Genomic DNA, 121896 nt, shown 5'->3' with positions numbered 1-121896 from the left:
CTTCTTGGTATATCCCCATCTTCCCAGAATTAAAAACATCATACCACAGTAGCATATGCACACCCATGTTTATAACAGCACAGTTTGTAATAGCTAAATCCTGGAAATAGCTCAAATGCCCATCAACAAATGAATGGATTAAAAACAATTTTTTTAAACAGTGGAACACAATCCTATCATGAAGAAAGATAACCTTGAGACATTTCTAGGTAAATGGATGCACCTTTAAACCATACTCTTAAGAGAAATTAATTTGACACATACGTGTAAATACTATATTGTTTCTCTGTGAAAAATTTAAGTGTAAATAAGGGCCAAAACAACAGATGTTGTGGAATGCGAAGAAAATGTTCAAATGACAAGTGGAACTAGGGCAGGGAGAAGACGAAGGGAAGGAAAAGGGGAAAAAATGAGAAAAGGAAAAAAATGGAAACAAAGCAATTGTAAATGGGGAAGGGAAGCAGGGTTGAAGGCTTAGGATGGGGAGTGGGAAAAAGAATCATGTTATTTCACGTACACACAAATCATTTATGATGAATATGATCATTCTGTATGCCTAAAATGTACCAATACACTTCATAAATAAAAAGCAAATGGTTTTTTAAACTCTGGATTGTTAGCCTGAAGCTGGCGGAAAGCCCCTAGCAGTACCCACGCCGCAGACGCAACACTGGGCTCCCTGGGAACTGTCTCCATCAGATCAATCAACTGGCTGCCCTAATCTCGGCTCCTGCAGTCTCTGCACCGAGCACAAGGCAGGCAGAGTTTCCGCCGGGACATCACGAAGGCGGCCCGGGGTCCCAGCCCGGACCCACTCCGGGCCGGCCTTCCCGTGCGTGCTGAGCACTCTGGCCTCGGCTGCAAGCCGAGTCTCCTCCGAGCGCCGTCCACAGCGCCTGGCTCCCGCAGTGCCGCTGTTAAGGCGGAGCCCGGAGGAGCCGCAGCACGCGGCCCGCCCTCCAGACCTCCCGACCTCGCTCCCGCCAGCCCCGCGCTACTGCCACTTCCCCTCCCCGGCTGACTGCGGCCGCGCCGGGCCGGAACTCGGGCCTCCGCCTCGTCCACGGTGCCCGGCAGGTTCCCGCTCCCCAGGGCGCGGAGCGGGGAAGAGCGGATCCGCTCGGCGCGGTCGCCCAGCCCTTCAGGAGTGTCCCCTGGGAGTCAGGGTCTCGCGAGATCGCCAGGCTGCCCAGGTAGGGCTCTAAGTCTGCGACCCTGCGGACCCGGCGCGCTGCCTGCCGGGACTGGGGAAGGCACTAGGGGGCGGGGCGGGGCTTGGGGTGGAGCCTAGGTTGAGGCGGGCTCCTAGGGTTGTCCTAGGGACGAGGCCTGGAGACGGGGTTTAGGACCAGGGGAGGGCGGGGCCCGGGACTAGGGGCGGAGCATGGGCGGGGCCAGAGGCGGGCATAAGAACTCGGCGTGGCTTCCAGGCCAGGCCGGGATGGGACCTCAGGGGCGGGCCTCGGGGCGGGGCCACGGCGGCAGGGGCGGGACCTCGGGGCAGGGGTTCGGGTCCCGGCCGAGGGCTGCTTCGGGCAGGGCCCGCTCCTCCCCAGCTCCGGGGAGGGTGGGCCCGGTGGGCCTGCCCGCCAGTGCGTCAGTTGTCGGGGCTGCGGGCTGGGCCCGGGCCTGGCTCCGCCCCCTCCATCTCCCGCGCTCTCCTCCCGGAAGCGCCGCTGCCCGCCGCGTGGCGCCGGGATGTCTCGGACGCGCGCGGAGGTGGACGCCACGCTGCAGGCCGCCAAGCTGCGCGCATCCGAGCTGCTGCCCACGGCGCTGAGCCTGCGCTTTGGGCCCGGCGCGCAATGCTGCCTGCTGGAGCTGGAGCCCGCGCTGTGCCGCAGCCTGGAGGCGGGGCACAGGTGGGCGGGCCTTCCTCCGGCGTGGGCTCGCGGGCGCGTGGGGTGCGAGGCAGGAGGGTCGTCAGATGCAGCCCGGCCTGCGGGGCTCAGGAGACCCTATCTCCCGCAACCACGATTGCTTCCTGCGGCCTTGGGCCCGCTCGCGTCCCGGGCCCAGGTGGACGTGGGAGGGTCTCTCTGTGTCCCGGGTCACGGCGCTGCGGTTTCCATACCGAACTTGTGGCCCGGCTGGCCAGGTGGCCGAGAACCCGCGGCTTCAGACCTAGGACTGGGCCGGCTCTGCTGTGGGACCCCGGAGCGAAGCGCAGCCTCTGGGGGGTATCGGGGCTGACCCAGTACCATGAGACCGGAAAGCAGGTCAACAGCCGGGGAGTTGTTCCTTTTTGGTTTTTCAACACGGTCTCACTGGGTAGCCTTCAGAACCACCTAACTTTGAGCTGGGCCAGGTGGCGCACACCTGTCATCTCAGCACTCAGGAGGCTGAGGCCGAAGGATCACTGCCGAGTTCCAGGTCAGCCTGGGCTACTAGTGAGATCCTGAGTCAAACAAACTAAAATAAGTAAATAAAGAGTAGGTGCCTGGGCCCACGAGGCCTTATTAGCAGCTGGAAGCCATGTATTCTTTTCATGTTACTCAAGGCTTAGTTTTTAAAAAGTCTTGCATTTTTCTGTTTTGCTTTTTGAGGCAGGTTTAGGGCTTCTGCCTCAGCCTCCTGAGTGCTGAGGTGACAGGCCCGTTCCCCCACTGGGCTTATTTTAGATTATTTGTCTATGCAAGTTTGAGGAGTTCTTTAGCCTGCTTTAGAACACTGGTCCCGGGAGTGGTTTGTGTGTGTGGGGTGGGGGGGTATACCCACGGCACTCTGTCACGGAGCTGCGTCTTCAGCCCCTTTTCTTCAGTTTTTAAAGTCTGAAACATTGCCCAGGCTGGACTTGAACTTGCAACCTTCTTGCCTCCGCCTCCGTCAGTGCTGAGGGATCGCAGGTGCGCACCTCCGCGCCCAGCTTCTTCACTTTGGGAAGCTGCTTCAAATGCGGGTCCCTGCGTGTTCTCCCTGTTTTTCTGAAGCCTCGTGATCCGCGGTGAGAAAGATGAGCAAGCCGTGCTGTGCAGCGGTGACAAAACCTATGAGCTGAAGGTGGCGGACACCTCCAACCTGCTGCTGTGTGTCCCGGGCTGCAAGACGCCGGAGCAGCTTGCGCGGGAGGCCGAGCCCCCTGACCTGATCCATGCTGAGGTACCGCTCGGGACCCTTCCAGGCAGCTGCACCAATCTTGTCTTTAGTCAGATCTTTAGATGGAAGCCGGGTGTAGGGATGCACATTTAGAATCCCAGCCCTCGGGAGGCTGAGGCAGGAGGATTGCTGCAAAGTTGGAGCCCAGCCTGGGTTACATAATGAGACCCTTGTCTAAACATCCCCTGTCCCCCCAAAAAAGATCTTTAGATATCAAATGTATGATTATGGGATTCTGAGAAGCTGTTTGAGGAAATTAGAAATTTCTCAGCTTGATTATTTTTCTTTGAATTATTGTGAACTTGTCTATATTTTGTTTGACTTTTTTCTTCATTTTTTAAAAGACAGAGCATTGCTGTATATTTTAGGGCGTGAAGCCTGAGGTTGTGGCAGTCCTCCTGCCTCAGCCTCCCATGGTGCTGGAATTACAGGTGTGCCCACTGCAGTCCGGTAACTTCCTGCATTGAACACAAGTGTCTTCCTTTGCCTTCTGTTTCTTATGTGTATCACATGGGTCACAAAACAAGGGCCTCTCTCCCTGTAACACTTCTTGTTCTTTGAAGATTATGATGATGTCTTTTTGTTACTGTGTTGCTTCCCCCGGCTCCACAGGCTCCTTGCTGTCCTGCCAGCTTCTCCTGGGTGTAGGTAGTTTCCAGAGTGGACTTGTGTGATGTTCACGTCCTCGTTTTCAGCCAGGTGTGGTGGTGCACGCCTGTCATCCCAGCACTGGTGAAGCTGAGGCAGGAGGATCGCCATGAGTTCAAGCTCAGCCTGGGCTTTGGAGTGAGACCTTGTCTCAAAACAAAACAAAAAAAAGAAAAAAAAAAAACAAGGGAAATAAAGATCCCCACTCTCACTTTGTTGACAGTGTCTGCTGAATTGGGCTTTAAAGAAAATCAGTCTCGCTCTCTCTGTGTCTCTCTGTCTGTCTCTGTCTCTGTCTTTCTTTCCATCTGTCTCTCTTCATGGCCCAGCAGGCACCTTCCCAAGGGAAGTTGTAAACCCTTTTCTTGGTTCTCGGTGGAATTTCTTCAGGATGACTGCTCATGGGTGATGATGTGTTACAATTTCTAGATCTTTGGTTTTGCCAATAATTACTGGGAATTACGAAGATGCAGACCTAAACTGCAGAAGCTGAGGAGACTTCTGATGAAAAACACCTACGAAGGGCCCGACAGCCCAAAAGAGATGGATTCAAATCGCACCACGGTAAGTGTCACAACAAGGGCAGTGTCACTGTTGATTGGAAATCGGGGAAAAGATTTGATTGCACGCACTGCACAGTGACCATCTTAGCTTCACATTTGTGCGTCAGGAGTAAACCCGCTGCAGAGGGCATCTCATCGAGACCCACCTGCCCGAGCTGGCCTGGTGGCCTCTGATCAGGGATGGCATGGTAGGACACTATGCAGAAGGCCTGGGTGCGGTAGGCTCCAGAGAAATAATGAGGTGCTATCTCACTGTGGTCACTTCTTTTGAGACAGGGTCTCACTCAGGCTGGCCTCAATCTCATGGTGATCCTCCTGCCTCAGCCTCCTGGGTGCTGGCCTCACAGGCATGCACTACCATGCCCAGTGCTATTTATATATCACTATATATTAATAATAAAACTGAACTCATGCTTAAATTTTGTGCCAGTCATTTCTATGTATTCCCACAAATCCAATGAGAAATTTAGAAAAATACTATTTTTCAGGGCATGGAAATATGTTTTCATTTCAGTATACAACTGAGGATTTGCTTGATGTAATTCAGGCAAGCAAGGAAGAAATAATGTCCCACTTGCAAATTCTGAATGCCTGCGAGATTGGAGGTAGGCGTCGCACTGTTCCCATCAGTGACGACAGGGCAGGGAGTCAGGTGGGAGAGGGGTTTGGGTATCTTTGCCCTATTGCATGTTTACTGAATCCTTCTTGGGGCTCAGAATTGAGCTGCTGGGTGTGCTCTGGGCCCCGCTTTCAGCCCACAGCACTGCAAACAAACCCAGATTGTAATGGTCTGGTTTGAGTTTCTGAGACAGGTCGTCGCTGTAAATGCGGGCTGGCCCTGAAGCCCAGGCAGACCTCCTGCTTCTGCCTGTCAAGTGCTGGGGTGCCGTCACCACGCCCGGCTACAACACACAGACAAGTTTTAGGGCTGGGTGTGTTTTGTTTTGCTTTGTCTTGCAGCAGACAAGAGTATGCTCGTACTTAATTAACCTTATCGGCTACTTTGTTCTCTTAAAATGCCCCTTGGTGAAGCTGACTTTTACAATTTCCAGGTTACTGGAGGGTTCTGGAGTTTGATTATGAGATGAAGCTTCTGAATCACGTAACTCAGCTTGTGGATTCCGAGTCGTGGTCTTTTAGTAAAGTCCCTTTGAGTGTTTGCCTGCAGGAACTGGGCCCACTGGAGCCAGAGCAAGTATTTTAATCCTTTGTCCTGCGGGTTCCTGAAGCGGGAGGAGGTTCTTCCCCAGCCTGGAACTAGACTCAGGACGTAGACCGTTCATAGTTTGGTATCTTAGAAAAAATTTAAAAACATACAACCAAAAAGGATTTGGAAATTTTGGTCACTAGGGTGAGTGAATCTGTTTAATCTCTTTTTCTTGATTTGGCTTAAGAATACAAATTAGTGTTATGTTTGAGCTATTTTGTATTAATATGTTTACATGCTCTGTAAAATTGTGTGTCCTGGGGCCGGGTATTTAGCTCAGCGGCTGGGCTCAAGCGCTTGCCTGTTAAGTACAAGGTCCTGAGTTCGATCCCTGGTACCAAAAAAAAAAAAAAAAATAGGCTTGACATGTAGCAGCTTTCTAGGGTATATTTTCAATTTAAATAAAGTACCATTTGGCATCCAAATAATTTATACTTCAAATCTCAAATTTATATCTTAGTTTCTCATTAGAAATGAGGTTTAAAGTACAGTACATGACAGCCTGGGTTCCATCAACAGGCGAGTGGGTAAAGAAGTGTGCTATAGACACACAGTGGAGTACTACTCTGCCAGGAAGAAGAATAAACCTGAGTTATTGTAGGAAATCAGATACACCTTTAGACCATAATGTGAAGTGACATAAATCAGACACAGCTGAACTCTTACATGTTTTCTCTTATATGAGGAACCTAAAGTATAAATAAGAAGCAAAGTAAACCATAGATAATAAGAGCCACGCATGGGACATGCCAGTAATCCCAGCATTCAGGGTGGAGGAGCTGAGGCAGGAGGCTCTTTGTGAGTTTGAGGCCAGCCGGGCTACCTGGTGAGCTCAAGGCCAGCCTGAACTCCATATGGGTCCCTGTGTCCAAAGACCAAAATCAATAAATAGAAAGATAGGTAGTAGGAAGTAGGGACATAGATGTATTTCAGAAGTACAAAAGAGGAAGAGACCAAGAATGGAGGGAAGAGAGGAGATGAAAAGAGAATTAACATGTGACATGTGCAGACACCAACTTCCTACGAAAAGTGATCACTGTATACTGTAAACATGGACTAACAAACACAGGTGCTGGGGAAGAAATGAATGCAGGAGAATACTACAGAGAGAACTGATTACTCAAATAAACAGTGTGAGATACCTTTCAATTTTTTTTTAATATTTCAGGGAAATGATAGAGCACTGTCTTAAGTGTTACGGAAGGAAATATGTAGATGAAGGTAAGTTGGGGAAGTCTGCCCACGGGCAATGAACTTTTGGATGCTAAAGTTGCTGTGCTTGTGTGGACTGAGGACTGGGAGTGAGGGAAGCATTGCTTGAGTTATTCTCGTTGCTGAGGGGTTTGTTTTAGCTCATGGGCTGCAGAGGTTTCGTTTGGCTGGCTGCAAGGTAAGACAGCACTGCAGAGGAGAAACGGTCCCTGGCGGGCAGGCAGGAAGCAGCGGTGGCCGCGCTGAGCCTCCCTTTCCCTTTCATTGCATGCAGGCTACAAGCCTATTGGTTGGTGCCACCCACACCCAGAGTGGAGCTTCTGTGTCCACTAAATCCATTCAGCCACACCCAGAAAAAGATTGCACCCACAATCCCAGCTGCCTCCCCAGAACCTGTGCCTGCAGAAGGCCTTGGGGGACATCTAGATGCGAGCCTAGCAGGTGGTCGGGCTGAGAAGCGGCCGCTGTGGAGGAGCAGTGGGGACTCGTTGGATACACAGGGCTCTCCATGCCTTTTCTGCAGGGGAAGTTTATTTTGAGCTGAGCGCTGATAAGATTTGCCGTGCCACTGCCCAGATGCTGCTGCAGAACGCTGTGAAGTTCAATCTGGCTGAGTTTCAGGCTGTGTGGCAACAGAGCGTCCCCGAAGGGATGGTGACCAGTCTGGACCAACTCAAGGTACCCCACTTGGCCTGCTGTGAGGTCCACAGGTCCTTGCTACACGGAGGCCTCCTGGGTACACCAGTCCCTCGAGTGGTCCTTTAAACATGCGGTTGTGCTCTAGAGGCACCGTTTACATAGCATGAAATTTACCTTTTGTTGTTGTTGTTCTCTGGGCCAGGGTCACTGTGTACCCCAGGCTGGGCGGGGTGATGAGCAGAATCCAGGTTTGCTGTTTTCCTAGGATGGGACCTGGAGCTCGGGTTGGGGTGAACCCAGCACAGTCCCCTGTGGACCTGGGCTTGGGGGAGGGCACTGAGAGCAGACACAGACATCACGGGGAGCAGGAGAGACAGGCCCTGGAGTGTGGGAAGAGAGGAAGAAAGGATCGTAGGAAGAGAGGAAGTGTGGCGCCATAGCTGGGGGACCGTGCCGTGCACGAGAGCCGACAGTTCCTGAGAGATGAGAACCAGGAGTCCAGGAAGGGGCCCGTTGGGATGCGGGTGGACTGATCCGTGTGACCTGCTGCTCGCATGAGCTGGGGGTGAGAGAAGCTAGATTGGAAAGCAGCCTGCTGGCACACACCTATAGGTGATCCCAGCACTTGGGAGGCTGAGGCAGAGGGTCATTTTGAGTTTGAGGCCAGCCTGGGCTACAGGTGAGTTCAAGGCCAGCCTAGAGTACATAGCAAGACTGTGTCTCAAAAAGCAAAACAAAACAAAAAAAGGAGCTGTTTTTATGAAAAAAGCTACTAGGCATCTCTAGATAGTTTGTGTCAGCTTTGTGAGGCTGGTATTTAGCTCCTGTGGGCTAAGGGTAAACAGCAAATCCTCATGTGAATGATCCGCCCTCTCTCTCGTGTTTCCCGCAGGGTTTAGCGCTGGTGGATAGACACTCAAGGCCAGAAATCATATTTTTGCTGAAAGTGGATGACTTACCAGAGGGAAATCAGGAACGTTTCAATGCCCTGTTCTCTGTGAGGGAGAAGTGGACGGAGGAGGACATTGCCCCTTACATCCAGTCAGTAACTGCATAACGACTCTTGTTTTCTGAGACAGGCTGTGGAGTCAGGCTGGCCTTGAACTTGTGTAGCTCAGGCTGAGTGGAAATAGAAGAGATCCTCCTGCCTCAGCCTCCCAATTGCTGGGATGACCGGCGTGTACCCCCACCCTGTAAGGACTATTGAAGTTAGTGACTTTCTCCCTTCATGGGTGATGTTTGGTAGCTTTAGCCACGTACTAGTGAGTCCGTTGGGATATGTAGTGGGAATTCACATCTGTTCCTCGGTGAGCCACAGGCCTTCTGTACACCCTCTGCTTCCTTCTAGGGAGAGTTTTCCCGCGTCAGGTGCCCACGGTGTGCATCTGCTTGTCACATGCAGGCTGCGCCCTGGGATGAGCAGCTAGCTGGACCTTAGACTTCCCACTGAGAAGGAGTTAGAGGTGGACTTTAAGCAGGAGGACACTCTGTGTAAGCAGGAAAAAAGCAGGGAGCAGAGAGCTGCCCAGGAAGGAGCAGCGGGCTCTGGCAAGGTGGATCCCCGCGGGCCTCTGTCCCGTCCCTGGCTTCCAGGCCACAGGGTCTTGACGGCGCCACTGCCTGCGTGGGCATCCGGCTTGGTGCGTGTGGCTCGGCTTCCGCCTCTGTGGTCCTGGTCAGGGCCTGAGCGTCTGTGTGTCAGCGTGCGGGAAGCGCTTGCTTTAAACCTCATCGCCCGGCCCTGTTGTCTCCTCTGCATTTTACGGCAGGCGGGAGGGCGCTGGTCTCAGTGTCCCTGCCTGTCACCTCCGCCAAAACCACCTGCGCCATCTCAGGCCTTTTATATCGCTGTTTCTCCCCCTCTGCCCTCGGCCTGGTCATTGCTCTTCCAGTGAAAGTTTCAGCAGGATTGTCAGAAACCCCAGTGAGGGCCTTGCTCTGTCCTTTCCTCCACCTGTAAACCGCTCTCCTGTCAGCTAGAGGGGAGGCTGAGGCAAGAGGATCACATAAGCCCGGGAGTATGAGGTGAGGCTGAGCGACATCCCCAGGGCTCCCTACAGACAGACAGACCCACAGACAGACAGAAGTGTAGCAGCCGCCCCCATCTTTTCCTTCCCCCTCGGGTTTAAAGCAGGAGCCAACCTGGCATCGTCTTGTGTCTGCCCCTGAACTGGGCCCCTTTTTCTCCCTGTCGTCCCCCCACCTCCAGTCTGCTTGTTTTGTGTCTTCCGTGCGATGCCGCTGCTGGGGATGCACCCCGGGCCTCACACCTGCCTGGCCAGTGCCCTTGGAGGCCCCGTGATGTGGCCTTTGCTGTCTTCTCTGGCATGTGCATCCCCGGTCGATTACGTCCCCATCCTCGTCTCTGTGGCTAGGGGAGGGCAGCTGCATAAACTCACACAGGAGTCCGGTGTCCAGGTTCTCTGGCTTCATGCTTCATGGTGACACCCGGCTTGTGTATTTTTGACTTGGAGGTTCAATTAAGACAGAACTGCTGGGTGTGGCAGTGCGCGCCTGTAATCCCAGCTCCCAGGAGGCTGAGGCAGGAGGACTGCCAAAAGGTTTGAAGCCAGCCTGGGCTACACAGCAAGACCCTGTCTCAGAAATAAACAATAATTTAAGAGACTTCAGCCCAACCCTACTGTTTCTGCTCTGCACACACTCTTATGCCCACAGGAAAGATGGATTGGGAGGAGGTGAAATCACTAGTCCGGTCTCGTTCTCTCATGTTCCTGCCGTTCATGTGGTTTTCTGGTTGCTTCCACAGAGACCTTTGTGGAGAGAAGCAGACCATAGGTGCCTTACTCACGAAATACTCACGGTCCTCCGTGCAAAATGGTGTGAAGGTGTACAACTCCCGAAGACCCCTGTCTTAGAACAGCAGTCCGCCTGGGGAAGGGGCTTTGCATTTTTATTCCCGGCTCCTGAAGGCTTGTTTTCCTCTGCACATTGGTACTGCGCGAAGAAGGACAGAATAAAGTGTTTCCTCCTCAGTGACGTCCGTGCGGCTGTTTCTAGGAACAGTTTTTGTATATAAAATTCCATGCCTTTATGTGGGATTTAGTGTTCTGGTTATTAATGCACAAACATTTTCTGAGAGAGCCAACAGCAGTGGTTGGATAGAAGAGCTCTACCCAGCAGGGTGCGGGGGCACCCACTAATCCCTGCACTCTGGGAGGCCTGAGGTAGGAGGATCCCAAGTTTGAATCCAGCCTGGCAACTGAAGTGACTTAGATCCTGTTTAAAGATAAAAACCGAAGAAAGATGGGATGTGGCTCAGCACAAAGGCCGGAGATCAGTTCCCAGCGCTGCCCTCCCACCGGCAACTTCATTCACTTAAATGCTGTTAAGCAAGTTCCCCTTGCAGTTTTCCACCAACACGGGAAGTCGCTAGGTACCACCGGTCCTTTGCATCTGCTGGTCACGCTGCAGCCAGCTTGGTGACTGTCCCATCCCTGGGGTACCAGGTGCCTGCACACTGGGTAAGACAGATTCAGACCTGGATGCTGTGTGGAGAATCCTAATGGACCAGTGCACGCTCTTCACATGCAGGTAGACACCGGGAACCACGGCCCTCTGGGCCAGTGACGGCGACAGCCCTTGTGGCAGCAGAGGGCCACGGCTGCCCAGCACGGCTCCAGGTTTTGCAATGCTTGCCAAGAGGGTTTTGGTCTTTTGTTTGTTTTGAGACCGGGTCTTATGTAGCCCAGCCTGGCCTCAAACTCACCGAGATCCTTCTGCCTCAGCATCTGGAGTGCTGGGGTCACAGGTGTTGAGTTCTTTAGAGCTTGCTTTTCCTAATTTGTTTTAGACCAAAGTTCAGGGACCTTTAAATTGGCCAATAAACCTGTCACCAGGCTGGCTGGAGAGCAAGCCACGCTACATCCGGTCCAAGGTTTAAAATGGTGAATGGAGAATTCATGAGGCACAGAACTTCAACTATGTGTCAGATTCACTCTTTTTATGCACCTGGAAGGTGAACGTGATGAGTTCAACTTCTCTGTGTTTCAACAAATGTCTCTGCTCTGTACGGACTGTGTAAGATACAGCATATCACATATTGGAAATGTACTGATACCTGCCATCATAGTCTACACACAGACTCTATATAATACATGTTACTGCCAAAAACATGCAGATATGTGTCAGGAAAAAATCGTGTAAATATTTTAACGGTAACTTCATAGGGGCGTCATGCGATTAACTCGTTACCTCTGACCTCCACAATTACAAGAGGTGTTCAGGTGGGGGCTCTCCCACCTCCAGACACAGGAGTGTGTCGAGGGGCCACCTGGGTGACGCAGTCCAGCATGTCTTGAGAGACCCCTGTGCACACGTTTTCAACCTCTTCCCGGAGGCTGGCAGTGCAGGACGTCCTGCAGGGAGCACAGGAACCTGACAGCACCCCTGCGTTCCTGCAGGTGCGTGCCCAGGTAACCCGCAGGTCACCCTGGCAGTTTGGCAGGGCTGTCATGTAAGAACTCTAGGATCCTGCACGGGGCATGTCCAGGTACACGTGGGCTGTGACAGCTCCTCCAGAGAAAAGCGGCCCTGGGGCGACACAGCACCACACCAGCAGTGGAGATGCTGCTGGGTCCGCTGGGTCCGCTGGGTCCGCGGGTGCCTGGGAAACTCACTTCTGTCCGCACAAGGGCCACCGAGCTTGAATGGCGCCTGCAGGACCACACGATCCTTCGGGTGAAGTCCTTGCCCTGGCCTGCCTGTGTTGGAGCCACCCCAAAACTGGCTCCTCTGATCCCTGCGGGTATGGAACAGGGTGGGGCGCAAGTCGCTGCACTGAACGAAGGCTGCGCTGGACCGGGTGCTGCTCAGCCAGGTCTCCCGTGGGCACTGCAGGGCCTGCCGGACTCCGCCCTCTGTGCTCCTCGCCTGGCAGGGGGGTGGGGGGGTGGGGGTGGAGCTGGTTCCGGGCTCCTGCCTCCGGGCCGCACTTCACCGATGCTCGCCAGCCTGAAACCTTAGTTCCTTCATCCATGACTGTGCTTCTGCCAGTGTCCCGCGGCTTGGTCACCTGCTGCTACGACTGCCACGAGGGTGACACCATGGCACGTATTTATGCACATGTATGTACTAGACATATCGCATACAGTTATGCATATATATGTGTATGAATACAGTACTACATGCATATGACTAGGTTCATGCATATATACTATATATGTACTGTACCTACGTGACTATAACTGTATATACTGTATACGTACGTGAATAAAGCTATTCACATATACTATGTATGTATGAACACTGCATCACTGCACATGTACAGATATGGCTATTTATTACATATGTATGAAGATATTACTATATTTACATATTATATTACAAATTATGGCTATATGTATATACCATACATATACTAGTATACACATATATGTATGATGTAGTTGTACATATATACTACACACTACACATGACTGTATTACTATGTGTGAAAGAATGTAGTTATACACATATATCACGTTATGTACATGAATATGGTTCTACATGTATGAATACAGCTGTACATACCACATGCTATGGGTCTATGACTATACTTGTATGAACAGACCTATATATATACACGGTATATGAATATTACTATATGTATGGACACAGCTATACATACATACCACATGTAATGGATACAGGACACACACACACAGGTGCTATGCATACGTAGATCAGTACAGGGATGATCATAGCTGTGCATTCACACCACATGCTGCGGGTCTAAGACTGCACACGCAGCCCGCGCCCTGCACACTCCCTGCACACTCTGCCTGTGCACAACCCCGTGCTCTGACACACCCACTTGCCCGCTTGGGACCGCGCCTGGCTCTGCAGCCCTGTCCCGCACGCCTTTCTGCGCATGCGCAGCTTCCCTCTAGGTCCAGACGTTCCCTCCTGGGCTGCCCGCCTCGCTCAGAAACTGTTTCCCGCTCACGGTCCCGCAGCGCAGATCTAGGGGCCACGCAAACACTAGAGGCCCCGCCCCGTGTAGGCCCCGCCCGCAGACACAGACTTCCCGGGCGGCCCTCGGCCCCGCCTCACTTCCGCTTACGCATAGGTTAGAGGTCACGCGCAAGATGGCGGCCTGCGGGAGCTTGGAGTGGCTGCGGAGCCGCGCGTCTGTGTGACAGGAGCTCGGCGCCGGCGGCGGCCAGGGCCGCATCAGGGGCCGCATTTGAGGCAGCGGCAGCGCGGCGAAGCCGGGCCAGGCGCCCAGCAGCCCCGGCGGTGGGGCACGACCTGCAGCGCGCGGTGCAGGCACCGGGAATGCGCCGCGGGCCCGCCCCATGCCGCCGACGGGCTCCGAGCCCCCCAGGATGAACAAGAAGAAGGGCGACAAGGGCTTCGAGAGCCCGAGGCCCTATAAATTATAAGTATCCCCTCGTCTTTCTCCGGGCTTTGTTTCGTTTAAGGCTCTGGTGCGATTGCTTGCACAGACCCGGGAAGCCTGGCGGGAACCCCGATGGTGCTGCCCGTGTGCTGTGGGTGAAAAGCGTGAATGATGGTGCTGTGTAGCGGATTAAGTGCCCTCTGCAGGTTAATAAGACACTGTACTTTCAGAAGAAATCTGTGCTTCAGATTCTTGCTCAATGTAAAAGGAGCAGGCTATTCAGCTTTGTAGAAATTTACTAATTAGCTGTTCATGTATTTTTTTGAGACGGGGTCTCCCTGTGTACTCCAGGCTGCCCTGGAACTCAGTATATAACCCTGGTTGGCCTTGAACGGGCATAGAACCTCCTGCCTTAGCCTCCCAAGTTCTGGGAGGACAGGGCACGTGCCACCATGCCCCGCTTATACGATTTTTAAGTGACAATATATTGATGTGTGATTTTGAATTTCTTTGTAGGTAGGCCTTATTTATACCATAATGCATTTACGCTTTCGTTTCATAATAGTAATTCTTTCTTTTTATGTTTTTTAATATACAACTCATCAGGTTGTCTGCATCAACAACATAAATTTCCAGAGAAAATCGGTTGTGGTAAGTTTATATTCTAGAATTATAAAGAATAATGAGTGCACCTTTCACATCACATTCTGTTCTCCCTGATAACGGTGTTTCAGGGATGCACACGAGTTAGGATTCGGGTCTGACTCAGATCCTTTGGTGCTGTGTGTTGCTGCCTCAGTATTCCCATTCATTCTCTCTGTCTTTCCTGAATAAAGTTGTATTCTAATTTTATTTTGTGCAGTATGAAAATCTGTATCACCAAGCATGTTAAAATTGTGCTTTAGCAAGTGTAAACCTGTAGTGAGTTCTTCTTCTGAGAAAGTTGAAAATTTGTACTCTTAATGGCATGACTAGGCTTCTAAAAGGTCTCTTGGGTGTTGTGATCTGTGTGAACTGGTGTTGGTGGTGTTGCTTTGCAGTGAGGTTTTGGATAGAACATTTGAGATCTAGTAACCCACCTACCACTTTTAGCCATACGGTTTGCTGACGTAATCCACTCTGGGAAAATTGTTGAGTACTTAAACATTTAGTGTGCTCTTTCAGAGGTACCTGTGTTGAATAGATTAAAATCTTAGCCCCAGTTTTCCTTGAATAACATTGTTAATTTTCCCTTTATACTCATGGCCCATGTCTGCATTTGTTTCCTTAGCTGTGAACAGAAAACAGAGCCGGGATTTAGCTCAGAGGTGTAAATGCCTCCTTGGCAAGCACATGGTTGAGAGTTCAATCCCCAGTACTGAAAAAAAAAAAAAAAAAAAAAAAATTCAACAAATAGAAAACAATAGCAATAATCGTTTTGTTTTTGAGACAAACCTTGACTCACTATGTAGTACCCAATCTGTCAGGAATCCTCCTGCCTTAGCTTGCCAGGTGCTGGGCGTACATACATGGTGACTTATGCAGTTTTAGCTGTATAAAGCTCCTACACTGTTCATTAAATTCCATTTGCTCAATTATGGAATTTCTTTTATAGTATACCTCACAGATTACTATTTTCCTCCTAACTCATTGTGGGGTGCCTAGGAATGAGTTGTGTAGGGAACGTGTGAGAATCTTGGGTGGTTACAGTATTAACTGAGGGGAGAAATGATGAAACAGTCCATAAACATAGCATCAGTAAAACTGGAATAGAAATAATCGACGTGACCGGCTGAATTATAGTGACCATTGAGTTTTCAGTATGTGTGACATATGTGTCGGGCGTGTGAGCCTTCCGTGAATTCTGGGTGACGTCAGGGAGGTCTAGAGGGTGGTGAGACACCCTTCCAAGATGTATGATGTCGGCTCACTGAGTCTTCACAGTAACCTGCTCACCGAGATAATATTTTGCCACTCTAAAGAAGAGGTCTGAGAGAATAGAGGGAGGCGACTTTCTAGAGGGAGAGTGGGCGTGTTATGGGAGGAGTGAGACCACCGCCCTCCTGCAGCCTGGCAGAGAGGCGCCTCTGGCCCGAATGCTGGAAGTCTGCAGTTGCTTTGGTTTACTGCCTTGGAGCAGAGGATAGGCAGTCCAAGTGTATGTGCTCAGCCCTTGCTTCGTAATAGCTCTGATCCCATGGGGCAGGGACCAGTGTCAGTTTACCAGTTACAGAAATGTTTGCTGTGTGTCAGGGGGCAAGAGGAGTCGCCTCCGACCTCCTCTGTGGTAGCACTGATCTGTGTCCCCATCTGATACCAGGCTCCTTTCAGTTTGACAGATGGACTGTGGGAATGTTTTGGGACCTGAGGCAGGATGTGAGTTCTGAATGAAAATACCATAGCTGCAGGGAGGGTAAAGTGTTTTCCTTCCTCCAAGAACAGCTGGGGATCCGGCCTCCCACTCACTCAGGAGCACAGTTCTGGAACTGTATTCAAAAGTGGTCCTGAGGCCACACGTGTCCACTGCTGCACCTTGCGTCAGGTGCCCCCTGCTGGACTTCAAGGTTTTTCTTTATGCTTGGTGTGTTGCGCAGCACCGTCATAAGCTGCCTGCATTCTCATTCTGCAGGGTCCAGGAATCAGTGAGGCTCTGCCTTAGATTCCTGTGAGTCCAAGCTGCCCAAGCACCCTGGAGGCAGAGGTGGGAGGGTCAGTTGGACCTCAGCAGCCTAGGTGACACAGTGACACTTGGCCCCAAGGAAGCAGAGCTGCGGCAGAAAGTAAGCAGCTTTGGTGTAGTCTGGGAGTTGGCAGAAAAGTGGGTGCGTAAGGACCCAGAGTGGGCAGAGAAGGGAGCCTGGACAGACCAGTGAGAAATGGCAGGCTCCAGTGAAGGACTGGGCTGGGGGGAAGGCTTGGCAGGCTGCAGCCTCGGGGAGAGCGGGGCGTCTTCATGGGTTAGCTGTGGTCCCAGGAAAGGAGGGAAGGGTGCAGGACCTGGGTCAGGGGACACGGAGGACTGGAGGCCCCTCTGCTTGGGCCCCGAGGAAGGGAGATGTGTTAGAGGGACTGGAGGAGGAGGTGTGGCAGGTGTGAGCCGGAAAAGTGTGACACTAGCCTGTGGCAGTGCTGGGGATCGAACCCAGGTGTTTGTAGTTCTCTGCCTCCGAGCAGCACCCCTGCGTTGTCGCCCATTTCTGTCTTAAATGTGTTCATGTAGGAAAATTGTTCAGTTATCACAAGAGTGCTATAAGGCAGTCAGCATCATCATTCTTGTTTCACAGACGAGGAAACTGAGGCACAGAGAGCTAGAGTAGCTTGCCCAAGATCGTTGGTTACTGAGAGCTGGGAAGGGAGGGAGTTTGCCCAGAACACAGGCATTTAGCTATAGCACTGTGCTGCCCCGGGTCTTTTTACTTTCCTATGCTTCCTGTTTCTTAAGTCCTCCATGTAAAATGTACAAAATAACCCTTGGTCTTCAGAGTGGGTCAGTGTTGTCTACTGTTTAGTACAATACCTGGCATTTAGCAGCTGGGGCCTGATTGCATTTTATCTCAAGATGTAGTCCCTGCTGTAGCCCCTAAAATGTTACTGTTTTATGCTGTCCCATATTTCTTGTGTGTGCACTTTCTGTCACTGGGATAAAATATGCGTCTCCAGCAATTTAAAGAAGTGAGAGTTATTTCTGAGGTTCAGTCCGTGGTTGGCTGGCTGTGGTTGGCTGGCTCCTGGGCAGATGTGACATGGTGAAAGGGCTGTGCAGGGCTAGGGCCAGCTGCTGAGTCCTGGCAGCCAGGAAGCAGAGAGTGGACGGAGGAGGAGACCTAGAGAAGGAAGGGCTGGGGAGGAGACTGCGCCGTGTCAGGCCGAGCGCCTGTCACCCTTTTCTCTAGGCAGACAGCAGCTCCTGACAGCACGGTCAGCGGTGTCATGGGTCCCTCCACTGATGAGTTTGGGTTCCACACACCAGTCTTCCCAGAGCCCCACCCCCGGGCACACAGACTTTGGGGCTGTTTTAGGGTTAGGCTGCAGCACCCCATGGGAGCATATTGGTTTCCAAACGAAGATCTTAGAGTTCCTGGGCATGTTCCAGGCTCTGTCGGTCCCTCTTTTCCTCGGGCTCAGCACAGCAGGAGGTGGCCACTCTGAGTGTCTCCATCTGTCATGATTTCAGCCGGTGCTCAGGTTGCAGTGTGGCAGAGCCCTGGCTCTGGGCTGCTTGCTGGGAGTGTCAGCCCTTGAGGTCCTGTGGCTCCGCCTTGCCTGGGTTTCTCGTACAGTGTGTTGCTTTTCTGTCCTGATTTACCTCTGTGAGTCACACACTTGCTTCCTCCAGTAGTGTGCTGTCCTAGTGCTGTCCTGGAGTTTTTCCTGTGTGCGTGAGTGCATGTGTATGTGTGTGTGTGTGTGTGTGTGTGTGTGTGCAGAGCCCATGTTATTTCATTCACCAGCCTCACCTGATCCTGTTTCTATTCTGTTAATTTCTTCTTCCTCTTCCCTGTTCAGGTTCCAGTTTGTCCAGAAATGGTTGTATTTAAAAGTAGCTGTTTTTGCAACACATGGCTTAATTCCTATCGCGGGCGTGGGTGGCCTCAGGATGATGAGGTGTGCATGGCTGCTATTGGCCGCAGCCGGGAAGACCCTCACATCTGGCGTCAGGCGGTGTGGCCAGCTTCTCAGGGATGGATGCCTCTGTGTGCGAGTGCTCGGGCTTGCCCTGAAGTGAGCTTAAAGTAGAAATGGAAGGAGGACGCTCTGCAGCCGCCATCTATATAAAGAAGGTCTTCTTTGTTTTCACAGGGGTTTGTGGAGCTGACTATATTTCCTACAGTCACAAACTTGAATAGAATCAAGTTGAACAGCAAACAGTGTCGCATATACCGAGTAAGGATCAACGACTTAGAGGCTGCTTTTATTTATAATGATCCGACCTTAGCAGTTTGTCACAGTGAATCCAAACAGTAAGTTGATGCTTTAAGAATCAACATTTTTAACAATCGGGTTGGTGTTTTTCATGATTCACCTAATGTTTCTTAACAGATTTTCCTCGAATCATTGTTAGACTCAGGGTTCTGTTTTTATATATATTTTTTTTAAATTTTTTTTTTTTGTCTTTTTCCTTTTTATCGGTACTGGGGATCAAACTCATGACTGCCTGCTTTCAAGGCAGGCGCTTATGCTGCTGAGCTAAAGCCCCAGCCCCCCTGTTTTATATTTTATAATCTGTTGATTTACCTCTGCACACTTGGGTCTAGTGATTTTGCTAGTTTTCGACAATACAATTAATTATTCCTTCTTCTGTTTGTGCTACAGTTTTAAGAAAGTATTATCTAGGAGCTTTAATTTTTTTTTTTTTTATCGGTACTGGGGATTGAACTCACGACCGCCTGCTTGCAAGGCAGGTGCTTATGCCACTGAGCTAAATCCCCAGCCCATTTTTTTGGTTTCTTGAGACAGGGTGTCACTGTGTGGTCTAGGGTGGCCTTGAACGCCTGGTGATCCTCCTGTGTCATCTTCCCAAGTGCTGGGATTGCAGGTGTGCACCACCATGCCCAGCTCAGAACATTATTACATTTTTTTAAACCATTTTCCAGATACTATGTGTTTTTGGGTTAAGGATGTGGTTCAGTAGTGGGTCCTGTGATGGTTTTCCGAGGCTGCCTTTCTGGTGGTTGTCCCTGGCGGCAGCCCTTGTCCCGTACTTGGTCACACCTGGTAAACCGCTGCCTCATAGAGGCAGCGCAGACAGGAGGCCGGTGCTGCACGCTCAGTCCTGCAGCTTCCTATTTCACAGCGCAGGGAAGCACTACACTTACGTTGCCTTTACAGCCAGGCTTGTAGAGTTGACAGGAAAGGGGCTGTTGAGGGTCACCTCCCTCTGGAGGGGAAATGTCTGTGTGTCAGGACTCGGGATGGTCTGTTACTGTGCGGCTGCCAGGCCAGCGAGGCCAACGGGCATCGCTCAGCCTCTGTGGAAGTGGAGTTAACCTTGCGCTGTACCCTCATGAGCTCCCACAAACTTTCTCCAGCAAGACGGGCAGCACCTCATGGCTCGGACTGCCACCCCTGAATGAGGTCGCAGGGGAGACCTTTCCCAAGGCCAGGTTCAGAGTTGGGATCCCAGGATGTATCCCTTCCAGCTCAAGGCAGAGTCCTGCTGGGTGCTCCGCTTAGTAAATACTTGATTTTATTTTACTTATTTATTTTTTTGTTTTCTTGCCTGATACTAGACTCTCAGAGAGATGCTATTTGTTATTTTTACTGGTGTTTATCTGTTCTCTGACGTGTTCAAAAGGGGTTTGTAATTTCTTTGGGATTTTATTAGAAAAGGAGTTTAAAAGTAGCTAATAAAGTTAGCATGAAGAGGAAACCATGAAAGTCACTGGGTGCACACTGTTTCGCTGCACTGCTCTGAGCAGCTTGTCTCTGAGACTGGGGTTGTCATTAGCAGAGAGGGAAGCAGTGTGTTCTTTGAGGGACTGCAGAGACACAGACAGAAGCGCTCCGTTTAGAAGGCTCACTGCTGCCTTCCTGGCAGCTGGCTGTGCGCGGCGTCTCCTGTGGGCGGCAGGCGTATCTCCGAGGGACCCTTGGTGAAGGGCTTGGCATTCGCCCTCCTGGTTTAGCACGGTCTGTGGTGTTCTTGTTTCTGAGGTGCATTCCCCTTTTGTGAACCCACGAAGTTTGCAGTAAAGCTGGAACAATTCCCTGTATGGATGTTTTCAAGTCAAAAACAAGGTGTGCTGGTCATGTTTGGCCTTTAATATATTTTGAGTATCTCGCAGATAGACTGTTTACCCCTCACATTTTGAAGTTAAAATCTGGGTCCTCTGGGGCTGGGGGTTTAGCTCAGTGGCAAAAGTGCCTACCTTGAAAGCAGGCAGTTGTGAGTTTGATCCCCGGTACCGATAAAAAGGAAAAAGACAAAAAAAAAAAAAAAAAAAAAAAAAAATCTGGGTCCTCTGATTTTGAATAGGATGTGCTTTAACATTTATTGAGGTTCAGCACCTCTGAAATGTACGGGATGTAAAGAAAGGAGATATTTAGAAAAGACACCAAAGGGCATTTCTTTTCTTTGTCTTTTTTTTTAAACTCATTACCCCACTCATGACCTTGTGCTTACCAGGCAGGTGCTTATGCTGCTGAGCTAAATCCCCAGTCTTTTTTTGTCTTTTTGAGACAGGATCTGGCTATGCAGTTCAGACTGGCCTTGAACTCACTTTATAGCCCAAGCTGGCCTTGAATTTGTAGGAATCTTCTTGCCTCAGGCTGCTGAGTGCTGGGATGACAGATGTGTGCCACCACACCAGGCCAAAAGACATTCTTTTTCTCCAACTGATGTTAGCCGACTTGTTAAATTACTTTTTTTTTTTTTTTTGCCATACTGGAAATTGAACTCATGACCTCATACTTGCCAGACAGGTGCTTGTGCTGCTGAGCCAAATCCTCAGCCCCTAAATTACTTTTAATAGTGGAAAGCTTAATGGTTATATAGTATTTATAGATTTTAAAACATTTTTGATCACTGAGTGTGGTAATGTATGCCTATCATCCCAGCACTTGGGAGGCTGAGGCAAGAGGATCACCATGAGTTAGAGGCCAGCCTGGGCCACACAAGGGAGTTACAGGCCAGCCTGCACTAATAGTGAGTCTCTGTCTCAAAGAAGCAAACAAAACAAATTTTTTTTTTTTTTTTTTTTTTTTTTTTTTAGTTAATAGTTTCCCAGTAAGATAATTTTAGTACTTGAAGTTTTTCCAGCTGTATTTTATGATAGGATTTTTGTGTTGTAGACAGATTAGACCGTCCCTCCATAGCAGCTGTGGCTCTTTGGTGTTTTTTGAATCAGCAGGGTTTGGTTTTGTTTGTGTGCTCTGCATCTCTCTTCTTAGTTGTAAAATAAATGTAGCCTTTGTCAGGGAAACTTTCCATACATGGTGGCCAGCAGTGGCTGACATCTTTCTACTTCGTTTTTTCCCTTTCCCTAGAGAGATTTGCTACTTTGAGGGGATGCTTTTTTTCCCTTGCTGTCTCGATTTTCTAAAATTTTTAGAATCCGGTAATTCCCATCTCTTCATTTCCATGGAGAAGAGGCAACGGAAACAAAGCCGTCTTTGTGTGGGAGGGAAGAAACTACTGGTTTTTTGCTGGGTGTGCTGGCTCATGCCTGTTGATACCCGAGGCTCTTGGGGACTGTTTTAGTTACTTTTTGTCGCTGAGACAAAATGTCTGATGTCCAAAGTTGGGAAAGGAAAGGTTTATTTCTCATAGCTTTTGGATTTTTCAGTTGGCTCCAAGGCAGAGTAGTATGGTGGGGCCACGGTTTATAACAGTTGCAAACAGCAAGGCGGAAACCAGCAAGAGAGAGAGAGACTTCTTTCTGCCATTACATTGTATGCTGGCTCCACCCTTAGGTGAGTGTAGCGCTGACATCAATCCAAGCCCTATACAATCACAGATGCATAATGCAAATGCAAGCAGCCTGGGGGCCACTGACATAAAGCATAACATTCTACCCCTGGCACCCAGGACTTATGTACATCTTTTATACAAAAAACATGTAATCCATCTCCAAGAGTTGCCGAAGTCCTGACAGTTTCAGCATTGCAGAGAAGTCCAAGTCTCCTCCAAGATCTATAACAAACTCTTAACTGTAACCCTCTGTACCAATGAAACAAGGTTAAACATTTCTGAAATGCAAAGGCACAAGGTAAACATCACCATTCCAAAAGTTACAAACAAGGGAATATAAAGCATTGGAAACAAAGCAAGTCCAGAGTTCAGCAGGGCGGACATTAAGTCCTAGAGTTCCATGCTCAGCATTTGAAGCAATCTGGTTGCAAGTTCTAAAAGGCTTGGGTGATTTTACTTCTGTGGCACTTTTAGGGACTTTAGCTCTGGCAGCTTCTCTCTTAAATCTTCTCAGCTTGCTTTTTGTAGCTTCCCTTGGATCATCCACGTTTTTGGCTTTTTCAAACTTTTGGGGTCTCCACTGCACCTTTGGCTTCATCCTACATCTTCACAAATTGCTCTCTCAGGGGCACACTGCTTGGCCTCCCAGGCCCTTTGCAAAGGTGGTGGAAGCCGTCTTACACTCAGAATTTGTGCGTTTTCCTTGCACCTAAAATCAGCACCATGTGGATGCTGCCAAGGTCTGCTGCCAGCTGGAGCAGTAGCCAGGCTTTTTTTTTCTCTTGGCTGTAGGGATCAAATGCTTGAATTGCTGGGCTCTGTGAACCTGATTGTGAAGAAAAGCTTCTCTAGATTGCTGCCATTCTGGAACCTCATGTGGCCTCTTGTCACCATTTTAGAGCATGACGCTCTGCAGTTTTTCCCTCTGAGCAAATTTTTTTACTTTTGTAGTTTTGAGCCTGCAAAGGGTGGAGACCCACTGCTTTCTGGGATGCCCCCTGGTCATCTTTTTTTGTCTCTCTGTTTTTTTTTCAGCAATCAAAGTGTCAGCTCTATCTTTATAATCCATAGCCTTACTGGAGTTTTTTTTTTGTTTGTTTTTTTGTTATTTTTGGCCAAATTCACAGCATTGTAAATTATCCTGCTGGGCTCTTTGCTCTTGATTTGCAACATAAAGCTGGCTAAAAGCCCCCAACAATAGTCATGCCACAGTCTTAACATTCCACTGCCTTGAAATTTCCTTTGCCAGATTAATCAGCCTATTACCCATAGTCTCAGGCTCAGGCAGTCTCTGGGCATGAATAAAATGTAGACAAGCTTTCTGCCAAGCCATAACACACATTGTGGGGAGTCCAACAACCAATGTAGAAACCTCCAAGCCTGGTCTTTATCATGAGGCTTTTTATCAGCCTTTTGGTCTCCTGAGCTCTGACCACAATCTCCTCTACAGAACAGCCTAAGCTGTTCCATCTCTGTGCATCCAGGCCACATGTGCAAACCTTTTAAAACTCTGTGCACAAGCCATTTTTTTTTTTTTTTTTCTTTTTATCGGTACCGGGGGTTGAAGTCATGACCGCCTGCTTGCAAGGCAGGTGCTTATGCTGCTGAGCTAAATCCCCAGCCCCCCACAAGCCATTTTTAAAGCCTCTCAAAACACATGGTCAGGTATAGTCATAGCAAATGACCCCACTCCTGGTACCAAATTATTTGTCACTGAGACAAAATATCTGATGTCCAAAGTTGGGAAAGGAAAGGTTTATTTCTTACAGTTTTTGGATTTTTTAGTCTCTACTGAGTTGGCTCCAAGGCAGGATGGGATGGCAGGGCCACAGTTTATGGGGGCTGCAAACAGCAAGGTTGAAACTGACAAGAGAGAGAGAGACACACACACCTTCTTCTTGCCATTACATCACATCCTGGCTCCACCCCTAGGCTGGTGTAGCACTCACACCATTGATCCAAGTGCTAAACAATAAACCAGTCACAAATGCATAATGCAAATGCTTGAGGCCTGGGCGCCACCAACATAAACCATGACAAGAACATCTAAATATAAATCATCATATGTTTGTTGTCGTTTTGAAACAAGGTTTCACTGTGCAGCTAAGGTTGGTCTTGAACTCACTTTGTAGTCTGGCCTGACCTTGAACTGGCTCCATCTGCCTCAGCCTCCTCAGTGCTGGGATTGTAGGTGCCCAGCTGGGGTTTGTGTTTGAACAAGCTACTACCTTTGTGTGTGTGTGCGTGTGTGTGTGCATGCGCGCACATTTGGGAATGAGCCTGGTGTCTCGTGTGTGCTATGTATACACTTTATCACTAAGCTGTATACCTGAATCCCTTCTCTTCTAGTTTCTTAATTTCAGAGATAACTGAAAAGGCAGGCAAAGATTAAAAATCGTTTAGCAATTTAATATCATGAGTTTGAAATTTTAGTGAAAGGGCATTCTAGGTAAAGGAGGCTTTGAGGTTAATTGCTGGTAAGGATTTGGAGCCGTTGGCCCTTTGGTCCATGGTCGGAAGGACCCTAGCAGCTGTTTTGGAGTCTGCAGGTTGCAGATTGTTTGCAGGTTGACTCAGAGGCCCCAGGCTCGGTTGTTAGAGGTCAAAGCACTGTGCAGCTGCTCCCAGCCTGAGTGCCAGCGAGGAAGCGCACTGTGCGCAGGGTGATGCCGCTGACTTGTGAGCACGGCACGCTGTCTATATGGCCACATCTATATGGTGACTCTGTTCGAGGGACAAGTGGCTTTGCAGGTGGTTGCCTGGATCTGCGTGTGTTTTCTAGAACTACACGCCAAGAACACAGTGGTGCAACTCCCACCATGCACTCATTAAAGGAGCCGGTGGCACTTCGGCCTCACTGTGGCCTGCTGGGAGCAGAGCCTGCGGGAGCACAGCAGCCAGCCCACCCCTGGGTGCTGCCTTCTGGGCGGCTGTGTCACCTCACACCTTGGGTTTGCGTACTTATAGCAAGAAATTGCCCAAATAAGGAGAAGTCTGTTTACTTCCAAAAGGTCTGCTCTGAGAGCTGTGAGCCCGGTTGTGCTCCCCTCCGAGCGAGCGGTAGAGAGACAGGTGGGGGCTGGGGCGCAGGGGAGGAGGGGCCCCTGATGGGAGTTAGGAAGCACTGGAGACCTCCTGAGCCCCCCACGGCTGGTCCCAGGATGGCTGGGTGCTGTCCCTTGGCTTTTTCCTTTCCTGATTTTGTGAGGAGACGTGAGGGATGCATCCGAGTGCAGTGTTTCATGGCACTAAACACAAGGCTTTCCTCATTTCCTCTGATGGAGATGGCCGCGTTGCTCAGTGCCAGGAGCTCCCGCCTCCCGGGCCCAGTGGTCCTGCCCCTGCTGTGGCCTGGGACTGGTGGTACTGACTTGCTTTAGACGTATTTATTTTTGTCAAATTATGAAGCCTTTCGAACTCTTTCCCATTTCTACCAGATAGATAAATCATAATTATTTTTCAGTTACAAGCGTTGCTTACATTTTACGGGAAACGTGCAGTGACTTTGAGGTTCCAGCAGGAGTGAAGACTGATGCCAAACCTTGGTGGGTGGAACGAGCCTGTGCCTCTGCACCCGTAGGTTAGGTGATAGTAGAGTGGCAGGCACTGCTGTGTAACCTCGGAAGGATTCTCACACATTGTGTCACAGTCCTGCAAATGATTGGTGTCAGAGAGAACCATCAGGGAGAGGCCGAGCGCTTGGGGCAGGGCGCGGCTTGTTGGTATTGAACCCTGACTTTTCCCCCCAGGAGAAACCTCAATTACTTTTCCAACGCGTATGCAGCCGCGGTCAGCGCCGTGGACCCTGATGCGGGAAATGGAGAGCTGTGCATTAAGGTTCCCTCGGAGCTGTGGAAGCACGTGGACGGTAGGCAGCGGACCAGGGCGGGGGGCATGCAGAAGGGGCTCACTCCCCTGTGGGAAGCCCCCTTGGGCCGCCGCTCCTGGTGTACTGCAGAGGACGGGACGTAGGGTTCCCTGGATATCAGGCAAGCACCCACCTCCCACTGATCTGCTTCCCTGGCCAGTTTCGATACTGTTTTCAAAGTGAAAGTGTTTTTAAGAACACAGGGATGGGACAGTTCGTCAGGGTCCGAGAGCCTGTGCAGGGCCGAGTCGGTTAAAATCGTAGCGGGGCACAGTACGAGGGTCCTGCAGAGGCCTCTTGCCTAAAGCCTGATTTTAAAGAACAGCAGCCCGAGCCCAGTGAGGGTAAGTGACCACAGGCCCCATGTCTATTCTGTGTCCTCCTGAACAGATCCTCCCCAGCTGCAGCCACACAGTGCTGTCTGAGAGCTGCTGCAGCCCTCAGTTTATGAAAATTAACCAAGACAGGAAGGCCAGAGGGCCTGTTCTGCTATGTGGCTGGGGAGATTATGCTATGTGCAGTGAGAGATTATCCTTGTTAAGGCACAGGCAGTGCGTGGTCAGGGGAGTATAATATTGGAGGAATTAAATATTTTTTGATTTTAATAAAAACAGCATGCGGAGTTTTTTTTGTTTTTCCATTTTGGTTTTTTTGAAACAGAGTCTTGCTATGTAGTCCAGGCTGGCAGAGATCTCCCAGCAGTCTTCCTGCCTCAGCTTCCCAATTGCTGGATTACAGGTGTACATCACTATGCTTGGTGTAGCATGTACATAATATACAGAAATCATAATGCAGATGCTTGAGGGTCCTAACGAACTCCACCTCCCTTTCTTTTAACTCCAGAGTCATCTGAAATTAACAGTTTCCAGGGAAGTGTTAAAGGAGATCAGATTTGGGAAGTAAGGTCTGGGCTGGGTGAGACAGCCTCAGGTCTGGTGTGGGAGCTGGGACACTCCCGACACCGCACTGTTGTAGATGCTTCACCGAGGTAGAGCGGTACCCGAGCTCCCCGGAGGTGGCCAGTCGTGAGTAGGCTGACCAGCCCCGGGCAGGAGCACAGCAGGGGCAGGCTGGGTGGCCCAGAGGGAGAAATGACAGCCCAGGTGCGAGAGCCCGCAGAGTTCAGGCTCTGGCCCCACCTTGGTGCACCGCGTCCGCCTGCCTGTGTGGGCTGTAGCGCACGAGCGCTGTTCTGTTGCAGAGCTGAAGGTCCTGAAGATCCACATCAACTTCTCCCTGGATCAGCCCAAAGGAGGCCTGCACTTCGTGGTGCCCAGCGTGGAGGGCAGCATGGCGGAGCGGGGTGCCCATGTCTTCTCCTGCGGATACCAGAACTCCACCAGGTACGGGCTCTTGTCTCCCGCTGCCTGCACTCGGCATGGTCACCCAGTGTGAATCACGGGCCCAGGCGTGACCTCCCTGCAGCGCACCTCTTCTCATCCTCACTGCTTGACTCCTCAGCCTGTGTCGTCCTCTTCTGTCTTTCCACGCATGGCACTCTGAAATCACCATCTTTCTTTGCTTTAATTTCCTGGTGAGTCGGACATGTACAGGAAATAGCACGAGTATTATTATTTTTTTTTTTGTCTTTTTCTTTTTTTTTTATTGGTACTGGGGATCGAACTCACGACTGCCTGCTTGCAGGGCAGGTGTTTATGCCGCTGAGCTAAACCCTCAGCCCCAATAGCAAGAGTATTAAGCTCAATATGTTTTCATGAATGAACAAACCCAGATCGGGAGTTACCAAGCTCCTGGCACTCGCTCTGTTCGCGGTCCCCCCCACACTGTCCCCACCAGGCTCTGAAGCGCCCTCCGCTGGTGCCCCTCGCTCTCGGCCTTCACAGGAGTGGGGCCCTCTGCGCTGTGCTCTGACAGCTGGCTTGTTCTGGTTCACCTTGGAAATGAGGTTCACTCACATCTTCCTCTGCGACAGCGCAGTCTGCTCCCCGTCACAGCTCTGCGGCCACTGCTGAAATATTCACAGTGGCTGTGCCCTCCTCAGAGCTGCTGTCCTGGCCACACTGCTGTGTGTTTCCCTGACACGCACAGTAGTGACCCTGGCCCACCGCAGAACGGACCTAAGTTAGGAGCCAAAAGGAGACCTGTGTCTGGCTTCGTCTGTGTCCACTTTGAATTCATGCAGTGTGTCCTGGGTTCTGGGATAGATTCCCTATACTAAATATATTTTAAAACTCCGCTTAGTTGTCTAAAATGATTGCTGGGAGAAAACTGACCTGAGTGAACGTACAGCTTAAAACTGTCAGTTTAAAAATAGGAAACTAAGAAGTAATTGACTTTTTCGGTTTTGGCTGGAAGTGCCGCAGGATGTCTTTTTGTTAATACTACAGAGCGATACTGGGAAGCAGCTCTTTAATAAGATTCTTCCAAGATGCAGAGCTCAGTTTCACTGGCCAGATGCAAATGTTCCAGAGGCGTGGGGGACGGGGGTGGCGGTGTGTCTCCACGCTGCTGCGTCTCGTGTTCAGGTTCTGGTTCCCATGTGTGGATTCCTACTCTGAGCTGTGCACCTGGAAGCTGGAGTTCACGGTGGACGCCGCCATGGTGGCCATCTCCAATGGAGACCTGGTGGAGACGGTCTATACCCACGACATGAGGAAGAAGACCTTCCACTACATGCTCACCATCCCCACCGCCGCCTCCAACATCTCCCTGGCCATCGGGCCCTTCGAGATCCTGGTGGACCCTTACATGCACGAGGTGAGTGCGGTGCCTCCCGCTGCCCCCCTGCTCTTCCTCCTCCTGAGAGGAAGCCTTCACGATGCGCCTTCCCCTGTCCACTTGTCCTTAGTTACAGAGATCCCTTTCCTGTCCTTGGTGAGTTCCAGGGAGGGTTGTGTCTGTAAACCAAGGAGAAGATACTGCAATTCTAGCGAATTAATTCTAAGCTGCCACTCCAGTGAACTCATAGCGAGGAGAAAGACACTTAAGATGTATACACAGTTACGGGGAGCCGAGGGGCCCTAAGTCCAGCCAAGATGGTGGCTCATGGGAACAGAGGCCACAACCCAGAGCCCAACATGGGTTTTAATAATTCTCCATAAGGGAGTGGCTGGGGGATGAGTGACAGAGTGGTGGGAAATACCTGACTGCCGTGAGCTGGGCTGGGTAGGAGCTCTGAGATCACCTCTGCGACATGCAGAGGGCAGGAAACACAGAGCGATTTGCATATACAACTGAGGTGGCATCTGATAATCTGGGGTGGGTGCTGCAAATCCTGTTTGCCCTGGGCAGTCACAGCCTGTTTTTCGAAGCTCTGTCCCAGCTGACAGTGTGGAGCACTGCTCTCCATCCTGCCCAGCTCAGCCAAGTATTTAAGGAGTCACTGGGCAGGGTAACACGGACCTGTCCTTTGCTTCAGAGATGACACATCAGCTCTTCAGCCAGCCCAACTCACATTGCTTACAGCCAACTGAAGGGACAAAGAAATAGCCCAGCTAGCTCTACGTATCAGTGCACACAGATAGGGCCAGGTTTATCCAAAATGGAGGGAGTTGCTCTTCTTTGCAAGGGGGGTCAAGGAGAGTTGTTCCCCACACTTAATGTGGGATTCTTCAGTAAGTTTGTTTCCGAGGAAGAGAGGTCATCACAGGTGTGCTCCTCAGACTTCTAACCCTGCCTTGGGCGTTTCTCAATATGTCGAAGTGAGATTAAAACTTGTTCTGTAACTTTGATTTTGTAGTTTTTCAAATATCAGAGATAGGGGTCAACCATGCCTATAAACTGCGTTAAACAGAAAGACTTAAACAACAAATAGAATTACTTGCAGAAAGCAACATATACTCTAAGAGGGTGCATCAGATATCTTTTGGAATGCTAAACGCCATGTTGAGAAACTGGAACTTAGAGATCCTCGAGTGGTTTGTGCAGTGGTAGCAGGTTTCACCTGTGGTCCGTTCTGTTACCGGCAGCCCCTTGACTGTTGGGTGGTCCGCTTTCTCCTGCTGACTCCCAGGCTTTTGTCTCCTGCGTGAAAGGTTACTGTCCGCAGAGTGGCTGTGTGCCCGTGGCAGTCACTCAGCACAGTCATCCTGTGAGACCGTGTCCAGGGTGGAGGGCGGGATGTAACTCAGACAGAAAACCAGAATTTCAGTGTCTCTTGCGAGCATTTTGTGTCTCCTGCTCCCAGTAAGTCCCTGTGGCTCTCAAGGTGTGGCAGGGCAGCGGAGGAGCAGTCGGTGTGGCTTGGGCCTGGCAGTGAGTACTGTGTTGAGTACTGGCAAGGGTGCTGGAGTGTACAGCAGGGCCCTTGGTTCCATGCTTAGCACCAAAAAGCAAACAAAAAAGGCAGCGGAACGTGACTGAAACGGGCAGTGCCCGCTGGTTAGCTACGCGGGCGGTAGAACTGCCGTCAGCCCTGGGAATTCATCTTCCTCACCTAGCGGCAGAGATCGGAACGTGGAAGCCAAGTTGTGTTTGCCTTGAGCCTTACTATTTCACAGTCTGGAATCCGTCCTGCATTTAACTTTTCAGTACAGTGAATATTTGTTTTGTAAACAGGAGTAGCAGTAACCCTGATTTTAGGACAGCCTGCTCTTGTGGTCATGTAAACGTTTACCGTTGAGACACCAGGAAGTTGGACATCCTGGCAGGAGCGCTCTAGACAGCCGTCCCTGCTGTCCCTCTGCAGGTCACTCACTTCTGTTTGCCCCAACTTCTCCCGCTGCTGAAACACACCACGTCCTACCTCCACGAAGTCTTCGAGTTCTACGAGGAGATCCTCACGTGTCGGTACCCGTACTCCTGCTTTAAGACCGTGTTCATCGACGAGGCGTACGTGGAAGTGGCCGCCTACGCCTCCATGAGCATTTTCAGGTCGGCGCCTCTTCCAGGTTGAAAGCGAAGCTTGGAACGTGATGGGAGGGAAAGCTGCTCGGTGCTAAGATGAACTTTTTCTTTTAATTCAGGGGTAAATTAGGTGTTGACTTTGTAAAAATAAATACCTAGTGTTTTAAAGTTTAAAAATCTAAAAACCAAAAGCAGATCTCTTAATCCAGAACTGACAATAGCATTTTCCATGTTTGCTTTACTTTCCTATTTATAAATTTTTTAAAATGCATATTATATAGGTAATTTGTAAGGCTGTTTGTAAGGCTGTTATTTTTAAAATTTACTGGCATGATCCGAAATTTGCGGTGACAATAGATTGTGAGAGGTCTGCCTTCGGTGGTGCTGGGGCTCGAAGCCCGTGCTCAGTTACTAAGATTCCAGCTGAGGGCGAGACCCCGAAAGCTCTCCGAGGACTCTGCCTGCTGCCTTCCGCGTGTTACCGCACATCCCGTTGTCTCGGCCGAGTGCCTGTCGCTGTCAGCCGTAACGTCCCCTTGCCCTGTGATTCCAGCACCAACCTCCTGCACAGCGCCATGATCATCGACGAGACCCCTCTGACCAGGCGATGCCTCGCCCAGGCCCTGGCGCAGCAGTTCTTCGGCTGTTTCATATCCAGAATGTCCTGGTGAGTACGCGCCCAGCTCACGACTGCCGAGGAGAGCTCCCGGGAGCCCTGCGTTCGCCTGCTTTTCCTTCGGTGGGGGCTGACCTCTGCCTAGGTGCACATGGCTGATTTGAAGGACAGTATTCTGTAGAGATCTGAAGAAGAGGAGTAGCTTTTTGGCCATAAAAAAGAATAGTTGCTTCTGTAATTTATCATAAAAATCAGGTAAAAATTCTGATAAAATAGTCACCAAGCACTGAATGAACACTGTCAGCCCGCAGTGTGACTGCGGCGACAGTCCCAGCGTTGGTGTCAGTAATGCTTAGGGCACACGGGTCCTCTGCGGCAGCCTTGGGGGTGCAGGGGTTTGCCTGCTTGTTTACCTTGGGGTGAGTCTAGAGAAACACACAACATTGTGATGTCTGTTGTGGACACTACCCCAGTGGTGGCAGGCCTGGTGCGCGTGCTGCAGCAGCACGTGGCACCCTCTGTGTCGTCACCCCAGCCCGGGGCCCTGCAGCCCAGCATCCGGTATAGCTGCTGTTGCTACACTGAATCTCAGGGCGCAGGCTGAGTGCAGTGCTGACACCTCATGATAAATCAGTGCGCTGTGGGCTGCAGTTTGAGCCCCAGCCTCTGGAACGTTCCCCACCTCTGCTCTGCAGTGTGTGTGCTTTGTACATCTCAGCAGCCGCTTCTTCATGCTGGAAGGGGCAGCCTCTTGGATTTGTGATTTTCTTTAACTTACACAACTGTATCTAAGAGTGATGCCTGGAACACAGGCCCGGGGTGTGGATGGGGGTGACAGGGAGGGGGGCAGACAGGAACCTGGTGTCTGCGTCCGCGTGCAGTGCCATGCAATGCTCAGTAGCGCAGGCCGTCACTCGGCGTCAGCAGGCGGAGCGCTGCAGGCCTCCTGGGCAGCCTGGACCTGGGAAGGGCCTGGGGGGCGGCAGGAGGGCAGGCCCGGCCAGCACCACCCAGGGAGTCGGGGGAGCAGACCGATGGCCGGCAGGAGGGGGACGCAGGGGCTCCGACTCCTGAGGAGTCGGGGACCGTGATCACAGTGCTTGCCCTGCGGAACCGTGCACCGGGAGAGCCCTGGCCCTGCGGGAATGCTTACTGAAGTTTGTGTTTTGAATTCCCCCTAGGTCTGATGAGTGGGTGCTGAAGGGCATCTCAGGTTATATTTATGGGCTCTGGATGAAGAAGACCTTCGGCGTGAATGAGTACCGCCACTGGATCAAAGAGGTACCGCCGCCCACTACATCCCCTCCCGGGCCACCGAGACCTGGCCGTGCTGTACTGGGTTCCTGCTCGCTCACTCTTTCTAATGACTAAAGTAATGTCTGAGTCATTTGAAAAACCCCCAGTTTTTCCTTGTGAAGCACAGGTTCCTGGGAGCACAGTGCTCCACTGTGTGCACTTCCGCTCATCCATGTGGCTCCCGCCGGCTCCCTTCCCTAGGGAAGAGCTGCTGAGCGCCCGCCGAGCTTGCTGGCTGTGGGCGGCCCTGGCGGTGGTCACGTGCACCCGGGTTTTGTCATTGTGCCCAGCTCTGCGGTGACTCGCTCTGCCCGCACTGCACCTGTGTGAGGGACGACGGTGGCTTCTTCACGTGCAGGGCTGGTGACCGTGCGTGCCCCGCGTGTCCCTCTGCATGCAGAGGCCGTGGATCATGCACTGGGAGCCGTGTGACGCAATTGCGTTCACTGTACAGCTTTTCCCATCACTTAAAGATGTGGCCAGGAAGGTGGAATCCCCACGTGCCACGTGCCTCGTTCCCACAGTGGCCTCATCCCACGGTGCATGCGCTCATCTCCCCCTTCGGGGCCACGCTGCGGCCCCTCGTCTGCAGCTCTGTGCTCTCGCTTTATACTTTGATTGTCCAGACGTGAAAGTGAAGCACTGGAGCCCATAGAGGATGCAGACATCCCGCGCTGTGTGGAACCGTTCTGCGTTTCCGAAAGGAAACTGACCACCCGTTCCTAACGCACGGGCGCCGTCCCCCTCCTCTAGTGGCTCGTAGCTGCCCATCGCCATCGGCCATGGCAGATGACTGATCCGGCCCCCGTCGGGAGCTGTGTCCGTGGCTTCCTCCCCGTCACCGTGCTGGTCACCGCTTTCCCAGTGCAGCTCCAGGGATTAAAGTAATCCTGTGGTTCTGGCACGAGTGTGCTTTGTCTTTATTTTTTTGTTTTTTTTTTTTTTTTTTTTTTAGAAAAACCTGCAGAAATTTAAAAATCCTGGAGTCCTGATATAGTCGATGCCCCTTGCTGTTGCCACTCACCTGCGCCCAGGCGTGAGGCCCCACGAGGGAGCAGCAGCGCTGGGACAAGGGGCTGAGGGTGACTGCACAGAAGCCGCCAGACGCGCAGCCTCAGCCAGCTGGGCGCTTGGCTGTGTTTACGGGGCCGTAAACTCTCCTCCTGATGCTTATCCTAGGACATTTACAGATGGATTCCAGGAAGGAGAGTTGTTCAGTTTGCTTCTCAAATTTGGTGTGTACAGGAGTTTTTACCAACTTCTATTTTTGACTCTCTTTTAGGAGCTGGATAAAATAGTGGCCTATGAGCTGAAAACTGGGGGAGTTCTACTGCATCCCATCTTCGGCGGAGGGAAAGAGAAGGATAAGTATGTTTGCTCGGAGACGATGCTGTGGGCTTGTTCTGTGGGACCACTGCCCCGCTGGGTGAGGCGCACACAAGGCCACAGACAGACAGAGTGCGCTGCAGAGGCTCTGCTCTCACTGCTCCTCCTGGTTACGGGGTCAGTGCGCGAGGTGCCGGGAGCGGCTACCCTGAAGCAGCAGGCTTGAACAGGAGGCATTTCTGTTCGCTGTGTTCATTCCCTGTGCCCATGTATCATGCTGTTCTCATTGAAGTCTAATAAGATGGAACTGGGGATGCACACCTGCTGGTGCACACTCAGCATGCTGGAAGGCTGAGGCAGGAGGATCAAGCTTGATTGAGTCCAGCCTAGGGAGCTGTGAAAGCTGCACTGTCTCAAAAACATTTCAGAAAAGCACCAACAATGTAGCTCAGCACACAGGCCCAGCTCCCATAGCACCGAGGTGGATGGGTGGGTGGGTGGATGGATGGGTGGGTGGGTAGGTAATAAATGGGTAGGCGGGGGTGGGTGGGTAGGCGGGCTGTGTCACTGAAGTCTGAGTAGGTAATTTCAGCATCATGACCCCCTAAAGGACTCTGGTTGAATTGGGTGGAGATCTTTCATGACCTTAGCCTTCTGCACTGTGCCAACCTCCAGATGACTGCAGTTGGCGCAGCGTGGCCGCCACACTCCACAGTGCGGGCACCAGGACAGTTCATGTCACCTTAAAGGTCCCTCATTAGTGTTAGCCACCCTGGGAGCCCGGTGCCATTCAGTCAGGAAAAACAGTTCTGTCCAGCGGCCTGGAGGCTCAGCGGGACCAGCTGCGGTGCCCAGCGGTGCTGCGGAGGCACAGGGTGGAAGCAGAGGTGGCGGCCGACTGGGCAGGGTGAGGCAGGCTCGGGTTTTCTCCTTAGGAGGTTGTGGCGTCACCTTGCTGGGCCCTTGGCCCTCGGGACCATGCCCTGCACCCAGGCTGCAGCCCTGCCGTCGCGGAGAGCTGTGCATGCGCGTGAATATGGAGTGGAGTGTGGGGTTCCGGGGCTGGCTGCCTTGGAGTTTGTTAGGGTTTCAACTTTAGAACCTGGTGTGGGAGCCAGCAGCATGTACAAAAGACCCTGTAGCTGCCCTCTGGCCATCCCTGGCCCTGCGGGTTCCACCCCCTAGAGAGGCCTGTGATTGTAACTTGGGCAGACTGCCCTCCACGATGTCACAGTGCTGGCCTGGCCAGGCGTGGAGGCAGAGCCAGCAAGATTGTCCGGAGTTAACAGCCAGTCTGGGCCACCTAGCAAGACCCTGTCTCAAAAAGCCAAATAAATACATGATTTGCCTTTATGTGTGTTTGGCATTCAAGGAGTGTAATTCAGTCATATAAATGCCACTTTGTACTTTTTTAAATCAGGGGCAACCATTCCATGTGACTGTAAATTCCCTCCATTCTTCAGTGCTGTATAACATTCCGCAGTGTCTTTGGCATTCATTTAACCTTTTTCATAGCTGTGCTCATTGCTGAAGCTCCGTAAGTTCCTAACCCTTATGAGAAGTAACTGAAACAGAACAGTCGTATATGACACTGGATTAACGCATATGTTAAACTGTAGTGGGCCTTTTTAAAGGTATCCAGCACAGCTTGTCTTCCTTGGTGCTGCTGTGAGCAGATGCTCGGGAACGGCTGCGTTCCTCATGGCTTGGAGCTCTGCAGAAGCCGGGCCCAAGTTGGAAGCCAGGCGGGGTTGGTGTCTGGGGCGGGTGCTGGGGTGAGCAGGGGTGGGGAGGGTGGCGTGCCCGTGAGCTGCCCGCCCGCTGACGTCACACCAGAGCCCGGTCCCTGGGCGCTGCGAGGTTTGGAAGAGCTGCACTCACACGTGGGCTGCGAGGCTGGGTCTCGGCCCGCGGGCAGGGTCTCTTGTTGGTACCGGTCAGGGTTTAGAATGGTCACTTTTAGGTCCCACATGCTCCCTGTGACTGAGTGTGCACAATATACTCGAGCCTCTGTACAATGTTCACGGTAGCATTACCTAAAACTGAACAGTGACTAGTTCAAATGTTCATGAGAGTCGGAGGGCCTCTGGGCTGTCTCTCTCTCTGCGATCTTTTTCCTCATTTCAGAATCTTAGTTTTTACCTAGTTACTCTGGTCTTTGTGTCCTGGATTTTGTATTTTGCATTAAAAAAGTTTTCTCACTTGAGGGTTATGAAGTAAGATGGTTGGATTTCCTTTCAGTGCTTCCGTTTGTTTCCTTTAGGGTTACTGTTTTTTGTGTGTGCTTTAGCGTTGGGTTTCTGTTGGTTAGAGCTGCGTGACTTCATAGCTAGGCGGAGAGCTCACCCAGACACAGTGTCGTGTGCTCCCGTCCGGGAGCGCCCGTGTTTCCGTGCACTCCGGGTGCCCTTGTGCCCTTCAGTAGATCTTGGCAGCTGTCCTCGGGTTTTAGGGCTTCTTTCACGCAGTGAGGACATTACCGAGGTCAGCTATGCAGGTGAGGTTGCAGTGTGCGGTCTTGCTGCACCTGTGAAATTCTTGCTCGTGGCCGCGCGGGCCTCGCTAAGTAAACCCGCCTCTGCCTCCTGCAGTCCGGCGTCGCACCTGCACTTCTCCATCAAGCACCCGCACACGCTGTCCTGGGAGTACTACACCATGTTCCAGTGCAAGGCGCACCTGGTGATGCGGCTGATCGAGAACAGGATCAGCATGGAGTTCATGCTGCAGGTGAGCCAGGCGGGTGGCGGTGCGGCCTGTGCTGCGGGCCTGCGCGTCCTCAGGGGTGTCACAGGGATGTCAGTCCCGACCGCCGAGCGTGTGCTGTGCTGTGCTGCTGGGCGGTGAGACGGGGTGAGTGTGCCAGCACACCCGTGTGTCCAGACGGTATTGTGTTCACAGTGCTTCGAGCTTCCGGATCGAATCCCGTGGGAATGTTTTCAGTAGAGAAAGAGCAAACCCATCTTACAGGCATTTATTTTTGCCCCTCACTAGATTTTGCCATATTGTAAAATGGTTTCAGCCTGATACTTTGCAGTTCAGTAGGAGAAGGAGTTGAAGTAAGACAGTACCTTGTGGCTACTTTTTGCACGGGTAACACCGACCAGAGTCAGTGAAAACTTCAGCCTTTGGGGGTGACCCAGTGGGGGAAGCCAGCCTCGCCACGGTGCACTGAGCTCGGAAAAAGCAAGCAGAGAAAGCGGGGAGAGTTTGCCCCAGGACAGAGCGTACTTAGTCCCTGGGCTCGCTTTGGACTGGGGACACAGTTAGTGATGGGCAGGTGGTCTGTAAGGAGCTGCTCCCTCTCTAGAGCCTAGGAATCCCCAATCGGGTGCTAATGCATTGACTATAGTGCTGGGGTCAAGCCTGAGGTCCCTCACATGCTCGGCAGGTGCTGTCATTGGGCCGCACCCCCAAGTTTCCCATTCCCACTTGGTTTTTATTTGTGTATTCATTTATTGGTTTATTCATTTTTGAGACAGGATCTCACTGTGTAGTCCAGGCTGCTTTGAACTTGCTGTGTAGCCCAGGGTAGCCTCAGACTACTGACCACCCTTCCAAGTTCTGGAATTCTTTTGCCTGGCTGTTTTTTTGTTTGTTTGTTTTGTTTTGTTTTGTTTTGAGGGAGGGTCTCACGGTATAGTTCAGGCTGGCCTCAGACTAGCAGTGATCCTCCTGCCTCAGCATCTTGAGTGCTGCCTACTTGGTTTTAATAAGAAAACGGACACACAGATTTATTGCATGCTTAAGACAGAGTGTTAGGCTCCTGATGAGTCCTTCTGGTTTATAACAGAGTAGACTGTAGTATTATCTATTGCTGTAGCTCTTCATAGACAGAATGTTCTTGTCCAGTCCATTGCTAACCTTCAGACATGTTCGTGTGAAGAGTGCTTTTGTAGTCTGTGCCCACAAAATGGGCAATGTGCACGGCCGGGAGCTGGGTTCCTTGGAGGCTGAACCACGCTTTCCTCCTCCAGGTTTTCAATAAGCTGCTGAGCCTGGCGAGCACTGCGTCGTCCCAGAAGTTCCAGTCGCATATGTGGAGCCAGATGTTGGTGTCCACATCGGGCTTTCTGAAATCTATTTCAAATGTCTCTGGCAAAGACATCCAGCCCTTAATAAAGCAGTGGGTGTATCCTTCGCAGCAGAGCCCGCCGCTGTGGCGGAGGGTGCAGCGTGCATGAGGGAGCTGGGGGTACAGTGATGGCCCCTCAGACGCAGTGGGGATGACCGTACCGCCCCGTCCTTGCCGCGTCCCTGAGGCACGAGTCCCTGAGCAGGATGTCAGCACCCCAGAGTGCCCCTGTGGTGTGTGCAGGAGCGGGTGTCGGGGCGAGCCCTCCTGGGACGGCACATCCATGACCTCGCTAGTGGCACCCTACAGCCTGCGGTTGCTGAGCGGTGAAGTGACTTTTCCTCTTTCAAATACGGACTCTCTCAGTGTTTCACAAGTTTTGTCTCAGGCTGGGGAAGCAGTTTCTGAAGCATGGTACGTGGCTGCGCCTAGTTAAGACGAGTGTGCCTGTAGCCCAGGGCCGGGGCCACACGGAAGCCATGCGCGTCCGTGGCGAGTTCTGTGCAGCTGTGTCATCTCAGCATGCAGGCGCTCCTTGACAGTCCTGCAGAGACCAGAGTGGAGTGGTGAAATTTTACGGAAGTTTTGCATTTAATAGAAAACGCAACGTGTTGGAGTTAGAGATCAAACAGGACTACACCTCTCCTGGGACCCAGAAGTACGTGGTAGGTGTCTCCCGAGGAGGCTGCGCCATCCCCCCAACTCGAGTGGGAGGGCTGCGGGGAGCTGGCCGTGTAGGAGCCTGGGCAGGGGCGGAGGGCTGCCAAGGGGATCCAGCTTCTGGCCCTGGCGCTCCCTGTGTCTGGGGCCGCCTGTTGGCAGTGTGGCCGTGTGTCTGTCTGCACATGGCCTTAGGCACGTTGCTGTCTTCTAGCGCTGTCTTTGTGAACGCTGTGTCTTCTGTTTAAGGGACCCCTTAAAGTGACGGTGCAGGAGCTGGATGGGTCCTTCAACCACACCCTGCAGATCGAAGAAAACAGCCTGAAGCACGACATTCCCTGCCACTCCAAAAGCAGAAGGTGGGCACCGAGTCCTAACTGCGTGAGGATGGAGCCGAGGGCCCCCGCAGAGATCCTGCCCATGGGGGCTTTTAGGCAAAGAACGCCTTGTCTAGAGGCTGTGTTCCTCCTGCCTTGCCTCGGGGCGTCCCAGCGCTCCTCTCCTCCTGTCCCGGGCGAGGGTCTCCTCTGCGGGTCGGGCCTGGGCTCTGGGTCTCGGCCCCGCCGGGAGAGCTACATGATGCCAGCTTTCCCCGGCCACCCTGCACCTGGCTCTCCGGCCCTCCTGTGGCAGTGAAACCGCTGGCAGAGAGCCTTAGGCACGCTGATTCTGGCTCTCCTTACCTTCGTTTTAACCTGGGAGAGGAAGTGCTTTCTTTGTTTTTGTTTTTGTTTTTGCTTCTTTGGCTCTGAGCATCAAACCCAGGACCTCTTGTGTGATAGGCAGGTGCTGTCCCACAGAGCCCAGTCCTAGAAAGATTCGGAGCTCAGGAGGAAATCCTGGCTCCCCTGGCTCTGCCCGCTGTGTGATGAGGGATGGGGACCGCCACTTCCCTAGTGTTTCCGGGGAGGGACAGTGTGTCACCCTTCCTTATGTGAGTGGACGGTACTCCCCGTAGGAGCTGTGTGTCTTTCACTTAATTGTGAGGTGCTGGAGGTTGAAGCCCAAGCCTTCCACTGAGTTTCAGCCTCAGCTCTTCTCCATTTTGGGACAAGACCTTGCTAGGTTGCCCAGGCTGGGTTTGAACTTTCGAGTTTTCTGCCTCAGCCTCCCAGAGTGCTGGGATCATGGGCTTCTCGAGTATTCTCTGCCTAAGGACAAGGAAGACTCTTCTGTGCTGCATTTCCACTCCCGTTTCTGTGGTTTTCAGGGCGTCATCCAGGAGTTTCTCTGCTGTATGAGTAAATCTTCACGCAGCTGGTAGCACAGGCATGCTAGCGGCTGTGTTTGTCTTGGTGTACCCTAAGTCTTGTGCTTCCTAGTTCCACACAGTGTTCAGTTATTTCATTTCAGACAGAAGACACATTCCCAAGTCAAATTTTCTTTCAATTTTTCCTAAAAACAGGAATAAAAAAAAGAAGATCCCGCTGATGAACGGAGAAGAAGTGGATATGGATCTCTCTGCAATGGAGTAAGTACCTACAAGTATGTAGTTTTGAACATGAGTGCTTTCTGCACTTTATGAAGCCGAGAGTTCCCCTGTGCTAGCGACAGACTTCGCCAGGATCGACAGACTTCGCCGGGATCGTGGCTCCCAGGAGAGGTGGGGCCTGTCCAGCTGGCAGGGGGCAAAGGCACCGGAGTGCGGGACGGGTTGGGCCCTGCCGCTGCCCTCACAGAGACCACCTGGGCATCTGACAGCAGTTCCTTAGTCCCTTCTCTCCCTCGGGGCCCGAAGGCTTGGGGTGCTGATGACTCCAGGGGCGTCTGCCCGGTAACCCTGGCTGCCTTCGGAACAGGGCCCAGGGCACCTGGCGATGTCGTGTTTGCAGAGTGCAGTGTAGACAGCACTGCCCTGCCTGCTGCTGGCCACGTGATGTGACCGAGGTTCATTTCTAACTGTAGCGCGGCTCATCCGTGGTTCCCTTGCCCTCCGTTTGGGCCTGTGAGTTTTTCACAAAGCATCACAGTTGCTCGCTGATTTGGGTGCTAGATTCTCACTTCTTACTTCTGTACAGGCACTTCAAGTTCAGGTTAATCTACCTTGTTTCAGAGCAGGTGCTTTGCCTATATAAATACTGTTTGCCAAATAGAATTAGTGTTACAGGTGATTTTCCTTTGATGACAATTTTAGTCTACACTTGAGTTTTGTGACAGGGTCTTGTTCTGTAATTCAGACAGGCCTTGGAATCACTGTGTGGCTCAGGCTGACCTTGACTTCCTGACTGTCTCCTGCCTCAGCCTCCCCACCTGTACCTCGGCACCCAGTTAACCTAGACTTGGCTTTTCCCGCAAGAAGAACATGAGGGTGAACTCGGGACTCCCTCTAAATTACGATTTCAGAGCACGCTGGTTGAGAAATGCAGTCATGAGTCAAACATCTTAAAAAAGTGAACTGAGCAAATTCACATAGTGAGAGAGAGGCTTTTTATTTCTTAGTCAAAAATTGATTTCCAGTGCAGGGTGGTATTCACAGCCATGGTTACTAGGCTGGAAGGTTAAATGGGGAGGTTTCATTGCACCCCATTTTCACCCCTCCTAACTAAATACGGCAAAAGGAGTACGTCCAGCTGGGGAGCGGCCTCAGTGTTTCAGGTGACCAGTGCCGCGTGCCTTGCAGACCCCTTGGCAGCCTGACCCAGGCTGGACATTGAGGAGACTGGCGCACGTTGACCGAGGCAGGACACTTCGTGTGTCTTAGCGGTGACCACCATGGAGTGCGGCAGTGGTGTGTCCCACCCTGGGGGCTGTGGGCGCGCTGTGCCCTGCACCGTCGCAGTGACACCTCTCTGTGCCCCCAGCGCCGACTCGCCCCTGCTGTGGATCCGCATCGACCCCGACATGGCGGTGCTGAGGCGGGTGGAGTTCGAGCAGGCCGACTTCATGTGGCAGTACCAGCTGCGCTATGAGCGCGACGTGGTGGCGCAGCAGGAGTCCATCCTGGCGCTGGAGAAGTTCCCCACGCCCGCGTCGCGCCTGGCGCTCACCGACATCTTGGAGCAGGAGCAGTGCTTCTACCGCGTGCGCATGGCCGCCTGCTTCTGCCTGGCCAAGGTGCGGGGCGGAGGACGGAGCGCGCCTGGCTCCTGGTAGACAGACGTTTGTGAATGTTTTACCCTCGTCCAGCTGTAAGATAGCAGATTTGCAAAGCCGCATAAAGTCTTCACCGTTCCATTAAATTACCAACATGCTGCATTTTTTGAAAAGATCACATTTGCTAAGACAGTCCCTGGTGAATAAGTTTTTTTGAACATCATACATGAAATCGCTTCATTCTTAATTATGCCAGGTAGTGATGACTTCACACTGATTGGGTTTACTTACCAGAGTTTGTGATGAGTACTTTAGAATAATTGGCTCTATAAATCTAGTTCTAGAAAAGTTACTTCATTGAAGAAACTCAGTATCTTTTCTTAGATGCAAAAAAGTCTGAGGGTGGAACGAATGAAACCAGAATAACACAGACAGGAAATTGGCCAGAAATACTAGTTACCAGGTGTTTGCAGCGCATCTGGTCGTAGGCTCATTCCCACCTAGCGGCTCTCTCCTGTTTCTAGCTGCTGTATCCTTTAGTCTTACCTTTTGGCAGATTGTAATGGTTTAGGTTGTTCAGTCTGCCTGGCCTGGAGTTTTTGAGACAGGGTTTTGCCACATGGCTCTAGATGGCCTCAAAGTCACGGTGACCCTCCTCTGTCTCCTGGTTACAGGGGCACCACAACTGGCTAGGTTTTGATGATAATGAGTAGTTGACCTGTGTTCACATGTTAGAGAGCAAATACGCTGATTTTTTACAGGATACAACTTCATTGTTTCTTGTAAAGATTTTTGTGATTCTTTTGTGCTAAAATCTTAGCAGAGGTGTAACTTTATATAATGTTATTTGAATAACTTTTTTCATACTTTTTGTATATCCTAAAATTACCAATTGCAAGATCTGATTTTTTTTAATATAACATATTCTTACAGATGCAAATAGTATAATGTGTTGGCTTGGTTTTTACTTGGATAGACTAAAACAACTTGCTTAAAATTAATAATGATATTTCCATGAAAAAATTTAAAATTTTAAGGTTATAGCTCTCTTCATGGATAAGACAGACTTGTTCAGAGTAGCATTTTCTTACAAACATTTTTTTTTTTTTTTTTAAACACAGAAGAACAGAAACCATGGGAACTGCTAGGGAGGGCTTGTGTGTGTGTGTGTGTGTGTGTGTGTGTGTGTGTGTGTGTGTGTGTGTATTCTGGGAAATGGCTGAGTCTTGCTCACCCCTCTGGCTGTGGCGGGGGCTGTTGGGGACCCTTTTACTCCCCTGACCCTTGGCCGCAGTGCAAAGCCCTTCCTGTCCTGCTGACTTGCAGATCGCCAATTCCATGGTGAGCACGTGGACGGGACCCCCGGCCATGAAGTCCCTCTTCACCAGGATGTTCTGCTGCAAGACCTGCCCAAACATCGTGAAGACCAACAACTTCATGAGTTTCCAGAGCTACTTTCTGCAAAAGGTGCGGTTGCTCTCTGGTGTTCTCAGTTTCCGTGTAACCCATTTTATTCTGCTTGCCTGGTAGAGTTTTTTGTTAGGGTGCCGCTGTCCTTTAAACTCGGCAGCTGTTTGGTCGGTAGGTGCTCTACTCTGGTATAATCACTGCGATCGTCCCGAGGGTGTGGCGTCCTCCCCAGCACTTTGCTGTGCAGGCTCTGCCGAGCACGGTCCTGGGCACTGCAGTGGGGAGCTGGGTGTGCGGGGAGCCGGTGCATGGTGTTGTGCATGCAGTCCTGCGTTGGTGGCAGCAGCAGAGCTTTCCACGGTGCAGTTAGGTGCAGTTAGGAAGCTGTGGTGTGGAGGGGTTGGCCTCCGTGTGCGGAGGGGGTGGGTGTGGGGCTGGCGGTGAGCCCCACGCCCCACACCCCACCGGCAGGCTGCAGTTGGGCACAGGAAGGCCCTGTTGGGCACAGGAGGGCCTGTGCGCTCTCGTGTGCAGTGGAAGAATGTAAAAGGAGACTGGACGATAAAGGGAACTGAGAGCAGGACGCTTGGGTTTGCCTTGTTTCAGAAGCTTGCAGTATGTGTAGGGTGGGAGGGAGTCACTGGAGAGTGGAGGGCGATGCCTGCAGTGCAGATGGGGGCGCAGAGCGACCCCAGTGTTTTCTTTCCATGGCTCGGGCCAGAGGCAGGTTAGCAGCCAGGGCCGATGGGCTCCAAGGTTGGCATCATGTGCCACTGAGGTCGCCAGCTGGGGTCTGGCACGAGAAGTGATGGCCGAAGGCCTAGGTGTGTAGGGAGGCGCTTGGCGAGGCCCCCAGAAGCCAGGTTCCCCGCTTGGCGCTTGATTGCACCACACATGCTCAGGCAGAGGGCTTGAGTCTGTCACCTCTTGTGTGCGCTTGTGGTTCTGTCCCTCTGCATTCCTGGGTTCCCTTCGGCATTGAGCGGTCAGGAAGCTAACCGAAGACTTCCTGCTGGTGGAATAGAGCAGACTGCATGAAGTGTGACCAGGGCAGTTGCGCGGGTGAAGCTGGTTTTGCTCTTGTGCTGCACCCGTAGTCCTGCTGAGCACGGTGAGACTCGGGCTGCAGCACCCAGCGCTCCCGCTGCCCATTGCTCCCAGGGCGCTGAGGTATAGACGTGTAGATGCCTTGCCCCTCGGGCGAGCAGGGCTTGTCTGTGTGCTCCCACAGAGCCCCCCACCCACCCCGCTGTGCCCTCCCTGCCTGGGCTGTGGTCCCTCCTTGTTCTGAGCACTGAGCTGTCTGCACCCGTGGCCCTGCCCAGCACGCTCCCAGCTGCTGTGTCTGCTGCTTCCATGGGAAAGTTGCCTGGGAGCCTTTGGAAGGGCGAAGGCCACTGCAGCACCGATCACTGGCTGTCCTGCTTCTCCCAGGCCCAGCCTGAGTGGCGGGAGAATCAGTGCTCCGAGGATGGCCAGGGCTCTCCCGGGTCCTGCGTGGCCCAGCCACCATGTCATCGAGCCCCAGTGCAGAGCTGTGAGGAGGCACAGTGCCTGCGGCCGAGGTAGTGGAGGGAAGAGTCAGGGTCGGCTGCTGCTGACCTTGTCCCTCCCTGGTGCAGCCCTGAGAAGTGAGGACTCAGGCCCAGGGCTCCAGTGCACCCAGGGTTCTGCTCGGAGCTGGACACCCCGGGGAGCAGGTCAAGCTGGGGAGGCTTCTCCAGACCTCCGCGCTTGCCAGCAGGCTCTCCACTGTGTATGGCTCAAGAACTGCAGTGAAGAAGTTGACTACGCGCTTTAAAAAGCCCAATTCTTCTCTTTTTTGTAGACTATGCCCGTTGCGATGGCTTTATTAAGAGATGTGCATAACCTTTGTCCCAAGGAGGTGCTCACGTTTATTCTGGACCTGATCAAGTACAATGACAACAGGAAGAACAAGGTGAGGTGCTCTCTGTGCAGACAGCAGTGACGGCCAGGCGGGGTCCGGCACACACAGGCGCCGCCCACCAGCAGCAAATGGTTCCCTAGTCTGTGTAGCTATTGTCGAGCTTTGGTACTAGAAATTTCTACAGTCAGAGGCAGGCAAATTTGGTTACTGCAGTAGCCAGGGGTGAAGCAAGTCGAATTCATTTTCAGGGGTTTCTCAGCCTCGTGAAGTGGGGGAGGCATCAGATTAAATGGGGAGGTCTGGCTGTGGTTTACCATCTTGTTTTCTTTCGTGAAACGATTATTTTTTGTAAGCATTTCTCGCTTAAGAGTAACGTGTTTAGCCGGGCGTGGTGGCTCATGTCTATAATCCTAGCACTTGGGAGGCTGAGGCAGGAGGATCATTGTGAGTTTGAGACCAGCCTGGACTACAAAGTGAGCTCAAGGCCAGCCTGAACTGCATAGAGAGACCCTGTCTCAAAAGACAAAAAAGTAACGTGTTTGTTGTTGAACTTTTTTGAACCATTGTACTTTTTATTCATTTATTTAGCAAGTAGTAGTCAGATGCTGTGCTTCAAAAGTTACTGCATTCTAGTTGTTGCTAGTCTGAGAGCAAGTGGTTTGAGACTCTGCCACACTAGACAGTGCGTGGGGTTAAACAGGAGAAAGAGACAGGCGATGTCTCCAGGAACTTCGTTTATTAATGAAACATTCACTGAGTAACCCTTCGGTCAGTCTGATCTGGGTCTTCAAGGACTTCGTCTGACAGGGCAGTCTGAAAAGTGAGAAGCCACTGCTGCGCATGGGGACCGAGGCCTCCTGGGTCATCCGAGGGTGAGCAGTCAGGAGGACCGGGTGTCCCCTTTGCACAGAGGACCAGTCTGAGAGGCCTTTCCAGACGGACAGACAGACAGACAGGACAGCATGCATAGACACAAGCAGGAGAACGCAAAGTCATGGCAAGTTTAGTAAAAACGTTCCAATAGCGAACAAGCGGCTCTCAGGCCTTCTCAGAAGGTGGTGACTGATACGCAAATCAAGAAGACAGCTCTTCCCTCTTCACCTGAGGTAATTCCAGTGGCTCTGCTTGAAGCGCCCTGCACAGTGAGCTGACTCTGGCCTGCATGTTCTGCAGGCCCTGGCCTCCCGTGTGAGGGGCTCTGCAGGCCGCGGTCTCTCCCAGTGCCTCGTGCGTGGGGACACAGGACCCTGGGATGATTTTGCTCCCCTCTCACTGGCCGGCTTTTCTCGGTGAGCAGCTGAGATGTGCAGGCACACTCACAGGGTGGATTTCAGCCCGTGCTGGTTTCCTTTTTTCTTGTTTTGCTTAAGTGACTCATATTTTCATAAATTTAACACTAGGTTAGAGTAAAGCACAATATGAAACTTGTAACAGAATTTCATCTAACATTCTATGTGTGTCAGTACTTAGTTGGCTCACTGAATAGTTCCCAGGCACTTTTTAAACTTTTTTTCCTTTTTGTTCCAGGGATGAAACTTATGCTTGCCAGGCAATTCCTGGAAATTTTTATCAAGGGCTGTACGGCTGGTTGTATTTCTCATTAGTTTGCTTCAGAATGTGTGTGTGTGTGTGTGTGTGTGTGTGTGTGTGTGTGCGCGTGTGCAGTTCTAGGGCTTGAACCTGGGGCCTTTACAGCCCCAGCCTTTTACGTTTATTACTTCTCCCCCCCCCAATCCATTTTATTCAAAGATAAAAAGAAGAAAAAAACTACAACAAAACTTCAAAGCACGTCAATCAGGGTACTGCTTTAGTTGGAGACAGACTTTAACTCGGGGTCTCCCTGCCTCAGCCTCCGATAGTGCTGGCATTACAGGCGTGTGCCTTGAAGTTTTCCTGTTACCAGTCTTTAAACAGTGTAGCCTACTTCAAGAAGTCCTCCGTTGTATCATACAGAGCTACTAACACTTCAGAGCCGATTGTCTGGTGCTTTGGATATTTGACTTTCCCATGATTTCTTTGGATATTTGATTTTTTTATTTAGTGAAGCATCTGTCCTTTGTTAGGCTTTCTTACAGTTGTGTGTGTGTTATATTAAAGGAGCTGTGAGAATCGGCCTCCCTAAGATTCAGATACTCTGTGAGCTTTTGTTTGTGTGCTCCTGGAGTCTTCTAGTGCCATCCTGGCTGGTGACTTCCATGGATCCTGCGAACTGGAAAGCCAGGCCAGCCGTTGGTGCAGCCCTCAGCTCCCTGACAGACGATGTGCCTGGTGGTGTGGGGGAGATCCACCCTGAACCTCAGAGACACGCAGGGTGGGAGTTCGGGGCCAGTCTGACCACTTCGGTCAGTGTACTGCTTGTTTGCCACAAAGTGTTTCACATGCGTGTATTGCACATGTCAGTAAATACAAGACTGGAAAGTACTGCCCACCTGTTCCCGGTCTTTCTGTAAACGGAACCCCTAGAGCTAAGGTATACATGGCACTGACGCAAAGCTCTGCTAGTGTTGCCTCTGGTGAGGGGTCAGCTGGTGCTCGTTACACACACTCTACTCACTGTTCACCAGCAGCCTTCCTTTATCTCCCTGTAAGTATTCTTGCTTTAGTTTTCAGACAACTATTATCGCGCAGAAATGATTGATGCCCTGGCCAACTCCGTCACGCCTGCTGTCAGCGTGAATAATGAAGTTAGGACTCTGGATAACTTAAATCCGGATGTGCGACTAATTCTGGAAGAAATCACAAGGTTTTTGAATATGGAAAAGCTTCTTCCAAGCTATAGACATACCATCACTGTCAGGTATCAGTAAACTTTTTCCTTCAAGTGTATATATTTTTGTATCTATCAAGTACACTAATTTGATAAACTGAAAGGGGAAATACAGTAAACTAAAGGGGAAATTAAAATTCTCTGATTCTGTCATCCATAGGTAAATTGCTACTATGGAGGAAATATCCTTCTAAATTTCATACTTTGTAGGCTTAGAACTTTCTAATTACTTGAGCTTGTACTACATAGTTTTTTTTTTTTTTTTTTTTTTTTTGTCTTTTTTGTTTTTATCGGTACCAGGGATCGAACTCACGACTGCCTGCTTGCAAGGCAGGCGCTTATGCCGCTGAGCTAAATCCCCAGCTCCTATACCTCATAGTTTTATATTGAGTTTCTATCATAAGTGCTTTCTCAGAAACTCTTTGTGTTCTGCTTTATGTCTGCCTCATTTTCCCACTGGGTGTGGTAAATCACTCTTATTCTCAGGGCTAGCAAACCAGCTTCTTTGCATATGGGTATAAAATAATTCTGCTTACCTTGAGTTTGCTAGACATTGATTACTGATTGAAACATTATAAACAGTTTTAACTTTCCATATATGTACTGAATAAACTTCTAAAATTTTTGCAGAAAATATATATATTTATTTACGTCTGTTATGGTCCATGGAAGTTTGAGTTTTCAGGCATTTTAAAATTTGTTTTCTTTTCAGCAGTTCTTTTTTTCTTCTTCTTTTTTCTTGTGGTATTGGAAATCAAATTCACGACCATGTGCTTGCGAGGCATGCTCTGTGCCGCTGAGCTATATGCCCAACTCTTAAAGTTAGTTTTCTTTTAACAGCTTTTAAAATTTACTTATGAGCTGCTACCACCATTGTGAAATTTATTGTCACAGAATTGAGTATAGGTTTACTTTTTAATTTACTGTGAGAAATGTATCTATCGTACCTGGGAAACAAATTTGCTTCATGACACATCAGCAAAAATAGTCAACTTATATTTCTTTCTCACTAGTTGCTTGAGAGCCATCCGCGTCCTTCAGAAGAACGGGCACGTGCCGAGCGACCCCACCCTTTTTAAATCATACGCCGAGTACGGCCACTTCGTGGACATCAGGATAGCAGCTCTGGAGGCGGTGGTTGATTATACCAGAGGTAGTGCTTCAAAGGGGGACACGCGTGTCATGTAGAAAGCAGTCATTCTTAAAGCCAGCCTGAGTTTTGGGGTTTTATACTACATGCAACCCAGGAATTTTAATTTTTAATTCTCAATTCACTGGTTTAGAGAAGATTTACGGTAAATGTTGAATTAGTGTAGGAGGTGATAAGTGGGGAAAAGAATGAGATCGTGCATCTCACTGGCCTTTAGGGGAGACATCAAGGGCGGATCAGAAGCACGCTGGGAGTGTAAGAGAAAATTGGTTACAGTTGGTGACTGCAGTGCCCCGGCCCACATGCACATGTCCCAGAGTTGTGTCCCTGGGCAGGGCAGCCCTGGAGTCCTGTTCCGTGACTGCCGTCGCTAGGCGATGTGCGAGGCCCTCAGCCCTTCCTCACGGGCCCGGCACCTGATGCTGCTGGCTTGTCCCCAGCCAGCAGGACCACTGCTGAGTCCTGGTCCTGTGGCTTCAAAATACCCAGCACCCACGACTCCGAGCAGAGGCTCGGTTCTGCTCAGTTTCCGTCCCTGGCCAGCTGCTGCCCACTACAGGAATCCAGAGGCCAGCCCGTGCGGACAGGGAACGGGGTGGGACAGGAGCCAGGGACAAGCGCGACACCTCGGGGCTCCTGCTAACAGGACGTCAGCTGTGGCTCCCCCACTCTTCAGTTCCCTCCACACGCAAGAATCTGGGGGGACATTTGAGGTCTACACCAGGACAGCCGTAAAGGGTAGGAGTTGATGGCAGCAGGCAGCCGCCGCAGCACAGCCAAAGGCAGGGGAGGACTCCGGAGCTGCGTGAGAGTGTGGGGACGGTGCGGGGAGGGTACAGAGGTGAGGGCGTTCTGAGGCGCTGCGTGCTGCGTCAGGGAGTGGGGGGACAGTGCGGGGAGGGTACAGAGGTGAGGGTGTTCTGAGGCGCTGCGTGCTGCGTCAGGGAGTGGGGGGGACGGTGCGGGAAGGGTACAGAGGTGAGGGCGTTCTGAGGCGCTGCATAGTAACGGCCTTTTACTGTGACAAAGTTTTTTGTTTTTTTTTTTTAATTTTATTTAAGAAAAAAAAGAGAAAGTGTACAAGTTATACAGATTTACAGAAAAAAAATAAACAGTAGGAAATCACTAGTTAATGGAGTACATATTGTCATCTTAAAAATAATTGTTCAAGTCACAGAATTATAGCATGTAAAGTGGACATTCCAACAGTGAGACTGCAAACAGTTCTGTTCAATGATCCAACAAAACTCAGTAATATCATTTTCTATCTTATACACTTAAATATACATGCAGTTATATCGTTTAGAGCACTTTCTTTTCCTCTCTTTTGTACGACAATTACACATTTTGGGTTTTGTTGGTCCCACAGTTCTTATTACTTTTTTGGAAGGGAGTAGAACCAAATGTGACATAACAGAACAGAGTCAATCAAATCAAAAGGGTGGACATAATAGATAATGTAAAAGCATAATACAAGGTGATCAACAATGGTTACCCTAATGCCTCCCGCTATCTCTAATAGAATTGCCTATATCATCAGTTATAATAAAATTGAACAAAACAGTAAAGAACAAAACCGACAAAACCAAAACATTGGAGACATTATAGGTCTTCAAAAGTAGATAATAGTCAACCAGAATGGGCGTCATAATGAATCTCACTATCTTCACAGCTGTTGCCTAAACGTTCGAACCTGGTACTATCAAGCAAAACAGAATAGGGCGACATCAGTCAAAAACAAGATGGTGAGAGTAATACAGGGCTTTAAATCAAGATAATGGGAAGTCAAAGTGGGTTACTATAATATATCCTGCTATTTTTATTTATTTTTCCCTTAATTAAAAGGATGAAAATAAAAAAGTAAATAATGGAGTGGAGATTGAGATAAAAGAGGGCATAACAGCAAAACAGCGCAGATCAAAACATAACCATTTAAGCAGAATAGTGTTTCACCACAAGATAATCCTGACATAAAAGTAGTGACCATATTGTCTCTTTCCTTGAAATCCTTGAGTACAACTTCGTATACTATAGCATCAAATATATCAAAACAATGTAAAACCATTTAAGAGAATGACAGCATTACAGGGTATTTAGAACCAACTAACAGAAAATGATCAATGGTTTCTGTATAATCTCCTTGTCTTTAAAAGTTTTTGCTTATACTATCGTACATAATAAAATCCAATAAGATACAACCTGTTTAGACCAATGGAGACAGAAGAACAAAAGCTTAATGAGACTTCAAAACAAGATGATACTAAATCAGTATTACCTATTAAGACGTCATTTTCTCCAAAATAGCTGTTCCTATCATCCAATCTTCTCTGCCTCATTTCTGTTGAGCTCTTTTTCTGTCATTAGTTGTCAGTTTGTCTTCTTCATTTTGTTCTCTGCTCCATTCATTGTGGCCTCCCCGCCACTATTTCTGGATTCTTTGTATTTTTCTTTTTTAGAATATCCTGCAGTATTCTCTGTAGAGTTGAATTGGTGGTTGCAAATTCCCCCAGTTCCTCTTTATCCTGGAAGCACCTTGTTTTTCCATCAATTTCCAGGGACAGTTGTGCAGGATATATCAATCTTGGCTGGAGATTATTATCTTTCAAAGCTTGAATTATTTCCCCCCATGCTCTTCGTGATTTGATGGTTTGTGCAGAGAAATCTGCTGTAATTCTGATGGGTGTTCCCTTGTAAGTGGTCTGTTTCTTGTCTCTGACAGCTTTTAATATTCTGTTCTTGTATTGAATTTCTGGAATTTTTATTATTATTTGCCTGGGTGTTGCTCTGGTTGTAGGTGGCTGGGGTCCTGTATGCCTCATACATCTGAGTATCTTTACCTTTTGCTAAATTAGGAAAATTTTCCTGGATTATTTCTGTGAGTAGCTTTTGTAGTTCATTTGTTTGTGTCCCTACTTCTTCTTTTACGTTCTTAATTGTTAAGTTATGGATCCTCTTATCATCTTCTAGTCTTTGTATTATTGCTACTTGTTTCTTTGTTACTTTTAAGAAGTTTTTCATTTCGTTCTCCCATATTACAAATCTGCCCTCCAGTTCAGATAGTCTGTCCTTAGTTTCTTTCAAGCTGTTATGCCAGTTTTCGATAAGAGTTTTTAGTTTCCTGGTAGTCCCTTTGAACCTGCTTCACGTATTCTATGCTTTCTCTATTTTCTCCATCTAACAATTCTCCCCTCTTTTTCTGTTCTTCCATTCCACCATCTGTTTTTTCTTGGGTGGTGCTTAGCATTTCTCTAACTATTCTGCTTACTTCTAGCTTCAGGTCATTAATAACTTCATTCCTGAACTGATCTATGAGGCTCTCTAGATGGCGCTTTAAGTCTATTGGTGCTGTGTCCGCTATTGCCTGTTTCTCAGGATTGGGGGCCGAGGAGCCTTTCTTGTTGCTGCCTCTTCCCATATTCTTTGTTCCTTATATATGCAAGCTCTTACAGGAGGCTCAGCTTCCCTCCCTGTCAGCCACAGCCTGATCGAATTGTGCCGGCTAGGTGTTCCCACCCACCGCAGCACACCAGGAAGTTGTAGACCAGGCAGCCTACGCGGGGCCCGCCTCTCCAGGCCACCCTCAGGCTCTGGGATCTGGGTTGTGCCAGCCTACTGGGTCTCCGCTAGCAGCGTCATGTAGGCTAGGCACTTCTCACCAATCCCGCTTGAGAGGGGGATACGTGGCTGAAGTCGCTGCAGCGCCCCGCTCCCGCAAGTCTGCCCAGTCCCAGAATGTCCTCCGCTGGAGTCAAACTGTGGAAGAGTGTCAGTTTCTCTCACTCACCTCTCCGCAAGTCAATGCACAGCTCCCCGCCTGTCCTGTTTTCAACTCGGTTCGCCAATTCCCATTCTCAGAGCTTCCGCGTGTCTCTCTCCCTGCCGAGCCGATGTAGACGCAACCGCCGCGCGGCGGGAAACCCAAATCGCGGCTTCCAATGGCGTGGGCTCCAGTCTCCACCCTGAGGCCCCTCTGTTCCTGTTCTAGCACCAGGACTGCATTCCAAGTTGGTTTCTCTCAGCCCAGTTCGTTCCTGGGTCAGCAGAGCTTATCTCCACCTGCTTATGACTCCTTACTCCGCACCATTCCTGATTACTAAGCCGAGTCTTTCAGAGAGCCTCCGTAGCTGCTGCTATCTGTCCGCCATGTTCTCCCAGAAGTCTACTGTGACAAAGTTAAACTCTAAATATTCACTGTGTTTTTTGATCAACTGTGTTACTCAGTAGGTTTAATTTCATGCTATTTTGAAAAATGGAAGATTTTTTGCCAGGTGTGGTGGTCACATCTGTCATCCCAGCACTCAGGAGGCTGAGGCTGGAGGATGGCCAGGAGTTTGAGGCCAGCCAGGGCTACATAGTGCGTTCAAGGCCAGCCTGACTATGTATAGCAAGACCCCCGCCAATAAAAATCCAAAAACAAAAAGAAGAAGAAATGGAGATTTCTGGAAAGTTTCTAAACATCTTAAACCTATGCAACAATTTGTGTCTGGACATAGAGCAAGAACTTTGATAGGGAAGTTAGGCAAGGTGTTATAAAGTGTGAAAAACATGAATGCAGGCCAAAAAATGACTGAAAGAGTAATATACATGTTACTTTTCTCTCCTTTCTGGGACAAAATACCAGGCACCCCAAAATGAAGGAAGGAAAGGTTTATTCAGCTCACTGTGGAGGTTTCAGTCCATACTCTGCTGGCTCCAAGGCACTGGGGCAGCACTTCAGGGCAGCAGCCAGCAGAAGCAGCCAGAGCAAAAGGGTGGGCAGAGGGAGGAAGGAGACAAGCCTTCTCCCCCTTATATTGCACACAGGTCACCCCTTCCCCCTCCAGGGCAGGTGTAGCACTCACAAAATCTCCCTGCCCTCCTCTTGCACAGGCTGAGGGTGTTTACCAAGTAAGGACCCTGGCTCCCTGCTGAGTCCTCAGTTAGACTCCTAAAGGTCTCACGTTGACACAATGTGTCAACCATAGCAACACCTTAAAAGCACTTTCATAATGTGGGAAAGTGTATGAAGAGCAAAGCCATAGGGAAGAAACACAATAATCCTTGAAATGATGCACAGGGAACAGAGTGGGTGGAACTGTAGTTTGTCAGGGTGGCCAAGGGGTGTTGGGCTGCGCAGGGGAGAAGAGTGGCCCAGGGCCTTTGAACTTACAGGGAGGCCCAGGACGCGCGCAGTGGCTGGCCCTGTAGCCCTGGCCGGAGGTCCTGGCAGGCTGTGACGGGACAGCCGTGGTGGGGGAAGTGTGCCCCAGCGCCGCGGTCTCGCACACGCAGGCCGGGCATGGAGCTGGTGGCCCTGTGACAGGGCAGGCTGGGCTTTCGCGCTCGTTAGGCCCACTGTTGACCTTAGCCATGTTTCACAAATAAAAGAAATACACGGATGTAGCCTGCATCTCTAGTTCCAGCACCACAACCACAGAAGCCTGTGGAGGCAAAGGTTCGCTAAGCTGCTTGTCTGACTGGAAAGAAAGGAAGGGGCAGGGACTCTTCAGTGGACGCTGGTTCACCGCCACGTGTTCAGCACGGGTGTCAGTACTTATTTGTGACTTTGATAAATTTCAGTAGAAATCTGTGTAGTCTGATAGTGGAGAAAGTGTTACAGTGTGTTTCGTGACACATAGCTCGGGCTCAGGTCACAACTGATGTGTGTTCTTTTTTTTTGCTGGTTAAAATATGCTTTCATGTAAGAGATAATGGTAGAAATAGCAATCTGTTGAATAATGAATTCTTTGCAGGAAGAACATTGTAACTGTGTATTAGTCTACCTTTCTGTTTTGCTGTTTAACCAGTTTGAAATCAACAGGGTCTTGTTCTGTAGTCCAGGCAGGCCTTGTTGGCCTCAGACTTGTGGCCTGAGGGTGCTGGAACTGCAGGTGTCCCAAAAGTCCTGGGAGGCACTGAGTGTGCCAGCATCCCCAGCCCACTTTCCCACGAGGGGTGAATGACATTCAGCGTCTCGGGAAGATTTGTGAGTTGGTACTGTTAGGAGGAAATAAGTACTAATATTATGATTCCAGAAGGATGCGAAGAGGTATAATTTCATAGGACGGAGTCTAAGTGTGAACCATAAACCAGGACTTCATTATGTGTTCAATTTAAAATTTAAATATTGGATTTAGGAACAGAAAGAAGTGAAAACTGTAATAAAATTTCATAAATCTCTTCAAATTATAGAAACAGTGTCACTGCATAGGTAAAGTGAGTCCGTTTATGTCCCTATAGTCCTAGCACCCTTTATGTTACACTGAAAAATTAAGACTGCTGTTTGGTGTAAATGAAGAAACCACGTAGGCAGGGCCAGCCCACCTCCGGCTGGTGGCCGGGTCTGGTGGCCGACTGCTGGGGTCCAGCGTCTCCGAGCGATCTCATGTGACGCTGGGTGGAGGCCCAGCCAGCCTGAGCCCTCGAGTGCGCTTGGTGCTGGCGGTCACTCTGACCACACGTGCGTGTCCCCCGTTGTCTTTGCAGTGGACAGAAGTTACGAGGAGCTGCAGTGGCTGCTGAGCATGATTCAGAGCGACCCCGTGCCCTATGTGCGGTGAGTGTCCCCGTGAGAGCTGTGCGTGGACGCTGGTGGCTCATTCCTGTCCTTCGCCTTCCTGTTGAACTGCACAGTGCGCCCGGGCGCGGGCTTGCCCCTGAGCTACGCCCTCAGCGCTTTCTGAGTTCCGTGCGGGTCCATCGAGGTCTGGGCAGGTGCCCAGGCTCGCCTCGGCTGTGCCTCGCCTGTTCATGTGCTCTCTTCAATGCTTCTAAAAATGTAATTTGTCTTTGAAAAAACACTTTCAAAGTATGTTGTTAATAAGCAGTTTCTTTTCTGTAATTTTAAATATGCTTTCTTTCATAATTTAAAGGGAAACTTGTGTAACAGTTTGTAATGAAGCACGTAGTCCCTTATTTATTCCAAATTATGAAGCCTCTAGTACTTGACTTCACTTGTCTGTTTGTTTGTTTGGTACTGGGAATTGAACTCGGGACCTTGTGCTTGCCAGGCAGGTGCTTGTACCACTGAATTAGATCCCCAGCCTCCTGAGACTTCAGATTATTTTGAAAGTACTAAAATTTTGGAAATTTTTTAAAAATCCCAGTCTTTTTCTTACGTTTGTTTTTTGAGACAGTGTCTCAATATGTAGTCAGGCCTTGAACTTACTGTTGAACTCGCAGTGATCTTCCTGCCTCCCAAGTGGTGGGATTATAGGTGAGTGCCACCGCCTGGCACAAAGTAGAATATTTATAAGGTATTCTGGTAGAATTAAATTTATCATTTCTGTGTCTTCCTTTCTTTGTCCATAATGGGCAGATTTTCATTTGGTGTAATGTTGTGACTTTGTGAAAGAAATTTTTTTCTTTTGAGACAGTCTCCCTATATTGCCCAGGCTGGGTCTCAGCTCACAGTCCTCCTGCCTCGGCCTCCAGAGTTGTTGTAGACGTGGGTCGCCACACCTGGCCTAGAGAAGCCATGTACAGATGAAGGGAAGTTGGTAGCTATTTCAGTTAGGAACAAGGGTTGGCCCGGAGACCCCAGCACGTGCTCAGGTGTACACGTCAGTCGGCAAATGCTGCTGTAAGGACGTGAGCTCCGCCGGCCTCCAGCCTCCCCCAGGCTCAGGGTGCAGGGTCTGAGCCCACAGATGCTCAGCTGGATTCCGGCTCAGCTGGATTCCCGCAGCGAGCTCTCCGTGAGGTGGCCTTGCGTTTCACAGTGTCAAGCGCTGTGTGTCATAAAAATACTTTGTTGTACAAAGTTTTGTTGTTAAGATTTCTTGACTCCTGGTCTGAGTTGTTTTCAAAGCAGATAGACACATGCAGGACACGAGGCTGCTTGATGGAAGGGCACGGCCTGTGCCTGGTGCTGTCTGCAGGCAGGAAGGGGCCGTGTGGATTTATTTGCTTTCGGTTTACATGAGCAGCACGTTCCAGAGTTCGTGTTTTGAAAGTCATGTATGTGAGGCCTGTTTCTAAGTTTTAGCAGATTGTCATAATTTCGTAGTGAGTGATTAGTACTGTGATTATAAGCGGTGTAACCTACGTGACTGCCTTGGAAATGCTGTGGTGCCCTTGCCATGGTTCATTCCGATGTCAGGAGCCGGTCACCTACAGCCTGAGCCGAAAATCTGTCAGAGGTGCATTCCATGGTTAGGGTTTGGATATTTCTCATGGCTGGTGCAGTTCGTGCAGATCACTGTTAAGGAACTTCTCAGCTTAAGCATCATTTGGCGTGTACTTAATAGACACAGTTATAAAAATTCCACATTGAAAAAAGTTTCCATTGACATCAAATGGTGGCAGGGTAGGAGAGTTAACATGCGGTGGTGGCTCTGTCGGTATGTTTTTAGGGTCCTGGAACTGTTTTGTTTGTTTTTGTATTTTGAATGGGAACCGTCTCCTTTTTATGCACAGTGTTACTCTTTTTAAAAAAATAATTAAATAACCATCCTATAGGGAGGCTGTATTTGGTTGTATTAATTGAATATACTTCTTAAAGACATAACTGGAAGTTTCTATCTTTCTTAAAATCAGAGCCATTTCCTTTTCCTGCCCCAAATACAAGCGTTTATTTTGGGTCTTTGTTGTTTTGCGTTTGTGTTTGTTTGTTTGTTTTGGATTTGTTGTTTTGAGACCATGTCTCATTATGTAGTCCAGGCTGGTCTCCAACTCTTGGTGATCCTTCTGCCTCAACCTCCTGAATGCTGGTGTTAATAGGTGTGAACACCAAGCCTGGCTTCCAGGCATTTATTTTTCTAGCCCTTAAATTTAAATAAAAATTTAAAAGTTGATAGTTGTTCCTGTTGATTTTCTGTTTGTGTCAGAATTACTAGTGTGTAAACTTCGATAGAGTTAGATAAAACTTGGAAGGATTTTGGGGTAAAACTTCAGAGTCAGGAGCAGAGAAAGCGAATTGTGGGTGCCAGGAATCACTCTTCCCACATGGGAGGTGAGCGTGGCTCCGCAGGGCTTGCCCTGGCCCCGGGCCCAGGTCTGTGTGTCTGCGGCTCTCCTGAGGCTGAGTGTGAGCATCCCGTGTGTGTGTGTGTGTGTGTGTGTGTGTGTGTGTGTTCGCTCAGTAACTTGACTCTTGCCGGAAAGAAGGGCCCTTGGCTGCTTTTGCCGCTGTAGGTTTCCTTAGTGTGCGTGTGACACGCAGTGCATGCGTTGTTGTGGGAAACTCACAGACGTGTGGCGGTGGGAACCTTTTGTTTCCTTCTCCCTGCTCTCTCTTCCCCCAGCCCTGGATCCTCTTCCCATCTGTATCTTTCATTTTGTTTCCTGTATCTTTCATTTTGAACTTTAAATTAGTTAAATTAGTTATGCTTTCAGTTACACATACAAGAGAAACGACGTGATGTGTAGCCGCCCACGTCTGAGTGATGTCACCTGGCGGAATCAGGGTGCACCTATTTTCCTTCAGAGGACTCAGGTTGATGCTTTTTACGGCAGAGTAGTGCTCCATGGTATGTAAATACCACATTTTCTTTATCCTTGTCTGTTGATGGACATAGGTCTACAGGAGATACTTTTCCCTGATATTTAAGGTTTTTGGTGAGGGGTGCATACCTAAGGAGAGTAGAGTATCCTGTAGCAAGTAGGATGGTAAAGATTGGTTAGGATTCCGTAGTCAGGCTTTAGACAGCCTGTGTAGTGGTCCTTTTGCTTTCAGTGTGTGTTTTGTTAGTACACGTTGAGTTTACCGGACAGCAGGTTTCCATACGTTGTTTCCATATGTGAGGGTGGCACGTTTTGGAAAGCTCACCGCTGTGCTGCGCCCCTTGCGCACGTGCCCACCCTCCCCGTCCCTTCCCTAGCATCGGGGTCGACTCTCCCATCCCTCTCCTTCTAAGAGTCCTCACCGTAAAGCATGGGACACTGGTCCCTCTGAGCCTGACTTATGTCACCAATCCTGCTGTCCTGTTCCACCCGTTTCTTACAGATGACGTAACTGTTTGTGTGGCTGATACTCTGTGTGTGTGCGTGTGCGTGTGCATGTGTGTGTGTTCTTCACCCCTTCTCTGTGGTCACTTGCTGTCCATCAGCAGGGAGTGCAAGTGCCTTCGTGTCTTGCTCCTCCAGGCATAAAATTCTCAACATGCTGACCAGGAACCCGCCGTTTACAAAGAACATGGAGTCTCCGCTGTGCAACGAAGCCCTGGTAGACCAGCTCTGGAAACTCATGAATTCTGGTGAGACTGTGAGACTGTGAGCTGTTTACAGTTACACAGCGCAGCAGACTTGCAGTTCGGTAGCATTTAGGGGCTGAGTGTGCCTTAGGCCTTGTGCAGGTGGCTGTCACTGCCTCTCAGCAGAGGGCACGAGGACATTTACTACACACCCTGCCCTGCTCCCCTGGGCAGTGCGGACACAAAGAATAGGAAAGGTCTCCAGGTGGCTGAAGAGAAGGAAACGTGGATCTGCGTGTTGATACTAGTTTTATTTCAGAAAATCACCATTTCCCTCGGCGCCTGGGCCGCTGCTGGCCAGGGCTGCTCCCCTCTCACCGTTCGGCTGGGAAGCCCCTCGGTGACAGATGGGGCGTCCACTGTCTTAGCCCAGCTGTCACTCGCCATGCGACTTTCCTTTCCTAACGTCTTGTCGTAGTGCGGGGTGGCGGCATGGTTCTGGGACCGGGCTGCCCGCTCCTCTCCTGTGGTCTCGCTGTGGCGGGCTCATTTCTGATATAAAGATGTATGTGCAGTGCGGCCACACACCGTGGAAGTCAAGGACACGCTTCCCTCTCCAGGAAGCCCAGGTTCCGAGTCGCATGCACATGCGCGCAGGGACAGATGGGGCCTTGTCCTGTCCCAGCTGGGCAGTCCTGCCTCTACACTGGGGCCGGGAGGAGGAGGTGTATGCTGTCCTCGGGATCTGAGACCCGAGGCTGAGGCAGGAGAGCACAAAGGCCTGTGCCATACTGCTTCCTGATAGGTGGCCGTGTGCAGAGAAGAAAGAGGACAAGGGCAGGGACTAGGTGTGGAGAGGCTCAGGGAGGTCCAGGGCCGGACAGCTCTCCTAGGAGCCGGCCGGGTGGTGACTGGATCTCTCCACCTGCCCCCAGGTACCTCACACGACTGGCGGCTGCGCTGCGGTGCTGTGGACCTGTACTTCACGCTCTTCGGCCTCAGCCGGCCCTCCTGCCTGCCCCTGCCGGAGCTTGGGCTGGTGCTCAACCTGAAGGAGAAGAAGGCCGTGCTGAACCCGACCATAATTCCAGAGGCCGTGGCGGGCAGCCAGGAAGCCACCAGCAACCCGGGCAGCCATGCCCCGCTGGCTGGGTTTCCGCATCCGGTAAGAGCTGTGTGGACCCCGGGTCCTGGTCCTGGTCCTGGTCCCTTGCCCCGGCTCCAGCCCCGGCCCCACGGGCGCAGTAGGCTTCTGGAACCACCTCAGGGACTGCTCTGCAGGGCAGGCAGTTTCTGTGCCCTCCCACCCTCTGACCTGGTGGAGGCCTGGTTGCCGGCCGGCTCACTCCCAGATGGCTTCCTGGTCTGACTGGAGCACAGAATTGGTGACCCCTGCATCCTGGCCTGTCTCCTCTTTAACCCCTCCCTGCAGCCCTATCTGGGCTCCAGACACAGCCGGGGCTGCTGCTGCCTGCTGGAGGGAAATGAATAAAAGCAGACAGCAGCGAATGCGCACCACGTCCACAGCGGGGAGAGCGCAGTACGCTTCCAGGTTTACGTTCTGAGCTTCCTTGCAGAAAAGCTTTGCCCTCCTTGGAAAGCACCATGAAATGGGGAGGCCTTTTGTAGAAAGACTTGCAGGACACTTATTTTGTTTCATACTTTTACTTTGAAATAACTGGGTACAGAAAACTTGCACCGAGAATTCCGTGTTCCTTGAGCCCGCCTCCAGCTTTTCCCAGGGTAACTTTCATGACCGCAGAGCCTCTGGTTAAGGCACACCAGGCAGCAGCCCTAGTCCAGCCCTGTTAGTGAATCTGTGCTCCTTGTTAGGGCTCCACAGCTTTTCTGCTGTTCTGCGAAATGCCGGGATGCAGGTCAGGCACCCACCTGGCAGCCAGGCTCCTGTTTCCACGGCGCCTCCGCTCTGATTTCCCAAGTTTCACCTTTTGTGACCTTGGTCCTGTAAATGTGCCAGTGATTGCCCGTGATGGCCCACACGCGGGTCATCTGCTGTCTTCTGAGCAGACTGAGTGTGTGTGTTGGGCAGGGTTGCCACGACACTGATGTGGGGCCTCCGCAGACTCTGGTCCCTGCAGTAGCTCACCGCCGGTGGGAGTTCCGACCGTGGGTAAGGTGTTGTCGGCCAGGCTCCCCACTGCGGAGAGAACCCCCTCTTTCCCTGGGTACTGAATGTCTATTGCAGGACACCATTTTACTCTAAAGAAAGTTTTCCAGAAACTGTTCTCATCATGACAAAATGTCTCCGAGACATCCAGCTTTACTTTCTAGCGATATGTAGACCAGGTCATTTGCCTTGCAGTTCTGGTATTTTAAAGCTTTTAAAACTCATGTTTTTCTATAGTAATTAATAGCCATTTTAAAATTTACTTATTTACCTAAGTTTTCTGAAACCATTTATCATAAATGTAAAGTATGTCCTAAAGTTTGGATAAAAAGAAAAAGGCTTACATAGAAACAGTCTAATTTACAGAGTCCTTTCTAATTTATAAATAGTTCTAAATCTGTAAAAATCAGTGTTTGTAATTCTAGCTCATATATGTTAATTTATCCACATTTACCTTGCAAGATTTAAGAGGAGAAAATGACATAAAAAGACACATTCTTTGGGAAAAGCTCTAGAACAGTGATGGCGAACCTACGACGCTTGGCCACAGGGCTGCTTGTTACCAGTGTAAGCTCGAAAGGCTCGCCGCCACCGCTCCAGAAGTCCACAGAGGTGTTTTCCTCCTCCTGCTAAAGGCAGCAGGCAGGAGGCTGCAGTTTGAAAGCCTGAAGCTGATAACTGTTAGCTCCCGGGCGTGCTCTGATCCGCACAGCGGGCTCGCTCTGGTTTGTATGTCAGCCTGCATCCCAGCTGCCTGTCTTCCGGAGTCTGTCTGTCTTGATCTAGGGAGAGAGCAGCTTACAGAGGAGGCTTCCTGTTACGGTTCAGCCCCTGGCAGGGGAGGCTGGCGCAGGTCGGGGTAGCCCCGAGCCTGGGCGGGGGCTGGAGAATGAGGGTAGCCATTCAGTCACCCAGTCAGCCTGGATCCCTTGGAACTCTCTGGAATAGCCCTGTGCGTCTTCCTTAGCAGGACATCGGGCGGCCAGGTGTGGGTGTTGGTGGCCCAGTGCTTGCCGACAGCTCCGGCCAGTGGCTGGCCTCCCGTGCTCACCCGTCCTTCTCTGCTCAGCCCCCCAGCTCGCCCTTCCTACCATGCAGGAGGGTTTAGTGGGCCTGTGTGTCGGTCTCTCAAGGCTGCGCCATGGGCCCTGCTGCTCCTTGGAGGATCCTGGGGCAGGTGTCCTGGGCCCAGAGCAGGGCGGGGAGGTGACGGTGCCTCTCTTGTCTCATGTGCTGCAGTTCTCCAGCACCCAGGATGAGGAGGAGGTGGACATGGACACCGTACATGACAGCCAGGCCTTCATCTCCCACCACCTGAGCATGCTGGAGAGGCCGTCCACGCCAGGTAGGAGGGTGGGCTGGGGGGTTGTTGGGAGGGGAGAGGCTGCAGCCCTGCAGAGGGGCCACAGACAGGTGCCAGGTCTTCTTTTCTTTTCTTTCTTTTTTTTTTTTTTTTTTTGGTACTGGGAATCAAACTTAGGACCTTTCGTTTGCCAGGCAAGTGCTATGCCATGGAGCTAGATCTCTGGCTGTGAATTTGTCATTATAAAACCACTTTACCAGGTTCCTTGTGTGTGCACATGTGGTGGATTTAGCATCAGAATAAAACATTGTATTAGAGGTCTTGTTCGGTGAGGAGACTGTGCTCACAGTAACTGGCTGGCGCCGCAGTGGGCACCACCCGTGCCACACTGGTTCTGCATGCAGCTGTCAGCGTGGTTGGGCCCAGGCCCGCCAGGCTTCTCACCAGAGACGCTGGGAACAGCGCTGTGCACTGAGCGTCTTCACACCAGGCCCTCGCTCGCTGCTGCCCTGTGTCCTCAGAGGAGAGGAGCCAAGCTGATGGCATGGGACGCCCGGGACTGCCGCTGTTACCCTAGAGCTTCCGGGGAGCTCGTGCCCTGCAAGCTGGCGGCGTCCTGGGACTGCTCAGAGCAGTCAGGCTTTCCCTGAGACTCGAGTGGCCCTGTGAAGGAAACGGCGTAGCGAGACCCCGTGAGCCTGCGTCCGTGTGACCAGGCGCACACGCATGCACACACCCATCCACACCCCACATGCTCGGCCGTCCCTGCCCCTCCCTGCGCCCGCACCTCACGGCCGCCTCAGCTTCTCCTTTCCCTACCTTCATTCTGTGACTCCTCTAGTGCACCGCGTAGGTTTATGGTTCCATAGGTTTCCTTGCTTTTGATTTTTGCATTTTTATGGAAGTGATAACACAGCTTCTTTCAGATCTAAAAGTTCACATCCATTCCTTAATGCTCAGTCATCATCTTTATTGTCTATCATAACACTTCTGCTGTCAGGAATATGACTTAAAATTCTTATTACCTGCAAAGCGATAAATTCAGGTTTACTTTTTAATGCGCTTTTTCTGGTGAGTGTGAGTTTTCTTCCTCGTCTTCTCTGTGTTCCTTGCGAATCCGAGTTCCAGCAGGTGGTGGCCTGTGACCTTCCCAGACCAGTGTGCCCTTCCATTGCTCTGTTTCACCCCAGCCGTTGTGCTGCAGCTCCCAGTACCCACCTGGCCTTGCGTTTCGCTTGTTGCCATGCTGCTTGCATTTAATTGGTGGGGCCTTTACTGGTTTTTACCATCTGGTGAGCTTAAGAAGAGCTGGCAGGACTGGGGGACTGGCTTCCAGCTGAATGTGGGCCTGGAAGTATTTGGAGACTGGAGGTGGTGAACCGTTGCCTTTTGTAAGTGACCCGAGCGGTGACGTGGCCAACTCCAGCAGGCTTAGCCAGGCTGCCAAGGGGTGTGATGACCCCTTCACGCTGGCTATTCAGCTACTCGGGTAACACCTCTGTGCACCCGAAATGATTCTGATCTGTTTCACAGTAATTTTATAATGGAATTCATCATCAGGGCTTGGGGGGGCAGGCAAGCTTTACTTCAGTGTAAAAACTGAAATGCAGCAGAGGGGTCTGCATGCTGCGAGATCCAGCGGGCGCCCTCAGGTGTGAGCAGACCCCACTGAGCTGGGACCCTCGTGAGCCCAGCATGCTGCCATGCAGCTGTTTCTGCTGTGGCGAAGTTAGAAACACCTGTCAGAACGTTTCCTGCTTTCAGGAAGGAAAGCTGCATGGCCGTCTTCTCTGTTTGGGTTGCAGGGCTCTCTAAGTGCCGCCCGGCCAGCGCCCGCTCCGCCCTGCTGCCCCAGCGTGCACCAGGCTGTGAGGGCGCCCCTGCGCCAAAGCCGCCCTGGGCCCTGGACCTCGCTCGCAAGGCAGCAGGTACCGCACACATGGGCTCGGGGCTCTGTCCTGGGTGGTGGCGGGCGTCTTGGTGTTGGTGGTTTTTACAGAACAACACACTGATGAACTTCATAAATGTAAACTTTATTTAAAAATGTTTGAAAGCATTAGCCCTGGTTGGCACTTGCTTGCAGGGCATTAACCTTGTATTATCTACAGTTAAAGACCACAGCTTTCCATTTCAAAACCCGCGCACTGCTGTTACAGAAGGCCTGGAAATACCAAGAATACACCGAGATAACCCTCCTCAGTGTGCCATTATATATAACCAGTATATTTTATTAACGTTTTATTTTTTCCTCAGCATCTCTTCTAAATAGGCTAACAAATGCTAACTTCACTGAAAATCCTGAAACCTTAACATTATACCTTTGTGGAATGTAGACACCTGCCCCTTGTCACCCTGTTGCTGTACCGATTGGGAATTAGTCCACACCACCTAGGCTTTTGATGGGAAGTCACTCGAGGGAGATCAGCTGTTTCACCTGAGCCTCTGCTTCCTGTGCTCCCCGGTGGCTTCCTGTGATCAGATACAGAGCCTCGAGGAACAGGATGGCATGCAAGCTGTCATCCTTAAAGGACAGTTGGACTTGCCCCCTTGTGAACTTCTGGGTTGGTTTGTATAAGCTGTGTGTTTCACCCGATACAAACAGAGGAGTGCAGCTCAGATAGCCTCCTGTGACAAACGGGATAGCCCCACAGAGGCCACCGCTTGACGTAGTTACGCATAGAGATCCTGAGCTGCTGCTTGTCCAGGGATCTGTATGGCTGAAGACAAGGGGTCATGCACAGAACTCAGGGCTGGCTTTTCCTGAGGAAGCTGTGGCCGAGGGGCTTTCAGCAGGGCTGGGGCTCTGCAGATGGTCTCCTGCAACCCAGGAGGATGCGGCTCTTGGCACTGCGGGGCTGGGAGGTAGGAGGGACAGGGTTAGAGGAGAGACAGCCATCTGCTCCCCCCAACCCTGTTACAGAGATGACTGATGATCAGGGAGGTGATCCGGGGGCCATGTGGGGACTGCATGGTGCAGGTTAGGCTGCAGGGTGAGATGAGCTCTCTCTCTCTCTCTCCATCCCTTTCCCTTTGGCTGGGTGAGGATTTCAGGCCGCAGAAAAGGCCATGGCTCCTGAGATGCAGGTGGGGCATGGGATCTGGGCTCCCTCCCCGGGCCCCTAGAGCTGTGTGCAGGAGGAGAGGAAGGAGCCTGACAGCCACCTCCAGGGACAATTCTGATGCTAGAAACTCCCTGAAGTGAAACCATTGTCTTAAAGCTTGGAAGGCCTCCCTACAGGTCTTTCTTTTGAAACTCTTTTGAAACAGACTTGGATTCTTTTACCCATAAATTATGATGACAAGGTCCACTACATTGTGTACTGCAGTCTAATGAGCCCCCAAGGACAGGGCTGCGCCTGCCCTCGGGTCAGGCCAGGTTCTGTGCTCACCCGGCCTGCACCAGCGTGACACTCAGCAGAGTCTCCATTCCCGTCGTGGCCTAGCAGCCCCTTTCTCAGGTCTCAGGGCGGAACCTATGTGCGCTAGAGCAAAACCGAGTATTTTTTGTTGTTTTTGTTCTTTGTAAATAACATGAAATAGGAAAATTACCGTATTTTCCCATCGTGGGGGCTGAGGATATAGCTCAGCAGCACAGCCCCTGTCTGGTAAGTTTGGGGTCCTCAGTTCTATCGCCAGTAACAAAACAATAATAATAATATGGATAACGTGTAGTGCCATCTAAAGTGGAAATACGTGTTTCCTGGCACTGGAAGGGCTTTCGTAGCCTAGAGATGCCTGATCCCTGTCTAGGTGGGCACTGCATAAATGCCTGAGGCAGAATTTGGAATTCCGCAAGTCACTGTGTCCAGGGTTCTCGGTGTGGCCGTTTGATTGGTGAGAGTCCTCGGGCAACCTCCTCTCACCACTGTGTGAGGCCCCTTGGGCCCCCCAAGCCAACTATGCACATGGCCCGCTGGGGGCAGCTTGTCCTGCACGTGACTCTGGGTGAAAGTTCCTTAGGAAAGGTGGGAGAAGGGCTGAGTGGAATGCGTGCCGTCCTCATAGATCAGGAGTCCAGAGTGGAGGCCGGGAGACTGGGGTGATGGGTCTGCCTGCACACGCACCAGCAGAGGGCCTGGGGGGCTCCAGCAGTGGACTCTGAGTTGGAGAATGCAGAGAGTTTGTGTTTCAGGGCTTGGCCAGGCCCCCGTGGCACGTGCTTACTGGACAGCGCGCTGTCACGGCAAGCGTGGAGGATGAGACCAACGTCCTGAGCTCTAGGCGTCCCTCACTTCATTTCAGTGGCGGTCCACTCAGTCCTTAACCTGTGCTCGGTCCGATCCTACTCTTCCGAATTGTTTTCAAGCAGATCTGACTGTGTCTAATGCAGTCTGTGTCTCTAAAAGTGAGAGTGTCTCTAAATGTGTCTCTTTTAAACCGCGTTCATGGTTGTTTTTACATGAACAGGCTTAGCAGGTCTCTCATCTTGTCGCATGCCTCCTCACAGCACATGCCTGTGGCTCCTGTCTTTAGCAGTGCGTGGCTTTAGTCCCTGCACAATCCACATGGCAGCTGGCTACTAGATCCTCCGCATTGGTCAGGAACCGAATCGGATGAGAGCGCATCCGATTTCATCAGGTCAGCCTTGGGCCGAGCTTTGCACGTGACTCACTTTGCTTTGTAGTCAGTGTCCTCTTGGGAAGCTGCTGGGCCTCAGACAGAGGTGCCCAGGAGGGATCCCTGGGAAGTGCACCCTGAGCACCCTGTGGCCTGTGTGGCCCTCCCTCTGAGGGGAAGCCCAGTTCCCTCGGGCACGACTCTTCCCAGGCCCTGGAGCTCAGCTGGGGTGCAGGGGTGCAGCGTCACACTCTGGCCCCATCTGTCCGTATGCAGCATGAAGTGCGCACCAGCAGCCGAGTGGTCCTGAGGCTCTGCGGTCTCGTGCCTTCTCCTTTTGACCTGGCTCTGTCCTCTGTCCCCTTGGCTCCCGTGTTTATAGCACTGTAAACCGTTTCACTTTTGCACTTCACTTCAGGTCAGAATAGAGATTTGACTCCCTTGAAGCTGCCCAGGTCCCCGCTCATGCCCCCTCTCTCTGACCCCCTCTTTCCCTCTCCAAATCTTTGTCACCCCACCCCATCAAAAACCCAGTGCTTTAGCGATGCTAAGCAACCCCTGCCATTGAGCTGCGCCCAGCCCCGGGGACCAGCTACTGCAAAAAGTGCATGCTCTCAAACTTGCTGCTCTGGGGATGGGGATTTAGCTCATCGGCATCAGCGCCTGCCTTGCAAGCAGGCAGTCGTGAGTTCGATTCCTGGTACCAATAAAAACGAAAAAGACAAAAAAAAAAAAAAAAAGACTCAAACTTGCTGCTCTGTGTACATGTTCAGGTTTTGCAGTAGTACCAGTGCCAGCTTTGCAGAGAACGATCACAAATGTAAAAAACCCCTTTGTGATAGTGAAATGTGGTTAATCACCATCCCTCTGTAGTGGAGCACTGTGGCACGCACGGGTGAAAGAGTCGAGTACCAGTTGGAAGCGTGGTCTGTTCAGTTTGCCTGCTTTGTTCCTCTCTCCCCAAGCCAGGGACCTTCACGCTGCTGTCTGTTTGGACCAAGTTCGCCTGACATCCTGTTGGAAGAGTGACAGCTTGTCAGTACCGGGGCTGAGAGGGTGGAGAGGACAGGAGCTCGGCCCCAGGGGACAGTGCTGAGGTCATTCCAGTTCACCGCTGTTTTCCCTGGGTCCTGGATTGCTGTCGGCGTTTGTTAGAAGAATGTTAGCCTCAGAAGGAAAGCAGGAAGGGCTTTCCAGGCACAGGGATGGCATTTACACACATGCTGTTGTGAAAGGCTGGGCCCTCGTGCTCAGAGCGGCAATGGGCCCCGAGGTGACTTGGGGACACGTGGCCGTCACCACAATTCATGCGTAGTTGCGGGTTTTGCAAGTCTGTGGCGATGGCTGTTTTGGTGGGGAGGTTTGGGGTCTGGTTTGGAGCAAAATTAGTACTGAGAAATTACTTTTTAAAAAAGAAAAACTTGCATTGGTGGCTGTTTCAGTGAAGTCTGGGTTTCATTTCTGTTTTTGTTGTAGTTTGGATTTTAAAATGGTGATTGCAGAAGCTGCTGCCCTGGCTGGCAAGGCTGTTGTTCTGCCAGCAGTCAGATGAGCCCCAGGGTGCTGACCTGCCTGGCATAGGGCATGGGACACTCTAAGAGTGTCCTGGCCGCTGACCCCAAGAGGTGCCAGTAGGGTCTGCTCTGGCCCCAGTTGGGACCACCTGAAAGGGGCCTGATCCTACCACTCACCTGCTGGGAGCCAGGCTGCTCAGGGTGCTGTGAGAGACGAGAGGGCTGGAGTGGGCCAGGAGCCGTGCCTGCCTCCTCCCAGGCTCACGTCACAGGCCTGCAGAGGTGTTGTGTCTCTGGGAGCCTCTCTCACTGCCGGTGGCTGCCATGAGGAGGAGCTGTCCTTCACCTGGAGCCGCAAGGGCGTCCCTGTTCCATCCCTGGTGTCCTTATCCACGTTGGTGTCTGAACCTTGAGTCGGGTCGGTGGCCCCAGGGGTCTGGGCTGAACAGAAAGGATGGAGATAGCCCGCTTGCCCGCCGCGGTGCTGAGGGTGCTGTGACCGGGCTTTCAGGCTGCAAGTGGGCGCTTGGGCCCCTCTGGCCCAGTACTGTCACAGTCCCACCTTCTCACTCCGGGAGGGACTGATGCAGTGTCTTTGTCTCCAAGGTAAGGAGCAGTCACCCCTGGAGATGAGTGCGCACCCCGCGGTGGCTGCGGCCCCGCTGCCAGTGTTCCCAAAAGAGGCCACCGCCTCCAAGCATGGCGAGCACCACCACCACCACCACCATGAGCACAAGAAGAAGAAGAAGAAGCACAAGCACAAGCATAAGCACAAGCACAAGCATGACAGCAGGGACAAGGACAAGGAGCCCTTCACCTTCTCCAGCCCGGCCAGCGGCAGGTCTGTGCGCTCCCCCTCGCTGTCCGACTGAGCCGGCCGGTCCCCTGTTCCTCCCACGTCTTCCTGCAGAGCCCTGGCTGCCTTGCAGCAGGCCTCGCTTGGGGGTGGGGAGCCCACCTTCGAGGGGCAGAGCTGGGGTCCAGCGCCACTCTTCCCGCGTGCACCTGCAGGCAAGGCCGGGCTTTCTGTGGGCTCCTCCCTCCTACACGGTTTTTTGTGTTAACCATAGAAACTAAGAGCCCTAATGTCAGAGCAAAGAATTGTATTTCCTTTCACCCTGAAGTAAGGAAATTTTTAGAAGTTGTTTTTTAAAAAGCCGAATCATCTTCTTTTGATAGTACATTTGGTGATTATGATTTTGGAATTTAGCAGAACGGTCAAACCCACAAATTATCTCAAATCAAGACAGGTAAATTACAAGTTTCTGTTCACCTTCCATTAGTATAAATGATGTTCATATTAAATGAGTCCCCCGAAAATGGACTGTTTACATGCCAAATGCATGCCAATGCAGAATGATCCTGGGTACCACAGGGTAAGACCCTGTACCAAGGCGAGCCGCTGGGTGCCTTGGGCCGGTCAGCACCCGTGGCGTGGCCAGAGGCGCTCAGAGCAGGTGGGGTGTTTCCCTTTCGTGATCTGGCAGTTTCTGTGGTCATGTCTTTTATTTCTGCAATTATCACACGCTCTGTTATTTGGTTAAGAATTTTTTCATATCTGTTTAATTTTTATCATTTCTCTTACCATTAAAAAGATTGACAAAAGTTTGTTCTCAGAATACATATTTCAAAAGGGATCCAATAATTTGGACTTTTATACGTACTTTTAGTTGTATTTAACTTGTTTAATAAATAACTTTTTAAAATTGACCATTTTGCTTCTGTCTTATGACGTTTCTTGTGTGTGTGTGTGTGTGTGTGTGTGTGTGTGTGCATGCACATGTCTGTGGTACCCCTGCCACGTGGTTTGCACAGAGCTTTATGAAAAGCTGGGATTGAGCTGGCCCCGGTAGTACGGGTGATTGCACAGGCAGCGCGGGGTGAGGTCACTCAGCGAGGCAGCTCTGTCTTCAGAGGTGTGGAGCAAAGCCAGGGCATCGGGCGGGCCCGGAGTTAGAGAGCAGCACGGTAGGCCTGGAGTCAGTGCCAAGGGAACATGATCAGATGCCGGAGCCTGACAGACACTGCAGGGCTCCAGTTCAGTGACGGCCAACTGAAGAGACTTGGGAGATGGCATGGTTTGTATTACAGTGTGCTGCGTGGCCAGACATAGAGTGCCAGGCTTTGAAAGTGCTAAAGATACAGTTCAGTGGACGGAAAGTGACAGAGAATAGGGTGTCAGCCCGATTGGCGGCTGGGTGGGTCAGGAATCAGGGCCGTGGGTGCTCCATCTGGTCCCTCACCCCTTAGGGGTGCCATTTTCGCTCACTGCCCAGCCCCCACGAGCCACTCAGCTGTGTTCTGCTGCCCCTTTACCATGAGCTTCCTGCCTTGGCACCTGTGCCCAGCACTGAGTCCCCAAAACCAGGAGCTTCTTGAGCCCTCCCTAGGTCGTGGCTGCCCAATATTAGGTCCTGGGGACAGGAAGCATAATGCCACCTGCTAAAACTTAAGAGCACCTTTTTCCCAGGACCTGGACTGCTTTCTGAATTTGATGTTCATATCAGATGTTTCTGGCGAGCTGTAGATGATTTAAGCTGAGAGTTCAGCACAAACAATACAAAATGTCTTCCTGTTTTTAAAACTAGGTGATGGGCGCGAGCAGCCGACCTCCAGCATGACTCCCCCGTCTCCTTCCCAGAGGCACCTCTGAAGTCTTCCTTGAGAAGAACAGTCGTGTATTAATAATGACACTGTTACCTCTTTCCCGATTTTTACATGTTTTCCGGTTTCCCCCGCATGCCCTTGTGCTGTTCAGTTTGCCTGAGAGCCGGGAAGGTGGGCACCTCCCCTTGTCTCCCCACATCAGTTTTCTCTGCACCTCTCTTTTCCCTTCTCATGCGCTTCGGGTTGAGATTACCCATTTTGTCTAGTTTCTTCCAAGTGGAAATATTCTCTTTTATTTCTTTTGGGTGATTCCAAGAGAACAGAGGCAACTTATATACTGTTGCAGACTCTAGACTCCTTCAAAAGCTGATTTTCGTCATAATACCTTTGAAATCCTTGTCTGGGGAAATCACTGGAAAGCTACTTAATTTCCCTGGTCTCTTCATTTCTTCTAATTTCAATTTTTTCTCCAAATAAAAACTGACTTCAGCTCCACTACCCACCAGCCTGAGCCGGACTGCTCTGCAGTCCTCAGCTTCTGGCAGCCTCCCTTGGACTGTGAGCCACACGTGGTGACTTGTTTCCAAAGGACAGAGAAACGCAGCAGCTTGGCGGGTCAGGAGCTGATGGACACGCCCTTCCCCGAGTGACCACGGGAAATGCTACAGTGACAAGTTGTGTTGATGTCGCTCCCTGAAGTGAGGAGAAGGACATGGAGACCCATAGCCTCAGCCCTGCCAGTCTAGGAGGACAGCAGCAAGCAGAGGCCGAGGGGTCCACAGAGCAGCTGACCCTTAACCCCCAGAACTACTGCAGTCCGTCAGTCCCCGGCTTGTGATCATGGTCCCTTCGGGGAGAATGTTCGAGACTCATTCATACTCTTCTGCAGAGCACCCGGGACAGTCCCAGCTAGAACGTTTGCAAGTGGGGACTTCCTGTATAGTCAGGAGAAAAGGAGAGCCCAGAGAGACGCGTGATCTAACTGGGGACTATGGCATCCTGATACTTCCTGCAGTGAAACCCAGGTACAGAGGAGAAATCCGGGAATGCTGTCCAGGGGCCCGGCAGGCTCGGATGAAACGCTGTGTCCTCGGCCGCCTTATGCGCCATTGTGGACACTCCATGACTCCCGGCTCTCCGCCAAGTCAGGATGACCGTGAGCAGTGGGAGTCCTCTCAGGACATCGAGGCAACCGTGGCAGTGACTAAAGACGGAGAAGGCCGGCAGAGCGGCTTCAGGCTGGGGGCGTGTAGTGCTAGCGGGGTGTGAGTTTAGGGCCACTTCTCCCGCTCTCCGAAGAATGCAGCGTGGTTGGTACTTTGGTTTAAGTGTAGTCGGTCTGTGTGCCAGTTTTGGAAGTTTGGACATTTTAACTATGGTTCTGCCTATCCCAGGCCAGGGGTTACCTTTCCGTTTTCTGCTGTCCTTCCTCTTTGATCTCCTTTGTAGAAATCGTTCACTTCCTTAGTTAGTTAACATCTGAGTATTGACTTTTTCTTGATGCTTTTTTGTAATTCAAGACTGGAACTCAGGACCTCACACTTGCCAGGCAGGCGCTGTGCTGCTGAGCAGTGTCCCCGCCCCTCAGAGTTTACTTTATGGATGTTGACAACAGAGGCAAGGCTTACTTCTTCTTAATTTGGGTACATTCTGTTTCTTCCTCCTTTTTAATTGTTCCACAAGGCTTTAAATACTGTGATGACAAAATAGCAAGAGTGGCAGCCTTGCCTAGTTCCAGATCTTGGTGGAAGGCATCCAAGCATAACCTAACCTCACCTGCACCCTCTGTGCTTCCGAGGATTGCCCGCGAAGAGGTTTGCCACCGAAGAATGTTGAATCTTGTCAGCTTTTCTGCATGTGAAGACGATCCTGATTTCTCCCCTTCATTCTGCTGATGTAGTATATCACAAATACAGATCTGTGTACTCTGAAGGACTGTATCCTACCAGGCGATGCTTTCACTGTTGTTAGGTTTGGTCTGCTTGTGTTTTGCTGAGGATGTTTGTAGTACATTCATCACGGACGCTGTCCAGTCCTTTTCTCGTATGGGCCTTGCCTGACTTCCGCTGGGGCAATGACGGCCTGTAAAAAGGTTCTGGTAGTCTTCTTTCCTCTTCATGTCTTCAGAAAAGTTTGAGAGGCATTGGTATTAGTTTTTCTTTGAATGCATATTGAGCAGTGAAGCCTTCAGGTCCTGGCTTCTCTTTGGTGGGAGAGTCTTATGGGTTCAGTCTCCTTGTTACTGGTCTGTTCAGATATTTTTTAGGAGTCAGTGATGGTGTGATGATGCAGGTGCCAAGAACGAACCCATCCTGAGTCACCCAATCTGCTGACACACAGTTGTGCAGAGTAGTTCTGTACCCTTTGCCTTTGTGCTGTGCTGGTAGTTTTGTCTCCTTTTTTGTTTGATTTTGTGTGAGTCCTCTCTTCCTCCTTAGCTCTGAGGTTTGTTGAATATCGTTTCAAAAAAAAAAAAAAAGCCACTCGTTTTGCTTCTCTTCTCTATTGTATTTATTTCTGCTCTAATCTTTTACTCTATTCTTCCATCTTAATTTTGGTATTATTTAGTTCTTTCTCTAGTTCTTTGAGGAGTAACTTTGAGGTCTGTGTTCCTTTTTGTTTGCATGTGTGTCTGTTTTTGTGACAGGATCTTGTTATGTAGTTCAGGTTACCTTTGAATTCATTATGGAGTCCAGGCTGGCCTCAGACCCACCCTGATCCTCCTGCTTCAGTCTCCTGAGAGCTGGGATTACAGCTGTGAGTCACCATGCCTGGCTTCTCTTTTTCTTCTTTCCTTCCTTTTCTTTTTTTTTAAACTTACTATTTTTTGTCTTTTTGAGACAGAGACTCGCTATATAATTCGGGCTGGCCTTCAGCTCAGTTTGTAGCCCAGGTTGGTTTCGAACTCACAAAGGTTCTCCTGCTTCAGCCTCCTGAGTGCTGAGATGATAGGCATGCACCAGCACACCTGGTGGCTTGTTCTTTTTTAATGTAAGATTTATTGCTGTAATCTTTCTTCTTAGAACTGCTTTTACTGTATCCCATACATATCAGTATGTTATGTTTCTATTTCTGTTTGCTTCAAAGTATTTTTAAGTTTTGTTTCTAATTTCTTCATTCGCCAATTGGTTGTTCAGGAGCATCTTTTAGTTCCCATGTGTTTGTGAATTTTTGAAAATTCATGTTACTGACTTTAATTTCATACTACTGTGTTTTCTTACTCATTTTCCAATGGACGATCCTTCCATGGCTGAAAATAAAGCACAAATTCCCACTGTCACTGTATTGCAGTAGCTGTCCGAGCCTTTCGCGTTGTGTCATATACTTAGATGCTGCAGTGTGAGGTGTGTCTGGATCCCTGACTGATGTAACTGCCCAACGAACCGACTACGCGGTGACTGTAGAATGTCCCTTCTATGTCTCAGCTTATGGTCTTGACTCGATGTGAATTTTATCTGTTATAATACTTTTATTGCTATTCCAATATTTACCCTATTTGGGTTGTTTTTATCACCAGTATACGGTTTTCTCAACACTTATGTGGTATCTTACTCTAGAAATTTTGTTACTTATCAGGTCTTACTGAAAAACATACATAGCATTTCTTAAAATGATTTCTGATACCTCTTCTGTTGGTCACACTACGGTATTACACTATGATTTTACACTGTCTGTGTAAACATGTGCCCTGGGCAGTGCTCCCCAAACTCAGTAGTTACCATTGTGACACAGACACCATGATCACACACGTCTGCCCAACGCTGAAACAAACTCCATCCGTTTATCCCAGTGACCTCCGGGCTTGATTGTTCATTGTGTCGGTTATTTTTTTTACAAATGAAGCATGTGCCTGAAATACTTATATGTTTGTTATAAAATATATGTAAGAAAGAATAAAATAAGGATGAACAAAATTGCCAGGCCTGGTGATGTATACCGATAGTGTCCTATAGCTGAGCGCCCACACAAACTTTAAGGTTTACTGATGACAAGAGTTTGTCAGGCCATTTTTCAGATTATATTAGTAATGTATTCCTTTTTGCCAGGTTTGAGTAGGCTTTTCCCAAGTACTTTTAGCTTGTTACTAATTTAGCTGGAACCACCACCACAGGAGGTTGGTGTTAAGATTCCTCGAGGAGCGAAGATCGAGGCTCAGGAGAGTAAAGCTGACAGGTGCACTTGTGTGACAGCATCTAGTCACAGCCAGGGCGCTGACCGTCTCAGACCTGCACGTCCAGGCTGGTAGCCACTATCCGTATGTGGCTGTCACCAGTTACACCTGCGCTGCTCGGCTATAGTTTTGGTGCTCACCAGGCACCTCGGGGTGACCGTACTCGACAGCGCCAGTGGACAGCATTTCTCTCATGCCAGCCAGTTCTGTTTAGCAGTGCCCACTCCCACCACAGGTGTATCTTTTGCTGTGAGTTTGGAAGAGCTGTGCTGCACAGTGAGATGAGTTTAACTCTTTTTCAGTTGTTTGCTTGTTTTTGCATAACTGGAATTATCTTCTGCCTGGTGTTTCTTGTAGGAATCTTTGAAAGACAGTCACCTGTTTTGTGATGTCCGGCTCAGGGAAAGTCAGGTGACCTCATCTGCGAGTGCATCTTGCTGAACATCTGGAGGGAGATGACGCCATTCAGCCGAGAACATGGGCACCAATGAGGACACAGGAATGCAAACGAGGTCCAGTCTCGCTCCATCTCTTGTATGACTCCTGGAGAAGAGGGCTCCCCAGATCTCTGACCGTGCATCTGTGACCTGCTGCTCACCCCTGCTCCAATGCCCACACCAGGTTGCTTCTCTGTCTGTACCTTTGCAAAGGGATCAACAGATTTTCAAGCAAGAGAGATGCAGGCTGGTCGCTCAGCAGGGAGACTGAAATCTTAAAGGCAGAGCTGTTTACAGTGGGGAGACACAGCCAGGAGGAGACAAACGAAAGTGTAAAACACACTCCTTCTCTGACCTGATAAATTCTTCACGCTTCACGGATCTTCTGCCTGTAGTGCCACATTTTCTGTTTGATTCAGCATTTCATGGAGCTCTATGAATTCATCAAAAACTGACATCTGATTTTCTAATGTAATGAGGCTGGGTATTTATGTGTTCTGTGTGTGTGTGTGTGTGTGTGTGACGTGGCCACATGCAGGCCGGGGCTTCCCAAACAGCCTCCCCGTGGTGGGTGTGGCAGGGCGTCTAGAGGCCACCGGAGTCCCCTCAGCGCACCTCAGCGCACATCAGGCGACTGGTGCAGGACTGTCCCACGGTCCTGGAACGCTGGTCTCTGACCACCGCTTACTGACTGCCAGTGCCCCGGAACAATCATGACTCTACTGCTTGCAGGGGAAGAGCCACTGCCGGACCAACAGCACTTTCTCCAGAGCCGTAGCTTATAGGACACAAGGTCTCTCGGTCCATTGCAAAGCACAGTCTGCCATTCTTAAGGCGCTGGCCACCCGCCTGCAGCCTGCTTCCCCCACGTGCATCTCTGCTTGTGCATGCACTGCACCCTTTATTTGATAGATGACGGAACCAGTAAGGGTTCCAGTACGTGAGGAGAACTGCTGTCTAGTATTTACTGACTATTGCTCTGTGTAGGTACTGAGATAAATTCATGAGCATGGAAAACAGTTTTTGCACGTGCAGAGCTTGGGATTGTGCAGCTCAGTGAGCAGGAGGGTCCGCATTTTAACCCAGAGCTGTCGGTTCAGGAAGAGCACGTCACTGCCTCTTTTGTCCACTGAAGCCACCCGAATTGTCTTCAGAAAGAAGAGTCTGCCGAGCCATGTTACTGGAAATGAGAGAGCTGCAGCTGTCTGCAGGGGAGAGTGCCAGCCTGCCCCACCACTGCAGGCCAGAGTCTGCGGGGATGGCGGGCCCTAGAGGAGCATGGTGCGCAGTGTGGCCTCACCCGGACAGAGGCCTGGGGTCCGTCCCGCATGGCTGGGCCTGGGCTGAGTAACTGGTCACCGCTTCCTCACTCTCCTATCTGCCCCCACTCTGCTTCTGTCTTCCTCCCTCCCTTTCCTCCTGCTCACGCAGTATTTTCGGACACCTCTTTCTCTGTGGTGTAAGACAATGGTCACCAAAACCCAGAGTCTCTGACCTCAAGGGTCGCACCAGCCAGAAGCCCTCGACGCCCTTCCTCCTCGTCTGTGCGCCCGCAGGACTCCAGGCATTAGCGGGTGCTTGCAGCACTCTGGCAGCACTTATTTGGAATGTGGGCCAGGACACTGATGCACAGCCACTGAAGTGGCGCAAGTCTTACCTGGGCCAGCGTGTCGGTGCCCAGGCCAGTGTGTGGCTGGTGTGCATGGCTTTGCACGGATCAGCACTGCGTGAGGCATCTCATTCCACTTTCCTGCTGTCAGGCTCCGCGTGAGAAGCAGCCTCCAGGGAGCTTGGCCCCCACCCCAACAGGGACACCTACTTGCCTGACCCAGCTATGCCGTGTCACAGATGTAGGAGAGAAAGAGGAAATGGCTCAGCAAATTAAATGACTCCAAAGGTTAAAAATCCCTGTTATTTCTCAAGAGAAACTTTTACCCCAAAACATGTTCCTTGGGTGTGAACAGCCTTTCCCATTTGGTTCTGAGTTGCCAAGGAGCACACAGGTCATGTCATTGTGTCCTGTGCTGCGTCCAGGAGCACAGTGGAGGGGGCACCCTGGTGGGTGAAGGAAAACAAGTCAAGACACAGAAAGCCATGGTCTGGCGGAGCTTCCTCTCCTGGTGGGAGAAACGCTTGCCCAGCAACCACAGCACGTTTGCTTATGCACCGGGAGGCTACTGTGAACTGCAAGCCCTCTGCTGAGCAGAGCATCTCGTTTGCCCTGCTGGCCTGGGGTGCTCTGTGTCCTTGGGGCTGACCTTGCTGTTTGCCCCGCAGGTGTGATGGTCTCCAGCTTCAGCTGCTCCCCACAATCCTGTTTGATTCTCACTGGCTCTTAACCCTCTAGCTCTAAGTAAATCATGCTTCGTACTTAATAGGGACCCAGTTTGTACAACTTGAATATGAGGAAAGGTGACTTTATCAGCTGAAAGGTAAAAATACTGCAGAGTGACCACGGTTCTGGAAAATGGAACCAGGGGCTTAGTACTGTGTCCCAAGCTTCTGACTTAAAACCTCAGCCAGCCGCACTGGAGCCAGCATCTGAAAAAGTGAACATCGGTGAGATCGTCTCAAGGTGTCACAGCAGCAGTCACACTCCTGTGACAATTCTGTCACCACTGCCTGGCACATACACAGAGAAATCTAGACTGTGGGTTACTTTTGTTTAAATATGAATAGCCTGGAATGATTTTATTTGAATTTTCTAAAAAGACTTGTACTTCGGCCTCAGAGCATCTGTGTGGACTTGCACATATATGTACAGGGTTGTATGTTGTTGGATAAGTGAACAAGAGTTTTCAACTTACTGTAAACTGGTTTTTCTTACCTCTTCGAACAGATCCGTTTCCAAGACTGGCTCAGAACAGGCTCTACCAGCTCCAGCTGGCTGGCAGGTAGTGTCACACTCCCCAGTACCCAGAGCTTAAGGGTATCACACTCCCCAGTACCCAGAACTTATGGGTATCACACTCCCTAGTACCCAGAGCTTAAGGGTATCACACTCCCCAATACCCAGAGCTTAAGGGTATCACACTCCCCAGAACCCAGAGCTTATGGGTATCACTCTCTCCAATACCCAGAACTTATGGGTATCACACTCCCCAATAACCAGTGCTTATGGATAACATACTCCCCAGCACCCACAGCTTATGGGTATCACTCTCCCCAATACCCAGAGCTTAAGGGTATCACACTCCCCAATACCCAGAGCTTAAGGGTGTCACACTCCCCAGTACCCAGAGCTTATGGGTATCACTCTCCCCAATACCCAGAGCTTTATCACACTCCCCAGTTCCCAGAGCTGAAGGGTATCACACTCCCCAGCACCCACAGCTTATGGGTATCACTCTCCCCAATACCCAGAGCTTAAGGGTATCACACTCCCCAATAACCAGAGCTTATGGGTAAATGTAGGGCCAGCTCCAGCCATCAGTTAAAATGGATACATAAGCAGCAGCAGGAAGGCCTCAGCCTTACCTAATGAGATACTTCAGGGCGGACTTCGGGGAATAGGTGAGGCCTGGCACATTCTCTGCTTCGATTACACACACGCGCCACAAATTTCCTGTGGAGATTTTTAATTGTGTGGGTCTTTAAATTTTGGGGTCTTCCCTATAATCCTGTACCAGAGACCTCTCTTGACCTTGAAAGTGCCCAGAAGATGGACCTAGAGAAGTAAGACCGATGCCAAGACTCCCCTGTGACTCTCAGATGCTAATCTGCCCGCATCCAATGTGCAAAACAGGACCAGAGAGTGAGATCTGACAAAACTCACTGCACTTCTTGTCTTCTACTTTGAGAATGAGCACATCCCTCTACTTAGCTGGTGTTACGTCCTTTTCTGAGATGGTGGTGGTGGTGGTTCGTGGTGACCATGGTGCCAGGCGCTGGGTGGGTGGGTAGCTTGGCTGGCTGGTTGGCGGTATATCATGACTTTAACGTAGCTGCTTGGTGAGGCAAAAGTTGCTAATCTTTGACTTTCCCAGGTCGAGTAACCCTGCCTCAGTGCTTCATGGACACAGCTTATGTCTTTGTGGACCTTCTGCTCTTTCACCCTCTGGGAGAAAATAAAGTCAGTAATATTTTGCTTATTTTATGGTTGAGCAAACAGACTTGGAACCATGTGTTCTGCATTTCTATTAATGAAATCCAGGCCTGCCCTGGCACTGATGGAAACCCCACTCGCAGAGATGCCTCTGTACACAGTAACCCGCGCACAGAGCCCTCCCTCCTGGTGAAGACAGCAGAGGCCCTGTCCCTTACACCTCGCCAAGGTGGGGCAGGGGCGCCATTCTCTAAGTGCTGTGGTTTTAATTAGCGATGGTGAGCTTTAAGTAAAGGCAGAGATGCCTTTTCCTGGCAAAAGCTTCTAACGTCTGGTGAGTAGCCTGCTTTCAGGGGATCGTTCACACAGCAGGTTTTGATTCTCAGGCAGTTCTTTTTCCATTCTGAGAGGAGCCAACTATTATCCTAAAAGGTCAGTGTTTGGTTTCCGTGCTTAATGGAACCAGTGCGTTTCACGGTTGTTTTTCTGTGAAATGCAGATGGTTTTCGCTGCATTAGAGGTGATTCAGAAGGCTGAAGTTGGAGCCGGCAGTTTCCTCACTGCTGATTCCCTGGGCTCCTGCAAGCCCCCCGCTGAGGCACACCTTGTCACATCTGTGAAAGAAAAACACATGTGACTCTCAAGTGGAGAATAAAAGGGAATTCAGGAGCAGCGGAATCTTCGAAAAGCCACTATCTCGCTGTTCTAATGACTTTCATTCTGAACGCTTAGGTTTTCTTTTCTTCTTCCTCCTCCTCCTCTTCTTCATCTTTATCTTCGTCTTCATCTTTTTTGAGACAGGGTCTCACTTTGTAGCCCAGGCTGGCCTTGAATAACAACAGTCCTCCTGCCTCAGCCTCCTCAGTGCCGGGATTACAGGCACGCACCACCAGGGCCAGTTAATACTTAGGTTTTTGAGGCCACAGGGCCACTATTGAGTTGTTTCTGTTTTGTGTAGAAACTGTGATTTGGGGTTTGTTTACTCTTCATCAAAAACAAAAACATCCCCCATACACTCCACCACCGCCACCACCGGAAGCTAACCTGTACTGGCACTGGGCGAGCACCTGCCCTCCTGGAGAACTGAGTTTTCTCACTTCTCCCACGCTTAGGGAGCAGTGTGGCAGGCACAGTTTTGATGGATCATCCTGCCCAGTTCTGAGCAGGTGGGAATGTGTCCCCTGCCTGCAGCTCAAGTGGCAGAACCTGCCACAGTTGAGGCCCTGGAGACAGAAGCAGAAACCCAAGAGGGCTGGCCTTCATTTGCTGACCCAGAGAGGAGCCTCCCTTGAGCACCCATCTTGCTGCCTGCACTGGCGACACCTGGAGATGCGACTCCTGTCTTGTGTTCCTGAAGCAGAGGCTGTGAGGGTCACACCCCCTGGCCGTGGGGTGTGCTCGGAGAGTAAGCCCTTACCTGTGAAGACCTGGCTCAGCATCCCTAGGCTTGCAGCGAGCTCAGTCTCCACAGTGACAGCACATACTGTGATTATCTCCAGATACAGAAACTGAAGCCTCTGAGATGGTAAATATTTGGATTTACTCATCGGGTCAGCGGTGAAGCTGGGTTTCAGATCTCCAAAGCTGACCTCAGAGCCTGGCTCTCAGTCATTTACCTTGCAGCGTTGTGGGAGGAAGTGAATAGAGCTCATCAGCCTTAGCCTGGTGGCCTGTGAAATGCATTTCTTAAAACACTGTCAACTTTCCCACAGCCACTGATCCATGTTTGTGCTTGCAGTGCGCTCCTGGGTTTTGATTTACATTCAGTTATTTTCCTGTTATTTGAACAGGCTGACATTCAGTTTCCATCCTTAACTAAATAATTCAGCTTAATGCATATAGTTGGTACTGAATGAACAAATGATTAATTCTCTTAAAGAAAATTTCCTAAGGATCTGGGCATGGTGGTGCACACCTGTAATCCCAGCATTCAAGAGGCTGAGACATGGGATCAACATGAGTTTGAGACCAGCCTGGGCTACAGAGTGAGTTTAAGGCCAGCCTGAACTGCATAGCAGGACCCTGTCTCAAGACAAACAAACAAAAAACAATATATAATAATATAAAAATCATATATTTCAGGAATTCCCTAAGCACCAGTCTTAGGAGGCTGCTGTCTACACTTTTGGTGAGGAAGCTGAAATGTTATTACATTAGCATAGCACAGAGGAACCACCTGTTCTGGTTCAGCTGTCGCCGCCAGCACTGGCTGAAGAGCTGTGCCATCAGGCGGGGACCGAGGCTCAGTGTCCCACTGTAACTGTAAGATGGAGCAATCGTCTACACAGCATCGTGATGTTGTTAGAATTCACTGAAACATCATGTCCAGAAGTTTTAAAAGGGACAGTGGCACATTCAGTAACCCTCAGCTTGGACAGCAGTAATTATGTAACATTTTTACTAACTTACGTGCACCTTACCCAAGGCGGCTCCGATGAGTGCAGCAGAGTTGGAAATAAGGTCTTTGTGCGCTTGATTCGGAAAGGCCAGTGCGATCCATGGGGAGCCCACAGCCCAGCCTGGCAGAAGCCAAATAAAAATGTGTGTCCTTGCTTCGCAGTGGGCACTGACACGCTGTCTCCCATCAAGAAGTATCAATTTACCCTGAGGTTTAATGACTGCATTTTAAAAACAAAACGAAAATGGTTATGTATTATCTTTACAAATCATAAAACAACTCACGCCAGGCTCCATTTCTGTTTTCACATCTGTGGGCAGTCAGTTTAGCTTCATCAGAAAAAGCCTTGCATACTGGCTTCCTGTCAGTGATTATCACGACTTAGAGGTGAAATGGCAAGTTGACAATCAGCAACTTGAGTGTGTACCTCTGGAATTCAGCTTCTGAGAGGGGCACGTCCCCTGGGGAAGTGGGGACAGAACCGCACTCTCACACTGCAGTCAGACAGCCACAACTGGCGAGAGAGAGCCATTTAAACTCTGGTATTTGCTCTAAGAGCACACGTCAAATTGAGAAATTCAACAGTGCTGACTAAATACACAAGAGTAACAAGAGCCCATGACTCTTGAACTCTGCCTTCGGTGGACACTCGATCCCGGGCAGATGTGGCCAGATGTGAGCCCAGCCCTCCAGTGCCTGGTCAGGGACCTGCTTCTCCCAGGAGGAGCCCCCAGCCGACTGCTCATCCCCACCAGCCTCATTTCCCAGAGTCACTGCTCCTGAGGACCACGGGCAAAAGTCGGTCAGTGCCCAGGCTCAAGACGGAGCTTCTCTCTCACTCACGTCTCTGCTTGTACAGCAGATGCGTGACTTCAGCAGACACAGGCCAGCTACATCCGGCACCCTTGGGTGTCCAGGGCAGAAAAGTAGCCCAGAAGAACAGAGAACCCTGATGTGCTGCCCCAAAGAAACTTGACTCTGTCAAGAGTGAGGGGACATTCAGCCCCAGGGTCTCTCTACAACAGTGGCTGCCGAGTGGCCGGTAACTGGGGAAAGTGACGAGTCCAGAGGCCAGCTGTTTTACTAGGAAGCACCTCGAAGAGAGAGCTGTAAGACACTCCTGACGTGAGAGGGAAAAATGAAGAGCTGACAGACAGGCCTCAAAATTACCCCGTGTGAATGTGGAGAAATCAAACAGGGGCACTCTGCTGGAAAGGAGGACAATCAGCCAGCAGCAGGCGGACTGACAGTGTGTGTGATGAACCAGCTAAACAGAGGCGGGAAGCAGACAAGGCGCTGCCGAAGCCACTGTCACCCGGGGGACTGCACAGGCCAGAGGCCTTACCCTGCAGGAGTGGCGTGCGGGTGTCAGAGCCCATGGAGCACTGGAACCAGGTCAGTAAGCCAATCAGAAAGGAGAGCTGCTGGAAGGAGAGTTAGCAGGAAAGGGGCTGTCAGGAGGAGGAGCAGGAGCACAAAGGGGAGAAACGAGGCGGAACTCACACCTAGGAGGGGAGCCCGTGGGTAACGGTGCGCAGGGCAGGGCGTCCTGATGCCAAATGTAACAGGCCTCAAAGCAGCCTTAGAACGTCTTCACAAGGCCAGGAAGTGATGCCTCAGGAAGTGGGGTCGTCTCATCACGGAACACAGTCCCGAGGCAGAAGCAGTCTGTCTGCCTGTAATGACCAGATGGAGCCTGCAGCTGCAAAGCACCCTGAAATGAAAATTCACCAGCAGAAACTGACAGCAGGCAGAAAGCCAGGGAGCTGGCACAGTGACACGGACGAGGGCTCTGCAGTCTGAGGAGCAGGGGAGGAGGAGGCACAGAGCGCCTCGAGCAATGTGCGACCCTGTGCCGTGGGCCACATACACCTAAAAGGAGGACCAGGAGAGGAGGGGAGTGGAGCAGCAGGAGCAAAAATGCAGGGGAAATCACAGCGAATCAAACCCTGTGAGCTCTGCGGGAATCAGTGGACACATCTCAGAAGCCCAGCAAGGTATGAGCAGGAGAAACGCAGAGAGGTCAGCAGAGGACGCGTCCTGTTGTGAGTGCTGAAATACACGGACCAGAAGGAAGCTCTGTATGGTGGGAGAAGAACTCACCGGGTGTAAGGGGGCCACTTAGACAGACGCTGATGTCGCCGCAGAAATCCCTGGGAGGAAAGAAAACCGTCAGCCAGGACGCTCATCCAGCAGCGGTGTTTCTCACAATGAAAGCAAAATAAATATATTTCTGGACACAGGAACACTGAGAGGATTGTCCACTCAGGCCCACCTTGCTAGAAATAGTGAAACAAAATTTCAAGGCCAAGGGCAAGTGAAGGGGTTAAAAACCCTCACAAAAAATGAACAAAAGCCACAAAAGCTGCTCAAGATAACTATGCAATCATCAAAGACAACATGAGTGTGTGTTTCTCTTAACTAATTTAAAAAGCAACTGTATAAAACCATGTGTTTATAACTAGACTTTCAGGCCTAAAACACAGGAAACTGATACACATGACGTATAAGTGCAATGGAGATCAACAGGGACAAGACTGTCCCTAAAGAAGGGACGCCGGGTGGTGATGAGTCCACAGACCAATGAAGGGAACAAGGACGGTGATGAGAATGCGGGGGACTCGCCTGCCTTCTCGGCTTCTCTAATGCGCATGCAATCGTGTTATGTAACAGTAAAGCAATGTTTTGTTTGGTTTATACTGTACATGGATATCACGTGCATACTGACTGTAGCACTGAAGGGAAGAGGAAACAGGTGTGCACAGGAACAATATTTTTATATATCACCAAAGTTAATATAAATCTACCCCAAGTTGTGGCAAGTAACAATGTAAATAGCAAAACCTAGAGAAACCCCTAAGGAAATCTATAAAAATGTAGTAAAAATTATGAAGGAAATAAAATGTTACACCACCATATATACATTTAATATAAAATAAAAAGGGAAGAATAACCAAAAAGATATGAGGACTAAAGAAAACAAAAGTGACATGGCAGATGGGAATGCAAGTACATCAATAATAAAATTAGCTGTTGAATAGATTAATCCAAAAGACAGACTGGATATAAAACTATGACATGGCTGTCTATAATCTACAGAGGTCACAGCTTAAATTCAAAGATACAAATAGTTTGAAAGTGAAAAGATGGGGAACATATAAAGGACAGATAGGCACGATTTTAAGAGCTGAGCCAGCTATGGTGGTACATGGGTGTAACCTCATCATGTGCGAGGCTGAAGCAGGAGGATTACCACAAGTATGAGACAAGCCTGGGCTACCTGTGAGTTCAAGGCCAGCCCAACCTGTATGACAAGACCCTGTCTCACATAAAACAAACAGACAAAAGATGCAGGCCAGGGTGTGGTGGTGTGTGTGTGTGACCCCAGCACGTGGGCGTGGAGGTCCACGTGGTGGAAGACTCTCCTGGACAGAAGAGCAGTTATCTCCATGTTGGCTAAACCCAGCCCTCTCTCTATGTACTGACACGTGCAGAGCTGGCAAAGGCTTTCCCGTATCCCAGTAATTGACTTTGGCAATGCAAGTCACTCTAGCGGAAGGTGCTGATGTGACAGGTCAGCATTGTCCTGTCCATGGCTGTCAGGAAGCATGTGGGAGCTGGGCAGGAGGGACAACCACACTCAATGCTGTTGGCTGGGATGAGCCTCAAGATACAAGGCTGTGACTTCCTAGGGCAGAAAAGATTACACAGCAGGGCTGAAGCGCCGGCCCCGAAACACCAGAGGCTACTCTGGACTGTGCTATGCAGATTGCTCTTTCTGCTGCCCTTCTGCGCACGCTGCAGAGGTGATCTCAGGCCTCCTACCCAGCCCAGCTCATGGCACTGGTGAGCTTTTCACAACTGCTGTCTTTCATCCCCAAGCTACTCCCCTCTTTGTGAATTAAAAAAACCTGGGTTCCGCCCTGGGTCAAGGTCTTGGTCCGTTAGCCATCACCCTAGGTGGATTTAACACCCCCATGGATCCCCACAACTACAGATCTGTCTTAGTTTATTCTTGCCATTGTTACACTCGTAGTGGCAGATTGGAATTAACTCACTCGGATTCCAGTAACTTTTCCATGGGATTACAAATACAAACTTCCCACACTGTGGTGAGGTCTGGGAAGGGCGCTTTATACTTGGGAGGCTGTGGCAGATGGGTCACTGTGAGTTCCGGGCCAGCCTGGAGTGGCTATCCTAATATTGGCAAAAGAGACTTTAAAAACCAAAGAAGAAAAGCTAGAAATACAAAGAGAATTTTCATAATAAATCTTCCTCTTTATCTTGACTAATATTTTTCAATTTATTATGAGAATGTAACAATTATAAACATATATGTACCTAACATTAAAACCTCCAAATCTAGTGGCATCCTGTTCCTGAACTTAATTAGGTGGCCAGGGTTGTGTTTGTGTGGAAAAGATGGCAATTGTGGTTTATCACCCAATGCAGAATTTGCAAAGAGAAACATAATCTGATGAACATTTCTGTCTCCGAGCTAAACTTTGATGAAAGTGTTCACGAACTGAGGCTCTACTGTGTGCGAGGTTAGAATTAAAGGTACAACACACCTGGAAGGCTGGAGATACAAGACTTCCACTGTCAGTAAACAAGCCTCGCCTTACCAGCTAGTTTCATTCTTGGAGAGTTACTCAAGGCAGATTCTTTCATAAACTACGACAAAGTGAATCTTACACGGTGCACCTGTGAAAGTTGGTAACACAAATGTTCATAAGTCAGGGACTTGCTGTATGTAGATCCACAAGGCAGAGATCAGCAAATTTAAAAAGAAACAACACTATAAACCATCTAGATCCAGGTGTGGTAATACACACCCATCATTAAAACTGCTTTGGAGGCTAAGGCGGGATGATCACAAGTCCAAGATCAGTCTGGGCAATTTAGGGAGGCCCTGTCTCAAAAACAAATAAACAGAGAAATAAAGAAATAAAAAGATGGCAGTGTAACTTGGTGGTAGAAAACCCCTTAGGTTCAATTCACTCTACTGCAGAACAAAACAAACAAAAAACCAACAATAACAGCAACTAGCATTAAAAGACATCTTTACAACACTACTCTCAGCAAAAAGAACACATTTTTTTCATGTCACTAGGAACATTTGACAGAATGGAGCACGTTAGGTTATAACACAGCCTCAGTAAGTTCACAAGGACTGAAATAATACAGTTTGTGCCCTTTGAAAACAAGAATAAAATGAATTCAGTAAGATTAAGATACGATGAAAAGTTCACAAACAGGTCAGAGTTAAATAACAGACATCTGAATAATCAACAGATGAAAGACGAAATCACTAGGAAATGAATGAAAATGAAGACAGATATCCAAAAACTTGTTTTTCAGTTAAACGTAACTTAGAGTAAAATTCGTATTTATGCACAGCTACATAAAAATAAAAGATTTCAAATCAATAACCTAATTTACCAGTTTATGAGAGAAAAACTAATCCCCAATCAAGTGTAAAGAGGGAAAGTCTAGTCTGGTGGAAACAGCCAGACCCAAGCCCCTCCCGTGAGTCAGCAGCCTCTGCAGACTGTCGGGGGCAGGACCAGGCCTCCCCAGGAAGGGGTCCCTGCCTGGAAACCTATCATTTTCATTGTTTTCTTGGGCTGAGTTTTATTCTCTTTGTTTAGTTTCATTATGTTAAATCTGATGGCAGGAGCAGCTGTTTAAAGGATAGCAAGACATTTTATGGTGGCCATTTTGGATTTACCATTGGCACGGTTTAAAGCCCTCTATTGCATTCATTGTTTTGTTTTTACTATTTCTATTCTGTTCTGTTCTGTTCAATTTTTACTATGTTCAAAGGTACCTGCAGATATTCTGAAGACAACAAAAGGCATGATAGTAAACACTCAGGAGTATTTTTAAGAAAATAAGTGTGAAATCTATGATGAAAACTATAAAATATCACTAAAAGATATTAAGTTGAAAGATTAATATTGTTAAGATGCCATTACCCTTCAAATTGACCAACAGATTCGACATGATCCCTATCAAAATCCCAGCTGGTTTCCTTGCAGGAAATGACAAGCTGATCCAAAGACTCACAGGAAATGCCTGAGACCCAGAATGCACAAGAAAGTTCTTAAAAAGAAGAACAAAGTTGGGGGCCTCTCACTTCTCAGTTGCAAAACAAAGCTGTAATAAGGCGATGTGGCGGAAGGACAGCAGATCGTTCTGGAGATAAAATCAAGAGTTTAGAATTAAACCCTTTCATTTACAGGCAACTGATTTTCAACAAAGGAAGAGAGACACCCAGTGGGAAAAGGCAGTCTTTTCTCCGATGGTGCTTCCACAACAGGTAGCCTCGTGCTAAGTAATGAATTTGTACCCCTAGCCCCAAGCACATACAAAAATTAACTCAAACTAGATGAAAGACTTAAATGTAAGCACTACAACTATCAGACTCTTGAAAGAGAAGTTTAAATCTTTGGGATCTTGATTTGGCAATTATATGATGCCAAGAAAATGAAAAGGCAGCTTACAAAACCTGGAGCAAATCTTTACAAAATGGATTGTGTCCAGAATAAAGAACCCTTACAACTCCATAAGACAGTCCAATTGTAAAGTGGGCCAAGGATCTGAACAGAAATTTCCTCTAAGAAGATACTCCAGCACAGGTGAAGCTTCTCCCTCTCATCAGCCATTAGGAAATACAAATTGCAGCCAGTGTTAAAAAGACAGTAACAGACAGGCATATGGAAGGGTATGAAGAAACCAGAAACCTCGTAGGTTGCTTGTGGAGAAGCAAAATGCTGCAGCCGCTCCGAAGTTTATTTCATCAAAGGATTAAACAGCTACTATATAACCTAGCAATTGCAATCCAAGAGGGATTAAAGCCTGATCTTGAAATCTCACACATAAATTTTCCCAACAGCCCCAAGTGAAGACAACTCAAATGCATACTAAATGCATCAGTGCAGTGGAACATTATGCAGTAATGAAAACAAAGTACTGATGCATGCTACAACTTGGGTCAATCTTAAAACACTGTTCTAGGTGGGGGGAGGGGACAGTTCTGAAAGACCAAGTATTGTGTGATTCCATTCAGAATGAATGTTCAGAAGGCACAGATCTGTGTCCAGAGGAAGTAGAACAGTGGTTGCTCAAGTGGGATGAGAGGAAGTGGGAAATCACTGCTGTGGGGTGGTATCCTGTTTCTTTCTGGGGTGATAAAAATGTCCAAACTGAGTTGTGTATAACTTAGTTAATAAATGAACTAGAAGCCTTGAGCTTTACCTCTAAATGGACATACTGCAAGGTATGTGGAGAAATCTCCAGCTGTCTTACACTGTGCAGGTCACACACACAGGCTGTATTGGGGAAGAGGCAGAAGAGGTCCTTTCCTCCTTTCTGGAAGTGAGGTCACCACCAGGAAACGCAGGGTCAGGGAAGCAGAAGGTGAGAGTTTGGTTCAAGAAGCACCAAGCTGTGATGGTTAAGGATTTGAGGAAATGCAAAGGACCACAGTCCAAATGCTCACCTATTTATAATGATTTTATTTGCATGTTTGCCTTTTTTGCAAAGTGGAAAATTTCGTATTTGATTTACTGTCTGCTCACATCCCAGAAGACAAACTTCTTCTTGGACCCTGGAATGTCGCCAGTTGGAATCACTGGTGGCTGGGGCTTTAGGATTGCACCAGACCTTGATTTTGACCTCAGGGAGAGAGACAACTGGCGATTTATTGGCCGCAAACCATTTTTATGCAAAAATGAATTCAATTTTTAAAATTCATTTGACGCAATCTGATGAAATTTCACAACTATAAATCAAGCTTGACCTGCCAAAATATGTTCCCACATCAGTTTATTTTAGGGTGGTTTTCACTTAGAAACCTTTCAGCAATTCTGTTTTTGAGAATTTTACCCTAATTTTGTCAGCTGAACAGTGATTATGCTATAATTGTTACTTTAATTCTGTATTCCCACTTCCACAAAAACTTGGTATTTCAGTGGTACATTGCAAATGATGCTGAGAGTGGTTCAGCCCTGTCCTTCGGGTGGTAATACAAAGCCGGAGGACATATTAGCAGCACCAGCTTCGTTTAATCAACATTTCACATCCAGTGGGGAAGTACTTACCACCATACAAGGTGCAAAGCCCTCATCCTCCAGGGGACTGTCATTGAAAGGGACGAGTGGGGCTGGGGATTTAGCTCAGTGGCCAAGCCCCTGCCTTGCAATCAGGCAGTCGTGAGTTCGATCTCCGGTACGGGTAACCCAGCAAGGGAGCATCTGACCGAACAAGCTAAGTGCTGTGACCCTGGGCGGCCCAGGTACTGCACGGCAGACAGGAGGGCACCAGCGGCCCAAAGTGGGCAGGAACTGTGGGAAGGAGCGACGGCCTGGGGGGAGCGTTTAAAGGGTGACCTGGAACAAAAATCCAAAAACCTTCAGTAGTAGAAAACACTAAGAACAATTTTAAAGGAAAACACACCAGTCATACACACTGCTGTCAAGAACATCAAATACAAGGAAGACGCGTCCATCAAAACCGCTCTCAGACGCCAACGGGGATTTCCTGCCTCGTCACAGCCGAGGCGTCGGGCTTCACACCTGCTGCAGCCCCGGGACGCCCGTGGCCTCGCGCTCCTGCACCGTGGCTGCGTCTTCAGGAGTCATCGGTTTCCCTCAGCGCCCGTGGGACCTGGCCCGCACCCAGGTCTCGGAGGAAGCTGCGGCCGGAGCAATGCTCTACCAGCGACGTCACTGGCAGAAGTTCTCTTCTACTGCGACAGCAAAGCTCCAGCCGCGGCAGTCTGCGGCTCAGGAGACAGAGAGAGGACACAGCAGAAAACAGCTTCGTCAGCGGGCAGCTGGCCCGTGCAGGCGGAGAACACGCGGGATCCCGCGAGAATTCGCAGCGAATCCTAGAGAGCCAATGTGAGGTCTCGCGGGAGGACGCGCAGGGTCTCGCGAGAGGACCCGTCGACCTTTGTGGCAGTGGCGTGGCTGGTTGATTTAGCCTGAGCCCCTGGTCTGGTCTGAGCGGCGTCAGGATCCTCTGTGTCTGTGAGGAATGGAGAGCGTGCGGGCGGTAGCGCCCATCGGGGCCTAGTGAGTGTCCTGTTGAGGAAGCCGGCGGCGGGGAGCACAACCCAGGACACGGTGGCAAGGGCCGCCCGCTGAGTTTGACCCAGGCCGGGAAGAGGAAGGCGGCATGGACGCGGCCTTGGTGCGGTCATGGGGGCAGGCGACAGCGCCGGAGCGGGAGCCGCAGGAGCAGTGGCGAGGCCGCGTGCCGGTACCAGGCTTCCAAGAGGCCGACGGGGAGCTTCGGGCCCCTCATCTCAGCGACTCCACATCACGCTAGACACGGGTCCGAGCGGACCTCATGTGCCTGCGGTGGCACGTGGGCGTCAGCATCCCTCATCCGGACGTCCCCAATGTCTGCTTCTACCCACGCTGCCTTCACGACTAGGAAACTGCCATCCGTGAGAGAGGAGCGGTGGTCAGGCTGAGGAAATGGTGTGCAAGGACTACAGACTCAAATACCTTCCAAGGCTCAGCAGCGCAGATCCCCAGGTAGCAGGGCAGATGGGCCCAGGGTAGACAGACGTCTGAAGATTCTATGAAAGACAGTCAGGTTCAGACTTCCAACAACTTCCGGCAGATGGTTACAGTAATTCTAAGACAGAAAACCTTCCCAATGCTTGTGAGCGCTTTTCTGATCTTCCAAAATCTCCAGCCTGTTCAGCATACCCATTTTACAGATGAACCTCATAGAGGTGCCATCATCTGCAGGTTGTGCGGTTTGGGGGCTTAGAGTTGGATTTCAGAGGCCCACCATCGGCAGGATGTGTGATCTTGGAAAGAACAGCTCCCATAATCCTCCATTTCTTCGTGTGTATATGCAGAGGAAGCACATGCTGTGCTCAGCCAGTGTAGTTGTTTCTGCTACTGCTGCACAGAGAATAAGGTCATACACAAGTTGTGGTAAAGCTGCAAGATGTCCCCTCATTCTGATAATTCACCTCGAAGAAGTTTACCACGGGACTTCCGTCGCTGTAGCATGCCTGTGCCTGATCAGCTTCTAAGATATAAAAGAGGATTGGAGAAAGAGCCATGGGCAAGGCTGTGATTTTGCATTTGGGACTGGTGCGGGGCAAAGAACAAGGCTCCCTTTGGCCTAATGTTCTTTCGTAGGCGCATCTGTTTTGCCTTAAGCGTGGGGTCCCTTCAGGGAATGTTTTTAAAGGAAGCTGATGTTTTCCTCAGGTTTCCTCAGCTCTGCCATGTGGCTCGGTGGAGGCCAGTGGCATCCAGAGCTTTGCACAGTCAGCCTGCCCCCTGGGAGCACTAATTTACTGAGAATGAGCATGGCCTGCTGAATGACTGTCAGGAGGGAGCAATTTTCCGTCAATTCAAATCTAGAACAGATTTGAACGAGTGCCCTGGAATTAAAAGCCCTTCTGTCCCTGCAGTCCCAGCATCCAGTGCTCTGCAGGGTATTTTTGATGTCTCATCGTGCCCTTCTCCAGAAGGCGACATGCTTTTGGAGTGTCTGTTGGCTGTTTGGCCACACTATGGTTTTGATAGGATTGTAGTTGGCATTCTGGGAAAATGTCGCGGATGCATTCATTGATTGTGGGCTGTCCACATCTAAGGACTTGGGTTTACTGAGCACTCAAGCCATCAGTCTAGGGCATTGCAATTCTTCACTTAGAACAAAATAATTTTGATACACTAAATGAAAGGTGGTGTGGTATAAAATAGGGACGTGATATTTAATTTTTGTTAGTCTGCGTTTGCAGTACAAATGGATCATATTCATCCCAGGAAGCTGGTGGGTGCACATAATACAGCTTCATTTTTTTGTGTCCCCTCGACTCCACACTACATCTCTTGGTCCCTTTCCCATTTGCGAAAGAAGCCGAACATCAAAGTCAGAAGAGTGAGTTCCAGCTCTGTTTTCTGGTGTGTGACCTCATGACTTCCATCCCTCCCTCTGTCCGATAGTCCCGATGACGTCCTGGGTAGGCCGTGGGGAGAGTTGAGCTCCCCACGGGCTCCAGGCCCTCACTTTCTGGGAGAGGGGAGGCATTCTGAACATCATGTCACTGTTCTCTGTTCGTGGAAACCCTGAGGGACAGACACAGGGATCACATCTGTACAGACTGCATCTGCAGTGTGTGCGTGGGTTTCTTCAGCACAGAAGTGGCCTTCTTCATTAGTTTTCCCGTAATAATGTAACTTTTTCTTAAGGGCCAGAGCCCTAGTTCTTAGAGTACTTTTAAAGTTCCGCCACAAATCCAACTGAGAATAGAAGATGGCATTTTTAAAAAAAAACATCTAGGGCTTTCCAGTGACCCACAATATTCTGTATTGAAAAAGTAAAAACCAGGGGCTGGGGATTTAGCTCAGTGGCATAAGCGCCTGCCTTGCAAGCAGGCAGTCGTACCAAAAAAGCATTACAAGGGAAATTAATAACTGGTAACTCAAACCAAGCTTGATTCATAACTCAGAGGGAAGATGGGAACACAGCTTTAGGGTGGGCTTACCCTGCCCCCTCACCAAGGAGCTACTGACTGGTTTTATTCATGTATTTGTTTTGGGATACAGTCTCACTGTATAGCTTAGGCTGGCCTTGAGCATCCTGCCCTGGCCTCCCGAGGACTGGGATTTTATGTGTGCACTACCACATCCAGCTCCTGAGGAACTTCCATGGAGAACTGAGAAGGGTAAGTTGAAGATATCGGACAGATGTGCAGAGATGTCACAGGGTCTGGTTCCCTGGCAGCTGCCCTTTGCTGGCTCAGAATCACTCCCAGCCTCCCTACTCCTTCATGTGAAAACCAACCGGCCACCCTTTCTGCTGGGTGTGGCTGCCAGGAAGAAGGCTAGTGAGCTCTGCCAGTGAGTGCCTGGTGATTGGCCTGATGTCCCAGGAAATCTCTCTACGTGTGTCAGCTAGTGGGGTGTGGCTTGGTGCGTGTGCACATGCCTAGCACATAGGGAGCCCTGGATTTGATCCCCAGCCCTCTAGAAGCGAAACCAAAGCGTATGATGTGAGCACCTACATCACAGTTCCACCAGCTCACATAGTAAAAACTCAGGTTTCTGGGCAGCACGCCTCATCTGCCACACCAGTCTCTCCGGGCTGTGAGATCTGGACGTGCATGTCTGTTAAGCTCCTCAGGGGATCTTGGGGTTGGAGGCTAGGGCTAGGCAAAACCCAGTCAAGCATCTGACCATTAAACGCCCTGGAGACCCGGGACACAAGCGCAGAGCACAGGAACCTGGGTGACCCTGCAGCTCTTGAGCCTTGTTTGCAACCAAGCGGAAAAGCACTGTTTTCAGTTCTTCAGTTGCATCTGGTAGAACACCAAAAAGTCTTTAATTGGACAGTTTAAATCTCACACAAGCCCAGGTGAGTTTTCGTCCCGACACCTTGTTTGCGGGAAGAAGCCAGTCTAGGAACTGCAGAGATAAAAGTCCCTTCCCTTATCCTCACAGCCTCTGGGGGTCCTCAAGCCTTCCCTTGGCCTGTACAGCATGCTTTATGTCTTCGATGAATGTCATTCTTCTGCCTTCTCTGTATAGATTGTCCAGGACACAAAGACTCCAGAAAGCATTCCCCTGAGACCCAGGCTCTGGTGACAACCTGAGTACAGTCATTCTGGGGGCCCGTGGTGCAGGGTTGAAGGGGTGTACTGCATACACACAGAGGACACAGTCACTTGCGCAGTTGCCTCCAGGCTGGACATGGTGCTGGTGCGGCCTGTTAGCAGAGACCTCCTGAGGCTGCCAGTCTGCACTGTCTCCGCTGACTGGCCGAGGTGGCCAGGGTGAACTTTGTTGGTTCCTCCACACACATTGCTGGCTCTGCCTTTACCACAGCATCCACAGAAATCCACACACATCCTTCCCTTGGCCCAGCTGTGGACTCACTGAAGTCACTGTATGCAGATTGACAGGTCTTCAGCAGCTTCCCCACGGTCATCCTCAGTGGGCACAGCCTTCCAGCGAGGGCACAGTAGGGCTGCCGAGATTCAGAAACTGCCCCACCCCCATTTTGTAGGAATGGTTTATTATTCCATCTGGTTTGTTTTGTTTTGGCAGAGCTGAAGGAAAACTCCAATGGGGGTGATTTTCCGTTCTTTTACTGTAAATTTTAATGATGCACCAGGAAAGAAAAAGGGGTGAAGTGAGTGTTTGTTGAGGGGCACAGACAGGAAGGAAGGAACTCACATGGCCATGTGGCACTGATGGGAGGCTTGATCCTGCAGGCATCTGACGGAAATGAATTGATTCCTGTTTTTGTTGAGGGTAGAAGGAGGATTAGAAATGACAGATAGCTGCTCCTACCCGGGATTTGGCCTGGAGTTTGCAAGTGGAGATAAGAGTCCCCAGGATTTCCTGGGAGATGGTTTGCCTAAGCGCAGGGTGGCTCTGGTGGTCTTAATTCTAATCAATAAGGAAAGATTTCCATTGCTTTTTTTTCTGAAAACAATGGTACAGCCCATATGGTGAGGTGTGAGTTGCACACATAGCAGTACACACATGCTGCTGTGACCACACTGTGAGCTTTCTTCCGTTCTTGCCTGACCTTTACTTGTTGGCCAAATCAATATCGTATTACAAGATGTGCCTTTAATTGCTTAATAGTCAGCAGTGGATTGTGCATTCGCTTGTGTCAGTTTTGCTCTAACACTGGGTCTGATCTTGTAAGAGATCAAAAAGTACATTTCATTTATTTTTAATTATTTTGGTGCTGGAGATTGAACCACGGTCTTGCACACGCTAAGCATGTGCTCTCTCACTGAGCTGTACCCTCTATTTAGTCTTATTTTATAGACAATGAAACCAATTTGGTGGTGCCCAAGGGAAAAAGTGTAAGATTTGTGTTTTGAGTTCCAATCATCAGACTGCACTGGTAGTGTTAACACAGTCCTAACCTTGTGCTTAGTGGTATAGTAGCCCTCGAGCCATTTCACAGGGACGAAGACAGAGGACATCGGAGAAGGAAGTGGAGGCCCCCAGAGAGGCTGGCCCTTGGGAAACATGGGCCTCCCGGGCCTGTTCTCAGAGTGTGTGTTCTCATGGGTGAGTGATGATGCCCCTGATTCTGGGTTTTGTCACCCATAAAAAGATGACGTGGTAGCAGATGGCCATTAAAGTCCTTCCGTTTCTAACATCTACTAAGTGGTTTTTCCTTCCAGAAACATCTGGTCTCTAAGTAGATCTAAAGATATTAGCAGTGTGTTGTAAGTACAAGTTCAGCTGAATAACGGAAGGGTCTCTTAAGGTGCCGTGAAGTCACTGCTAAATGTTAACTGTCAGAGAGGCAGAGAAACTGCACGGTACTTCAGCCCTCAGAGGTGATTCGCCCCAGGAGCTGACAACTTGATCTTTTCTTAGAGGTCAGTCCAGCTGGACTTCTCCCAGATCCTGAGAGGGGTACCTGCTCTTCTGATAATCAGGGACCACAGAGTGTGTGAGGTGGAAAGATACCGTGGGTAAGAGCAAAGCCTGCAGGAGAGCCCTTGTTCTGGCTAGGATGCTTCACTGGGTCCCCATCCATATTTTGTACCTATTCTATGTAATGTTACATGGTGTCACCACCGTTCATTTATGGCCCTTTCACTTCATCAGGACTGGCCCAAGAATGACTGGAGAGAGACCTGGGCTCTCCGCTGCAAACAAACTCCCTGTTACTGACAATAGCTTGGACCTGGTAAACAAGAAGCAAAAGCAATAAAAAGTTTAATTTTAATTTAATTTAATAGGGCTAAGGTCACCCTGCAGTCCCCTGATGCCAGCTCTGTGTACCAACCTGTGCTCACTGCCCCCACAGCCTAAAACATTTCATCCAAACTTTTTGAATGCCCTTAAAATTATACCCCCAACCTTAAAATCTATATATACTTAGTCCCCCCTTTAGATATTTGCTGATATTCACTCCAGTGTCTGTCTGCCTAAAGGGAGAGGAAGAAAATCTGATCTCCCCCAGTCTCAGTCTTCGGGTGGTTCCTTATGTCTGTTATAAACACTTGATTAAGAATTCATTGAATGTGTGTGTTATAGTTTGGGAATGTTTATCCATTTATTAAAAACAGAACACAGACACCGAGGCTGTAGTTTAATGACGGAGGGCTTACTTTGCACGTGCAAGGCCTGAGTTCAATCCCTAACATGAACAAACAAAAACAACCATAAAGTCCAAAGAAACAAAACAGCAACAACAGAATGACTCTGTGGAGCACTTGGTGGGTTGAGTCCTGCACACAAAGATCAAACTGTGCTAGCCCTGCCCTCTTGTCACCCCCGGACCCATTCATAAATATCTGCACTGCAGAATAAGAGTGGAAGAACACTGCAAGAGAATTCATAATTGAGATGCTGCCAATTTGCAGGGACCAAAAAGACAAGCTGAAGTAAGTTTCCAACTCCACAAAGCCTATAGAAAAAACAGAGTGGACACACAGCCCCAAAGAACGAGGTGATTTTCCCCTCCATTTGTAGCTCTGTTTTTAAGATGGATGGATTTCCTAGGGCTTCAAATGTTGCATCTTAGATTCCCTTCCCTGACTGGGCTGCCTGTAAGGCTGTAGAGGAGACCTGGAGATCACGTCTTGACTTAGGAGACTGGTGTACCTAGTTCTGGAAAAATGCAGAGCATATTTGAAAGCAAGAAATAAAAGCATTGTTTCCCCATCTCAGACAAAACACAGCTGTAATAGAAATTCTGGCTAAAAGAGAAATGAGGGGGTCTTTTCCTCCCCTCCCTCACTCCTTAGTGAATGAAGCATAAGCGTTCCAGGTGATGGCGATTCCATTTCTATGTTAATCCATCCATTTTTTGACAAACACCAATGGGTGCTCACAGTGTCCAAGGTCCTGTGGCTCAGAGCTCTCAGGGACACTGGAGCTGACCAAAGGTGTAAATCTGTGGCAGCACAAGCAAAGTATGTGAGTTTCCAGAGCCGCCATCACCAAGCCTAGCAGACTGGACTGGCCTGCTTAAGTGGTAATACATTTTCTTATCATGGTAGAGGCCAAAAGTCAGAGATGAAGATGTCAGCAGGATTGGTTTCTTCCGTGGCCCTCCAGAGGACCACCATCTCTGTCTTTACATCCGGTCTCCGGGTCTGATTCCAGTCTCCTGCTCTTACAAAGACATCTGTCATCCTAGATTAAGGTCCCCACATGTGACCTCATTTTACCCTCCTGACCTCTTCAAAGGCCCTGTCTCCAAGATGTCCCATGGTGAGGAGCTGGAGGTGAAAATTCAACACGTGCAATGGAGGAAGTAAAAATTCAAAAATTCCGGTGCTTTGAATTCTCAGCCTCACTTTCAGAAGGGTGCTAGGGGAATTGGAGAGTATTTATTTTACTCAAGTTGTTGTTCCTGGTTTTTTTTGGTAAATAATTGGAAGTTCGTCTGCCAAAATGAAGATCAGCTCACAAGACCCAAATCATGAACATTTTCCATTTGCTCAGGATTTTGTTGTTTGATCAAGATAGCGATTTTTCAGTTTTTTGGCTCTTGGCCTTGTTAACCAGCCCTGACTGTTTTGTTTACTAAGTCCCTGGTTACTGCCTGGAGTTGACGTAGAACGTCTTGCGCTGCAAAAGTACACACATTGTACAAGCTCTAAAAGAGGAAAATAGCACAATCCTTCATGGCCTTAGGCCGAGGTTTATTATAGGGAGGATTTCAAGGGTATTAAAAAGGGGACGGATGATGCTGAATCATTTGCTTATAACAGACATAGATGGATTGTCTGGAAGCAGATAAGAGAAAACTGACTTGGGCTGCAGGAGAACAATGGGATGTTGAAGTTGTTCCTTGTTCTTATCAAGAGGGATCTGAGGGCTTGGTGACAGCGCTTCTGTCTCCAGGGGGCCCCTTTCCATTTCTGCTCCCAGCCCTGGCCCACACAGGGTGGGGGGGTGCTATGCAAAGTGATGAGAGATAATGCAAAATTCCATTTCAGTGCCAACTGCGCCATTACCACAGAGAGTAATGAAACGGATCTTTGAGTTGTGCACGGATCACTAGAGTGGAGTTCTTTTCAATAACATAGACTATGTATTTCAAATATAATAATGTTGTTTTCCATCATTAAAGCGTAATTTTCACAAAGCATGCATGGAATACATGAGTTTTCTGAGATAGTGTCAGGCATCTTGTATAACTGCCTTGTCTTAAAAGGTGGAAATCCTAGGGCTGATAGATCTGCACACCTCTCCAGGCTGTCTAGTGTGTGGTGGGAGGAACTAAATCTCACCAGTGTTAATGAGCTCTGGCTGCTGTACTATAAACTGGAGGACTTGAGCCACTCAAGTGTATTCCTCCGTGTTCTAGGGGCAGGAAATCTGAGGTCAGGGTACTGGCATGGTCAAGTTTTCCTAAGGATCTGATATGGCTTGTTTCTGATGTCCCCCAGAGCCTCACGTCGTCAGAGATGGGGCTTCTCGGCGGTGGCCGGATCTAGTGTGTGACGTGAGGATCAAGGTGTGTGATGACAAAATGAGTCCATGGCTGGTCTGGCACAGCTCTGGAGTGGATGGGAGCCCCACCCTGGATGACGCCACCTGCCCTCGGGGCGTGCAGCCTGAGAGAACACAGGGACAGAAAGGGGCTGCCATCTGGCTTGCTGCTTGCTGCTTTTGCTGCCTGCTGCCCACCATGAACTGTTTCTGCCTTGTAGCCAGCAGCTGACGGACTGAAACCTCTACCAACTGAGATGAAACAAAGCTTTCCTCCTTTAACTTTGGGTGTCAGATATTTTGCCTCAGCAATGAGAAAAGTAACTAAGACAGGATCATCTTGCTGTGTCCAAACATGGCAGAGAGAGACAGAGAGAGAGAGAGAGAGAGAGAGAGAGAGAGAGAGAGAGAGAGAGAGAGAGAGAGAGATCCTATGTCTTCTAAGGGCACACATCCCATAATGAGGTCCCACCCTCAGGAACCGATTGCCTCCTGAGGTCTGTATCTCCAATTCCCACCTGACTGGGGAGTAGGGGTGCAATCTATGAATTTGGTGGGGCACAAACATTTGTTCCACAGCACAACCTAAGTTTCCCTAACTGTCCGGTAGGGTCACACGATACTGGTGCTACACTCGACCTCAGAGGTCATCATGCCCAGACTTCTTGCTATAATTATTTATCACTAGTGAGTGTTAAGGACGCTGAGACCCAGGAGGATGAGACTGTCTACTTGAGGTGTCAGGGACCTGAAAACAGAGCCAGAAACTGGAAGCTGCCTTGCATTCTCCAGGATTTCCCCAGGATTTCTCCTGGGCCTTCCCGGGTTGAGACTGAGTCCACGATTTGTGGCAATGCCTTGCCCCGGGCTCTTTGTGTTACTACGGCGAGGGCATGGGTTCTGCATGCCTTTCTTGATGTATCTGCCTCCCTTTCACACAAAGGAGGGAAGGTAGGGTGGGATTAGAGATTTCATCAAGAAACTAGCCACAGCTAGAGTTTTGCTTACATGCAATACAACAGCTAGATAACATACTTATCAACTGGTCAACTATTGAGTAGCTTATTAGTAGGCAAGAATAAAAACTAACCAACCAGCCAAACAAGCAAAGGCAAATCCCTGAAAATTAAGCCTCTACTGTGGGTCCTCTCCCTCATCCTTGTAGGAAAGCCAGATGGAAACACTAAAACATACCTAAAAGTAAACTCTGCATAGGCATTTTCTACCCCCATGTCAGCTACAGTATTCCGTTTATTGCAGTCTCACTGGCGTGTCTCCTCTCCTCTTTGAAACCTCTTTGAAGACAGATTGTCATAAATGACAGCCTCATCATTTTTACCCTCAGCGCTTAGTATGCCCAGGACCAGGGCATTAACTTTGTAAACTCACACTCAACATCTCTGTGTTGTAATACACAGGATACCGTGGGACCCCTGATTGGTTAGGACTGGACCCCCCTGGGAGAAAAGAAAATAAACACAATAGTTTGAACAAGTAGGTCACAAGAGTTGATGTCACAAGGTGGCCTTTGGTGGTGGCCAGTTTCCCCCATGTGAGCAGCCCGGACATCGTCTCTCTTGCTGCTGAGGTGTGAATGCATCTCCCCAAGTTCACGGAAGCTGCACCTCCTCTTCATGTGCTGGCGACATCTGGAGATGGGGCTCTGGGAAGTAGTCAGGTGAGGCCTCAGGGTGGGACCCTGAGATCGGATTAGTGGCTTTGACTAAGAGGAAGAGGGACCTGAGACCATCAATCCTCATATGCTCACCATTCGATGTCCTTTGTCCTGTAAGGACGTGGTGCAAAGGTCCTTGTCTGGACATTAGGCCTCCTGCCCTCCAGGACTCTGAGATTTGCTCTCTTCTTCTCTTCTCTTCTCCTTTCTCTTTCTCCTGTTCTCTCCTCTCTTCCTCTTCATCTACCTCTTTCTCTCCTCTCCCCTCCCCTTTCCTCCCCCCCACTCCCCTCCTCTCCCCTCCCCTCCCCTCCCCTCCCCTCTCCTCCCCATTCCTCTCCTCTCCTCTCCTCTCCTCTCCTCTCCTCTCCTCTCCTCTCCTCTCCTCTCCTCTCCTCTCCTCTCCTCTCCTGTCTTTTCCTCTGTTTTGAGTTACCCAATCTCAGTTATGCTGTTACAGGAACACAAACTAGACTAAGGCAGCATAGACTCCTGAGTGCCACAGGATGGGTGGTGACTTAAGGGGTTAAACTAAGTCTAGAAGGACCCCTTGTTCACCACACAGCGCTGTGGCCTGGCTCTGTCAGATGTCAGGGTGCCTGGCAGAGCAGAACCTCCTGTGAGCCGTGCCAGGGTCCTGTGTCTTTCTCACCTATCTAGAAGGCACAGGCGACTGTCTCCCACTGTCAGAGAAGCCAAACACAGATACAGAAAGAATGGAGTGACAGTCCATAAGCAAGGCAATGATATTGGAGTGTTGTTCTCTAGTTTACGGCAACCCTGATATATTTCATGGAATCTCTGTGTTAATTTTAGGATTGGGGGAATGGAATTTGGGCTAAATAAAGCTGCTATTGAAAACTGGACAATTTCCCAGAAGGGCGTGTTCAGTGGTCATTGTACCTGATCCTGCATATATAATTGATACAGATTTTTTTGTTTTTTTAAGACAGGGTCTCACTATGCAGGTCAGGCTGGCCTTGAGCTCACTTTGTAGCCCAGGCTGGTCTTGAACTTGCAATGATCCTCCTGCCTCAGCCTCCTGAGTGCTGGGATTAAAGTATGTGCCACCATGCCCAGCTTGATATGGGTATTTTAAGAAGAATGACCACTATGTACTTGATGGAAAACATGTTTGCTGTCTGAATGTTTAAAGTTAGGGAAGTTTTAGTTGGCCAAGTTTACATGCCCCTGCTTACCTTATCTGTTCCCTCCAAAATTTTCTCTCTTGACCAATACAGAGCTCCAGGGGGCCAAGAAGAGATTACTGCAATCTGAGGGGGAAGAGTTAGTGCTGAGGTCTCCTGTGGAACAAGCCCTCCTGGCAACTTGGAGAAACGAACAAGATGTCACTGTTGGCGAGCTTGGCTGACTTGGAAACTGACTTTGAGAGTCCAAGTTGGTACCTTTGTTCAGTTGGTGACACAGCCCGGTATGTTGGGATAACCCTTCACTTGCTCTTCTGCTTTGTGCTTGGGCTCTGCTCACAGCCACTTGGGGGTGTCAGCAGCCAGCCCCAGTTAGATAAACACCTCTGAGACTTTTTTCCAGGAGGCCACAAACTAGGGACTTTTGAAAATCCAGGCTGCTTCTAGGCTTGTTATAGAATGAAACCAGTAAGTAGGGTAGTGAAAAAAAAATACACTAAAGAAAGTTGAAGATATAAAAAGAGATTTTTGGTATAAGAGACTTTTGTGGTAAGGTTTTGCCCTACCATGATTAAGACAAACAAAAACAGAAAGATAGGTCAAAACTGGGAGGTACAGGCGTGTGGACAGGAGGCCCGAAGCAGATGAAGGTATGGACGTCATGCATGGTCTACTGCTGTAGGTCGTCAGACACCGGGAAAGCATCGTGCACCGACAGTGGGAAGCGGCCCGTGTCACTAACCTGTCACTCCACCGTGGATGTCTGTCTGCCACGAGAAACTCCAGAGTGTACGTATAGCACACATGATGCTCATGGGCAGAAGTGGCTACCACTGCTGAGATCCCCGAAGGCAGCAGCGGAGACGGAGGGGCACAGATGTTGAGGAAGCAGCGCCATCCGGGCTGGTGGGGCAGCCCCGAAAACAGCATCGCCCTTGACTCTAAGGAGAAAAGTAGAGAAGAATTCGAGGAAAGAAAATGGCCACACATTTCCTAATATTATTAGCGGAGAATTTCCCTGAGAACGCCCAGCCCAGATTTGGCAGGTGGATTATATTGGGTCTTTTTCATCAGCGGGACATGGAGATCTGTTTGCACCCCTGTAACTACTTATTCTGGGGTGTTAGTGGTCACCCACATAAAAATACAGGCTGAACTTTAGAGACCATCACTTGGTATTATGGTCACCTTGTATGGATTCCAAGTGACAAGGCTCCCATTTCCAAGGAAAGAAAACTACAAGATGACACTGAATGGATATGTCATACCACTTTACCCTCCGGTGGCTAGATTAATTGGAAGAATGAATGGATTTTTAGGAGCACATTTGATGAAAGTAGGAAATAAAACTAGTGACCAGTGGAAGTTTAATTTATTTACTGCCCTAAAAATTTGAATAATAGACCCCAGAGACAGGGAGAAAGTGCTCCTCTAGCCAGAATGATGCTCCTAACATAGATTAGAAGACAAATAGATGCAGACAAAGTCTAAGATGGTGGGCCATGGACCCCCAGCCCATACCTCTCATTAGGGTATTGGAGGTTCCCAGGGTAATGCTTTGGTTAGTGTCCAGGAGATTTGGGTAAATTTGGGAGAACGGAAGTACAAAGGTCTTGGTGTTCAAATTCCAGCAAAGTATTTTGGACCTTATTCCCCCGAGGAAGTTTAGCAAACGTTGGGAATCCAAATGTTGCAAAGGAGCGTGGATTCAGTTTACACAGGAAATGCTAACTCTGATGCAAAGTTGAGAAGAGAGCCAGTGCTGTGACCTGCAGATGACCGAGTGGCACAGATGATGGTCCCCTGAGGACAAGGGACGTGGTGGCAGTTACCCACCCACCTGGCGAGGCCACTTGTGTTGGAGAGCATTAGATCAGCCAGATGAAGGCGGGAGCCAAGGAGTGGGTCAGAAAAAATCCACAGTGGAAACCAGAGGCCGCCTGGCCAGCAGAGTGTGGTGGCTCCGGCACATGCCCAGCCCTGGCCGGCACCCAGCCTGTGGGCTTCCCCCCAACCCCTACTTCGGGTTAACCCCGACTCATGGGGCTCCACAGATGCTTGCAAACCATCAATGTCTGCTTCATGAATACAATATTAGCACAGATACAAGCGCTGACCAATCGATAGACATTTCACCTGGTAACCTGGGTCATCCTTGCTATGATTTATTTTATTTTATTTATTTTTTTAAAAATTTCTTTTAAAGAGGATAAAATGAAACAGAATAAAGCCAATCCAAACAAAACAATGACAGCAACCCAGGAGGACTTCAAAACAAGATAATAGAAAATCAACATGATCACCATGATGCCTCATGTTATCTTCAAAACAGCTGCCCATACTATAAGACATAAAAAATCAAACCAAGCAGGATAGAGTAAACCCAACCACAACGAAACAGTGAAAGGGATACAGGACTTCAAAACAAGATAGCAGGGAATCAGAATGGCCACCACAATCTATCTTGTTATCTTCAAAATAGCTGCCCATGCCATCAGACATAATGGAATCTAACAAAGCAGAACAGAATAAAACCAAACAGTGAAACAAGGTAACAAGGTTAACAAGGCTCTGCCCTCCCCTGTAGACATTCCCCCTCCCTTCACCTTCCCCATATCTGTTGTCCATTTTGGATCCCACTAACTTCTTCGGTTCTTTATTTTCTCTGTAATTTTAAAGGGAATAAAGCAGAGCAATAAAAGGAATTTAAACAGTGATAAGACAGTAGGAAATCTACAATAGTTACTATCTTGTATATTATTGTCCTCTAGTTGCTTTAAGTTTGCAAAGTCAATCAAACAACACAGCTCCTCTGAATCAGTGGCTGCTCGCAGGGTGGGAGGAGGGGCTTTCTCTTCCTCCAGGCTGGTGCTCTCCATGGTTCACTGGTACGGGCTATGATTTATTTTTTAAATCTGCAACCTCACAACACGACTTTTCTGCTTTGTCAAATCCATTGCTGGTATGCCTGTACCCTTGGTGTTAAGTGCTGTGGCGTGTGTGTGTGTGTGTGTGTGTTGAGGTCCATACCACCAAACCGACCCCGGGACCCCTCACAGCCTGTGACATGAACCGGCCAGATCTGAATGTCCAGGGAAGAGTTAAAATGCAGCACGGAAAGATCGGCCTTGTTCACCACACAGCACTGTGGCTTTTGTTCTAAAGATTAGATGTCGGGGCGCCCTGACTCCGGCAGAGACTGCTTGCCAGCCTGGCCCACTCCCAGGGACACTCTCTTACTTACCTATCCAGAAGACGGAGATGTGCGTTCTCTCGGGAGCTGGGCCAGTTATTGGGGCCACAAACTCCCTGCTTCTGGTCCTTGGATGCGGTCACTTTTGTCTCAGCCGCTATTTAAGGGGTGTCACTGGTAGGGGGACACTGGAGTTCCATCTGTGGAGAGGACGCTCTCTCTGCTGGACCTGAAAGCCACCGAGCAGGACTCCCTGGCATGGGAATTGGGGTTCCAGGTGCTAAAGAGCTTCCAATCCAGTGATGTAAATTTTTCTGTACTTTCTCTTTCTTCTGTATAATCATGCATGTTCCACGCACAGTTTAAGCTTCATTTTCTTGCATTTACCTTGGCACTAAAAGCCTTTGTTGTTTGTGAATGTGACCTCTAAATGAAGCAGCTGCTACAAACCGAATTCTCTCTAAGGCTGTGCAACTACGTGCAAATTCTAGCCAGGAGGACAGCGTTCCCTCCCGGTAAGAACAGTTTCCGGGGACTGCACACACTGCTTCTGCCTGCCTCACACCACAGCGCTCAAAATTCAACCGTGGCCACAGCTCGCTGCCTGGGAGGCTGGAAATGTCACCCCGCCCCTGGAAGGCACAGGTTCATCTACATAGGAAAGATCAAGGAGAGCACTGGGGTCCTGGTTTACACACTGAGATGCCCCCAAGCCTCTGACTCTCTTCAGTGCCTCAGTCCGCTGACGAACTATAGCTGGTGTGATGTCGGGTGAAATCTGGCAGGAAGAAGGGATTGCTATGGGTGCGGCCTGCAAGGGTCTCTCTCCCCCCTCCTCCCTTGACTCCTCTCTGCTGCCAGGCCACCAGGCCACGAGCTGCTTCTCCTCCACCATGCTCCTGCACCATGCCGCCTTGTCTTGGAGCCAGCAAAGAGCTGAACCTCCACAAACTGTGAACCCAAGTCAGTCTCTCCTAGTTTGACCTTCTCGTTGGGTATTTTGTCCTAGCAATGACAGAAGTAACTAAAAGACAACTGACCAGCTCTGATACGACTTTGGCTCTGAAAGCAATGCTTCACTGTTGCTAATTCAGTTCTTTTACACTAGATTCCCAGGTTTTATGCTCAAGATGCTAGATTTTAGCTGGACACGGTGGCGCCTGTCTATAATCTCAGCACCTGGGAGGCTGAGTGAAAGTTTTGAATTTTGTCTGGACAATTTAGAGCATTAATGGGAACTTCTTTTAAAATAAAAAATAAAAAAGGGGGTGTAGCTCAGTGCAAAGACCCTAGCCTAGATTCAGTTCCCCAAAGAAGAGCTGACTGTGCTCTGTCTCTGCCGCTGACTCCAGATGCATGACCGTGGTTAAGACTAGTGGACCAGTTAAGTCACAGCCTCTGGCCCCTGTGATGGTGTTCACTGCTGATTTTGTCCTTTTAAGTTTCCCTGTTGAGAAAGTCGATCCTGTAACACAGGGCTGATAAAAGAGGCCCTGTCCACTTAGCTGTGGGATGCGGCCTCCTAGGCTGTGACTACTTTACTGCCCAAAGCGGGGTTACCCTTTCCTTCTCATTATGCTGGCTGTATAGATCCTGACCTGGATCTGGGGGTGAGCCCCCCGGAGGGAAACGGGATGGAGGAATTCCAGAATCATCAGTGTCCTCCTGTTCTAAGCACAGCCATAAAAGGTGTCTTTTACTTCTTGTCAGGAAAACCTCAAAGTCCCTGATGCACCAGGTGATGGCTTTCAGTCAGTGAGGTGGTGAGGTACCATTAAGTACCCCAGGCTTGCTGAGTGTTGTTGTGAGGGGTTCTGAGGAGAACATTAGAATCAGGACACAGAATTTATACTGTTATTTCATGATGGTCACCTAGAGTTAACAGAAGAAAGTGCAGGAAACCTGCCTACAACACTAAAGACCCAGAATATTCAGCCAAGGGCCTGTCCCACATGAGTTCAGCTGAAGACCCAGAGCCCATGACAGTGCCTCCCATGAGTCCAATTGGAGATCTAGAGTCCGCAAGAAGGACTCACACCAGTCTGTTTTACGGATCTGCACTGAGAAGGCCCAAAGGTCAGCAGTGGAAGCCAGGAAGTCTATGCCAGTGGGGTGAAGGAGCTGTGCTGGTGGGCTGAGGGTTTATGCTGGAGCCGAGAAGTCATACTCAAAACAAAGACCAGAGCTGTCCTGAAAAGCCCCGCAGCCACCCTCAGCGACACACGGGTCCTGAGCTCCTCTGACAACAACAATAGTCCAGTACATGCCAGAAAGCCAGCATGACTTTAATCTTCTCCTGAAGATTAAACAGCACAGATCTTTCCCTCCAGAGCCAGGGAGCGATGCTCAATGTAAGGCCCAGAGCTCCCCCAAAGTAACCACAGTCACTCTCACCCACAAGGTCCCGAGCTCCTCCAATGACAATGGTCGAACTCACACTGGGGAAGCTGGTCATGACAGCTCCTCCAGGGGAACCAGCAGCTCAAACAGCAACGCTTAGGAGAACCCATAACGCCTCACTCGTCTTCTCTGTCTCCATGCTGGCAACTTTCCTCAGGTGGCCATCTACACTGAGCACCATGCTGATTTAATTCAGTTGGCGTTAAGTTGAACACCAGTTTTTAATCCATAACAGTGAGGTTTTGGTCTTTTTTAGAAAGGCAGATTCCACAGGATGGATGTTTTCGAGCGCCTGGTTGCTGGTTGGCACTGCATAGAGGCCAGGAGGTTCTGATGTCTTGGGGCACAGACAGAAACACAGGAAAATAACCCAAGAAGCAAGAAGATTCCTGGGAAAGAGGGATCGTGGTGCCACCCTCAGCCTGAGAAACCCGGTGTGCTCATCTTCCTCTGGCATGACTGGGACACAGGGCTCAGTGGTGGGCTGCTGTTATGGAGAGCGCAGGCGGGAGCAGCCTGGCCCTTCATCTGCGTGAGCTCTGTGAGCTCTGTCAGCTTCAAAACATTGGATTTCAAAACCAAGACCAGGAAATCCCCACAGATGCTCGCTGCCATCCTGCAAGCAGATGCCCAGACTGCCAGCCCCAGGCCTGCAGAGTCAACCAAACAATGCACGCATCGAGCTGTTCCTGTCCCCTCAGTTGCCACCATCTCACCGTGAGTCCGTCATTGCTAACTGGGGGAGGGGATGCTCTTCTGGTTTCCCAGCCCAAGCACCGACTGGCTTTTGGAAAGGTGTAGTTTGTCTTTTTGCTGAGTCTCTTACCGATCCGCATGGTGGAGCCTGCTTCCTCTGCCAGAATTTGTTACAAAATAAAATCAGCTAAAGTACTTTGAGAGGAGTAAGTCGGGAAGCTATGATCTGAAAACCCATGGCAGTTTGGGGGCTCTGGACATTTGTTAATCTAGTGTAATCTGGCTTGAACCATGACACGCTGGAGAGGAGACGGAGCTCTGCAGAGGGTGGGCTGTGGAGCCTGGCGGGTCCCGGCCCTGCGTGTTACTGGGGCGTCTCGTGTCCTGTAGCCTGTGCTTTGCCAGGGTCTCTGTGAGGAGGAGGCAGAATCCATGCGCACAGGGACTGCCTGGCATGCATCAGGGGCTTTGTCACTGTGTCGTCTCCCCCCACCATTCTGCTCCCTTTTCCCCAAATCGTCCATTCCAAATTCACCAGCCAGCGTTCAGAGTCGGTTTTGTAGCCCTTTCAACACCTGAGCCCAGGGACCCGAGTCCCTTCTCGGTCTTCCCCGCCCCCTCTCCTGCTGCTCCCCACAGGTGTGTCTATAGTTCTAGCTCAGCCTCCCCTGCAGCCTTCGAGGAAGATGCTGCCCTCAGGGGCCGCCCCAGCCAACCCTCTTCTCTATTCTTTCTGATCCTAAACTGCAGCTCCAGCCTGGTGACAACTCTCAGTCCATCGGTGACTTGTAGATAGGATGCAGCTCTGCCCTGACCCCGAATCTAGGTCCCACATTTCTGACAGCTCACAGATGTCACCCTGGAGGGTCCCGGGCACTTCCGCGTACTGACTCCCATGCTCTGCTCTGCTGGTTCTCCGCCCAAGGAATGCAGCCCCCAGCAAACCACTTATTGTCCACTCATTCCCCCAAATTGTTCTAAAAAGTGACCACATCTAGCAACTTGGTTGGTGAGCAAACTACCTATTTTTCTCCTCGTTCACCCAAAATTTTTTTAGAAAATGACAAAGTCCTATCAACTTGGCTTTTGGTCCTAATGTTGGTCTCACCTCTCTCTGGGTTTTGGGGCCACAGGGCGCCCCTCGCACCAGGCTCCCTGCCCCCACTCCCTTCCCCGCACCAGTCCTGTTAAGGTCATAGTGAATCAATGCATTTTCTCCTGTTCAGCTATCTGAAATGAGAAAATCAGTTCAAAGCAAGAGTATAAAGGCATTTCTACTCCAACCCCATCTTCCAAAACCAATTGCCAAGACAAGAAATTTTATCTTCGGGGAATTTAGAAAATGCCTACCGCCCGATACTCTGGGGAATATTTGTTAAACACAGTGAGACTTGAACCCCATTGGAGGAAGACACAGGAAGTGAATTCACTTTACCAGAGAGGTATCTGAGGGAGGCGACACATTCTTGGAGCCAGGCTGCCCCAAAGAGCCTGGCACCAGGCTCAGGTCCCCGCCTGCTCCATCAGGGATCATGGGAAGAGGCCACAAGAGGCCTGCCAGCAGGGCCCTTTGCGGGATTCCCGGGCTTCCTCTCCCCTCAGGAGGGGTGGAGGCAGAGTCATTGGCTGACACGGAGGTCACACCTGAGACTCTTGTCTCAGGTTGACAGAGCAGGCGTCAGGAGTCGGATGCTCCTTGCTTTTGTGTCCAGCAACTCTCTGAAAGAAAGCAATGCACTTAGGCAGGAGGCTGAGGCAGGACGACTGCCCCGGAGGCCAGCCTACATAGTGAGAGCCTGTCTGAAAAAAAGCAGAATGAAACAAAACTCAGAAGAAAGGGAGACAAAGCCATGCAGATATGTCAAAGAAGATAAATGCAGACTACATCTCAAAAATTGAGAAAAAGGGGAAGTATTTAATACAAGAAGACATAAGAGAATTAAAAGCAAATGTGTCCAGCTTGTCTGTACTTTTCTTTTTTCTATTTCTTTCTTTCTTTCTTTCTTTCTTTCTTTCTTTCTTTCTTTCTTTCTTTCTTTTCTTCTTCTTCTTCTTCTTCTTCTTCTTCTTCTTCTTCTTCTTCTTCTTCTTCTTCTTCTTCTTTTTCTTCTCCTCCTCCTCCTCCTCCTCCTCCTCCTCCTCCCCTTCCTCCTCCTCCTCCTCCTCTTCTTCTTCTTCTTCTTCTCCTTCTTCTTCTTTTTGTCTTCTAAGCAAGTTTCCACTATATGATTCAGGCTGGTCTTGAACTCATTTTGTAGCCCAGGCTGGCCTCAAATTCACAGGGATCCTCTTGCTTCAGCCCCTTGAGTCCTAGGATTACACACATGCGCCGCTGCACCCAGTTCAATACATTTAAATGAGAATAAAATAATCTTTTAAAAGAAAGACATAATGAGTCATAAAACAAAATCTGTATCATTTACCCTGTAGCAAAATAAATTCTTGATATGCCAAAAGCATAAACATGAAATAAAGTGTGAAAGATGTTGGCTTCTGTCTGTGATCCCAGCACTCAGGAGGCTGAGGCAGGAGGATCACCATGAGTTCGAAGCCAGCCTGGGCTACACAGCAAGTTCAAGGCTACCCTAAACTACATAGGGAGACACTATTTCAAAAAACAAAGTAAAAGAAAACATGAGTGGATTTTAAAATAAGATTGGAGAGACTTTTCTAAGCATTGCATAGAACCCAGAAGCTATGAGCAAAATAGCAATTAATTTATTGATTTTCTTAAATACATAAAGGGCCTTGTAACTCAATGAGGAAAATGAATGAATGAGGCACATCGGCAGGAAAATAAAAAACTGTCCTCAGAGAAAGGAGTACAAATTATTAATAGAAGAGCGTTTTTTCATCTTCCCTGGGTCAAAGAAACTCAAGCCAAAACAAGGAGATAAACAATGACCGTTTATCAGATCGGCCGGGCTTTAAAAGCCGGATGCCAGTGGTGTGAGGGCTGTGAGGACGAGAACAGGGGTGCTCTGGAGGCTGGGGTATAAATAGGGGCTTTTTAATGGGCAAGTTGGAAATAGCTCTCAGATTTTAAAAGCTCACAGCCTTTGATCCAGCGGGTCTGAGTTTAATATTTTCTTTCCTACAAGGATACTCCCAGATACTTGAAAAGTCAGGATAATAAACGATTGGGAACAACCTAACAATCTACCAGGGAAAGGCTCATAAAGTGCGAGACGGCGAGATTATGTCCTGTGTGGAGGACTTCAGGGAGCCGCACAGTGAAGGCGGTCGTGTGTGCCCCGCGGGACCGAGGGTCTCAGGCACCGTAAGACCAGGAGAGAGCCAGGACGGCAGCAGTAGCACCCACAGAGACTCAGGAGAGGACTTACGGATGGGAAAACTCCGGAAGGAAAGGTTTAGATACAGATTCGGTCCTGGTGACTGCAGGCAGCAGACCTCTTCCACATCTGGAGTAAAGAGAGGGATTATTGAAATTATTATATTCTTTAATAGCGTCCAAATATTTTTCACTTTGGAGAGGATTTTCGTAGTTCACAAATGCTGAAAACAAAATTGCTAGAGAGATTTTCAGACCCTGTACACTGGCCTGCCTGCTGTATGGTATTAGCCTGGCATCCCTACATTAGCAGGGTAAATGCTTGGCAAATGAGCCCAGCCAGCCGACCAGCCTGCCTCTCAGCATCTCTCCCGAAGGCCTCTTCCCTATCTATACTTTGTTTTTTGTTTTTGAGACTGGGTCTTGCTATGGCCTTGAACTCGCTGTGTAGCCCAGGCTGGCATTGAACCCTTGATGATCTTCCTGCCTCAGCTTCCTGGCTTCCACCAGGAACCACCACACCTGGCTTCTAGCCATACTCAGGCAGTTGGTGGAGTGCACCCCAGCCTTGTCTTCATTTACTGGCTCCTGGAGCGTGGACCATGTCTTGCTCCATCCTAGACAACGCTCCGACTGGAGGGACCAGGTGACCCAAGCCTTGTCTGCAGAGAGCTTTAACCTGAGGAGGCCAGACTTGTCACCCAGGTACATGGGATCTGACAGTCCCAGAAGGCCAGAGCCCTCGCTGGTGCAGCCTCACCCGTGTCCACGTGCTCAATGGAGGGGCCCCGCGTCTCGGATGCTTCCGGAAGGGGCTTGTGCCCGGCAACCTCTGGCTCCAGCTTGCCCAGGATGTGGGGAGGGGGAGGGCAGGCAGGAGGGGCCTGCGAATCACATGGACCTGTGTCCCCACCCCACAACTCCTCTGCCCGTGACACCTGGCCTGCTGAGCGCTGTCCCGACCCAGGCCTGTCCTGCGGGGCCTGGGGTGGGTCGGGTTCCTGGAACAGCCCGGGGCGGATGCCGATGAGTGCTTGGCAGCCCCGGGGAGGAAATGGGAAACGCACGCCTGGCCGGGCTCCTCGCCTGTTTCTAATCAGCACCTGGAGTTCCCCGGGGCCTTTCGTGATCTTTCGTGATCGCTCAAAGTGGCAGTGAAACTGGACGCCGAGGGGAGCTCTGGGCCGATTTGCGGTTCTACCAGAGCAGTCGTTTTTTCGCTGATTCCTTCAAACACTTGGTGCAAATTATTATTGGAGTAAAATTTCTTAGTCATACTTTCCAGGGGCTTGAAATTTCTTAACTGGCCCAGTGGATAAACAGTGTATTCTGCTAGACTGGAGCAGTACGGGGTCGGATGGTCTTTGAATGGAGTCTCACCGGCACCTACCACGCAGAAGTTGGAGGTTCTGAGAATTCCGTATCGGGGCCCCGGGAAGCAGGGTGAACGGAAATGGGGGCCCACATGTCAAACTCAGCACCTCGCGGCAAGCTCAGGTCTTCTCTGGAAGACTCAGATGATAATGTCAGCAGTGACTCAGCGGTTGAAAGGAGAAACTCTGGAATCCTCTCCACCTCTTCCCCTCTAGGAATCCCCATCTGTGCTTAGTCAAGTCCGGGGGATCTTGAACTTTGATCCTGCATCTCCGTTGCCACTTACACGATCCTCTCCATGCTCCAGGCCTCCGTGCCCTCTTGGCAGGGTGTTCTGTCCCCAGGCTCCCATATTCTCACCCCTCAGAGAGATTACTCAGAACACAAACACAGGCTTGCCCTGCCGGACTCCCCCTGAATCAGTCATCCCCCAGGGTGAATGCTCAGGTCTCAAGCAAGACCCAAGGCCTTCCACAGCAGAGGCTTGGGCGCCAGCTTGGGCAGCCTGGGGCCAAAGACCCCTAAGAAGGCCAGCATCTTTTCATCTGAGAAGGTCAAGCCTGCAAAGAAAGAAGTCTGGCATTGGTTAGCCTGTGAATTCTGAGAGCCATGGTTTTGCATGAACGAAGATAAGTGATCAATTTCCTGGGAAATTGTAGTCTTCAAGTACATTCCATGACGGCAGATTAAAAAAACAAACAAAAAGCAAACACAGGAATACAGGACAGCATGCGTTAGAAGCAGGAAGCCAGCGCTGTCAGCGTATCTATGTGCCCATGCATTTACTTGTTTGCTTGCGGGTATCTAGTGGGTGTCGAGACAGAGGTCACCAAGCACTGAGTAAAGTTCCTGCCCTGCAGGGGACACGATTGGCAGGCGACTATCAGACTTCGCAGGACGGCTCTGCAGGGGTTGGGGACAGCCCAGGAAGGCGAGAAAGGAGCTGGGCAAGTGTGGGACAGGAACAAGCACACGCAGCTTCTCCAGGAAGAAGTCTGATCAGACGGGACGTGGGAGAGGGCAGAATGAGACCCAGGGGGATTCCAGGCCGGGGTTCGCACAGGAGCTGCAGGAGGGATGCGACGGGAAGGCCACAGAGGCAATGGATTAAGGAGCATGGTCAGGTCTGTATGAGAGAAGGTGTGGGCCGCTGGAGTCGGGTCGCCCTCTTGGATGAAGGGAGGTTGCTGTGGTCTCCAAGGAGGAAGGCAGGAATCTCTGCTTTTTCTCAAGGAAAGCAGTGCTGTCTCGGTATAGGCGGAGCAGGGGGTTTGAAGGACGGTGATTTTTGACTCAGGGGAATTAGGCTGTTTGTTCATCACAGCGGTATAGAGGTATAATAACCAATATTCAAAACCACATGCATTAAGCCAGGCGGGTGGCTCATGCCTGTAATCCTAGCACTCGGGAGGCCGAGGCAGGAGGATCATTGCAAGTTGGAGAGCAGCCTGGGCTGCAAAGTGAGCTCAAGGCCTGCCTGAAGTGCATAGTGAGACCCTGTCTCAAAAAGACAAAAACAAAACAAGATCAATTTCCACACGTGTTTAATACTACAATTTGTTCTGTGTCAGCGAACACAATCCTGAGGTCGAGTGTGAGGAAACCTACCCTCCCCGCCTAGAGGACAGAGAGTTTTTCTTTCACTTTTTCTTTTTTAGCTTTTTAATCAGGGCCTCACTCTGTAGGCCAGGTTGGTCTCCAACTCGCAGCAATCCTCCTGCCTCAGCCTCCTCCTGAGTGCTGGGATGACAGGCCTGCACCACCTCGCCCGGTGAGGACGTAGATTCTTAACCACAGAAATTCCACAAAAACTAGGCTGGGAAGAAGAATGAAGAGCCATCTGTGCCCGGGGTCGGCCCCCGAGAGTGTCCCCTGCTTCCTTTACTTCGATGTCATCCTCACCTAGGCCGACGAGGACGCTTCTGTTGGTGACACTGCGCCTCGTTTCCTCCTTCCCGGGAAGCATGTCGGGGGCCTCTGACACATCAAATTCACAGCTCCCCAGGGCGATGCGGGCGGCAGGATTTGCGCAACCCCTGAGTTGAGTTTGCCGGCCCTCGGCCAGCTGGCAGGGCAGTGTGGAGAGGCCAGGAGATTTGGGGTGAGTCACGCTGTGCTCTGCCTTTGTGTGTACCCCCAGGGCCGCCAGGCCTGGTACGTGAGCTGAGTGGACAAGCTGGGGCGTCCTCAGCTTTTCTCCAGCTTTCTGAACCCCGCCTGTCACCCAGCACTCTCCCCACGTCCTGGGGCCCTAGTGAGCCCCCTTCCTTGGCCTCCTGTCTGGCCCCCAGTCCCTTCTGGGGAGCAGTGTGAGCCTTGGGAAGTGGGGTGAACACAGAGCTGACACACGCCACTGTCAGCGGGGAACAGCTGGGCCGGGGCGAGGATGGAAGACGAGAAAATAAACACAAGTGCTCCTGCTTCGTGGTTGCAGCCAGTGTGGCTGCAGCACGGACCCTGCTCTGTGCTGTTCCCACGGGGCATCAAGCATCCTGCAGGAGCCGAGAGGCCTGGGGTCCAGGTCCAGATGGGGGGGCGAGCCGCTGCCCAAGGGTGGGAAGGGACTCTCCTCCCTCGCCCTGGGCAGACCCCCGGTGCCTCCGGGTCGGCACCTGCCTGGGGTGGATGCTTGGACCCAGACCCAGCTGCCCCCTGCACTCAGCACTCCGGACCCTGGTTTCAGAGGCACAGGGCACCTGGAGAGCAGGGCGGAGGATGCCACCTGTGGGCTGTGCACATCAGGTCACGAAGGAGAATAAAGACATGCGGACGAGGAGGCCAGGGCAGCAAACAATGCCTGAGGTCCACGGAGCCGTCCACTGCCTGCCAAGTGCTTGTGGCCACTTGGAGGAACGCGTGTCTCCTACCCTCTCTCAAGTGCTGGGATCACAGGCGTGGCCACCAGCCCAGCCTTTCCATTGACCTTTCCGGTAGGAGTGGAGCCAATCTACTCTCTTCTCACACTCTGTGGCTCCTTCTCTTCAACATCTATGTCAGTGGAGGCGTGTGAGATGTCGTGGGATTTAGTTGACACGGAAGCACAATCGTTCCCGAAAAGTGGGAAGAGACTCTCCAACCGTCCAGCAGTAGACAGCGGCACAGCAGCTGAAGGTTTCCTGACACGATGGCGTGCTGGTGTTTTGTATGCCCAAGAATCACCTTTTCATACGCACCTTCCTTTAGAAGGATTATAGGGAGACAGGTGTGGCACCCAACAGCAGGCAGCAGACACGTGGATTTGGTACAGCACTGCAGGTGGCCACGCCCTTGGGTGCCTATTGCTCTGCTGGTCTTCACGCAGCTCTGTGTCAGGGCTGGACGGCAGGAGCTGTCCTTTCCCTTCTCAGAGATGAGGCGGAGGACACGCAGGGTGGCAGTGACTCTGGCCAAGCTAGAGTCAGAGCAGGAGACCGTCCTCATGAGGGTGCTGATGGCACAAGGGCCCTGATGCCAGCTGGGGCTCCCCTTCCCTCCTGTCCTCCTGCTCCACTGTTCCCCTCGCCTCCTCGGCTGTGACCCCTGGAGCTCTGGGTTGGGTCACTCACTGCACTGCGCTGGTTTGACCCACCGCCCGGAGTCCCTTTGTGTCCAGATTCTGTCCCCCTCCCCCTGTGCAATGGGCATCAACAGGGGCAGCATATCATACAAAGCGCAGGAAGTGGGTGATTCGTACACAGGTAGTGACCAGAGACAGGTGCTGCATGTGTCAGCAATAACCAAGAGTGGGAAACAGGGCTGCGGACCAGGTGGCCCTGGAGCAGGTTTTTTGCTGGGCTGCTGAAACCTTCCAAATGTGGTCTCGGTTGTGGTCCTGGTTCTGTGCCTCTCAAATTATGATTTATGCTAGTGAATTACACGTCATGTGACTGGGTCTCCACAAAGCTATTAAAGGAAAGAAACCAACAAAACCTGGAACATGGGAGCAGAGTGTGTGTGCAGAGACAGCGCAGCTGGAACCCACAATTTCTCCGGAAAGCTGCTCATGCCAGCTTGGTCACCCGAGTCACCGCTCTGCTCTCAGATCCCAACTCAGACGTCATCGGGAAGTGCAGCAGGGGACCCCGAGCTGGCTGGGAGGCTGGTGGCACAGCAGGGGAAAGCTGGCGGAAGTTAGCTCGTGTAGGATGCTGGACTGCAAGATGAGCAGGAGCTGAGTGACTTCATTCTTCTGTCCGATCCTCCGGCCTCCTGGACAGGCTTTTTTATGTGTCCTCCAGGCCAGGCTCGGGGCTCCAGCTGGCTCTTGGGCTTGCCTGTGGACCTCAGGGATGACAGTCTCGGTGTGTGTGGAGGCCACAGGTGAGCGACTGCTGCTGCAGTGCAAAGAGAGAAGGAGGAGGTGGCCTGGGCGGGCGAAGCACAGGTCCCGGAGGGTGGCCGGGGCCATCGGACCCGAACTGTGAGTGGACCCTGCCTGGCGGCCTGTGGGGAGAGCGACCAGGTGAGGGCGAGTGTGGTGTGCGGAGTGTGTATACACTGTGTGTGTGCGTGTGCATGTGTAGGTACCTGTGTGCGTGTGAAGGGGTGCTTTGAGGGGAAGCCATGCCTTGGGGCCCATAGCAGGAAGGTGGGTTTCCCTGCAGGGAGCCTGGAGCATGGCTCTGAGCCCCAGGCTTTGCTGCTCCTGCATCCCAGGCTCTGGACTCGGGCCCAGGCCACGGGATATAAAACAGAACAGTGAGCTGGCGGGGCGGAGCACTGGCAATCCCAGGGGCTGGCAAGGAGCGAAATGTGGAATTCTAAAGACAGTGCCGCCAGCAAGGCTCTGCAGCACATGCCTGTCATCCCAGCCCTGTGGGGAGGCCGAGGCGGGAGGACGCCACATGTGAGCGCAGATGGGGAAATTAGCAGCCCAGTCTCTGTTTCAAAATACAAAACTAAACAGGGCTGAGGATGTGGTCCGCTGTGAAGCACCTGGGTTCAACTTCCACACCAGGATGGAAAATGAAAACGAAAAGCTAATTTCAAGGTATCTGGATATCAAGGATGACAAAGATACAGCAAAGCAATCCTAAGCCTTGTATAACTTTAAAAACGAAAACAATTCCACTGTCGTTTACAGTAACTAGGTTACTACTCAGTCAAGGCGATTCACTCAGCAGAGGTCGGTGTGCTGGGCTGTGGGCTGGACTTGCCCTGAGAGAACCTGAGTTCCACCTCTCGGGTGGGAAGGAATTTTTTCGAGTCTGTTTATGTGTGAAGTGGTCACAGAAGCTCTGGGGCACTGTGGGTGAGGCCCAGCGGTGGATTTTACATACAAAGGTTTGTTGACTATAGCATTGACAGTAGCTTTCCCAAGAGCAAGAGGAACCTGCCGGCCTGAGTGGTATAGCCTGGAAACATTGCAGCCCGGTGGGAAGCTTTGGGACAGAACCCAGACAGCACCCCGGGAGTGGGTGGAGTGGCCATGCAGACTCCGGGGTCTTGGCCTGCGCAGGCAAAGGTCATGCGCGCAGTTGGAGCCAGTTCCTGGGCAGCACATAGATCCGAGAGCCGCCGAGCAGCCCACAGGCCCGACGCCCAGGTCCCGACCCAATTCTGACCCGGTTCCAGTCGCACTCGGAGCCCCGTCAGCAGGATGTCCCCCCACCCCAAATACAGTAGGTGGGGCCAGGGGACCTTGGGTACCCTGGGCTTTGCAGACCCGAATCTTGTGTCCGGACTGAGCCCAGGGGACTTGGCGAGGTCGTTCGAGATGAATCAGCATCAGGAGCCTCGCTGGGGACCCTGGGCTCCTCTCTGTGACCATCTGGCTGGAGCTGTGCATGTGTCCCGGGTCCCCAGAGCTTCCCACAGCACAGGTGTGGTGGGCGCAGTGGTCCCTGTCCGGGTCCCATCTCTGTCTCAGTCCTGCACGCGCAGTCTTGGTCTGGGTCTCCGTCCTGGCCCAGGGCTAGGTCCCAGTGCTGGTCCGGGTCTCTGAGCAGCTTCACCAGCAATGGCAGAGCCCAGAGTCTGGGCTGGGCTGAAGGCTCCAGTGCCTGTCTTTTGGGTGCAGCTGGGTTGAAGGCTGGGGCTGGACTTCCGCCCTGGGAATGGAAGCAAAGGTCCCCAGGGCTTGGCGCCACTGTGGGACAGAGGGGTCCTGGGCGGCCCTGGCGGCCCTCCCGTCCCAGTTCCGCAGAGGACAGGAGTGCAGCAGTGGCCGGACCTCTCCTGGAACAGCTACCAACGCCACCTTGTGTTTTCCTGTTTCCCTGCCTTCTCCAGTGTGGATGACCGTGCCCTTGGGGTCCCCGCTACCTGTCTGCCCCTTCTGCTAGGCACCTGGTACCGTCTGGCCGAGGACCTGCCTGTGTCCCTGCCTCTCCCCTTCCCAGGGTGCCTCACTGGGAGAAGTGGGGCGACCCTCCGGGTCTCCCGACCCTGCCCAGGACTCTGTGGCACTGCGCTTGCCTGACTCCCGAGACCACTCTGAGTAGCTGTTTGTGCTCCGTGGACTCGGCATCCCACCCCACGCTGTGCCCTGTGCTGTCTTTCCTGTCACCCTGCAGTCCTGTGGATCACTCGTCCTCTCCCGGGGTGCCTCAAACATCTACACCCTGCTGATCTTTCTCCAAACACTTAGACAACCGCCAGTCACCACTGGGGTGCCGCACACTGCTCCTAAGCCAGCGTCTTGAAGATGGGATTGGTTTCTGACTGTCCCAGCCTTCTCTTCCACTCCCCACTGTTTGACAGCATCCCCAGTTGCCCAGGCAACACCAGCATCAGGTCAGCATCTTCCCATCTCTTGCTGGGGACAGCCAGCCAGGCCCCACCTCATCCCCTCCACACCCACGCTGGTCTCCGTGCTGGGTCAGAGCCTCTTCCCAAAATAAGAGGTAGCCTTGCAGAGCCTCGGTAAGGTCTTCCTCAGAGCTCTGGCTTCCATCCTGGGGACCATGTTGGTGGGTCAGCGTCTCCCCAGGCTGCCTTTGGCCGCCTTCAGCTCCACGTTTGTGCCCTGCTTCTGCACATTTTACACATCTGGCCTGCGTGTGAACACAGCTGCTCTTTGGGCTAATACAACTCTGCTCCTTACACTCTGGCAGGTCAGAATCTGACCTCTACTTTTCCTTAAAGACTTGTCTGAAAGCCTCTTGGAAACATCTGTTGCTCCAGATGACATTATCGATCTCGCCTGGGACCCTGCATCCCTGCTACATGGGCTGTAAATGCCTCTGGGCAGATGGTGGCTCTTTTGGGTCTTACATCTTTTTGTTTTGGTTCCTGTAGAGCCTCAGTGGTGATGGGGAGAGTGGTAGGAGAGAGAGGGAGATGGAGAGGAAGAGGAGGAAGAGGAGGAAGAGGAGGAGGAGGAGGAAGAGGAGGAGGAGGAGGAGGAGGAGGAGGAGGAGGAGGAGGAGGAGGAGGAGGAGGAGGAGAGATCCAGAAAGGAAAAGAGAAGTGGTAATAGCTTCACATAGTTGAGGCTTGGCCTTTAAACTGACCAAGTCATCAGGGAGATGTTTCTTCTAAAATAAGTTTTATTAAAAGAGGTCTGGGGTAGAGAATGTGGAGAAGCATCAAACCACTCTGTGTGGCCCAGACCACCATTAGAACCAGTCAGTCCAAGCCTGGGTACCACACATTCAATTATGATGATGATTATTTTAGCACCTACAGTAGGACAACACCTGTGCCAGATGTTGGAGACCAAAATGCTATCAGGGCCCCAGATCTCAAGGGGCGTACACTGTGGCAGAGATGTTGGCTGAGGAGCCAGGTGACTTTAACTCAGCATTAGCACCTGCTTTGGCAGCCGGGGTTGAGGTCCCAGTGGGACCACCTGAAAGGGGACTCCAGACACAGTGGGATCAGGACAAACTTTCTGGAGCAGCTGATTCTAGACTGAGGTTCAGAGCTGAGTGGGGCTAAGTAATGGGGAGGTGGCGGAGGGAGAGTGTCACACTGCAGTGACAATACCTTATATAGACTGAGGACAAGGGGCTGCTCAGGAACCTGGAAAGAGTTCAGGAGGGGATTAAAGAGGATGGTGGCTTGCTAGGTCGCTGAGTGGAGAGCCTCTCTGGAAAAACAGCTCAGATGCTGGAATTTGACAACATGGAGAGGGCCGGACGAGTGGAGAAGGGCTCTCACGAACCCAGGAGGAAACTGAAGAGAAAAGAAAAATAGGAAGAGAAAGGAAAAACACGAGTGGAGGACTGGAGCTGGACACACTCACTGAGACCAGTCCGTGCTGTGCTGGGAGCGCAGTGGAGTCAGGCGATTCAAGGTCGTGCTGAAGCCACAGGTGCCGATTACGGGAATTGGTGAGTCAGGGTCCCTTGGCGGGAGGACACGGTGCAGCATGGAGTGGAGGCAAGGTGGAAAACTCCATTGATTCCCAGTGAGTGCTGGGGATTGGGTCCCGTGGTGAGTGTCTCTGGCTGGAGGGCATCTTGGGGTGGGAAATCAT

At 50.4% G+C, this 121896-nt stretch overlaps 2 protein-coding genes and 1 long non-coding RNA gene across 7 annotated transcripts; 2 read left to right on the top strand and 1 right to left on the bottom strand.

Moving 5' to 3' along the window:
- Positions 1–1491: 1491 nt before the first annotated feature.
- On the top strand, positions 1492–12616 carry Dscc1 (DNA replication and sister chromatid cohesion 1). Of its 2 annotated transcripts, XM_063257674.1 has the most exons (9): positions 1495–1862; positions 2931–3099; positions 4174–4308; positions 4822–4912; positions 5360–5498; positions 6683–6735; positions 7250–7404; positions 8258–8406; positions 10133–10362. In XM_063257674.1, exons 1-9 carry the CDS (start codon positions 1699–1701, stop codon positions 10239–10241), a joined length of 1164 nt encoding a protein of 387 aa, XP_063113744.1. In that variant the 5' UTR covers positions 1495–1698; the 3' UTR covers positions 10242–10362. The 2 variants fall into 2 exon arrangements, with proteins under 2 accessions (XP_063113743.1, XP_063113744.1); XM_063257673.1 differs by lacking the exon at positions 8258–8406 and having other exon boundaries at positions 1492–1862; positions 10133–12616.
- Positions 12617–13425: 809 nt separating this feature from the next.
- On the top strand, positions 13426–78622 carry Taf2 (TATA-box binding protein associated factor 2). Of its 4 annotated transcripts, XM_063257670.1 has the most exons (27): positions 13426–13745; positions 14303–14356; positions 18485–18645; positions 25844–25962; positions 27164–27305; positions 28449–28680; positions 30611–30795; positions 31322–31435; positions 32566–32665; positions 33963–34048; positions 36598–36733; positions 37981–38135; positions 38629–38743; positions 38988–39097; positions 40144–40209; positions 41540–41792; positions 43098–43238; positions 45010–45120; positions 47673–47866; positions 48850–48989; positions 55452–55521; positions 59052–59161; positions 60034–60263; positions 62466–62571; positions 64335–64457; positions 69207–69441; positions 75736–78622. In XM_063257670.1, the coding sequence occupies exons 1-27, from the start codon at positions 13662–13664 to the stop codon at positions 75743–75745; spliced, it is 3582 nt and encodes a 1193-aa protein (XP_063113740.1). In that variant the 5' UTR covers positions 13426–13661; the 3' UTR covers positions 75746–78622. The 4 variants fall into 4 exon arrangements, with proteins under 4 accessions (XP_063113740.1, XP_063113738.1, XP_063113741.1 ...); XM_063257668.1 differs by lacking the exon at positions 75736–78622 and having other exon boundaries at positions 69207–70310; XM_063257671.1 differs by lacking the exons at positions 64335–64457; positions 75736–78622 and having other exon boundaries at positions 69207–70310.
- Positions 78623–79376: 754 nt separating this feature from the next.
- Positions 79377–92396, bottom strand: LOC111754599 (uncharacterized). The gene is made up of 5 exons (XR_010050263.1): positions 90719–92396; positions 84362–84411; positions 83762–83972; positions 82281–82478; positions 79377–80474 (listed from the first exon to the last, which is right to left on the bottom strand). It is a non-coding gene; the product is annotated as an uncharacterized LOC111754599 (long non-coding RNA).
- Between the last annotated feature and the right edge of the window lie 29500 nt (positions 92397–121896).

Source organism: Cavia porcellus, unplaced genomic scaffold, assembly GCF_034190915.1.
Source record: "Cavia porcellus strain 051 isolate PalLab524CR breed Dunkin Hartley unplaced genomic scaffold, mCavPor4.1 scaffold_10, whole genome shotgun sequence".
Lineage (NCBI taxonomy): Eukaryota > Metazoa > Chordata > Mammalia > Rodentia > Caviidae > Cavia > Cavia porcellus.
Note: the sequence above shows the minus strand (reverse complement) of the source record. Positions and strands in the feature narration are given on the sequence as shown.

Coding starts and splice junctions, on each gene's coding strand:
- Dscc1 (XM_063257673.1), top strand. CDS start 1,699: ATGTCTCGGACGCGCGCGGAGGTGGACGCCACGCTGCAGGCCGCCAAG. Junction 3,100..4,173: donor CTGACCTGATCCATGCTGAG/GTACCGCTCGGG, acceptor TACAATTTCTAG/ATCTTTGGTTTTGCCAATAA. Junction 7,405..10,132: donor CCAGTCTGGACCAACTCAAG/GTACCCCACTTG, acceptor TTGCTTCCACAG/AGACCTTTGTGGAGAGAAGC.
- Taf2 (XM_063257668.1), top strand. CDS start 13,662: ATGCCGCCGACGGGCTCCGAGCCCCCCAGGATGAACAAGAAGAAGGGC. Junction 27,306..28,448: donor GGATACCAGAACTCCACCAG/GTACGGGCTCTT, acceptor TCTCGTGTTCAG/GTTCTGGTTCCCATGTGTGG. Junction 64,458..69,206: donor CCTCGCTCGCAAGGCAGCAG/GTACCGCACACA, acceptor TTTGTCTCCAAG/GTAAGGAGCAGTCACCCCTG.